This window comes from Mastigoproctus giganteus, chromosome 2 (assembly GCF_048544385.1).
Source record: "Mastigoproctus giganteus isolate SK-2022 chromosome 2, ASM4854438v1, whole genome shotgun sequence".
Classification (NCBI taxonomy): Eukaryota; Metazoa; Arthropoda; class Arachnida; order Uropygi; family Thelyphonidae; genus Mastigoproctus; species Mastigoproctus giganteus.
In genome coordinates this window covers 252,614,879-252,726,181 of record NC_143576.1, presented here as the reverse complement: position 1 = coordinate 252,726,181, position 111,303 = coordinate 252,614,879, and the positions used below count along the sequence as shown (strand labels likewise).

General features: G+C 38.6%; 1 protein-coding gene across 2 annotated transcripts; it reads right to left on the bottom strand.

The window, feature by feature from the left end:
• Positions 1–3,903: 3,903 nt before the first annotated feature.
• On the bottom strand, positions 3,904–107,975 carry LOC150090383 (uncharacterized protein C12orf56-like). 2 transcript variants are annotated; one of them, XM_090389842.1, is made up of 13 exons: positions 107,687–107,975; positions 63,965–64,635; positions 59,531–59,767; positions 52,746–52,863; positions 52,395–52,450; positions 48,804–48,948; positions 46,067–46,170; positions 37,070–37,159; positions 29,915–30,056; positions 24,194–24,268; positions 20,576–20,653; positions 10,435–10,616; positions 3,905–4,692 (listed from the first exon to the last, which is right to left on the bottom strand). In XM_090389842.1, exons 1-13 carry the CDS (start codon positions 107,924–107,926, stop codon positions 4,530–4,532), a joined length of 2,301 nt encoding a protein of 766 aa, XP_090245968.1. In that variant the 5' UTR covers positions 107,927–107,975; the 3' UTR covers positions 3,905–4,529. The 2 variants fall into 2 exon arrangements, with proteins under 2 accessions (XP_090245969.1, XP_090245968.1); XM_090389843.1 differs by lacking the exon at positions 24,194–24,268 and having other exon boundaries at positions 3,904–4,692.
• Between the last annotated feature and the right edge of the window lie 3,328 nt (positions 107,976–111,303).

The window sequence follows — 111,303 nt, the reverse complement described above, 5'->3', positions numbered from 1 at the left end:
ACCCACATAAGTTTCCCTTTCAGTACAATACTGTGTTATGATCAGTGAATTCATATCTGTGACATAAAATATATTTTCTTAAGAGACCATCTTTTGAAAATGGATATTAAAACTCTAAGATAAGGACTTACCTGAACATTCAAAAAAAAAAAAAAAAAGCAGTGGTAGCTAACAGTTTTTAAGATTGCGTGGAGGTACATTCAATCATAAATGGTATCCCTAAGTAATTTATTTTATTTTGTGGCACCCCTACGCAATTTTCTGCTGGTTAGATCCGATTGTGTGTGTGTGTGTGTGTGAGAGAGAGAGAGAGAGAGAGAAATATTAAAAAAAATGTTATGTGATGGTTATTATAATAATAACCTTTTTATAATGAAATTAAAAAAAAATAATCAATTTAAGTAACTTAAACCCAAGTGACGTGGCACCCCTGGAATGTTGTTGCTGCACCCTAAGGTTTTTTTTTACACGCCGATTGAAAACCGCTGCTGTAGTGAAAACCAGAGAAAAAAATTGTTTGTATAATATCAGCAGAATTCTGCCAAACAAAAGATACAAAAAAAAAAAAAAAAATGTGTGTGTATATATATATATATATATATTTTTTTTTTTTTTTTAGTGATTATTTATACCATACCATTGTGTAAATTACTAGATCAAAATTTTCACACTTGCTATTCAGAACTGCAACAATTCAGAGTTACACCCAAAGCAATTATCCTGAAGTGTACCCCATCCTTCTCAAGTAACTATCATATGTACTTGTACTCTTAATGCTTGAGCCAGGAGGGTGTTTTGCAATAGTGGCAAATGATATAAGAAAGCAAGCTTATAAATATGCAAACCAATTTCTTATAAGCAAGCTTATAAATATGCAAGATAAAGCAAGTTCATCCTCTATTAATTTGTCCAGGTCTTCCTTGAATTTATTGAAACTACTCACTTTCACAACAACAGAAGTTTGTTGCAATAAAAAGAATTATTTTTAATTTTAATAAAATAAAAAAATCTATATTATCTGAATATATTCGGAGGTGAATTACTTGCAAAAATTAAATAATCTGTAGTTATAAAAGTTATTTTAAACACAATAACCAAAATTTAGTGAATTATGCAATAGCAGTTACGGACAAATGAATATATGCTTGATATGTTTCAACCAGTATGGTTGCAAAAAAATAAAATACAACTATTTGTTTGTTACTTTGAACAAACTTTCTCTGACTAAAATGTTTTTATTATATTTCTTATTCACCACACCCTAAATGATCATGACTATACACACATTAGTATTAGTAGTGGCAAATGATACAAGAAAGCAAGCTTATAAATATGCAAACCAATTTCTTATAAGCAAGCTTATAAATATGCAAGATAAAGCAAGTTCATCCTCTATTAATTTGTCTAGGTCTTCCTTGACAACAGAAGTTTATTGCAACAATCAACCATCTGTCAACTGAAGGAAAACTTCCACACATCTGTCCCACGACCATCTTTCCTCAATTTGAATTTATGCCCCCTCGTGTGTAGTCTGAGCAAGAGAAAGAATGCCATCAGCACTGAGCTTGCACAATCCATTCAAAGCCTTAAACAACTAAATCAGATGCTACAATTTGCAGAACTGAAGACTTTCTTGATAAGAGCACCCTTTTGTTCCCTTCAATCTCGCTGTCCTTCTCTGCACCCATTCCAGCAGCTCTTCATTCCTAAAATGAGGCCTCCAGGCCTGTATGCAATATTCAGATGTTACCTAACGATTGCCTTCAACTATGGGATAATCACTTCCTTATCCCTGTTAAGGAAATATTATACCTGTTAGCAAATATTGTCCATCAGAATGTGATAGGCTGTTACCGATATCTCCAATAAATTTGTTCCTGAAAATTGATGTCAGTTTTGGTAAAGGTGAAGTGGCATAAAAGATAATCTTAATAATTAAAAATAAATTTTTGGAGCATGCATAATGAAATGAAAAATTGACTATACAACAGTTATGAAGGATGAAAGACAGGCATGTAGAAGGATAGACAATTGACTAAATAAAGAATATGTCAATAAAACTGAATCACAATACTCATATTAATATCCATACAGATAATGTAGAAACTTGATTTTAAAAATATATTTTGTTAAGAGAATGAATTGAAAGGAGCTGGTACATAACTACTTGAATGACAACAGTACAGTACAAAACAGTATTGTAAAATGTAAACAGTAGTGATTAGTAATATTTTATTTCATTTAGTGGGATAATACTTACTTAAAAAATGAATATATAAATTTCTTCCTAATTTTTTTGTTCTCTATTTCTCAGCTTATTCTGTACCCAAATAAAAATTAAGTCTCAGATTTGAATTATTCTTACAAATGAAATATATAGGGCTTATAGTTTGAAGTGAAAACTAATTGAAGCCTACAGTGAAACAGATTTTAGGTACCAATATCAACCTGCATTTATCAAAAAAAAAATAAAATAAAGTTCATATGACTTTTTAACATATTAACATACTACACAATAAAACAAAGATCTCATGGGGACTTTAAATTAATATTTGCCCAGAAAGGTATATACATACAAAATTTCACTTTTCAGATCAAGTGGAAATATTTTAGAATTAAACCAGACATATATACAGACTGTTTTAATAATACAGGTTTTTTCCTAACATAACCTATCATACTCTGTCTTTTTTTACCCTCAAAAAATATTACTGAAGTGGACAGAGCCGTCTGTTGCAGCTGATTCATTATATAGCGATCATTCTTCATCACACAAGACAGCACCTTCAGTCACAATCATATTCATTCTGCAATAGAGTACTTCAAACAATTAAGCAGCCATAAGAATCCATGATAAAATTTATCATCTACTTTTAAAAATATTTGCATGTGTTGCAAATTAAGAAAGAAAACCACTTCACTTCATGCAATAATAAGCAGTTTATTAACTTTTGAGGTCTTAAAACTAAACTACAGGGAAATTTTAGATTTTCACTTCATAAATAACATACTCTGGAATATTAGTTTCACTCTGAACCAGGAGAAAGCAACATCTACCCTTTCTTAATTTTCTGGTGAAGAAAGCAGAAAATATAATCACCACCAACATCGAATACAAGCCAACAGACACAGCAACAGTTCTAAATTCACAGTTCAACCATCTACCCAGTGTCAGAGCTGGCACAGTAAAGAGGCTGATTCCGAGGTCTGCAGAACTGCAGCCCTCAGGAATTAGAATATGAGCTAGACAAGATCAGATGACTATTTACCGAAGAATCATATCTTGCATAGTAGAGAGAGAGATCCTGGCTCTCCCTATCATACTGGGATAGGAGAAATGATTTATAAAATAACCAAGGAATACAAACCCAGGTGTACCTTACAGAAAATAGAAACATAAAACATCCTGAAAGCTCCTCCCCCTAGAAATTTTAAAACTAAAGAAGACTGCTAGTGTGGCATGCACTATACTGAGCAGCCCATAGGTTCCACATCAGAAATGAAATGCGAGAGGGAGTATTACTTTCTGCTCCATCAATAAAAATTGTTTCTCTATTTTTGAATCCACATATTATTGTCATAAGCCACAATAGGAGGAGGAAGGAATTTAAAGTCTTGGGAAATTCAACTCAGCCCAAGGAGAAACATCAATAGAAACAGAGGAAATGTAGCCCACTAGTGTTCAGATATCAACCCAGGCTCATTGCAAGCAGAGGCAAAACAGGTCAGGTCAGGTCAGGTTAAGAAGCTAAATTATCTCATCTCTTTCTCTCTCAGCACCAGTTGAACTACACAACAACAGCTTCCTCAGGCCAACACAAAACAGGTGTCAAACTAATTTTTTTTTTTTTTTTTTGGTTGATGCCGAATAAGCTTGCTTTCTTGCATCATATGCCTATGCTAATGCTAATCAGAATTTTCCCTTTGAAACATGAAATCCAGATTACCAGCCAACTAATGTTGGCAAGTAGTATGACGTTTTTTTGTGTTTTGTTTTGTTTCTACCCCAGAGGACGATTTCACAAAATGAGATTGTAACATGATTTTAACTTAAATCTAAATTCTACAGTTTTAGACCTCAAAATTTAAGTTTTGTTACTACATGTGGAAAATTTTTTCTTTTTCATTTCTGTTGACTTTCATGAATTATAATAATGCCCTTCAATTTTCATCACATAAATTTGCACACATATGATTGCTTCATTCATACACATCTTTATAATCAGAATTAAAATCTGTATACCACCTGTTGACCATCATACTGTCCGCAGAAACTGTCTCCTTAATATATCTGAAACTTAACATCAAATATCACATAGAAATGACATAAATATATTCTAATTCAATACACTGTGTTGCTGTTTTCAGAATGATCCTAAATAGAATTTGGATTATTCTTAATGGAATAAATTTATTCTTTACATCTGCAGCAATTAATGGAATGAAAATGCTGATTTCAGTTCACTCTTGAAAGTTCTTGTAATCCTTGTAATACAAAACTTTATTCCTGAATTTGAAATGTCTCATGATCACCCAGCATAATGGGTATTAAAATAGTTGGAGCTATCAATAATAGATGACTTTTTCTCCAGTACTTCATACCGTAAATTGTCCACAAGTTGTAATATACTGTTTCTCATTGGATAATCTATTGGCACATTTTCACTTATGACATGACTCAAGATAAAATACCTGTCATAAAAAAATAAAAAAATTACCATACTTCATACATTTCAAATAACATTTAGAAGAAAATATCTATTATTTATATTTCAAGTAAAAACAAATCACTCTCCCAGTTTTCTAAATCACTTACCTTAAAGTTTATGGCCCAGGAAAGTATAGAAGTTAAGAAAGGAAGGTTTTGTGATATTACAGTAGAATCTGGAGAGATTGTGCAAGGCTCAAGAGGTAGAATTTTTCTCAGCCTGGTCTGTGCTTGTTAACAGGAGAGACTGCTTCTACAGGGATGGAATACACTTAAATAGAAAGGGTACAAGAATATTTGCTGATGCTATCGAGGCAGAGTTAGGTGGGTCGGAAAACTGCTGGCTTGGGGGGATACACGGACTAATAGATTAACAGTAGCTGCTGGCAGAGGCGCCTCCATAGCCAGGTGGGCAGGAGCGGCAGTGCGTAGTACATGCTTCTTGATTAGACCGGGGTTTGAGCCCTTGACCACCAAATACAGAGGATGCGGAAAGGTCAGGGAATGAACACCGCATATCCCTGGAGCAATATGGCCTTAGTTGCTAATGCTTAAAAACCAAATAACAACAACTGCTGGCAGAGGTAAAAGTGATTCTTGCACTACTTCTATTGAAATGCAATTGAGCAGCAGCCTGGAAAGCAAGACAATGGGAATTTCCAGGACCGATGGGAGTCATAGTGGAACAAGTAAATACATGGGCTGTGTTAGGGTAACTAAGAGTAGAAACAGGTGCATGTATACTTGCATGTACACCAATGTTAGGAGTATAGTTAATAAATCCGATGAGCTTGAAGTGCTAGTCAAGAAATCAAAGGCAGATATTGTTGGGATATCAGAGACATGGTGTCACACAGATATAAGCAGTGCAGAACTCTAATTTGGGGAGTACAATGTGTACAGAATGCTGTTAGTTAAGAAACATAAAATCTAAGGAAGTGCATCCAATTGATGTGGGTTGACAATGCAATGTTGAGTTTGTTTGGTGTGATATAAAGACTGGGAAAGGAAAAATGAGTAGGTGTGTGTTATAGGCCTAATGAAACTGATGAGTATAATGAGCAATTGTGCAGAGAAAATAGTGGGCCAGTAAATTAGAGTGTCTTATATTGGGGGATTTTAATTTTTCGGATATTGACTGGAATATGTGGGTTGGTCACTCACACACTAGCAAGGCTTTTGTGGATTTATTGGATGATTGTTTTATAAAGCAGCATGTTCGGGACGCAACTAGAGGGAGTAATACTCTTGATCTGATTATCAGTAGTGATTCTTCATGCATCAAGATCTGCAGATAAAGGAACCACTAGGTGGCAGTGATCACTGTGTGCTGAAGTGGGATTTACTCAAAGAGATAACCACCATCAAGGGAAGGGTTTTGATTTCATAAAGATGGGAGTCATAGTGGAACAAGTAAATACATGGGCTGTGTATTTACTGTAAAGTCTGAGACAGTATTTAAATTCTATACGGTGGAACCAACTGATGATGTTACCAACAGCAAATTCAAAATGTCAAGCATTCAAAGAATTAATCTTGAAAGCTACTAGGATTTTCATACCAACAAAGAAATATTGTTCAAGATTTAGGCCTAAATGGATGTCAGATGAACTAATTAGACATGTGACAGAGAAGAAAAATGCATGGGATACATATAAATTAACATGTGACACAGAAGCCTATGATAGATATAAGTGGGTCTGTAACCAAGTTTCAAAGGAGGTTAGGGAGGCCAAAGCACATTACCAGAAATCTTTGGCAAAGGATACAAAGATTTGTTTTTTTTTTTTTTTTTTTTTTTTTTTAAGAAGCATTAGCAACTAAGGCCATATTGCTCTGGAGATATGCGGTGCTCATTCCCTGAACTTTCCGCATCCTCCGTATTTGGTGGTCACGGGCTCGAACCCCGGTCTAATCAAGAAGCGTGCGCTACGCACTGCTGCTCCTGCCCGCCTGGCTATGGAGGCACAGGATGCAAAGAAAAACAGCAAAGAGTTCTTTATTTATGTAAACTCTAGAAGGAAGGGGATGAATCAGATTGGTCACTTGATATCGATGGTTCAACTGTTGATGATCCTGCTCAGGTAGCTAACAAACTAAATGAATATTTTGTATCGACATTCACACATGAGGAGTTATTCGGGGAGATGAATGCCAGAGGTGTATTCAGCTCTGACAGTAAGCTAGATAATCTTGTAATAACTGAGAGTAAAATGGAGGAGAAATTGTTGAAGATAAACACAAGAAAGGCACCTGGGGTGGATGGAATCTATCCAGTTATATTGAAGGAGGCGGCAAAGGAAGTAAGCAAACCCTTAGCCATAATTATGAGAGCTTTCCTGGACTCAGGAGGTACCCATGGACTGGAAATGTGCAAATGAGACCCCAATGCACAAAGGAGGATCAAAGGGAGACATAGGTAATTACAGACATGTTAGTTTAACTTCTGTTCTAGGAAAATTAATGGAGGCACTGGTTAAAGAAGCATTGCAGGATCATCCATACAAGACATAGCTTGGACACAGCATAGGTTGGTTAAGGGGAAGTCTTGTCTGACTAATTTGATTGCATACTATGATGTAGTCACAAAGGAACTGGATGCAAAGAATAACTTTGATATCATATATTTGCATCTTAGAAAAGCCTTTGATACTGTTGCACATGGAAGACTGCTGCACAAATTGGAGCAGTGTGGCATTGGAGGCAAAATTACTGCTATGGATAAAGGAATGGTTGAGTGGGAGAAGACAGAGAGTGGTAATCAATGGACACTGCTCTTCGTGGACTAATGTTATTAGTGGAGTCCCTCAGGGTTCAGTGTTGGGTCCATTGTTGTTTTCTGTATTTATAAATGATATTGATGATGGTATGTCAAGCTTAATGTCCAAGTTTGCAGATGATACGAAGGTTGGCAGGGTTATTAAGGACACTAATGACAGTACGTTGCTGCAACAGGATCTGGAAAAGTTAAGCAGAATGGCTGAGAGGTGGCAAATGAAGTTTAACATTGACAAATGTAAAGTACTACACATGGGAAGCAGTAATCCCAGAATAACGTATCAACTCTGTGGTACCACAGTGGTAGAGAATGAAAAGGACCTGGGAGTAATTGTGCTGGCAGATATGAAATTTTCTGAGCAGTGTAGACGGTCTGCAAGAGTAGCTCATGGTGTCTTGTCAATGATATACAGGAATTTTTCTAGAAGGGATTAAGGAGGTGATTATCCTCTTGTATAAGGCAGTGGTCAGACACATCTTGAGTACTGTATACAGGTCTGGAGGCCTCATTTTAAGAAGGATGTACAGGTGTTGGAACGAGTACAGAGAAGGGCAACAAGATTAGTGAATGGAACAAATGGTTGCTCTTACGAAGAAAGGCTTAAGTTTTTGCAAATTAGTGTCTGGAGACTAGGCACCTGCGAGGTGATCTGACTGAGGTGTATAAAGCCTTGAATGGTTTGAGCATGCTCAATGCGGATAGGATTCTTTCTCTTGCTCAGAATAATCACCTGTGAGGGCATAAATTCAAATTGAGGAAAGACGGTTGTAGGATAGATGTGTGGAAGTTTGCCTTTAGCCAGCGGGTGGTTGATTGGTGGAACAAACTTCCATCTGTCGTAGAAGTTGATAGCTTAAATAGATTCAAGGCAGAACTTGACAAACATTTGGAGCAAGTGGATGGGTGAAATAAGTGGTTTTTTTTGGCTGATGCTATATAAACTTGCTTTCTTGTATCATGTGCCTTTGCTAATGCTAATCTTATAAATCTAGCAATGCTCTTGCCACATTTTTGAAATCTGATAATTTATAGAACTGCTGGCAGCAAATTACACAATTTACAAAAGATTATGCAACGTTCTGAAGGAATGGCAAAGCAACATTGCCACAATGACATTTATACCTGGCAACCAATGAATGAACATTAAAAAATAATATCTAACTGATACTGTCATTCAAACTGTACATCATATAAATTTTAAAGTGAGCAAGACAGACTTAGAAACTGATACTCAGGAAACGTTATAAATGATTTCAAGCTGCAATTATCAAAAAAAAAACCTCAAAATTCATGTAATTTTCTTACATATTACCTGCCACATAACAGAATAAAGATCTTGTGGGGCCTTAAAATAATAAAATTTCCCAGATTCAAATTATGGAGAATTGCTCTAATTGTGAAATTTAAAAATCACATGGTGCCAGGTGCCAATTATATGGAGGATTATGTTACATATTTTACATTAATGGAAGTCAAAAGCTCTATGATAACAAGAGCACTATGAGAGTACACTTAAACAAAGCTTCCTACCACCAGTATGGAGATTAGAACATTTTTGGTGCATATGTTCTCACACATCTTAAGCACAGAAAAGTAATACAGATGTGGTGGCACAACATGCTGACACACACCTATGCATGAACACCTGAAAACTGGCCTTTGTTACTGACTTGCATCCATCTTTAAATTGTTTAAAACACTCTCTAATTCTGCTATAGGGAAGTGTTATAATGTAATCTTCTTGTAATGAGGAAGAAGCCTCTGTACAATATTTTAAATAGCAAATTTTAAGAGCAGTATACTGTTCTTCATGCATGCCAGCCATAATGACAGAGCTACTACCACTCCAAATGAAGACAGAATAATGTGAATTTGGACATATTTAAGGTTTTTTTTTTTTTTTTTTTTTATGAAAATCCCAAACACGAATGGTATTAGAACCTTCAACTGTTTAGATTGTAATTTTCAGGAAATACATATGAAGGAAGGTTGTTCCAGAAAACGGTAGTTGAATGAATAAATGAGGAAGATGAAAAGTTGGTTCCATGAGTTTGAAGTTGGACAGTAAATGGATGTTGGCGGCACGTGTTCGGACTGTTTTGAAAGAGAGAGTGGGAATTATTATTATTATTAGCCATATGGTGCAAGGAAGCCTGAGGCTTATGCTGCACCAGCCAAAAAAAAAAAAAATTCCCCAAGTTACCCTGAGAGTTTGTTTATTATTTGGTTTTTAGGAGCATTAGCAACTAAGGCCATATTGCTCCGGGAATATGCGGTCGTCATTCCCTGACCTTTCCGCATCCTCCGTATTTGGTCGTGACGGGCTCGAACCCCAGTCTAATCAAGAAGCGTGTGCTACGCACTGCTGCTCCTTCCCACCTGGCTATGGAGGCGCACCCACCCTGAGAGAGAGAGAGAGAGAAGTAGAAAGGAATCACCAAGAAAGAGAAGAATGATGATATCCAGCTCAGGACCCTGGGTTTGCCAAGTTCATACTCACCAGATGTGAGCTCCAAGCCAATTCAGAAGAACAGTGCCCTTTACTTAATTAAAGGATAATTCTACACACTAGTAAATTAGAAATATCTGTAAGATTATTATGATTTTTTTAAATGGTCATTCTTTTTTTGAGAAGCCCTTTTATATATTTATAATTATGGAAATTATACATTCAATTGTAAATTTTCTTATTAGTTGTTTAATTCTTAAATTAATATTTTTTAATTGCATATTCATTTCCTAAGTTGAATTAAATTTTTACAATGGATTATCATTTTAATTTCTAGATCTGTTGCTCTGAAAATGGATCAAATTAGTTTCTAAAAAGAAATCTCCTTAGTTTGAAATTTTAATACTGACAAAAGTAGAAATGCAAAAGTAATCAAATTAACATTGACTGGTTACTCAAGTGAAAATCATGTAGAAAATAGTATATAAATGTATTTACCTAAACTCTTCAGCAAAGGCATATCTCATATGTAAGGCAACTGCGGGTGAGTGAGTGACTAAAGTATGTAGGACAGAAAGCTGCTGATGGAGCAGTACTGCTTGGCTGGGATTCAGTGATACCATGTGAGATTTGGTTGTAAGAAGCAACACCTGACACATCATTCTTGATATGAAATTTTCCTGAAAATAAAATGAATTCACATATATCAATCCTGTATAGTAAAATTAATATGAAAAAATGCTTCATTTTAATTTCTTATATACTGATTAATTTTAAAAATAACATAAAAACACTATATACAACACTTTTCATTGCCTTCAAATCCTTTTTTTTTATTTGAAAATGTTAAAAATTTTGATTCTTTTTATTTATTCTGTCTTGTCACTTTGTTCAGCCACCTCAAGGTCCAATTCTCTGTTCTAAGAAACTACTAGATATATGAAGACGGACTTGCAGAAGTTGGATAACAGAAGCATTGAGGGTATATAGGCATTTGGTTTCATAAGTAATAATTAGGTTAGACTCTGTTGATTCCTGCAAGTTTCTGGTGGGGTGGCCCAGAGGGAATAATTAATTTTAACTTTGGTGGCTTCGAAGTGCTTTAAGAAGTTAAGTGCTTCATCTCAAATGGCCCTAAGGTTGCAGCAGGAAGAGGTTTTTTGGATTTTCTTGCCATTAATGTGGCTCTTGTTATGTTATTTGGAATATATTTCTTGGTGAACAACATTTGTGCTGATTTTATTAGTTAACCCTGTCTTGGGAGAGACCTAAATATTAAAGGTATGTTTCAAGGTTTGTCATAATTTTGGTGCCTCCAGTTTGGATGTTTCTACATATCCTAAGGTGTTGAAGGAGATGAAAAGCTTCAAATTGGCTGCATATGAAGTCAGGTTATAATGGACATTGATAGAGGATTTCCAGGATAGAAAAATCATACCTAGTTGAACGCTCCTTCTACCATCCAACATGTATCAAATTTAAGTTGGACTTGGTGGCTGTTGATAATAAGGATTCAATCTTTGAGAATGTTCATAATGAATTTTAGTTGATTGCCTTGAATTCTAAAATATTGCTGATAAATCACATTCAATGCTTAGGTGTTTAGGCTGTCAAGTGATGCTCAGATATCCAGGAAAATGAGATCAAACTGTTCTTTACAGCGGAGTAACTTTTGCATCCATATTGAGATTTCTAACCACTGAAGTGTTAAAGTGGTTGGAAATTGTTGTTTACCCATTGATGTTAGAATAGAAGTGTGGACAGTGGACAGTCTGGACTATATACTGGGGGGGGGGGGGTGTTGAGCTGTTCAGTAAGCTGCATTGCAGCTCTCCTGGTCATGGAACATTTGCTGTATCTGTACTTTTCATATTGCCATCGTCAATTCCATTACTGTGATATATAAGTGTGAAACAGCAACTACAAAATTGGAAAGCATCAGTGATTTCATAGAAATCCATAGGCACTACATCTGCACTAAGACAATTAATTTGGTGTGGAAAGGCAATTTTGACATGTCTAAAGAACATCTCTGCATTATCCACAATGGTATACTTGAATGTTAGTGCTCTTAGTGTGTAACAACAACAAAACAATACAGTACTCTGCCACAATTTATTGCAGCAATAAGAATGTACTCTACATTAACCATACCGTAGGATTGGAATATTTCAGTGCAATAGTTAAAATGAAATAAAATTCATATGCTTTGCTGTTTCATTTCGATCATGGGGATCTTTCTGCTCCCACTGAAGGCCAAGACCAAGTATTCAACCTCAAGGCGTGGGCTTATGTTCAACTTAGAGACAAATACCATTATCCATGGTTTTGTTAAGTTGCTAATATTTTATAAGATTGTATAGCATCACCTGAAAAGGCAAATTGGACATATATATTTGAAAATCTGACACACTACAAGGACTGGTAGTGTCTCATTTTTTTTTAAGCTTACTGGCTCATCATTTGGCAGATGATCTCTATTAGAATACATATGCTGAATCATAAATAATGTATTTTGTCTAAATGAACAGTCAAGCAGTGTATGGAAATAAAACTTCCATTTAAACACATGACAACCATTATGTGTGCCTAGAACTGGACTTCATATGCCCTACACTCTATAATATTATAAGATTGCAATTGCAATCTTGTAATAGGACAAATGCAACCTAGTTAGTATTGGTATTAACCATATAGTGCAAGGAAGCCATCACCTTTTGCTGCGCTGATCAAAAATAAAATAATGATAATAATAAATAACCAAATAAAAGTAAATATATATATATAAATGAATTTATAAAACAAATAAAAACAAAATAAATAACCTATATATTTTTCTCCTCATGTATCCAGCTGACCTTTGAATTTTCCCAAGCTGTCATTCTCAAATATCCCCAGGAGGTAAATTATTCCAGCAATTTTTAACAATATGCTGGCTAAAATTAAAGTTCTAATAGTTAAAATCACATAAAATGGTTATGTTTAAATAGAGGTTTTACTTCCATACAACACTTGTCTGTTCCGTTAGACAAAATGTCATTCACAGTTATTAACAAAGATCACCCACAAACTGATGAGAGCAAGTAAGTTTTGAAACAACTGTTTTTGACTATGTCCCAGATTTTGAAATGTGTAATGCATTTGTAGGCAATGATATACAACTTTTTGAAGTTGTATATCATTGTATAGCATCACCTGAAAAGGGACCATAGATAACGATATTTGTCTGTAATTGGATTTACGACCCATAAGTCCAAGATTGAATAATTGGCCTTGGTTGTAAGTAGATGCAGAAAGGACCCCAGGATCAAAATCAGGTGCAGTAAAGGGTATGAATTTTATTTCAATACAGTAACCACTTATAATATAAACAAGCTAATAAAATGCATACATAACTTAGAGGATGAGGCAAATTCAAAATGGTTGCTACTTGCCACAGTACAGCCTTCAGTTTGTGCTATGGTATTATGGTGGCATCAGTGGCACAGCAGGAAGTGTGCATTCATTCCTCAAGGTCTTTCAGACTTAGCAGGGGTGTAGCATATGCCTTAGATTTCATGTAGCCCCAAATTTTTGTCCAACTTTGCAGTTAACTGTAGAGCACTATCTATCATAGTTACAGAGTTAGTGGAACTCACTTCCAAGGTATGCTACTGGGAACACTCCATTTTGGCTTATCAATTAGTTCGTCAGCTTTTTTTTTGTTATGCATAATCCTGATGAACCCCTCTACAGATAATCCTGATGACCTCCTCTACAGATAATCCTGTTGACCCCTTCTAGCATTTCTCTACCCTGATAAGAACTTTACTTAGCACTTTGTATAATTATAAATAGTGGTATTGAGTACTGATTATAATCAAAATTATGAAAAACTGTTGAATAATGATGAGCAAAATATGAAGAATTCCTAAAAATACTCCATAAGTCATTTAATTTCACTAAAATATGAAATTAATGATAGGTACTCCTGGACTTCTGCAGTGTAACTTGTTACTTTCTGTTATGTTAACCCTTCAAATAGTATGTAGTGCACTATGCTATCTTCAAATTTTGGAAATAGAATAAAATATCAATATTTTATATCATCATATTAAAAATTTTTACTAAATTCACATATTGTACAGGGTGTCCCAAAAAGGTGTAACCAATTTTAAATGTTTGTAACAAATGTAATTTTAATGATAGAAACACAAAACCTGCGCTAAATGTGCAAAAAACAGTTGAAGTTTTTGCTGACATTCAATATGTGCACCACTTGTCACACGAACAATATCTAATCGGTAATAAAGTTCATCCCATGTTTTTTCAAGGATGTCACGCTTAATCATGGTAATTGCATTTGTAATTCTGCACTTTAAGTCTGCAACAGGGGTCTTGTAGACTGTCTTTGATGAATCTCCATAAGAAAAAATCACAAGGGAATAAATCTGGTGAACGTGGTGGCCACGCAATGAGACCATCATGCCCAATCCAACAGCCAGGAAACTTGTCATCAAGAGACCTCCTCACACCCAAAGCCCAATGTGGCGGTGCTCCATCCTGTTGGAAAATAACCCTATTTGGCAGTTCATCCAATTGAAGATACACATAAAGCTCAAGCATGTCCTGGTAATTATCCACTCTCACAGTCGCTTCTTGAAAGAAAAAGGGTCCAATAACACAATCAACCATGAGGCCAAACCACACATTCACCTTTGGGCTATCTTGCTGATACTCCTGCATGCAGTGTGGATTTTCAGTCCCCAAAATTCTGACATTTTGCTTATTCACCTTTCCCGAAACATAAAATGTGCACTCATCCGTGAAACAAATCCGTGTCATTACACGTTCATCTTGTTCCATTTTCTCCAACATGTCTTCTGCAAATTGTTTACATTTCACACAGTCATCCTGGGTTATGTGCTGGAGAATCTGCAGTTTATACGGGTGCATTTTCAATTTTCTTTGCAACACTCTATGCACTGAAGTCTTGGGGATGGCCAGTTGCTGTGCTGCTGTTCTAACGGATTTTCGGGGACTAAGAACGAATACGACTCTCACAACTTCCATTATTTCCTTCATCAACGCTGGTCGACCAGGGCTTTTCTTAGGATGGACGCTACCTGTTTCCTTGAATAGCTGATACCACTTTCTGATGCTGTTACGGGTTGATGGCTTTATCCCGAATTTAATACGTGTCCGTAGATTTACCGTTCGTAACTTTCCGCTATTGTTATACGATACAACGTTATATCCAGAACTAGATAGCGTTAGCTTAGCTTAGTATAGTATAGTATATAATATAATATTCTCAATTAATCAGTAAAATCTATTAATCTTGTTAAACTTCATTGTCAATTAAATTGTACTTTTTAACTTAATACATATAACGACTTAGATTTTACAAACGTAACATAATTAATTAATACATAACTTGATACGAAAATTATATAAACGGAACTCGTAGATAATACTCGATACTGAAAAATATATATAGCGTTATAACTGTGTTGGGATACAAGTTTAGGGTTATAATTTGTACTGAAATTGAAATTTTATTGAAATTAAATCGAAATCATGACTCAGACCAGAGCAGCAAAGCAAAAGGCTCAAGCTAATGGGAGTGCTGTGGCTCATGGGAGAACTGAGGGGGGCAGCTGCCCTCTGAATCACAGCCTTTTAAAATGCACTGCTTGCTTGATGCTTGTGGATCAATCATGTATGGGACATGATATTGCCAAGGGGGATGTCTTTGTGTAAGGAAATCAGGTGACAACTCAGCATTGTTATGGGCCTATATGAGTGCTTGAAGGACAGGGTGGTTGCCCTCGAAGGATCTAAATTGAGCAGCCCATCAAGCTCTCAGCTGCCCACATCAACGCCAGAGCTTGCACTTGGTCATCACGCAACACAGCGGCAACCCCCAAGGCAGAATGCGCTTGTCCCACAGGAACTAGTAGTTGTTGGTGACTATTTTGAGGGAAACGGGGAACATGGTATGTAAAAAGGATAGGTGGAACAGGACAAGGGTATATCTGCCAGGGGCAAAGGTTGATGATGTTGTAGAGCGGATATCATCTTTTAAGGGCTCAAAAGGTGATATAGTTGTACACGTTGGCACTAATGATATTAAGAGTAGGAGACCGGCGGAATTACTTAACAAGTACAGGTCACTGTTGAAAAAAAGCCATGAATTAGGGTTGAATTTGAAAGTGTCTGAAATTCTGCCCAGACACAATAGGAGGGGGGGGGCCTTAGTCACTGAAATCGCAGGAAACTAGGTGGCAGGGCCTGCCAGAGTAAAACTTCATTCTGTGTACCTGGTCTGCCTCCACGAGGCCAAGTGTGGACAACGTTGGGCCCCAGCAGGGGTCCAGCGGCTAAACGGCCAGATGAACAACAATACACAACACTACACATATACAAAATCCACACACTTTTAAATCTCTGGCCTTCCCAGTGAACTGGTACACCTACAATGAAAGCAACTCAGAGATGGGGGAAACCCCTGGTGCCGTTAGACATCAATACACTTTACACTTTACACAATAGGAGGGAGTATATGACGAGAGCCTTGTCGATCAATTCGGCCCTGGAATGATTGTGCAAAGCTCAAGGGGTAGAATTTTTTTCAGCCTGGTCTGTACTTGTTAACAGGAGAGACTGCTTCTAGACGGATGGGATACACTTAAATAGAAAGGGTGCAAGAATATCTGCTGATGCTATCGAGGCAGTGTTAGGTGAGTCGGAAAACTGCTAGCTTGGGGGGATACAATGACTAATAGATTAACAGTATCCACTGGCAGAGGTGAAAGTGATTCTTGCACTGTTTCTATTAGCAGCAGCCTGGAAAACAAGATGCAGGGTATTTCAGAGACTGCTGGGAATCATTGCAGTAAGAGTAAACAAATGGGTTGTGTTAGGGTAGCTAAGAATAGAAACAGGTGCATGTATACTTGCGTGTACACCAATGCTAGGAGTTTGGTAAATAAATTTGATGAATTTGAGGTATTGCTCAAAACATCAAAGGCAGATATTGTTGGGATATCAAAGACGAGGTGTCACAGATATAAGGAATGCAGAACTGGAAATTGGGGAGTACAATGTGTACAGGAAGGATAGACAGGATAGGAAGGGAGGAGGGGTTATGCTATTAGTTAAGAAACACAAAATCCAAGGAAGTTAAGCCAGTCGATATCGCTGGATAGTGCAGTGTCGAGTCAGTTTGGTGTGACATAAGCATTGGGGAATCAAAATTGAGAGTAGGAGTGTGTTATAGGCCTAATGATATAGTGTGTTATAGGCCTAATGACTCTGATGAGTATAATAAGAAACTGTACAGGGAAATAGAGTGGACCAGTAAATCAGAGAGTCTTATAACGGGAGATTTTAATTTCCCAGATATTGACTGGAATTTGTGGGTTGGTCACTCACACACTAGCAAGGCTTTTGTGGATTTATTGGATGATTTTTTTCTACATCAGTATGTTCGGGAGGCAACTAGAGGGAGTAATACTCTTGATCTGATTATCAGTAGCGATTCTTCATGCATTAAGAATCTGCATATAAAGGAACCACTAGGTGGCAGTGATCACAGTGTGCTGAAGTGGGATTTACTCAAAGAGGTAACTACCATCAGGGGTAAAGGGAAAGGTTTTTGCTTTTGTAAAGGCGACTACAATGATTTGAGACAGTATTTAAATTCTATACAGTGGGACCAACTGATGATGTAACCAACAGCACATTCAAAATGGGAAGCATTCAAAGAACTTATCTTGGAAGCTACTAAGCTTTACATAACAACTAAGAAATATTGTTAAAGGTTAGGCCTAAATGGATGTCAGATGAACTAATGAGACATATGGCAGAGAAGAAAAATGCATGGAATACATATAAATTAATGAGTGACATGGAAGCCTATGATAGATATAAGCTGGTCTGTAACCAAGTCACAAAGGAGATTAGGCAGGCAAAGGCAGATTATGAGAAATCCTTGGCAAAGGATGCAAAGAAAAACAGAAATGAGTTCTTTACCTATGTAAACTCTAGAAGGAAAGGGATGAATCAGATTGGTCCACTGGATATTGATGGTTCAACAGTTAAGGATCCTGCTCAGGTGGCTAACAAACTAAACGAGTATTTTGCATCTACATTCACACTTGAGGAGTTATTCAGGAAGGGGAATGCCAGAGGTGAAGTAAACTCTGGCAGTGAGCTAGATGATTTTGTAATAACTGAGAGGAAAGTGTAGGGGAAATTGTTGAGGATAAACATAAAAAAGGCACCCAGGGTGGATGGGATCTATCCAGTTATATCAGAGGAGGAATCAAAGGAAGTAAGCAAACCCTTAGCCATAATTATGAGAGCTTCTTTGGACTCAGGGGAGGTACCCATAGACTGGAGATGTGTAAATGTGACTCCAATTCACAAAGGAGAATCAAAGGCTGACACAAGTAATTACAGATCTGAGTTTAACTTCTGTTCCAGGAAAATTAATGGAGGCACTGGTTAAGGAAGCACTGCAGGATCATCTAGACAAGAGTTCAGTTATAGCTCGGACACAGCATGGTTTTGTTAAGGGAAAGTGTTGCCTGAGCAATTTGATTTGATACTATGATGCAGTCACAAAAGAACTGGATGCATGGAATAACTTTGATATTATTATTATTATTATTATTATTAGCTATATGGTGTAAGGAAGCCTGAGGCTTATGCAGCACCAGCCAAAAAAAAAAAAAAAAATTACCGAATTACCCCAAAAGAGAGAGAGAGAGAGAGAGAGAGAGAGAGAGAGAGTCAAAAGGGAATCACCAAGAAAAAGAAGAATGATGATATCCAGCTCAGGACCCTGGGTGTGCCAAGCCCATACTCACCAGATGTGAGCCCCCGGGGTTAATATTTATCGTATTTAGTAGTCACGGGCTTGAACCCCGGTCCACTCAAGGAACGCGTGCTATGCACTCTCGCCCCTGACCACTGGGCTACGTCATATTGCATCTTAGAAAGGCTTTTGATACTGTTGCACATGGAAGACTGCTGCACAAATTGGAGCAGTGCGGTATTGGAGGCAAATTGCTGCTATGGATAAAGGGATTGTTGAGGGGAAGAAGACAGAGTGGTAATCAATGGACACTGCTCATCGTGGACTAATATTATTAGTGGAGTCCCTCAGGGTTCAGTGTTGGGTCCATTATTGTTTTCTGTATTTATAAATGATATTGATATATCAAGCTTAATGTCCAAGTTTGCAGATGATGCAAAGGTTGGCAGGGTTGTTAAGGACACTACTGACACTATACTGCTGCAACAGGATCTGGAAAGGTTGAGCAGATGGGCTGAGAGGTGGCAAATGAAGTTTAACATTGACAATTGTAAAGTACTACATATGGGAAACAGCAACCCCGCAGCAACGTATCAACTCTGTGGTGCTACACTGACAGTGGTAGAGAATGAAAAGGACCTGGGGGTAATTGTGCAGGCAGATATGAAGTTTTCTGAACTGTGCAGACGGACTGCAAGAGTAGTTCACGGTGTCTTGTCAATGATATATAGGAATTTTTCTAGCAGGAATAAGAGGTGATTATTCCCTTGTATAAGGCAATGGTCAGGCCACACCTTGAGTACTGTATACAGGTCTGGAGGCCTCATTTTAAGAAGGATGTAGAGCTGTTGGAACGAGTATAGAGAAGGGCAACAAGATTAGTGAACGGAACAAAGGGTTGCTCTTACGAAGAAAGGCTTAAATTTTGCAAATTACAGTGTCTGGAGACTAGGCACCGACGAGGTGATCTGATAGAGGTGTATAAAGCCTTGAATGGTTTGAGCATGCTCAATGCCGATGGGATTCTTCCTCTTGCTCAGAATAATCCCCTGAGAGAGCAGAAATTCAAATTGAGGAAAGACAGATGTAGGATAGATGGGCGGAAATTTGCCTTTAGCCAGCGGGTAGTTGGTTGGTGGAACAGACTTCCATCCCTTGTTGTGGAAGTGATATCCTAAATATATTTAAGTCTCGGCTGGACAGGTATTTCGAACGAACGGAGGGGTTGAAATAGGAGTATTTTTTTATTTTTTATTTTATTTATTTATTTTTTTTTTTTTTTTGGCTGATGCTGCATAAGCTTGCTTTCTTGCATCATATGCCTCTACTTATGCTAATGCACTCCTGAAATTACGTTGAGCCTGCGTTTCAGACCGGGTTTAATAAACCACTCCACTACCTGTGCTTTGGTCACAGGATCCATTTGTTACCTCTTTACTTTAACTTCAGGACAACCGTCACAATCTGCAAATGAAAAGAACGGATTATTGAAGTAAAAACTTCAACTGTTTTTCTGACATTTAGCGTGTTTCTACCATTAAAATTACATTTGTTACAAACATTTAAAATTGGTTACACCTTTTTGGAACACACACACTGTATATTCCCAAGTGAAAGTTTTCAAAAAATGAAATAAAAATAAGATTTGTAACTGTCTAATATCAAACTTGACAATCAAAAAGAGGATTATGTAGGTCCCTTTGTTTGTTACTGCACAATAAAAGTTTATATAAGAATAATGAACAGAGATGTAAAATATAAAAATAATATCATAGGAATAAATAACAGTTTAAATATATATTTTTTTCACCACACTGTAAATCGATGATTATTTACCAAAGACTTTGCCTCAGATATGGTTCTCACTATCCACGATACACCATATGCCTTCTGGTTTGTCGCCATTTCTCTACCCTGAAATAATTAGAGAATAAAAACTTGTTTTCAGATTAAAAAATTATTTAGATAAAATTTTAGGTTAATATTTAGAAAGATATTTATTAACAGGCATTATTCTCTTTCAGTATAATTTTTTTTTTTATTTTGCCTTACAGAACTATACAGCACCAAAATAGAAAAACAGCAAAACTGTCTGAGGTCTATATTTAAAAAATTATGTAGAGTATTAAGTACAGGATATATATTATAGTAAACGTAGTTGAAGAGTAAATTTAATTAATAAAGCAAAAGAGAGAAGAATAAATTCAATTTTATTTCTTAGATATTATAATCCTCTAAAGAGCAGTTGGAAGGAGTTAGTATGTAATAGCAATCAAGGACACGCCGGAGGGAACGCACAATCACACTTAAGGAATGTGGCAATATTGTATCCAAAAAGATATCTACCGAGTAGACTCGACGTCCACATCCATATGAATAGCGTGAATAATCAAGAATGCCGTTAGATTGAAGAGCTTTCGAGAAAGGAAAATTCGAGAAGGAACCCTTGATAAGTGGAAGTAGATGATCGGCTGATCGGATACTGAAAAATGAGTGGGCAAGCTTTTGAGCCTACCATGTGATTGGAGGGGAATCCAGGAAGCAAAGAGGGGAGAAAGGGCGAAGAGGGGAGAAAGGGCGAAAAGGAGTCTGAAGAAGGTTGGTGATGTGAGGAGGAGTGGGATAGTTTCTGTGTAAGGGTGAGCGAAGCTGATAGGGAGTGTAAAGCTAAGAAAGGTAATGTGCCATGTAGTGAGAGAGAACCTCCAAATAAAAGTGAAATCCCTACAAAGAGATGAAATCCATGGGAAGAAGTGAGGAGTCATGTTTACATATATATATATATATATATATATATATATATATATATATAACCCCAGGGACTCACATCTGGTGAGTATGGGCTTGGAACACCCACGGTCCTGAGCTGGATATCATCATTCTTCTCTTCTTGATGATTCCCTTCTACCTCGCTCTCGCTCTCTCTCTCTCTCTCTCTCTCTCTCTCTCTCAGGGTAACTCAGGAATTTTTTTTTTTTTTTTTGGCTTTTGCAGCATAAGCCTCAGGCTTCCTATACACGGAAGCCATATTAATGTGGCTGGAGTGGAGACAGACCATCACAAGCAAATTCAGCCACAGCAGCAGGGCCACTGGCAGTGGATAACAGGAAACAAGTTGTCTGGTCTAATGAATGGTGAATCATGTTTTCAACTGAACCATGCAGATGGACAGATGTGGTGTGATGTAGTTAACATGTGGCTCCCAAAACCCAGTTTCAAAACAATGGCAGGGAATGTATAGACCAGTGGAAAAGAGCAATAGCCTGAAGCATGAGATGGGTGATTCTTAATACTTATTAATCAGCACCTCACTGGAGACTTACAGTTCCATTATTTGTAAACATGTGTGCATTTATGGTAGCTGTTCCCAGATAAACAAAGCATTTTTCAACAAGAAAATGTTTCATGTTACATGGCTGCATTAATCCTAGACTTGTTTGACAAGTATTTCAATGAGTTCAGAACCGATTTGCGAACAGATGTGCGGAGTTTGCCTTTAGCCAGCGGGTGGTTATTTTCTGGAACAAACTTCCATCTGTTGTTGTGGAAGTGAATAGCTTGTATAAATTCAAGGAAAAACCAGAAAAACTATTGGACGGAATGGACAGGTGAAATGGGAAGTTTTTTTTTTTTTTTTTTTTTTTGCTTGATGCTGTATAAGCTTGCTTTCTTGCATCATTTGCCACTACTAATGCTAATGGTTACTGCACCATAACTAATTAGATTGGTCATACAGGATCTGCCTTTAACAAAATCCATACTCTGATTCCCATATAACTGCATTTTTTCCAAGGTGATCCTGCATTACTTCATTCACCACTGACTCCATTATTTTCTGGGAAACAAGCCTAGTTTATGGATCTATATTTAGTCACTTCACCCATCAGAGAACTGAACTGTATCCCATTTGTCAGTGCTTCAGGTCACATGTTCATGGCACCAGTTTTGACAAGGACTATGGTGGTTTGGGTTTAATGGGGTACAAACCACTGGCTTCTTTGCATAGAATCCACTTGAACTGGTCCTTCTTAACACAATCCGGTTGCATAGAATCTACTTGAACTGAGACTTCTAAACACAGTCCTGTTGGAAATATTTTCACCAGTGACAGCAGCAAACTCAAGAGACAGTTGATGACAGGACGTCGTAGGGTTCCGTCTTGCTGTTAGAGCTAGATAGCTGTCTGTTCTGGATGATATAGCCCTCAGGCGACTTTGGCCAGCTCTTCCTGTAATGGTTCCTTCTCTTGAAACTGCTTCCATGGTGCCAAGATGACACAGCATGGCACAAAACCACCTACGCCTGCAACTCTCCAGCTTCAAGTCATCCAATGACCCGCCATCTCAAAGACTCATCGAAACGGTGATGACTTGCCATCCTCAGCACCTGAGAGATGTGGCTGTCCCACTGAGAAAGCCATAACACGGGAATGAAGTGATGTGGTTCCAACCCATGTTTTTGTAGGCATAAATAATTTGCATAATGTGCTGCTCTGTAAGGCAGTACATCGATTTCTATTGGATACTTGGAATTTGCATGCCAGAATGCCTATTAAATCAAATATCCGCCTTCAGCGACACTGTTCACAATCAACTATTCATGAAAAACATTTTGTTCTATTAATTTTGTCAATCACTGTATCACAGAGGACAGTATGCGGTTTCGTACTCCTAATATTGGTTTTGTGAGTGACCACTGGAACTGCTCACAGTTACAGACACTATGTCCCAGTATGGGTATAGTACTGTAGATGCTGTACTGATATTGTAAGTATGCATTTTCAGTATCTAGACACTTGGCCATAACACTCCAAAAGCCTCAGCATGTTAATTGTTGTTGTAGGATTTTAAGAGCATCAGCGACTAGGATCATATTGCTCTGTGCATATACTGTAAATTGCGTGGACTCTGGTCGATTTTCTGTTTTGCTGGACGAACAACCCGAGTTTCCGTGAGAAAAACCATGCTATCCTCTCCTGAGACCGACTAACTGAGCTCGCTGAAAAAGGACCATAAAATTCCTCACGTCATTTAACTGCTGTGATATATAGTGAAATGTTATCCGCAAACCCACGATATTATGAGGTTTATTTCTGAATACTTTCCCTTCAGTACTCTCCTGGGAGAAAATGTTTCAAAGAGTTATATCTTTAAACCAGTGGAACGTAGGATTTACTGATTATGCATTCTGGCAGAAAACGCTTTCACCAGCTCTCTCATGAGTTTGAGTTTTCTATATTTCAAACGTTTCTTACGGAAAGGCTGAACGTGTCCACAACAAACTTTCCCACCCATGTTGCAAATAATTGCTCTACTTTTCCCAAATTCTCCTTCTCCTCTCAACTTCACAATTCGGTATAAGAATAATGCACTTTAATAACTTTTGAAAATCATAAGACACATAACAAATAATAAAAAAAGAACTTTGCTAAAGATTGCAAAGTTTTTAACACACCTGATATGCAAGTTGGACGAAACGATAGAGAACAGCGGTACACGCGTTAGTCAGTTCTGCCACCGACCGAATGAGCTGCAAAGAAATCAAATTTTTTATTAACGCATTGATTAAAAAAACATTCAATTTTTAAATCTTTACACTCTTCTATTTTGAAAATTACAGAAAAAGTAAAATTTTCCTACTCTTCTTAAAATCTAAGTTCCAAAAACAGGCATATGCCAGTCCAAGAGATGTAAAAAATAACCCCAGAACAGTAGCGAAACGATTATAATTCCAAGTTTACCACTAGGAGAGAACTTATTCGGGAATCTCGCTGGTGATGGAGGAGAACCCAGAATTTATAGTTTCGTTGTTACCTCATAGGGCCCTTCTGGGGCAGTAACGAAAGTATCCTACAGGAGATTTCTTACAAAGTTAGGTAAACACACCAAGGATATACAGTTTGGTAAGGCTAAGAGGTACAATCCAGTTCCTCTACACGTTAAAATGTTACTGAATTGCAATTTGTAAGGTCTGCAAGTGTTCTGTCTATGAATCAATCATATGACAGAACACTGAAGAAGGCGTTCTCCATTAAAAGTCTTAACACCAACAACTATCTGATTATCATCCAACTGTTATCATCAACGAGAGCGCAGCCATGTGCTGCCTCTGAGAAACACCAACTGACAATCAATTACCAAGAAAGTGGCACTAGAAGAACTCAAAAGCAGGATAACGTCCAAGAAACTAGTCTTATAGGATGGTATTAACAAGAATTTAAGAGTTTAACCTCATTGCTAGAACGCAGTCAAGATTATCGGCTTATTGGCTTGGAAACTCACCCCGAGGTACCCATTTTTTAAAAATAAAAAATCAGCGCTATCATACTGCAACCATTGCCATTCAAAATTATGCATATTTTACATTTTTACAATTTATATATTACATTTCTTAGATTCAACATCAAAACAAAAAGTACCACTCATTTAAATATCTGTGCAACTAACATATGAACATATATACTATTAAAATATCAACATGTGATCTGTCAGCATACAAAGACAGAAAATAAAACGGAGGTTTCCACAAGATGAAAGTTCTCAGTTCACATAAAAACTATTAACATATCAACAAGAAAACTGTTAGCATACAAAAACAGTATATGAAAACAGAGGCTTTCAAGAGGTTAAAGTTCTCATTTCTCAACGTAGTAAGAGGCTTCCAACAGTGAAAGTTCTCAAACTTTAAAAGGTGATAAGGATCTCACGGAAGAAACTTCACTATTAGTGAGGCAGTATTGAGGCACGAATAACACTTCTTTTGAAGGCCCTGTTGCAGTCGTCAACAGTCAAACTCAGAAATTCTGGAATTACAATGTTGGACTGGCCCAGCAACATGGGCTGCTGGTGTCCGCCAGGTGCCCTCGGCCTACTTGGGGCCTCACCTGGTGTTAGGAATGCGACTAAGAGATACCCAGAAAAAAATTAAAACAAAATTTAAACTGAATAGGGAACAAATTTGGAAATTCGCCGGGAGGGGCCCGAGAGTTCTTAAAACGGCCCTGCCGGCAACAGTCTAAATTTGAACCCTATTGAAAATTGCTGGTACATAATGGCGTCTAAAATTGCTCAGAAGAAGCCAACAAGTAAGATTCAGCTGCAGGAGAGCATTGTAAGGGTGTGGTACCACGAAATTGAGCAACTGTATATCCAGAAGTTGACTCTATGCCAGATCGTTGCAAGGCTGTAATTGCAGTTTGAGGAGGAACAACAAAATATTGAGGACTTATTTTGCTGATTTACAGTACATAAGACTATTACGTTAAATTTTCATTTCAGTTTGTACATGTAAATGCAATAAAATATATGTTTGGTTGTCATGATTTCTCATATTTCCATTAATTACGCATTTTACCCTTTGGGAAAATATTTATGGCAATTAGGTATATCAGGTGGAGCCTTTTTATTGAATTTCATTCACAGAGATATATATCCCATTTATAACACATGCATTTCGAACATTTCTGCAACCCGCAATACAGCGCAAAACACATTATTTGCAAGATTCACAAATGATGCAGTTTTTTTGTCCGCCACTGTAAGTTGAATGAGGACTGTCTTCTAACCACTGCAAAGTTCCGATTTTTTTACTTCAAAATATACATTCACTTTGTGATGTGTAACAGTGTCCTGTTGAAAGGTATGAGGGCTGCGCCCACTAAATTTCTGTAATGTAGGGCACACGCAATTGTCCATGACATCAATACATCATGCAGCATTCGTGTTCCATGCACTGCGATCAGTGAACCTAGTCCATACTACCAGAAAGATCTCTATACCATGACACAGCCTCCTCCTTCTCCCAAATTCGCAGCTAAGACAACACACTCAGGTATTGAGAATTCTCAAGGATATCACCATTCTTCTGTTTCTTGGTGACTCTCTCAGGGTAACTCAGAATTTTTTTTTTTTTTTTTTTTTTTTTTGGCTGGTGCAGCAAAAGCCTCAGGCTTCCTTACACCATATAGTCTGCATTCCTGTCGTTTACAAATCTGTGAACTGCTGTTAGGGAGTTGATAAAAGGACAGATAGCCACCTGATTTATCTTATTTTTATCATTGTTTACTCTACAAGAATAGCAAATATTTTATCTTTTATTTTTACATTTGACAATTAAATATGGTTTTATTATTCTGTATAGTCAGGCCATGAAGTAAATCTTAAACTTTGTTTGCGTCTTCATATCATTTGTGGTGTCAAGACAACAAAATCAAAATATCTCAGAAAAGTAAAAACATTTCAGGTGAGCAGTGGAAAAGCTGAGTAATAAAAGGAATGAAATGTATATTCATAATTACATTGCTGCACAACTAGGATATAACCTTATACTTATGCAGAGTTTTGAGGCTAGGCACCTGCGAGGTGATCTGATTGAGGTGTATAAGGCCTTGAATGATTTGAGCAAGTTCAATGCTGATGAGTCTTCCTCTTGTTCAGATTAAGTACCTGAGGGGGCATAAATTCAAATTGAGAAAAGACAGATGTAGAATAGATGTGCGGAAATTTGCCTTTAGCCAGCGGGTGGTTGATTGCTGTAACAAACTTCCATCTGTCGTTGTAGAAGTTAACAGCATAAATAAATTCAAGGAAGAACTGGACAAACTTCGAAGTATCCTCACAATATGAGATCGATGTACTAAGCAGCAAACTTAGTTTCCTCACTGCTACGTATGAGGCTATGCCCTAGCTTGTGTAAAAGCCTCAGCTGTCGTGGCATGAGGCTTTTGTCCTAAATTACTTAAATATTAATTAACTTATATTTTCTAACTCCAAATTACAACGTCTCGACTCAGGTCCACACCAAGATAATAACGAGCCCAAAATTACTCAATATTACTAAATGTCTAGAAGCAGCCACTGCAATTCCTTGGAATGCACTTGAGCAATGTGATAATCAACTTGCCTTAGACCTTTTAACTCGCTGGCTCATCACAATTTCTAATTATGCAGCCTCAAAGAAAATAAGGATCTCTGAACGTACGAGAGGATGGTGGACTCCTGAGCTGAGCAACAGTTTTAAGCTTAAACAGGAACTGTACAAACAGTGGAAAATGACAGGACTAGCTCCGGACCGAATTGCGTACTCCAAAGGACGAGCAAGCTTCAACCGCCTCAAGTCATAAAACATCACATTGAAACCACACTTCTTCATAAGGGCTGTCCATCATACCGACAGAAATACTGTGAACTCCCTCCACAGTTTGATCCTGAAAGGTGGATGGACTTTATTGCACGAGTTCAGCAAAACCAACATGAGCCCAGTGATATTCCCATGTCTGATGATGATGTGCCCAGAGATGTACTTAAAACCATTGAATTAACAAGACAAGACCTTTTATCTGTGATTAATAAGTTGCCTGCAACTGGTACAGCGGGAATCGACAAAGTACCACAATTTATCATTAAATCTTTGAGCCCATTTCTAAGTGATCCCCTCCTGATAATTTTCAATAGCATATTAAAAGGAGAATTTTTCCCTCCAATATGGAATTTATATTCTGTTAGGCCACTCCCAAAAGTTTCCCAGCCAACTGAAGCCAGGCACTTTAGACCCATCTCTCGTTCCTCGTGGCTATTGAAATTACTTGAAAAAACAGTACTGAAAACACTTACCATGCACATTCTCCCGCACAGGCCCCAGCAAATTCATTATTCGTTGCAAAACAGATCAACAGTTAGTAACCTGATCATGACTACTAATGCAATCCTTGGATCATTTGAGGAGAAAGAAGAAATGGCAATCACATATCTTGATCTACAAGCTGCGTTCGATAGTGTTCACATCCCAGCCTTGCTCAAACTCCTTCGAAATTGCTATCACATCACAGGCCCAGTATTGAAGTTTCTGACATCCCTTGTTCAGAATAGAATCATCCAAATGTACATAGGAAAACAAAGGTATACTAGACAAATACAAGCAGGCGTTCCACAAGGAGGAGTCCTGTCCGGAATTCTTTTCACTGCTATCATCTACCCACTAATACACAATAGAACAGATATGATATCATATGCAGATGATTTAAAGATCTTCACAAAAATAAATTTGACCGATGAAGCCAAAAACGCCACAGTAACCATCAACAAGACCTTATCAGTACCTCACGAATTTTGACCTGCAAGTGAACCCTGAGAAATCTGCCATCATGGTATTCTCACTTAAACCCATACCAACCATAATTCAGCCTGCGATTGACGGAGTCCGGATCCCCTGCGTTGAAAAGCAAAGAGATCTGGGTGTAATCTTCGACAGAAAATTACGATTCCATCACCATATAGAAGAACTCTGCGCTAAATTCAACAAGAAACGGTAGGTTGCCAAGCAGCACTTGCTACACATTTACAACACAAACCTGATAGAAATGTATATCAGGATGATAATTTTTGGAAGTGTACTGTATGGAGTAGAGTTGTGGGGCTCAGCTGCAGACACCACAATTAAACCATTAAAAGCCGCCTGAATACTGGCTCCTGAAGTGGGCAACCTGGAAGTGTCATCTCCCACCACAGCAGCGCACAACACCGATGGCCAACGCCCTGAATTTAACCAGGTTTTCAGCATTAATGCACGAGAGAAGACTCATCTTCACCGTAAAAATGATTGCCGGGAGAGTCTCAGCACCCAACGTTTGGGACACCGTGTGCTGGCGGATTCCTCAACCAGGTCTCCGCTCCACTCCCAAGCTTCTTGCTCTTCCTTCGAGACTACATTTGAAAGATCGGTTCCTCCCTTATCAGAAGCTCCATCTGGTTCAATCCCTGGATGCTGACTTATTTAAAATCATAGATGATAAAAAGTATAGACGGATCATCCTAGATCTGCACGTGGTCTCCAGAACTACCAACTGATCTCAGATCGTTATGGCGGGGCAAGAGACTCTCAGAAAACTGGACTCGAGGAAAATCTTTTGTTATCACAATTTGTTATTTTTGTTATTTTGTATTAGTTTTCCTTTCAAGTCAATGTTATCTGCTATGAGTACTTTTTTTTTTTTTATATATAATTCACCTATAATTAATCTTTACAATTCCTTTATTATCTCTGCCGCTTGTTAACCCCTGGCATGGTGCCATGAAGGGTATTGTATGGTTGTGGTACCTGCGTGTACCGGTGTACTGTACAATAAAGATCTTATTTATTTATTTATTTATTCATATTACCTAAGTGAAAGGTACTTACCGGTGCTTCGCGAAAAGTTTCCCAGTCCTGAGATAAAAATCGTTCGTGTGATATCACAGCATGGATTGTAACGTCCCGATATGGTAAAGGTACCCAAGGTGTACTTACTAGCAGTAGAAGTAACTCTTTTGTCTTCTGACCACTAAACGATGAATAATATATAAAAAATATAAGTTGACAATTAAACAGTTATTACTCTCTTTAAAAAAACAAGAAACAAAATTTCTTAAATTAACATGCCACTGATTGACTTCCTTTTTCTAGTGCTCAGGTAAACAGTTAATTCATGTAGAGTTCGATTAAACATCAGACCATGTTCGCAGGCCAGTTGGCCTGCATGCTTAAAACTTTGAAGATATGGTAAAACCTCACTATGTCGGACTAATAGGAAAGGAGGTAATCCTAATTACATTATACACTACCCTCCAAAAATTACATGGACCTCTGTTTTGCTCTCGTGGGTAGCACAGTTGGTAGAATGGCCGTCCTCTCCACACTGGATGGAAAAGACTTGAGTTCGAGTCCTGTCGATGACGAGAGAAATTTTTACAGGCCTTTTTCAAAACGTTAGTCGGTCTCGCGCAAGGGTAGAATGTTTTTTTTTTTTTTTCTCCCTGAACATCTGGTTTTTCATCTAGCAAAACAGAAAATCGCCCGCAGAACACACGCAATTTGCAAACAGTATACAAGGAGGAGCAACTTTGCTGAGTTATGCAAAGCCATTAGAAAGAGACTCAGAGAGGACATAAGAAGATTTAACACAAGAAAAGTAGAACAAGCATTAAGGGAAAACAAAGGATTTAAATCAGCAGCCATGAGCAGTAATACAGAAAGACAAATAATACTGAAACTGAAGAATAGCGATGGTGTACTTATAAACAGCAGAGAAGGCATAATTCAAATAGCAGAAGACTACTATAGAGAATTATACAAGGAGCAGGGGAATGATGCCAGCAGTGGGGAAGATGGATTGCAAAGTAGCAACACATACGACATACCCAATATTCTTCCTGATGAGGTAGAGCATGCATTGAAGAAAATGAAGAATCAGAAAGCCCCGGCGGAAGATGAAGTTACTGTAGAGTTGTTAAAATTGGGAGGAAGAGACATAACACAAAAACTGGCAAGGCTCTTCACAAAGTGCATTAGAAAAGGTGTGACGCCTAAGCAGTGGAATAATGCAATCATAGTTTTGCTGCATAAGAAAGGAGATAAATCAGAAATTGGAAATTATAGACCAATTAGCTTGTTATCCCACATCTACAAGTTGTTCACAAGGGTCATTACTAACAGATTAGAAAGAATACTGGATGAGAATCAACCGAAAGAGCAAGCTGGCTTTAGGACAGGATTCTCAACCATGGATCACCTTCATGTAATATCACAGCTAATGGAGAAAGCAAATGAATATAAAATACCATTATGCCTGGCATTTGTGGATTATGAAAAGGCATTTGACTCCATACAGCATAAGGCAATGTTTCGGGCACTGGAAAGACAAGGCATTGATACCCCATATATTATGATTTTGAAGAAAATATACGAGAGTGCTACCTCCTTTATTAGACTAGACAAAGACAGTAGGAAATTTAAAATTGAGAAAGGAGTTCGACAAGGAGACACAATATCTCCGAAGCTGTTTACTGCTGCCCTTGAGGAAGCTTTCAGAAGATTAGACTGGTCGCAGAAAGGAGTCAATGTGAATGGAGAGTACCTAAACCATTTACGATTTGCAGATGACATTGTGGTCATAAGCCATGATCCCAAAGAATTAGAGGAAAATCTTAATCAGTTATGCACAGCTAGTAAGGATTTTGGACTAAAGATGAATATGGCTAAAACAAAAGTAATGATGAACAAGTATGCCACAGAAAGGGAAATAATGATTGAAGGAGCAGTAATTGAAAAGGTGGAGTCATATACTTATCTGGGACAAGTTATTAGCTGTAATAATGATAAATGGCTGGAAGTCAAGAGAAGAATAAATTTTGGATGGATAGCATTCAGGAAATATAGTCACATACTGAAGAGCAATATCCCAGTTTGTCTGAAACGTAAAATAATGGACCAATGTATACTCCCCATCATGACTTATGGAAGTGAAACTTGGGCACTCACCAAAAGAATGGAAGAGAAGCTGAGAACTACACAGCGAAGAATGGAACGAATCATATTGGGAATAAGACTGTTAGATAAGAAGAGAAACACATGGATTAGGCAACAAACTCAAGTAAAGGACATTCTTATCAAAACTAAAGAACTAAAATGGTCTTGGGCAGGACACATAGCTCGAAGACATGATGACAGATGGACTAAGAAAATAACAGAATGGTATCCAAGAGGAGCTAGAAGAAAACCTGGAAGACAAAGGCGGAGATGGATAGATGAAATTCATGAGTTTGTGGGTAGTAAATGGATGTCCAGTGCTCAAAACAGAAGGAACTGGAAAGTTGCTGGAGAGGCCTTCATCCTGCAGTGGATTGAAAATGGCTGATGATGATGATGATGATACAAGGAGCAATATGGTCTTAGTCGCCGACAGTGGCGGATTTCCGCACAGGCGCACGAGGCGCGCGCCTGGGGCCTCTTAAATCAAGGAGGCCTCAAATCTCAGGTCTCAAAAAAAAAAATAAATAAAATTGTTTCATTTTAAATTTTTACACTCATCTTTATTACCGTTACTGAATAAAACTATAATTTAATATGTGAAGTTAGTAAACTCTTATGCGAATATCCCCACATATTATATGAAATATCTATGCAGTATTCATAGATATATGAAATATATATCTATGAAATATCTAAGTGAATCTAAAGTAGAATACATATTATCATTAATGCTAGATTTTATGTATTAATTTTATGTATTAATGTTAGATTTGGGATTATGTATTAATGTTACATTTTTTTCAGTCGAAATATGTATGAAATAATTTTGCAACCAAAATGATTAAACGGCAACACCAAATCTAGAGCGCGTGCTATAGTAAAACATGCGCGTAGAATGCACACTGTAGTGGTACCGAAATTTAGAGGGGGGCCTCAAAATTGAATTGCGCCTGGGGCCTCTCAAGTGCTAAATCCGTCACTGGTCGCCGATGCTCCTAAAACTCTAAACAATAACAACCACCTCTGTTTTCTTAGTCCATTGGCTCTTCCTGGGTAAGCAAGTGACCCATACCGGTATATAATTAAGGCATAATGAGTCACAGAAGTTCATACACCTTCATAACCGATCCGCTATTGAAGTGACTGGTAGTGATGTCGATATTAAATCGACGTGTGTTTGATAATTTTTTTGAGGATAGCGTATAATTATGTAAATATTTTCAAGCAGTTCGTGAAAACAAATTTATTCACGGTTTGCTAATCTAAATTAACATATCTAACTCTCCGTTTTACATATGTTAATTTAATTTGTATTAGGACAAAGTTAAAAGTATGATTCACAAGGAATTTGCACCTGAAGGAGATAGTCAATGCTGCGTTCTACACACAGGTGTTTCAAAGATTATCGAAGTGCATTTCTCGAGTGAGGTGCAATTTCGAGAGAAATACAACTGGTTCTTGTTGCACGACCATGCCTCCGCCCATTCCGCACTTGATGTGAGGACATTTCTAATGACCATCCAACTTATTCACCCCTGATCTAGCACCAGCGGACTTCCTCTTATTATTATTATTCCCAAAGTGAAAACTATCCTCAAAGGAAAGAGATTTCAGAATGTTGAGGACATAAATAAAAACGGACCGGCAGAACTGGAATCATCTATTTGGACGCTTTCGCTGATTCTTTTCAAAAACTTTTAGAAAGGTGTAATAAGTGCATTCAATCAGGTGGTAATTACTTTGAATAAAAATAAAACCATTTTTGAGCTCCTACACTTTGTTCTTTTTTATTGAACCAGTCCAGGAACTTTATTGCCACACCTCTTATGATATCCAGCCTCATCTTTATTTGCTTCTAGCTACTTTTTAGATCTCACTTTAATATCCTTTCTCCACTGTTGTGTGACATCTTCATCTTTGATTCCTTAAATGCCTTTTTCTCTATACTTACTATTCTAATTTACATTACTTCACTCTAACTGAGTTCTAATTAGAACTTTTTTATATTATAATTTTTAATATTGGCCTATTTCATTTCATTTTATTTATTTTCTTTTATCCTCTGATTTTCAGAATCATCTAACATTTACTTGATGTTTTCATTTTCATTCAATTTTTTTTTTTAATGATTTTATTTCTTTTACAAAGTGATTGCGAAATGAATATGGAAGGAGTTCGGAATTGTATTATTAAGTTCTAGTTTAGAAAAAATTTCCGTTTTACATAAATAAAATGTATACAAGAGGAAGAAAATAGTCTGAATTACAAAAAGGTCCGAATTAGAGACATTTTGCTCTAGTTACGAGGGGTTTTTGATAAGTTTCCGGCCTGACAAGGAAAAAATTTGAATAGATAAAAATCCTTTTAGTATGTTGTTACCAAATTTCTCATAACATGGGAAAAATTTCATTTATTTCCTGATAGTAGTAATTTTTTTTACAGGTCTGAAGTGACCATGGCGACGCAAAGTGTGAGTTTTTCCAAAGTTGAGAAGAGTCGAAAATGGGAGCCAAAGAAATTTATGACGAATTGAAACAAACAATGGCCAAGGAGTGCCCTTCATAAAGCACAGTGAAATCGTGGTTGGCCGATTTCAGGAGGGAGAGAACAAACACAGAAGATTAGGAAAGACCAGGAAGACCCAGGACTGTAGTGACTGTGGAAATTGTCGATAGTGTCCACGACCTGATCCTTGCAGATAGGAGGACGGGTCTGCAACGTGTAGCAGACACCCTGAGCATCAGTTTGGAGTGGGTGCATTACATTGTGCATGAAGAATTGTGTATGAGAAAACTGTCTGCCAAGTGAGTTCCCAAACTCTTGACAGCTGATGACAGGAGGAAAAGAAGGGACTGTGCGAAGGCAATTTTGGACCGTTTTTCAAGTAGCGCAAACAATGTTATTCAACGAATAGTGACAGTTGATAAAGCACCATTGTACGTGTATGATCCCGAGACCAAAAATTAATCCATGCAGTGGTACCATGATGGATCACCACGACCCAAAAAATTTTGCAGACAGAGATCTGCAGGGAAAGTGATGGGTGTGATATTTTGGGATTGTGAGGGGATAATACTCAGCGAATACCTGAAAAAAGGCACCACCTTGAATGCTGAATGTTATGTGGTCATGTTGAACAAATTGCATGCCGCTCTGAAGGAAAATAGGAGGGGGAAAGTTGTTAAAACGCATCATTTTCCTTCAAGACAATGTTCCCTGCCACAAGGCCAGAATATTATCTGTTCCCCAACCACAAAATGCACCTCAAAGGTACTAACATTTAGGGACACAAGAGACGTTATATCAGCAGTAGAGGGGTGGTTTGCAGACAAAGACAAAGACTTCTATTACCATGGAATAGAATTGCTGCAGGAACGTTGCGCCAAGTGTATCAACCTGGAAGGGAACTATGTTGAATAAAATGACATTCATTTGCCATTGGCGCCATGTTTTCTTTCTGAGGCCGGAAACTTATCAAAACCCCTCGTATAATGAATATGAAAGTTAATGGACAATTATATATGTTATGAGGAAAAGTAATATGTTATGAGAAAAGTAATATATGAGAAAAACAAACATTTTGTATTGCTCTGAAATACTATATATTATTAAATACATAGCAAATCATAATTAAGTTTAAATTAATAATATTTTAAAGCATCTGTTACAGGTCTAAACGACAGAATTTATAAATGCTGAATCTACGTAGCTTGAAATTAAATATAAATATAATTTATATTTATAGAATTAATTGAGACACATGTACTGGTGTTTACATGTGTCCCAATCGTCTTACTGTGGACCTGTGTGTGTGCTGCGGCAACGTTGACTGGCGTTCCGAGGGGATGATTCTTTGCAGTGCTCTTCTGTGATGTTCTGTCCACTCCGGAGGTTTTGCAGATCGTTTCGTGACAATTTTAGCGCCAGTCTGCTTCCATTTGCAAGTCACATCTCGAATCGTCGGCCTACAGTTCTTCAGTGCCGTTAATGTCATGTACACACCGAATGCTTCTGTTGCACTATTACTTCGTCGATCGCGACATCTTGCATTCAAAATTGTATTACTGTCTCGTCGAAGGCCTACGGGTAGGACGTGACCAAATATATCAGCACGCGGGTGCCCGGATATTAATAGTAAGCAGCACTTTCTTCAGACGAGTCAATAAACTGTCTAATTTTGCAAATATGTATGGCATCTACCGTATTTAATTAATAAATCCACATAATTGTCCTTCACAAACAAATATCTATTCCCGAAAATTTTTTTCTCTTCTAGCTTAAAAAACTCACTGGATCTAAATATAATCATTCAGGAATGGGGATAAACAAAGAACGTGATACTGAATTCTTTTGCCAAAAAAAAAACACTTTTTATTCAAGCGAATGCTATCCTTGGCGCTAAGGCTTTGACTTCTGTTAAACTTAGAGACAAATACCGTCATCCGGTTCTTTTTAAGTTACTGCACTTCAATCGCGATAATCCGAACTAATTCAAAGTTTGCCACTCTGAACTTCACTGTGCCGAGTTTTAAAATCTTTTAGAAAATCATCCAGTTTTTATGTCACAATTTTACCACGAGGTCTCAATAAGTTTGGGTAATACAGAATCCCAGGCTTCAGCGAGACAAAATGTCACATTTTTAAACGTAGCTGTGATATCTTAAGTTTTCCCTACTACACAAACAACCCGCGTGGGTAGCACAGTTGGCAGGATCGCTGTCCTCTCCAAGCTGCGTGGAAAAGACCCAATTTCGTGTCCCGTCGATGACCTGAGGAATTTTTATGCTCCTTTTTCACAACGTGGCTCTCAGGCGAGGGTAGCATGGTTTTTTCTCCCGGAAACTCGTATTTTTCCTCCAGCACACAGAAAATCGACCTCAGAACATAACACATGCAACTTACAGACAATATACACTGAGCAACATGGCGTTAGTTGCTGATACTCATATAACAACAACTACACGAACAAGGTGATAATTTTTATTAAAGCAACGATCGATTTTATTGTAATAATAAAATAACAGGACTGTAAAATAGCAAACATACTTTTTAGTTGTCAGATGGCGCGCCCTTCCATAAAATGTATCGGTGTCTTGAAGCAGTTCTGCAAGAGTCGTAACAACTGCAGTGCTTAATCTGAAACAAAAATATAAAACTAAATGTTTAAATTACTAAAAATTGGCTAAACAGCTTAGCTACTGAAAGAACTTCCTGTAAATATTTTTAAGTTTAGTTTATTTTATTATTTATTTATTTTATTTTTTTTTGATAAAGAGAGAAGTTTGGAATTTACGAGCCCCTTTGGTTATACTGCTTCCTATTCATCAGAAATACAAAAGAAAATAATGCCGATTTAGGAATTTTACAAATTAAGAAATTACGAAGGGTGTCTGAAAAGTTCGTGGCCTGAGTATGAAGAGTTTGAGGACTCTGGTAAAAAGTTACTCGTGAATATAGTCCCGTTTGGAGTCAGTACATTTTTGCCACCGATGCTACAATGCGTTGATTCCAGCTGCGATGAACGTTTTCTACTGGACCTCCAGAAATGCATCCACTGCAGCAATAACCTCACTCTCGGTGGGAAAATGGATGCCAGCCAGGTGTTTTTTTTTTTTTTTTCAAATTAGGAAATAGGTAAAAGTTCGATGGTGCTAGATCTGTGAATATGGTGGATTGTCCAAGATTTCAAATCCGTACTCATGTAGTGCAGCCATGACAATGACAGCCTTGTATGCAGGCACGATGCCCAGGCGGAACAAGACTCCTTTGCTGAGTTTTCCTTGGCGCTTGTCTTTGATATTTTCACACCAACGCTTCACAATGTCTGCGTAATATACCGATTTTTACGTAATACTCTGATTTTTTGGCCTTTCTGAAGATATTCCATTAGCGACATTCCATCAGCATCCCAAAAAAAAAACCGATGTCAAGACCTAGCCAGCAGAAGGAATCGAGAAGAGCTGTGTTTTCCACTATTTGTATTGCTCTTTAGTCTCTGGCTCAAAGTAATGGACCATCCCATCCATGGTCACCAACCTTGCAAGGAAATTTGCTGGATCTGTTTTCACATGATGAAAATGGTCATTTGACTTTACTACTCCTGTGCATTTTTAATCTACTATCAACAATTTTGGGACCCAGAGTGCTGACACCTTTTTCATAGTGAGAACCTCTGTTATGTAGTACGCACATTCGGATGAAATTTCCAAAATGCTGGCAATGTACTGACTTTCATTCGTCTATCACTGTCACTCCAGACAGCACGCTGTCTGGAGTGTGTATTCCAGGCTCCATCTCTCGTTTAAATTCTGATTCCCACTTCTTTACCATGGAATAAGAAGGGGCATCCTCCTCTGATGTTGCATATAAATTTATTAATATAAATCTTGAGAATGTATATAAAATTGTGTGAAAATAAATGAAAAAAAATTATGCTGCAACCATATTCTCATGAATTAGATTACTGCATGATGGCTGTCTTTATTCACACAACTTTGTTGACTTCTGGACCTGTAATTAAAAAAAAGACTATTAAAATTGCATGAAACATGGTGGGTTACTTTTGAAGTGTTATATATCAAGTACAGAAATTTTTAATTCTATACCACTACCCTTTCACACGCAGGCTATGAACTTTTGAAACGTTCCTCATATGTGACAATTCAGCAATTGTCACAGACATTTTCACAGTTTCATGATGTTTGACCAGTAAAAGTGTATCGTTCCTTTCATCACCTGAATGTGGCTAGAAACGTTGCAAGGGTTTAATTTTTAATTAGTATTAGCATTGACAACGTCATACAAGCAAACGAAACTTATGCAACACTATAAAAAAACAAAGAAACATTACCTACTTCATTTTCCATCCCACTCTAATAATTTGTCTAAAATTTATTCAAAGTACTCACTTCTACAACTCCAGTTCTCAATCAATTAATCTGTGATTGAAAACAAATTTCTATACATCTGTTCTGCAAGCCATTCTTTCTTAATTTAATTTATGCCTGCTTTTTGTATTTCTTCTGAGAAAGAGTAAATATAAATATGTCAACAACATTTAGCTTACTTAACCCCTCTAAAGTCTTATCTAGTTCACTTAGATCACTTCGCAGATGTCTAGTATCCAGAGACTAATTTTCAGAACTCCAAAAAAGAATTTCTTTGTAAGAATGACTTTTCGTGTCCTCAACTAATCTCATTGCTCTTTTTGCACCCTTTCCAACAGACCTATGTCCTTCATAGAATAAGGTTTTCAAACCTTATTGTCTTGTACAACGGGATAATTAACTCTGTTCCTGCTGGTAAAGTTCCTGTTTATCGTTGACTGGACCTCAGAGTTGGTAAGCTTTCCACAGCTCAGAGAGCATAACTTTTAAAAGTACAATGTCTTATATGCAGCACATACATGGTTTGCACAACTTGTAATATTTTTCTCATTTTTTTGTTTTGTTTTGTTCGTTTGTTTTTATCCCAATAAAATAAAATAACAAGTTAGTTAACGTAAGCAGTGCGTTACGTTTCAGGAGCGTTGGCAAATACTGTAGTAATAATTCGTGATTTATAACAAAAAAGAGATAAAAGCAACGACGTTTATGCGCAAATCGAAAAATTTCGGTTTAGCGCATCACAAAATTGCACATGGTGACAAACATAAGATCCAGTGCTTCAGCTACTAGACAGAGTATATACATAGCCTACGTGATATATGTATATGGAAAAATATTGCCGAATTAAAATAAATATGAAATTTCATGAAAATCCATCCGCTGAGCTTCGAGTTGTTACATGGGGACGGACGGACAAAGAAATAATAATTTCCAGATTTCTATTAATCCGATTTTAAATCTTCTTCTTGGCTTTCTCTGTTGTATCAACAGTTATCCTTCGACCTAACTTATATATTTTTTTAAGTAAAAAAAAGTCGACAACTCTTTCTAAAATGCCCAAATATAAAATTTAATGAAAATCGTCCACTAGGAATCCAGTTTTTACATATGGATGGACAGACATACAGGTAAATATTGTGAAGACAATAAGCGCAATTATGTAAAAAAAAAAAAAAGTCTAGGAACTCAAAATTCTACACTTTGGATTTTGAGAAATTTTGACAATTTTTAGAATCTTTAAGAATTTTTGAATTTTAAAATGAAAGAAAGCTTGCTTAAGCGATTATCATGTCTATATACATTGTGCTGCCACTTTATTAAGTACACCTACCTAGTAGCGTGTTGAGCCTCCTTAACCTTCAAAACAGCCTGAATTCGTCTAGGCATGGATTGAACAAGATGCTGAAAACGTTGTGCAGGAATGGAGTACCATGCAGACATGAGTGTGTCACGCAGTTCCTTGAGATTGGACGGAAGTGCAGGCATGAAGCGAACAGCCCTTTCCAGCTCATCCCAATGATGTTCAATACGATTGAGATCGGTGGACTGAGCGGGCCACTGCAGCAAAAAAAAAAAAAAAAAAAAAAAAAAAAGTCATGTTCCTGGAACCATTCCATTGTGATTCGGGCTTTGTGCACCGGCGCATTATCCTGCTGGAAGTAACATCTGACTGAAGATAAACTGTCAACATGAACGGATGCACTTGGTCAGCAAAGATGTTTAGGTACGATATGGCATTCAGATGTGGATCTATGGGTATCAATGGACCCAACGTGTGCCAAGAAAACATTCCCCACACCATAACACTGCCCCCGCCACCTTGCACAGTAGTCGTCAGACATGACGGGTCCATAGATTCATGTTGTTTTCGCCAAATTCTGAGCCTTCCATCAACATGATGCACCAGGAACTTCGATTCATCAGACCAAGCAACTGTTTTCCAATCCTCGATAGTCCAGTGCTGGTGTTGCTGTGCCCACAGGAGGCTTGCTCCCTTGTTCTTTATTGATAACAAAGGTACGTGATGTGGCCGTCTGCTGTTGTAACCCATTCGCGACAAAGTGCGACTAATGATCCGTTGAGATATTTTGTTCTGCGCACCAAGGTTATATTCTGAGGTGATGTGCGACATTGTGGCCCGTCTGTTTGCTTGCACAATTCTAGCCATCCTCCTCTGACCGCTCTCATCATCAACAAGCGATTTTCTTCCACAGGAGTGCCGTTGAGAGGATGTTTTCTGTTCGTTGCACCATTCTCGATATACCCTTGAAACTGTGGTGCGTGAAAAGTTCAGGAGAACTGCCGTTTCAGAGATGCTTTATCCAGCACGTCTTGCGCCTACAATCATTCCACGTTCGAAATCAGTTAGATCACTCCTTTTCCCCATTCTTGCTACGATTTGTACGCTTAACTGATACTAGAAAGGTTGTTGTGCTGCATTTATATCCACAACTGTGGTCATGTGACTTGCAACGTTGTGGGACAAACAATTTGTGTGCACAGCAGCACAGTGTATTTATGTTACTTTACTCCACCTTTGTGTTTGCAGTCCCATTCTATTTAAATTTAGGTAAGTTAAATTACGTTTTCTGTTTTTTCCCAGAAAGAATAAAATTCCTCATTTTGCCTACTAAATCTTACATAAATTTAAAGAAAGAAAATCGTCGAGTTTATTTAATGGGTTCTCAAATTTTCTCACATTCTGTGTCAATTTATTAACTTACTTTTTTATCTCAGGACAATTTTGTCCCCATTTTCCGACTATGCTGCTATACGGTTTTATTGTTACTTTTGTATACTAGGTGTTCATTTATCATCAGGAAAAATACCTACTTGAACAATAACAAAAATCTTCAAATTCCACTTTTACTGCAAATGCTCCACACGTAGTAATCGTCTTGTTGGACATATCTAAATGATAACTAGAATTGCAGTAATACTCTCACTAAAATTTTATATTAATTGCATCACTAATATTTTGTGTTATTGCTGTGCATTTCCCCAAGCAACTCTGCGAATGCATTTTACCTTTATTTTGAGAAGGATTCTCTAAATCGAGGTTACTAGGGAAAAAAGTGTTGTTACTGTTTTCTGTCTTTTGTATTTATGGCTGAATTGTAGGGCGTTTCCTTCAGTAGCACGTAAAAGCAAATCAATTTTCTTCAAGCTTTTTTTATGTTTGCTCCTTTGCTTCAATCAATAGGTTATCTACTCGCACAAGCGCGACGTATAAAATCTCTCTAGCAACCTTCTAAACAAACAAATTCCACCCATCAGCGATATTTGTCCATAGTTACCAGTCAGATTGCGTGTTTAAGAAACTAATTCACATTCTCTCTCTCTCTCTCTCTCTCTCTCTCTCTCTCTCTCTCTCTACAATACTGTGAAACGTGTAGCGGTCTTCTCAGAGTTCATCAAGTTCTCCAGTACTCAGAAACTCTAAGAGTTGAGAAAAAGAACAAGTAATGTCCTCTTAGGCAGTGGTTCCGAACCTTTTATCACTCGAGTCACACTTTGATTAAAAGACGCTGTATTCTAGCCACACCCAAAGAAATTGCCATTGAACTCATGTAGTTTCCCCAATCTCGTGACACACTTGAAGATGGTTGCAGCACCCCCGTTGGGAAACAGTGCTCTAAAGAAATGCACCTCCATTTAAAGCATAAGTTAATCAAATCATAAAGCGAAACTTACATCACAAATCATGTCCGTGTAAATCATTTCTATAAATTCTTCCAGTAACACTGGACCCAGTTCTTAAAATGGGACAAGATGCTTTCCACTTCTTTCCAAGATGCTTGAGAAACATCTTATATTTCCGAGATATTCAGATAACCGAATACCCCAAAAAACATTTAATGCGTACACTTAGTTCGTTTCTGGTGGCAATCCTTTGTGTAAAACCTTTTATGTCTGTCACGCAGTTCTGTGAATGTTGCCAAAAAAGTTTCAACTCTGACTTCGATACTTCAACTGAACATTGGGGGCTTCCAAATTTTCAGACTCCGAGTAGTGTAAAGCGTATTTTGTGTCAAACGGTACCAGAGATTTCCCCCATCTACGCGTTTCTTTCATTGTAGGTGTACCAGTTCGTTGGGAAGGCCAGAGATTTAAATGTGTATGGATTTTGTAAATGTAGTGTGATGGACCTCATGCTGAGGCCCAACGTTGCCCGCACGTGGCCCCGTGGAGGCAGACCACGTATCCAATAGTTTGATATTTATACTCTGGCAGGTTCTACCACCTAATTTCCTGAGATTTCAGTGGCTAGGACCTAAAAGAGGAAAGGAAAAAAAAAAATAAAAATAAAGGCGCGCGCGATTAATGGGGTGAGACGCTAAAAGATTACAAACCAAGAAGGGGTGATGCGCAATTTTGAACATTTAGATTTTGTTGTGGGAGGCATTTGTTGTGAGGTTCAGTCAGAGTCGGGGGAAGGGAGGTTGAAGGCGCGGGGGAAATCAGAAATATGGGGCCAATAGGGAAGGCGACCCCAGGAGATCAGTGGGGCATGCCCACGCCCTACTAGGAGAAGAGAAGAAGAGGGGTGGCGACGGTTCCCCGTCGCTCCCCCCGCCGAGGCTAAGGAGAAAGAGTTGGCCGGGAAAGGGCGCCCCGCCCACATCGCCAAAGGGCAATAGGTGGTGATTTCTGCTAAGTTCAATCTAATGTTCACTTATATGTGTCTTTTCCTGATATCTAGATATACAGTGAACGGAGTTATATGAAATTTTGTGAAGAACAATGCAGCGCAATGAATATTTTAATTAACGGGACCTGCATATATTATGCGCATCCTCTATTTCCAGTAATAATTTCAATAATAAACAAATAAAAACACGAAATCGTTTCCAACTTTGAAGTTTAATTAACCGTAGGCCTCACTTTGCTCCAGGCAGTGACACATTTTGCATTCCAGCGAATATCTGGTAGTTGGTTGCCATTGACAACTAGCATATTGGCAACTTGCCAATATAAATTTTTTATGGATGAAACGAATCAAAGTCACTGTAAAGCGCGCAGTGCAGATTTCATCGTTGACCATGATGGGTGTGTAGCCACAATGTCGGTGTCTTTTTGTTATTCGCCCGAATTCCCATTAAGTAACTAAATAATATCAGTGTTAAAGTCAATACTGAACATTCAACAGTCTAATTATGTATTACAGCTTAATTGCGATTTGAGCTTGAACTTGATAAGTTGAAGTTATATTATGAGGTGATGTGTAAGTAAAACATTATTTCTAGGACACACAATTTTGTGAAATTTGATTCGATCATGGCCTCCATGCTTTCCCATGAAGTAAATCACGTGACAGTGAACAAACTTCAGCAGTTTAGTTTTTCGCAATTATCTCTCCAAAAAAAAAAAAATGCGATTAAAAAAGAAGGCCGCCCCACACCAAAGATTCGAATTTCTTAGCGGGGAATAAGAAATATATTCGCAGTTTTAAAACTGAACAGCAGTAACAGAATTACTGCTGTCCAAATTCAGTACCTTGCTTGCTGTTATACTTAATTTGCCATTTTCAAGTCCAACCGACTATTTTATCTAGATCTTGTTAAGGTGTCATAACTTGGATAATGTCATTAGCCACCCTTCACACCTTTATACCATCAGAAAACTCGGACATCAGACTTGAAATATCTACGTAAATATTATTAATAAATATTACAAGCATTAAAGAGGTTCAGCTCTAAATCATTTTGGAATTCCACAGAATTATTCTATTACCTATTTTTAAAGAGGTATGTATTGTTTTTACTCATACTTTATATAATTTATTCAATTGTTTTCTTTCTGTTGTTCTGTATCATTAAAAACGAAATAAAATAAAATATTTATTTTAAAGATATTCAGGCTGATATGTCAACTTTTTATGTTGAGGTCACGAATCAGCTAGGTATTGCTCTACAAACGGAATACTGTAAGTTTAAATTGCAAGGAGGATATCTGTACGCAGTATTATCAGATTTTTTTTTTTTTTTTTTTTATTAAAACGTCAACAGTAGATACATTTTCAACAACAACTATTTACATTCTCTGTACAAAGAAAAAAAGGAAAGATAAAGAAAACTTTTTAGAATGAAATACAAACGTTTCAACATTTCAATTTCGGGTATTAAGAAGTTTCTTGGCGTTGGATCATTCTCATATTAAGTGTCACACGTTGAAGGTGATGGACTGTTCGGTGATGGTGAAGAGGTGACCGCCACTGTTCCATTCGCTGTTAAGATGATCCACAGTTTCTGGTTTTTTGCTGTGGAATTCGAGTAGAAGTCTGCTCTGCAACTTCCTCCATAGGCTCCACTTCAGATGTTGCGCCGATGTATCGACAGGAGGCACGTCGTCACTGCTTCTTGTGTTCTTCAAGTAGAAGTTGTAAATGACGGCCTTGGCCGCAATGAATAGGAAGTTGCAGGTGGTGTGTGCTGTCTGCTCAGAGTGAAGTAGGTACCTGTAGTCCTCCGGAGTGTGGGCGTGGTTGCAGGCAAGCTTTGCTGCATCCAAAGCGTATTTGACGAGTTCCTTGTTCACAGGGCATGCCAGGTATGTGTTCCAGGGTACCTGGAGTGGCACAGAAGAGGCAGTAGTTTGAGGAGCGTAACCCGAATATTTGTAGCTTGACTGGGGTGGGAAGGATGTTGTGCCAGTCTCCACTTGATGTCTGCATCCGATTTGGAACATTTCGTCCTGTACGGAAGGTTCCACTGAAAGTTTGATGGTGGCTTGTGACAGGTGAAGAGGAGTGTAGGGACAGCTTGGCAGGTGGGTGACGGGAAAATCGTGGTTGTGTGGTACTGCATACAGATATCCTCATGGTACTGGGTACAGATGTTTGTATGTAAGGATATCTATACCCAGTACCATCTATGATGGTACTGGGTATAGATATCCTTACTTACAAACATGTTTGATAACAGTACAAACATGAATTTATTTTCAACTCGGCTATAGCTGCGAGGGTTCGAATTCATACTAGTAGCATGTTGGATTCTGCTCGACGTTAAGTTAATACGTTGCCCATGTTAGGTAAATACCGATTGTGGCTGATGAACAATGAAGTTGTTAACACTTCCCTTGCCATATGGCTATTCCAGAGTATAAACAGATATTACAACTTAGCTTACTTTATCTCTAATATACTTGCACTCACTTTAGCTTATCCATTGTGACGCCCACTGTTTGACTCTCAGTATCTTCCGGGGCTGCCAGTAGATAGCGAAACTTCGTGACCACTAGCGGAAACAAATTTGGATCCTACGGATAAAATTAACCTGGTTAACTTTTGGTTCCTCTCTTGCAAGTTTTGTACTAGTTAACACTAATAATAATAGATTCTAAATAATTATACGAGTAAAAACAAAATATTGTATATTTACAACATCTTTATAACGTAACACATACCACTAAACAGATACTGCAATTAGGTCAGACAAACAATTTGATTCCTCTCAGCAATTTTTTGTTCTTGTTTGCTTAGAATTTTGAAACTATATATATTTTGTGCATGATTTTATTACGTTTTCGTGACTGCAGTCATAATGACGAATTAACGCGTAGTCATCTGATGGCCTGATTCATGATTCAGATCTCTGATATATGTGAGAGAGAAAACAAAATGAATGGGAGTGAAATTTTCGTGGTATCAAATGATTCTTTAACCAGAAGCATAAATTCAGATTTGGAAGGGGGGACAAAGAAGAGGGGGGTAAGACTGGATTGCAGGAAGTTTTCCTTTAGCCATTATTACTTTGCTGATGCAGCAAAAGCCTGGCTTCTTTACACGGTATGACTAATATTAGTGCTAATAATTTAATTAATATAAAATAAAATAATTGAAACGATATTAATCAAATTATAAATTTATTAAATCATTATTTAATAATTAAGTAAAATAAATTTAATTTTTAAATAATAATTTAATAAAAATTCATGAAAATCAAAAGTACTTTTGTTTTGTATTTGGCCCTAGGTACTAAAACTTCTAGTTAGTATCTGAATTTAGGAACACGAATAGCCACAATGCGCAAGATCAGGCTGCATGATGAAGGCCCCAATACTAAGTTTTTTTTTTTTTTTGGTCAAAGACGTGTGTGGGACATATAGTATCATTATGCGAATTCCGGTTGTTTCTCATATATATTCGGTAGCTAGCTTTCGACTAATGCGTTTCCATGAACATTTCAAAACTTAGACTAATTGGTCAGCTGATAGCTAATCAGGCAGTCTGCTTAAAGTTGTGGATTTTATTTCCAAAATTTGCTCCTTATTTTCAAGGTAATGCAACGCACTCCTGAATCAGCTTCCATAAAATGATTTCAGCTATGTCTCCAAGCATTACAGATATTGTAGACATTTGAAGTCAATTCTGAATGCATGTCAGGAAAAGGGTACTTTTAGGCTGATCGCACCTACTACAGGTTAATGGAAATTTTTTAAATTATTATTTTTAATAATTGAATTAGTCTGGTTATTTTATTAATATACGTATAAGCAGAAAATAACAGCTAACTTCGGCAACGATTTTGTGAATTATGGTAGTTATACGAATGTCTAAGGTCGTCATCTGAACGATAAGTTGGAACGCCACTGAACTAAGCATAGCCAGCTGAGGAAACTCTAAATGTTTTAGTAACAGAGCCATAGAATATAAACCAGGATTACACTGCAACAGACATTTCGATGTTTTCATCTCGTGGACGGCCAGGAAATTAGAGAAATCGCTTTTTGTGGAAAATTAAACTTGTTTTATTTGTTGAATAGAAAATACATAATGAATATTTCTGCTTAATTTCATTGCAATATTGTAATAATAATAATAATATTCCAGCTATCCACATGCTCAACAACAGCAAGTAGTGATATAACCTCAAATATGGAAGGAAAAACCCGTACACCGTTTACCACATGATATACATGGATGACATTAAGCTCTACGCGCCAACCGAGAATAACTACTCGGTTATTCTCGGTTGGCGAATTCAGCAAGAATGATATCAGGATGGATAGATTTCTTTACCAGCTGCAGACTGATAAAGAGATCGAAGCCATGACAGGGGGAAAGACCTACAAATATATGGGGATTGTGCAGGCTCAGCAGTTAGAACACAAGGAGATCAAGGCCCGCCTGACTGAAAAATACCATTAGACTCAGAAGCCTGCTCAAAGCAGAGCTGAATGGAGAGAACACAGCTAAAGCTATAAATGCCTATGCAGTCCCAGTCCTAACAACCTTCGGGATCATAGATTGGACTAACACTGAACTGGAGGATATCATGAGAAAGACAAGAATAATGATGACCAAGAGCTGCTAACACCATCCGAAGTCAGCCATGGAAAGATGACAATAGCTCGGAAAGAAGGAGGAAGGGGCCTGATAGACCTCATCGAGCAACAGAAGACATCGATAACTAACCTGAAAGATTACTTCCAGAAAGACACAACAGCACTCTACCAGGCCATAAGGAAGATTACAAGCGGCATACCCCCACTCAACCTAAGCAATCATGTCCGTAAATTACTTTTATGCTACAGCCAGTTTCCATCAAAAAAAAAAAAAGCCCTGACTGAGGACTGATTTTGTTCGCCTACATCGTATTAGTTTGTTTCGTTGCATACAGTAAAATTTAGTGAATGTTTTGTACACACATTTTTCTTTTACATTATTCCATATATTATATTATTTTATATATTGTTATATTATTCGCCTGTATCTGATCTAGCAAGAGGTATTCTATGTGTCACCTTGACAGTACAAGAATAAAACAAGCTTAGTGAGAGAAGGTGGCTGATAAATACTTTATCCTTTAGTTGTTTTAACTTTTACACAAAGCGAAGTAGTTTAAAATAAGAATTCAAGTATTTTATCAGCTATACACAAGTTTACTTACTTTCCAAAATAGTTTTTTAGTTACTGGTGATGATACAAGCGATTGTTGGAATGTATCCACCAGGCGGCGTAACTCTACAAAACTATCGTCTGTTGCTGTCACTAAATATCGGTGGAGTTGCGATAATATTTGTTCGTAGTGTTCCCTGTTAAAGGAATAACATTTGTGGTAAATATAATATTTTATTATAATATAAAAATCAAGTATAAGATGTAAAATATCAACGCCACAGTAAATTTAAAAATATAGTTCGGTAAGCTTAAAAATTATGTAATGTAATTAAATTGGTGCAGTATGCACACCTGATTTTTGTGGTTAATGGAAATTTTCGAAAGCGTTTCCTGAGTTAATTAACTCAGGCTGTAGTTGACAGAATTTTCTTCTAGTATAATTCCCGTTAGCACCATAGTAGCACAAGTGGCTGTAAACCCAACTCCAGTGACTATGGGTGAGCTAAAAATTTTGGAATTTTTCTTTCAGAAATAAGAGAAAATTATAATTTACCTAAGATGGCAGTACAATACAATGTACATAATATCGCCTATGCACAAGAAAAATAACTCAAAAAATACCGTTATTGAGTTTTTGATAAAGAATCAATTGGAAAATTTTTACTTGTGTTATTTTTCTTGTACCACAGGCGATATATCCGTTTACAGCAGTTTTCATTATTTAACATTGTTTTTAGTTTTCCCTTTATGAATGTTTCGAATATTGGTTGTGGTAATAACTATTTTCGATGTAATTATATATTTATAGGAGTCGCTAGAATCTCAGTATGGGGAGGTCGAGGGTTCATTCTACCCTGTCAAATAGCGAGACACTGCAATTAAATGTGTATTAATATAGCATGTAATTAAAAAGAGATTTTTTTTTAAAATGTATCTCTCGTATTTTCTAAGCTTTTTAAAGCAAAAATCCCGACGGAACGATTGGGGAGAGGGGGATTCAACCCTCTTTGTTATTCCGCTGACCGCGTGTAGGAAAACTTCGGTGTGGTTCTAACGACTTATTATCTTAATCTACATAAAATCCCTGAGCCTCTTATTGCAAAACCAGTGCAATGTTTGAATATACTGTGCTGTACAGTATTTTATTCGTTGGTGACTCTTGTTATTTTTATCTGCTTTGTCAGGTTTATCGTAGATTACTTATCAAGTGATATACAGTAGACTTTCAGAATTTTTCCGGTTTGTAGAAAGTTTTATTTTTAATATATTTAATGCAGAAATAATGAGGCTAAATAAGAAATAGACAGATTAAGATTGCAATAAAATTGCAATCTTAAAACATATAAACATGTTGACGATCCACAGTAACACAGTTAGCATCGTCACCGTTTTCCCCAACACCAGGCGGGAAAGTCCCGGGTTCGAATCCAGTCGAGGAACTTTTATGGGGTTTTTCGTTCCCAAAAAAACAGGCAAATCGACCAGAGAACGTCGATTTGCCTGTTTTGAATGAATTAACTTTCTGGGTAATGTAATAGATTGGATTATATCAAGTTTGTCACTAAGCTTTAATGGTGTTTTTTTTTTTTTTTTTTTTTTTTTCTCTATGAGATTTATTAACTTTAGGAGCTATAGTGAGGGGTTTTTGATTTAAAATAAATGTAAAACAGCGGTATCTGCAGAACCCCAGGGGGGTCACATCTGGTGAGTATGGGCTTGGCACACCCAGGGTCCTGAGCTGGATATCATCATTCTTCTCTTTTTCGGTGATTCCCTTCTACTCTCTCTCTCTCTCTCTCTCTCTCTCTCTCTCTCTCTCTCTCTCTCTCTCTCTCTCTCTCTCAGGGTAACTCGGGGAATTTTCTTTTTCTTTTTTGACTGGTGCAGCATAAGCCTCAGGCTTCCTTGTATCATGTAGCTAATAATAATAATTCACTTTCAAAATGACGAACGTAAACAAATACAGTAATCACGTGACTTGCCGTTTTCCTTTTTCGGCACTGCAAGACGAAGCAGCACTCTTTATTGCATACAAAAGGCACACACTGTACACAATACTTTTCACGGCTACAAGCCAGGGGTTTATCACTAATGGGACATTTGATCCGATCTCAATGCGCCGTTAGCTCGAATGTTCCGTTATTTTGACAGTCTACTGTGCGTATTGCATTCAAAACGTTCCCGGAATCGCATGCCGGTATTTAAATCCTTTGAGCTACGACCATAAGGTTTCGTGCAAGCTAAGACGGACGCTGACCTTGGTGAGCACACATACCAAGTGGGAACTGGCTCTCGACCACCTAACTCGTTTGTCACAGCTGATTGATTGCGGAATGTTACAGTTTGAACAGCGTGCTAACCTCAAGTTCTTCTAACTTGGGAAAGTGCTGCAGAGACGTTGCAAACATTACCGGTAATCCAAAAAAGATCAGTTTTATGAAATACGTAGTCATTATATCAACTTAGTAACCTACACTCAGTAGGTTGCTTGGTGCTCGATTACAGTCTTAGGAATTCCGTTTCAAGACGTTGGTGCCAGTATGCAGATTGAAGCAAAAATTGTGTAATATCAGGCGGCTGTAGGAATATAGATGGTCAACGCCGAGACAAGACCTCCCTCAATTAGCTTGTCTGCTTCTCCGACTTGAATCCATAAAAAGAAAAAAATTCTGAGATGCCTTAGCAAGACGTATTGCAACCTTGATTTTAGCGATGCATCATAGGTGGGAAAGTATCTGGCAGTTTGCTGATGATAACACATCATAACCCATTCCAACGGCACTTTGCTGATGTGTATGTACCCTCGTGGATGTATTTATACATCACTATCCTCCTCACACCGGGTGGAAAAGGCACAGGTTCGAATCCCATCAATGACGCGAGGAACCATTATGGGCTTTTTCTCTTCGTGGCTCAGTTAGTCGGTCTCGGACGAGGACATTTTTTTTCTTTTTACCTTCTGTAAACTTGGGTTTTGCATCCAGGAAAACAGATAAACCGAACAGAGAACCCACGCAGTTTATGCACATAATACCCATGGATGGGTGAGGCTGTTCTCGGGTAACCTCAATTTTACAGGTTTATTTTTATTTATTATTATTATTTTTTTTTTTTTTTTTTTGGTGTGCCATGTTCCATTAAAGCCATTCTTAAGGTAGCTTTGAAACTTTTCGACAAGAACTCACTGGAACATAGCTTCAACTACATTATGAGGTACCTTACGTATGTCCTCATATTTACACAAACATCGTTCGCCCATGTTGTGATCCTTTAATTTTTTGACCAATGTATTTCGAGGATGAACTAGTGACCTTACACGATGTAATAAACCTCTAAGAACGTCACTGATAAAGTTCATACATGGGAAGATTGGAAGGGAAAAAGTTTAAAAGAAAAAGATCTTAGTGTGAGTTCCCCCCAATATTATACATTGTTCTGAGATTGTATAGAAATATTGCTATACATTCTATACTATAAAGGTAATTCGTTGTGATTTGCTGCCCAATGTGTAATATAAAATCGATGATACCTTTATTTTATATTAATAGTTCATTTATTTCATGACTATAAGCACGTGTGAGTTGTTCTGAATGTATAAAAATTTAGTGAAATATATAAGTGCTAAATTAATCGCACTCACCTCGGCCCATTTCTTGTTTGGAACTTGTTTCCATCTTCCAGCTGAAGAGTGAGACGCTGAAAATTTGAAAATAATGTTGTTATATGATATAAAAGAATATTATCTGGCCAACTACAAGTACTTTACGACATAAAATTATCTCTATTATGATATTTTCTGACGCTTTTTTGTATGGAAATCCAGATTATTCCTTGGAGGTAAGAGATGGGTATATTTGTAAAAATGAGATAAAAATTTATTTTTCTCACAGCATACTGGTAATATTCCTAATTAGTTCTTGTGATTATATAACCCACTTTTTTACGCCTTTCGCTTAAATACGTGTCCTTGATGTATAACTGCATTACTTACCGTTAGGTAACTGATCCAGGCACATCGCAGATACCGGAAGAAGGGCGAATGGACAGTCAAGATGTATAGATGAAGTTCGTGATCATTCTTTGATTTCCTCTTTTCTCCATTCAGATCACTAAAAGATAAAATTTAGTATGTTACCATAGCGATTGCGTGTAACTATTGCGTAGTTATCTACATTATTGCATAAATAATTAATCTGTCGATGAACTAAGGAAAAATACTTTGAAAGCCCGGCTTGCGCAGTCGGTAGAACACGAGACTCATATTTCCAAGTTAAGAGTCTTATCGCAAAAATTCACATTTACAATTGTTCCCCAATGTGATTAGATATTTTGGAAATTAATCAATCCTTATTAAGTTTTGGGTAGCTTGATGTATTTGTTTCCTGCATGGAAACAAAGACATCATGCTACCCAAAGAATTAGAGGAAAATCTTAATCAGTTATGCAGAGTTAATAAAGATTTTGGACTAAAGATGAATATGGCTAAAACAAAAGTAAAGATGAACAAGTATGTCACAGAAAGGGATAATCATTGAAGGAGCAGTAATTGAAAAGGTGGAGTCATATACTTAACTGGGACAAGTCATTAGCTGTAATAATGATAAATGGCTGGAAGTCAAGAGAAGAATAAATTTTGGGTGGATAGCATTCAGGAAATATAGTCACATACTGAGGAGCAATATCCCAATTTGTATGAAACATAAAATAATGAACCAATGTATACTCCCCACTATGACTTATGGAAGTGAAACTTGGACATTCACCAAAAGAATGGAAGAGAAGCTGAGAACGACACAGCAAAGACAGACAATATGGCCTTAGTAGCTGGAGCTATATTGAGAATCACTGTTAGATAAGAAGAGAAACACATGGATTAGGCAGCAAACTCAAGTAAAGGACATTCTTATCAAAACTACAAAACTAAAATGGTCTTGGGCAGGACACATAGCTCGAAGACATGACAGACGGACTAAGAAAATAACAGAATGGTACCCAAGAGGAACTAGAAAAATACCTGGAAGACAACGACGGAGATGGACGAATGAAATTCATGAGTTTGTGGGTAGTAAATGGATGGCCATTGCACAAAACAGAAGAAACTGGAAAGTTGCTGGAGAGGCCTTCATCCTGCAGTGGATTGAAAATGGCTGATGATGTCTTTGTAGTGTACTTAGTCTGTTCAGATGTACGTGTAGCCCTTTACTATAGTGCCCTCTTGGGTAGCACGGTTGGTAGAATCGCCGTCTTCCCACACTGGGTGGAAAAGACCTGGGTCCCGTCGATACGAGGGGAATTTTTATGGGCCTTTTTCACAGCGTGACTGAGTTAGTCGGTCTCAGGCGAGGGTAGCATGATTTGGTTTTTCTTCCGGAAACTCGGGTTTTTCGTCCAAGCAAACAGAAAATCGACCACAGAACATACGCAATTTACAGACAATATGGCTTTAGTGGCTGGAGCTATATGATCTTAGTCGCTGATGCTCCTAAAACCCAGTAACAACAACATCCTTTACTACAGTACTAAGTTGTTATATCTGAGTCATTTCTGTACTGCGATTCTTTCATCCTTCTTATGATTCATCCTTCGTATTACTGATGCACAGTAATTACATTGATGTTAACTGAGATAAATAAATTACTATTTGTCAGTTGGCAAAGTAAGCAAGATGAGTGGTGAGAGCCTCTTTGGGGAAAAATAAAAACTGAGCAGCATCTGTCTTTTGCTGGGGGCCTCCTGCTGGGTCTGGCTAGAAGTAGGAATTACAACTTTATTTCACAATACTGAACTTCTCTGTCGATAAAATACCTTCCATACGTAGAGATTTTCCTCTCATGGGCTCTAACACATCTTTTACACATTTTTCATTTGCATTTGTCACTGACTGGTCTTGCGCATGTAATGTGAAAAACATCACTGGAAGTGTATCTGTAGAAAACTTGGCCACAGTTTACAGTGATTTTCCTGATCGTGACCGATGCTGTTTAACTAGGTTAAACTGTAGTGGCTTGAGGGTTGGCATTGTGGAAACAACGAGTTTTAACCTCACGGAGTGGTTATTCATAGTAAAGTGCCGTAACGATCTTATAGTAGGAAATGTATGCAGAGTGCACTGCCGTGGCGAATAGCGTGGACTCATTTCCCTTCCTCATATAATATGTTACAATAATTCTCCATTAATAAATAAGCACTTTTCTTACAGAATTTAAAGAATGTGTGATTTTGTTTGCTGACACGGAATCGAATCATTAATGCAATCACTCGGTTCCACATTTCAGACTTTCGATTCTATATACGGCTATTATAATTTTGGCTCATTTTTATGGAATCATTTTTAGGTACTGTAAGGACCCGTCCTTACATTAATTAATGAAATTTGTTAAATATTATGTGAATTTAACTGTAATACGAATAGTGGTTTTCTGGTAAAAACAACATGGATTAAGAAACACTGGAATTCAAAAATACCTTCCAGTCACTCTCTGTTTAGTAGTAGCTTGTTTGTATGGAAGTTCTTTGACGAGTCAGTGAAAGTAATATACCATGACAAATCCCCATTAAGACAGAAGCAGATGCACCATAGTAAGGGCCAAGAGTGTTTAAGCTGGCCCTCTTAAAGATTTCACGGTGAAACGCTATTAGAGGTAGGCGACGTCACCAGGTGTGCGCGCGTGAGGTCACGGGAGGAGCTGTGACGCTTCTCAGCTGACCGGAACTTCCGCCTCTCTTTCTAGATTGTTCTCGTATGTTCGAGGTCCACGGAAGTTGGGACACAAAGAGTAAGGAAGACCCGCCCACGGAAGAGGAGAGGAGACAAATGAGAACACAGGAAAAAGGATGTGCAGATCTCCTATTGGCCAGGAAGAAAGTAGAGGGAATTTTGAGAGGGAGATTCTGAAAAAGTTTTCGTGGCATTCGGGAAAAGTTTTCGAGAGATTCGGAAGAAGTTTTCGGAGGAGTCGGAGGAAGTTCTCGGAGCGGTCTGGAGAATGATTTGAAGGAGCTGGAGAACGATACAAAGCAGAGCAGTAGTCTAATTTGGGTGATAGCTGCAGACCTGAGGTAGATGGAAGCAGTGATAGAAATTCTGCATATCCCGACAGCCAGTAGGAATGTTCACCTGTAAACATGGAAGCCGTAGTGAGGAAGAAGGAAGAATCACACCCTGAGAATTATATAGGCAAAGCCAGTCGAATGAGTGGTCGAACCATTGACCTACTCGAAAACCCCTCTATCCACGGAAGAAGAAATGCTGACCGGTAAAGAGTATGCGACACTGATTGATTCCAGCCGTGCAGTACCCGGTAGGGGAACACCGTAATCACCGAGATCCCCAAATGAGCGCCCCCGCATTCCAGTACCTGAATGACCGATATGAAAGGAAGCCGAGCAGGGAGGAAAGTTCCAGGCCAAACACGTAAGTGCTAAAGAGTTTACCGACATAGGTGTACTTAATTTATTAAGGAGAGGACTTTAGGAGAAATAAATATATATAGTAAGGAGGGAGGCTTAAGTAATGAATATATGAATAAAAGTGTAAGGTATTTAAGACGGACGTTTCCTATAATTTGAAGTGAAGCTCCTCATATAAATGCTTGCTGGAAGGAGAGGGTATAATAGATAACTGAGAATTGTTTAAAGCTGGGAAAGGTTTTTTATAATATGTATGAAATTGAAGGTTGAAATTTCAATTTATTATGAGTTGATTTGTGGAGAGTATTTCTGATTTGAGTAGGGGCTGATTAATAAGTGATATATAAAGGTATAGAGGATTAACTGTTCTGAAAGGTAATGTTAAATTGAATTGATTGATATTTCCTGTTGACCTGAATGCAGAAAGGGCGTCTAATTGAATAAATGCAATTTTTTTACAAATTGAGACACGAACTCTGAAGGTTTTTGTGAGCCAGTTCATTGGCTGGTAGTTGTTGGTTTATCATACAGACTGTTCAGAAGAAGAGTGGGAAGAATCTATGTAAAGTGTATGACACGACCTATTGAAGTCCCTGTAAAGAACATGAAGAGACACCATGTCATAATGAATAATAATGTGTATTAGAATAGAATATCTGATGATGAAACAATTGAGTTTGAACAAGATATTTACTCATATAAAGGTTAATGAAATAACAAGTCACCAGCCAAATATAGTTTGACTAAATACTATTGCTAGTTTCTGTATGATATATTAATAAACATTGTTTTATTTTACATTCATGTGTTGGAGTCTGTCATTCCGAAACTCAGCCAATCCGGTAGAAAAAATACCTAAAATAATTGGAGTCCCCTTTGGGTCTGGTAATCTTCTGAGAACAAACAAGTCAGATGCTAAGTGGGAGGATTGGACTACGGGGATATACATATAAAAAAGGGGATAAATTACAATAATTATAATATAAAGAAGATTAGAGCAACCAAGAAAAACAGTAATACCCACAAGCCCCACAATAAATACCAAAACCCCCACAGTACATTAGCATGTATGCTTAAGAGCCTATTATCTTCACCGTGTCCGTTTCTCTCTCCGTCTGTCAGTACGTAAGAGCTGTACCTCCAGTGAACAAATTTCATAGTAGCCCTTCTGCATACTACAAGTCGATAATTGGCATCGTTTTAATTGTATCTCATATTGTGAATACCTTCACAACGAGTAGCCGAGGTATTGCACTTTGAATAAGTACTACGCTTCACCAGTTGTTTGTTTGTTTGTTATTTGGTTTTTAGGAGAATTACCAACTAAGGCCATATTGCTCCGGGATATGCGGTGGTCATTCCCTGACCTTTTCTCATCCTCCGTATTTGATGGTGACGGGCTCGAACCCCGGTCTAGTCAAGAAGCGTGTGCTACGCACTGCTGCTCCTTCCCACAAGGTTACGGAGGCGCCTGCTTCATCAGTGGAGAAGACTAATGTTACTTATTTTCGGTGTATACCACCACCCGGACTGCACCGTTTCGAAGCTGATTGACTTCTCATCAGTGGGTGCTGCAATGGTGACAGCCCAGTTATGAAGTACAGTATAAGTCCACAATATGAGAGATGCCTGATCATCAGGCATCCCTCATATTCAGTAGACGGTTTTTGGCGAAATTTTATATTTGGATCTTTCGTAAAGATATGTCAATCCATTCCAAATTTTAATTAAAATCAAATAGAATTCCAGTATTTTATTATTCCATACGTACCACATAAATTATCGATATATGTCATAGATGAAGCACTGGATACTATGTTTGATGCCGCGCGCTGATTGCAGGAATGAATGGGATATATTACGGATGCGGAAAAACGAAATGTTCTTGGTGCGCGCGCACACACACTGGTCGTTGCTATTGGGGAAACTCGTTTTTGTTATCAGTTTACTAAATACACAAATCATTAATTATTTGCTTTTATATTAATCACTGCAGAAACGTAAAATATGCGTTTTTTTATTAAAAAATTACAAACAAAGAAAGGCAAAGTAGGAAGGTACGAATACAAAGACGTGCAACAAGATTGGTGAGCGGAACGAAGGGGTGCTCTTACCAAGAAAGGCTTAAGTTCTGCAAATTGCAGCGACTGGAGAGTAGGCACCTGCGAGGTGATCTGGTTGAGGTTTTTTTTTTGGTAGTTGTTGGCGCATAGGCTTCTGTGGCCATAATGCACCTCCCAAGGTTTTTGCAGTACTTTGATCCAAGCCCGAGGCGGGAATCGAACCCGCGACCTTTGGGTTGCCAGGCAGGCATTTTACCCACCCGGCTAGCCCGGTCGGCCCTGATTGAGGTGTATAAGGCCTTGAATGGGCTGAGCAAGCTCAATGCTGATGGGATTCTTTCTCTCGCTCAAATTAAGAACCTGAGGGGGTACAGATTCAAACTGAGGAAAGACAGTTGTAGAATAGATGTGCGGAAATTTGCCTTTAGCCAGCGGGTAGTTGATTGGTGGAACAGACTTTTCTTGTATTAGTTGATATCCTAAATAAATTTAAGGCTGAGCTGGACAGGCATTTGGAACGAATGGAGGGGTGAAATGAGAGGGTTTTTTTTTTTTTTTTTTTTTTGGCTGATGCTGTATAAGTTTGCTTTCTTGCATCGTATGCCTTTACTAATGCTAATTACGAAAGTATTGGCAGCATACTACAAACTGAGGTTCTTGTTGCTTTTTATTTAATTTATTAACTCACAGAGCCTGGAATATATGTTGCATTTCACGCACTGTGATTACAAAGTAATACAAAATGTAGAGTGAATATTGTTTGTTTGTTATTTGGTTTTTAGGAGCATTAGCAACTAAGGCCATATTGCTCCGGGATATGCGGTGGTCATTCTCTGACCTTTCCGCATCCTCCGTATTTGGTGGTGACGGGCTCGAACCCCGGTCTAATCAAGGAGCATGTGCTACGCACTGGTGCTCCTTCCCACCTGGCTACAGAGGCGCCTGAGTATCTGCAGTGAAGTGAAACAAAATTACTTTTATTATTATTAGTTAATTAGTTCGTAATTAATTGGTTATCTACTTTTCACTTCTGTTAATTGTAGAAAAATAAAAACATTTAATTAATTTAAGACGAATTAAGATTACATAATTCGTTTAGGGTAATTGCCTCAGGTTACGTAAAGTTAACTAACGTCTAAGTTAGTGCTAGAGCATCACGTTTATATGTAGCCAACTATTTAAGACGAATTAAAAATGAATCTGATAAAATATTGAAGATTTACGTTAAGTAAAGTATTGTAATTAAGAAATTTTGATTTACTTGAGAAAAAGAGAATGCGGAAATGAAGATAGTAGTAGTCACCTGTCCAGTCCATCTGAGATGCTCCTGAAATAGTCAACCCTCTTCAGGAATTTTCGATCTCCATAATTACCCAGGACAGTGTGTGATCTGGGGTGTAGACTGTTCACGTCTTGTTGCGGAGGCGAAAGCTGCAGTAAACCGGCAATGACGTCATCGTCACTGAGGAGGGATTTGTCCAACGGTGGGGCAGTCTCTGGCCTAGCCTTCAGGTACACGTCTGGCGTGATACAGGGTCGCCTAAGAGTAAGTAGAAAAAACCGATTTGGTGAATGGAAAACGGCAGAAAATAATTTCTCAATGAACAGGAACAAGGGAACTTGTCTTTATAGGCAAACCAAGTTATTGGCTATACTTCACATTCATTTCATTTCTCCTGACATCTGACACAATTCCGTATATCTAGATATATGGAAATGACACAATTCCATATATCTAGTGTTAGCTACTGGGACAGGTTTCGCGGATACGGGTAATAGTTCGTCCTAATTTCCCCACTTGTGTGGAAAAGCAGATGCACGCGTGTCATCGTAGAGTGGTAAGTAGGTCGAAGTAGTCTCGAGGTCACATTCTGACGTTCTCATGGTCATCTATCTCTGGTTTCTGTGAATCATCCCTTTAATGCATTCTAAACGCTCTAATCAAAGTGGTTAGAGCATCGGTGAGCTAGGATGTTCTAAATGATCTTATAGTAAGTGCACAACAGAATTATATCATTACCTTTGTTGACTATCACTGAATTATGAATTATTTTGCACAGTTATCTGTGTAATACTTTCAAAATCTAATGTCATCTACATGTTTAGCGAATTCAGACATGATTTTTCAAATTTTAAATCATTTATAATAACCATACGTCACGGCCCGTGTCATCAGCCACGTTTAACTATCTGTACTAAAGAAGATAATTAAAAAAAAAGGAACAGCGGGCGTTTCGAATACCTGCTGTTTTATTCGTTTTATTTGTTTAATTTATGAAAAAATATTCAATTCATTATTATATAGAATTTTTCCATAAACTGTATATTCTATGTAATAACAAATCGAACGTTTTGTAAAATACTTATCATAACATTCCAGAACAATTGCATTTTCTGGGTCACCCGTAAACTTACATTTGCATGTAAGTTTACAAGTGACAATGTAAACGTTTGCACAAAAGAGTGTGGTATAAACTTACATTCAAATGTAAGTTTACATCACAAACTTTAACTTTTATTAGACTTCAACATTAACTTAAACTTAGATGTAAAGTTACGTGTAAGTTTACATTAAACAAGCTTACTGCATGTAGTATATTTACGCTCAGTGAATACTGAATTGTGACCACCTACTTAATGCTGTTTTGTGCCACAGTTTCCACGAATAACAGCCACTATTCGCCTAGGTATTGACTCCAATAGATGTCTGCAAACGTCCCTAGGACTCTGCAACCATGCTGCCTGCGAGGTTTTCCGCAATGTCGGAATAGGTGACCGTCGTGTGTCGTCCATACGCCTCACTTCCGTTCAATAACACCCAACAAGTGTCAAATTGGATTGAGGTCAGACGAATTTGGAGGTCAGTCAAGTTGAATGATATCTTGAGTGTGTTTCTTGAACCACTGATACACTCTGGCCGCCCTCGTGGATAGCATAGCACAGTTGGTAGGCTCACCGTCCTCCCCACACCCAGTGGAAAACACCTGAGGAATTTTAATGGGTCTTTTTCACAACGTGGCTGAGTTAGTCAGTCTCACGCGAGGGTAGCGTGGTTTTTTTTCTCCCGGAAACTCAGGTTTTTCGTCCAGCAAAACAGCAAGTCGATATTAGAACACACGCAATTTGCAATGTACACAGAACAATATGGCCTTAGTTGCCGATGCCCCTAAAATCCAATAACAGCAATAGCAGCACACTGCGGGCCCGATGACACGACTCATAGTCTTGAAAGGTCCCTTTTTTGTACGGGAAAAATGCAACATGGCATGGTGCACATGTTCTCCTAAGAATTGTCGGTAGATCTCACCAGTGAAACATTGGTCCTTAAGCACACACGGGGTCCTAGTTCTTTCCAGAAAAACATTCCCCATATTAAGTAACCGCCGCCACCTGTCTAGATAGTGGGCACCATACACGATGGGTACATGGACTCATGTTGTTTGCGCCATACACGTCGGCATGTTGCACCAAGTATTCGGTCTATCCGACCAGCACACTCGTTTCCAGTCCTTAGTATCCAACCAGCGTGTTGTCACCATAGCATTCGCCGTCGACGATGATCAACGGTGAGGAGAGGGTGTCTCTTGGGTCGTCTGCTGCGGAACCGCGTATGTCTGAGTGTGCATCGCATCGTCATTTGGGTCACCCAAATGACGATGCGATGCACACTCAGACATACCTGGTTCTTCCATTCCCCATACTGTACTGCGATGTAACTCGTAATTGACATCGCAATACTGTGGCAGGCCACAATGATCTGTCGTTGAGCCTGTACAACATGCTGCACCCTTCGCTCACCATGACCATCCACCTTGTCGGATTTTTCATTTCAAAAACCAGAAAAACCGATTTCCGAATACCAATAATTTACACACATGATATACCCATACGCATCTGTGTGAAACCTGGTTCTCAAACCAGGTTTCATGTACAGTATTACTCTTTTGGCCTACTGGCCCAGAAATATTGGCATTGTTCATTAACATTGCATACGCGCAGAATAAACATTTGTGTCGTTTTCTCATTCAGGGCAGTTGCCTCTTCAGCTGTAGGAGAGGACTGTATTGATCCTGCTCCGATCCGGTGTTTTAGTTTATTCTAAAGGTGTTTTCTCCGATTCAGTTGTGGGTTCTGGGCTGGCAGGCGAATAGTTGGACTTAGTTGTTCTCAAACCAGGTTACGGAGTGGAATATTATAGTGTTGGAACATGGAGTTCCCATTTCCGTAAACTTCCAGAGTGTGGACGCCACTAAGTTGTACACTGACATCTAGGATGTCAATGTACGACTCAGTATTGGTGGTTTTTGGAGTACAACCAATGGCAAGAGTTCGAACCACCAGAAGTAGCTTCATACCGGGTCTAAATTTCACTATGATCACAGTAATTGTGGCAAACTGCCCTGAGAACTGTGTAAACAGGCTCTGTGGAACGTGTTATTGTTCCATAGAGCCTGTTTCCACTCTTCAGTGATCCCATATCAGTGGGCTAAGCACCACTGCAGATGACGTCTGGCTTTCACTGCTGTGATATGCCATGTCGTTCCGCTTTTTATGGACCGTAGGCACTTATGGATACTCCTGAGACATATGGTACTTTCTTCAAAAATTGGCGATACTCATCTGCGAGCTTCTTTGGTCTACCTGACTATGCAAACAGTCGGGTGGACCAAAAAACCGCGGTTAACTTTGTAGGGTAGAACCATGTTGGTGTCACAAACATAGACAAATTACTAATGTGGCATTCGACAATTAATCTTGTCTGAAACATCATGAGCGCCTTATGGCAACTTATTTTGATTGTTTTTGATTTTTTGCACACTTTTAAACTTACTCCTGCTTGGCATTCATATCATTCACACTCTTCAGTCTCTCCTCTATTCTGTTCACTTTCACACCGTAACCCCACACAGTCTAAATTTAAAACTTTGACCTGGGGTTGCCTTCCCTATTGACTCCATATTTCTGACTTTTCTCCCTGTCTTCAGTCTTCCCCTACTCTGCCTAAACACCAGCAAACGCCCCACACAATGTCAAAATTTTAAAAAATTGTCAAAATTCCAACTGCATACGAAAACCCATCTCGGCCTAATCTTTCAGCGACTACTTCCCAATACTATTAAATTAGTATTATTATTTATTTTATTTTATTTTATTTTTTAGGTCCTTGCCACTGAAACCTCAGGAAATTAGGTGGCAGGACCTGCCAGAGTGAAAACTTAATTTCTTGGTACCTGGTCTGCCTCGTGGTATACCTCGTGGAGGCACCACGAGGCATAGTATGGACAACGTTGGGCCCCAGTAGGGGTCTAGCGGCTAAATGGCCAGAAGAACAACGATACACAACACTACACTTACAAAATCCATACACTTTTAAATCTCTGGCCTTCCCAGTGAACTGGTACACCTACAATAAAAGCAACGCGGGTTCGGGGAAACCCCTGGTGCCGTCAGACAACTAACACACTGTTCACTACACTGGGAATCATGTCCCAATACTTTTGCTAGGGTAGAGAGTATACCATTTTTCTATACCATTAACTTGCCAAGCAAAGTTGCCCAAATACTGTACGTGCATTTTGAGAGTATATATATATATATATATTTATACATTATAATTACGCACACAAGTTATATGCTTTGCCGTCAATTATTTCCATGAGCAAATAGATTAAACTCACACCAGTCTTAATAATTAAAGAATAATTAATCACATCTGACTTAATTTTGATAATCTTACCTGGGAAAAGACAACCACGCCATCGTATTGTCTACCGTTAGAAAAGATACAGGACTAGATCGTTCTTGAGAAGGAGATACGGGCTCTACAGAAGGCGATCTAGAGATGATCGGATCAGGAGTTAAAACCCTACCTATTTTCACAACTTTGTGCCTATTGAAGGGCCATAATTTACATAAATACTCTTTCTTGGTTGACTTGACTTCCCTATATTCACAGTCTTCCGGTAGCGGACTGCTTGCTGGCGTGTGGACAAAACCATTTGCTAAAGAACCATCTTCTGCAGATATCGATCTCCTCATCCTACCCTCCTCCGTTACTGGTTGAAGACCCGTTAATGGACAACGCACATGTTTATTCCTTGGCCAAGGTAGAGAAGGCAGAAACTTCCTCCAGTTTCGCTGTTTCGTCTCTGGTTCGGCACTTTCTGCTATCCCAGGATCGGAACATATGGACACAGCTTCCGAGAAAGTAGTGGACGCACAGGACTCCGGGAATGAGGTAGCTCTGGACTCTGACCTCTCGCTGCTTAGAGAAGAGACTTCGTCCAGGGGTGAAAATGGACGATGACGTCTTCGATCACCCCTGCGAATGCATCCTTTGTGGTACACCCTGATATGTTGCGTGTTCTCCCTCTCTGGACTTTTGAGAAAATTTGGAAACTCATTAATCTGAAAAAAAAAATAATAATTAAAAGGTCAGTCTCTTAAATGTTGGAAAAATGCTTTATTTTTTAACATGCAGGCTTCTGGAAAGCAATACCAGTTATGTGAGTTCATTGTGTTCTGTCTAATGCTTATAGAATTATGTGGTTTCGGAGAACTACAATATTACTGAAAAAAACTCAAATGCATTATACCCATGCAGTTCAATTAAATCAATGTTTTTTTCCCGACTCTCCAGACAGACAGACATGTTTGTTGTTATATGTCGCAGAACTGAACTGCGCCATGGTAACTTGTCGCGCGTCTGATATTTCAGTCTATGCAGAGCTACTAAGAAGCCATATGAAAGTAGAAACCATAAAAAATCGAATAACAAACATTTTCTAGAAAGAGCAAAGGTTCAATTCGAACTACTTGGTGCATAGGGACTGCTGTGATGGCACGAAAACTAATGCAGAAGTTTATTTTTAGCAAATCGCTCTTACTTTTAGCGTCATCAAACGACAGGGTTCCCAGCAAGGAAGAGAAAATAATAGCTCCTGTGTCAGCACCACACTGTCTACTTCTTAAGCCCATTACGAGTTTCTGCCAATGCTGATTTATTGATGTTTTATTTCAAGGTCAAGATAGTAAATGATATTAGAGGATTTCTTTGAAGCCTTACGATATAGTGGGTTTATGCCAGTGAAATCTGAGCCATGCAGACAACAGATCTGGCGCAAACATCAGCAAATGTTCGCATTTTCCAATGTTTGAAATTAGTCTGTCACTCAAGGTTTTGTTTCTTCAACATATGATTTTGTTTCTTCAACTTATGATCTTGCGTTTCGGATCTAGTTACGAAAAATGTCATTGAGATTTTTCTAGTGCGTCTTATTTCTAAGAAAAATGTAAATAAGTTTTGTTATATTCGTTTACTTTTGACACCAAAGCAAATTGCCTTCATAGTCCACACCGAGTGGAAAAGACACTAGTTCAAATCCCGTAAATGACGGGAGGAATTTTTATGGGGCCTTTTTCACAACGTGACTGAGTTAGTCAGTCTCAAGTGAGAGAAGCTTGAATTTTCTCCAGAGAACTGGTGTTTTTCGTTCAGAAATCAGCAAATCGACCACAGCACACATGCAATACGGCGCAAAATGTCCGAAGTTGCTAATGCGCTTAAAACCCTACAACAATCAACCAAATAGCATTCACAGCAAGTTGATTTCTAGTTATCTTTATATACATTAAAATAATTTTCCTCCTAATGATATTTATTCAGCCAATGGGAGAAGAGAGATGCGGGTTACGTAGTAATACGCAGCAAATACAAAAATTCTTAACAGAAGCTTGTTTTACGGTGGTAAAACAAGCTTCTGTTTAATTAAGCGTGGTCACGCATTATGTTTATCTAACCTGACCACGTGGTACCATTCTTGATTTCCATATGTACCGTATTTATTTAAATAAACTAAATACAAGAAGGCATAATATTTTAAGATTCTCTATCTATATAATATCGGTGTAGATACACCAGAGACAACTCTTAAAGAAAAACTACGATCGTAGTGTGAAAGGCACCATCGATGAAAAGCCAACTAGCTTTGAAACAGTGCCGTCTGGGTGGTGGTGGTGCCGACCGAGATTAAGTCACAATAGTCGCTCTATTAGTGAAGCGTTACTTATTCGAGGTCTCCACTCGTTGTGAAGGATGAGCACAATATGAGATTCGATACAAATGAAATGCCTTTCACACTACGATCGTAAGTTTTTCTTTTAAAAGTTGACTATGGTGTATCTACACCAATATTATATAGATATAGTAACGCATTTATGTATTCATAGCTGAGGAAGAGACACACAGAGTCGAAAGCTTATGTAGGTATTTTATTTTATTTTATGAAAAGAAGCGAGCGCAGCGAACAGGGGGCGAAGTCCCCTAGTTATTATAAAACAAAAATTTCCTTTTTTATGGGATCTTTCCGCTCCCAGACCGGTATTGGTACAAAGTGCATGGGATGGTTGGTTGTGCCGATTTCTATCATTATTGTTATTATTACTGTTGGCAGGGCCTGCCCGAGCTACGGTTGTACCGGGCGATCTCCCGGGGCCCTGACGCTTTGAGGGCGCATGACATTGGGGTTGTCAAAGGTTTGAGAGGGCGCATATGCCTCGTGGAAGGGGGAAAACGAAAGATTTGGGGGGAAATGTGGAGGCCCTTTCTTTCTCTATAGTGCAGTAAACAGTCGAAATGCCTCAGCCACGTGGCATGCGCCCGATGCAAAGGCCCGCCGCCTTTCAAAGATTTTAGCGAAAATGGATAGAGAACCCGGGAATACCAGACTAACCGAAAATTTTCTCTTACACCCCTCAGAGATGGACTGAGTTTGCGAAACAATGGCAGCTCCCTTGAAAGGGGCGTTTTATATATGTCTTGAGAAAAACATATGTCCACCCTTCCGTTTGTAACTCAACCTATTTGTAGCCACGAGGATTTTATTTTTCAAGTACCCTTACTGCGGACTAGAGTTTATTGCTCCCATTTGGTCCCTTCCTGTATTTCCGTTTACATTTTTGCTGAAATATCAATCACTTCCTTCTGTGCATTCGTTCAAGACACTTCTGACTATAAGTGTGTTGGTTTTCAGCAAGAAGGAAGCACCCTTTTTTGGTTTGTGTTTAGGAGTCTGCAGTGAAACCGTCATGTTCTTTCACCGCTAAGAATCAATATTGACACCTGATAAAGACTTAAGTATTTTGAAATTTATAAATAACAATAAATTACAAGATACGTTGCCTAACAATAATGATAGGCGAGGGCAGTGGACGAGGCCTACGGGGAACTGGAAAGGAAAGATGGAGATAGCCACTTGATGAGAATAGCCAAAGCGAGAGACAAGGCATCAAAGGACTTCTCATCAATAAAACAGATAAAATATGAGAGTGGAGTGGTTATACAGGACCAGGAGAAGGTTAAGGGAAGGTGGAAATACTATTTTAGGAAGTTATTAAATGAGGAAAACTCAAGAGCATTATGCGAGGATGGAGAGACGAATGAAAGAGTAGTGGAAGGCATAAGCAGGAAAGAAGTGGAAAGCGCACTCAGAAAAATGAAAAGGGGGAAAGCAGTAGGTGTTGATCAGATACCAGTAGAGGTATGGAGAAGTCTGGGAGAAGAAGGGATCGATATCCTATGGGACTTTATGGAAAAACTGTGGCAGCAGGAGAGGATACCCGATGAGTGGAGAGAAAGTATATTTGTGCCAATCTATAAAGGAAAGGGTGGTGTGCAGGAATGTGGGAACTACGGGGGAATAAAGTTAATGTCTCATTCGATGAAGATCTGGGAAAGAATTGCGGAAGGAAGGATAAGGCAGGAAACGGAAATAGGAGAGGAACAGTTTGGTTTCATGCCGGGAAGAGGAACAACAGATGCGGTCTTTGCTTTAATGCAGGTGATGGAAAGATACAGGGAGATGCAAGTAGAGTTGCACATGGTGTTCATAGACCTGAAAAAAGCATATGATAGAGTGCCCAGACAAGCGGTATGGAGATGCATGAGGGTGAAGGGTGCATCAGAAAAATACGTAAGGCTTGTGAAGGAAATGTACGAGGGAGAGCGGTGACTCAGGTTAAGAGTAGTGTAGGTATGACTGAGGGGTTCTCTGTAGAAGTTGTACTGCACCAGGGATCAGCTCTTAGCCCATATCTGTTTGATCTGGTAATGGATGTGTTGGTGAGAGTATGGAGTATGCTGTTCGCGGATGATATCCTACTCTTCGAACCATCCCAAGGAAAGGTAGAGAAGAAATTGGAGGAATGCGTTGGAAGAGAGAGGCATGAGGATAAGTCCAACAAAATTCAGAATATATGGTATTGAATGGAGAAGATGAGAGTTCTATAAACCTGCAGGAGGAAAACTACCATCAGTTTCGAAATTTAAGTTTCTGGGATCGAACGTTGAGAGGGATGGAGGATTGAGTGCAGAAATACAGCATAGACTGCATTGTGGATGGTTGAACTGGAGAAAGCTGAGTGGGATGCTGTGTGATAAGAAAGTAAATTGTAGAATGAAGGGAAGAGCGTATAAAACTGTGGTTAGACCCGCATTGATGTACAGTGCTGAGACATGGGCAATTACAAAGGCCCAGGAGAAGAAGATGGAAGTGGCGGAGATGAGAATGCTAAGATGGATGTGTGGTGTGACGAGGAAGGACAGGATAAGAAATGACTACATCAGAGGTACAGTTAAGGTGGGGCCTCTGAGTAAAAAAAAATGCAGGAATCTAGGTTGAGGGGGCTTGGACATGTGGAACGAAGAATTGAGGAGTATGTGTGGAAGAGGTGTGAAAAGTTGGAGGTGATAGGAAAGAGGAAGAGCGGGAGACCTAATCTGAGATGGAAAAACAAGGTGGCAGAGGATTTAAAAGAGAGGATGTAGGAGAGAGGAAGCACAGGATAGAGAGGAATGGAGAAAAAGAATTGAGGACGGAAATGCCGACCCCATATAAACGTGGAAAGAAGGCGAAGATAAAGAAGTTGCCAAATTTATGGGTAGCATTGAGAGTTATGCTGATAATTCCACTAACTGCAGCAAGTGGGGAAAGGAGTTTTAGCAAATTAAAGCATATTTGCGATCATCAATGTCGCAGGCAAGATTAAATTCATTAACAATAAAGTACTATCAATTGAAAATGATGTGGCTGCAAATTTGGATTTTATCAATGCCATTAATAAATTTTCTGATATAAAATCGAGGAAAGGAATGCATTAAAGGAATTTCGTTTGGCACTCGATAAAAATATGACATTTGGTGTTAAAATAACAAAAAATTCTTCTTAAATTTTTGTTTTCTATTTTTAAATAGCTTTGATGTAACTTGTAATGTAAAATCTATATTTATTCTGTACGAATCTTCTATTAAGTATTGTCAAGTGTCGGTCTGTCTCCAAATCCTTCCACTTCCAGATGGGATACCGATTTGAAATTTGGTATGAATATAGGTTATTGGCTACAATCCTATGTGCATCCTATTTCTTTCACATGAGCGGCTGAAATTTAATTATACAAACTATTGTTATTATATAAATTAAAGGCAAGCGTAACTGCAACCCGCTGCTGGTGTTTTGATTAATGTCCTTATAAAAATTGACTCTTTTGTAAAATTATTTTTAATATTTACTATGACAAAACAAATATTTTGGTTGGCTTATTTGTGTTTACATTTGTTTTTTTTTAACTTTTTTTCTCTAGGAAAAATAAAAATATTAACCCAATAAAAACACCTTAAATTTTTTTTCTATCTGGAAGGGGCCTCCCCTCCCGGGTCACAAATATACCTCGAGCCGGCCCTGACTGTTGGTCAAGAAACTCACTATCCGACAGGTGTTCGGGATCATCGCTTTCTGGAGTTCCATGTAAATGTTCTCTGGGAGGCCTATTGCTGCTAGGTTCTTATGGACGTCCTTTGACACCATGCCAGTGGTTGACACGATGATCGGGATGATCATTACTTGTTCTATATGCCACATATCTTTGACCTCCTATCTTAGGACTGAATACTTCCTGGTCTTTTGCTCGTATGTTTTCTGGAGTTTGCTGGTGTTGGAAGCCTTCGAGCGCTTTGATTAACAAAACAGGTGACATTTAAAGAAAACATATAGTAAATATATATTTTTTTGACCATCGTTAATGAAAGAATTCTCCCAGTTGCGATTAGCAGCTACATGAATTTGGGCGTAATTATGATGGAAGAGCATAACTCGCTTTCTCTCCATATACAAATATTCACATACTATTGGTGAAGTTTAAATTGTTCTTTTATACAGTGTGGTATTTCAATCGCTCTTTTTTACAATAAACATTAACAGTTAGAAGAGTTAAGTTTCGATTCATAGCTCGACTCTGTTTTCTACCGTACTTCCTCTAAATGACTTCACGGATATGCTGGTTAATAGAAAAGTTAGCATCTAAGTAGGTTAATGCACTTTGCGTGAGTGTGTCTGTCGTGCGTTGCCAGGAAAGGTAGCTCTATAAACATCGTAGCAACACAACTTTAAATGGCTGTTTGACAGTCATTACACTTAGGTAGAAAGCAAGACTATGCCTTCCAAATATTTCAACGTTTTTAGCCTGATAAAACAATTTAATCACTTATTATCGACAAATCGATTTAGATTAGAGAATAAAGCAGACGACACGTCTGAAACTAGCAAAAGTTGTTCCTCTATTTCATTCGCGTTAAAAATAAAATAAAATTGCATATATTGAGTGGCCAGTTTATTAGGTACACCTGTCTTTTGCATGAAATGGAGTGCTCCTTCAATAACAGCACGCGTTTTTGCCATACAGTATAAAGCAGATGGACAGAAACCTCGGCTATGACACCACGGATGTGGTGTGGCAGCTGACGACCAAACCGGGTTTCACTCTTGTCAACAAAAAACAAGAAAATACAGTGACATTGGATTCAACACCAATACTGGAGAGTGAAGGATTGAAAAACTTTGCTGCTCTGACAAATCCTGGTACTTGCTGTTTCATGCTGAGGGGAGGACCTGAGTATGGTAAGAGCAGCATGACTCCATTGATTGACACATGCTGACTTTTAGATGAATCCATCCCGCCAGGTGCTAGCAGTAACGATTGGTAATGACAGTGTAATGGCATGCGGAGTGTTTTGTTGTCATACATTGGGAACCTTGATACCAGTGTAGCAACGTTTGTATAACAGGTTATCTGGAAACTGTTTTCGACCAGGAGCACTCCTTCATGGCTACAGTGTATCCATCTACGAATGGGTTCTTCCAAACAGGATAATGCGCCCCATCACAAGGCTAGAATTGTACAGAACTGGTTTCAGGAACATGAGAGTGAATTCAGACTACTGTTGTGGTCTCTCCAGTCACAGATCTCAATTCAATTGCTCATCTGTGATATGAGGTGGAACGAGCTCTTTGGAGTAGAGATTTGCAACCATCCAATTTGCAATAATTGCGGGAATCAATTGAGTGAACGTGGACCAGCAGCCCTGTGGCATGCTTTTGGGCAATTCATTGAGTCCATGCAACAAATAATGCAGGCTGCTCTGAGGTGGGGGAACCTACTAGTTAATTAGATAGGCGTACCTAATAAATAGGCCGCTCGGTTTATATGAACGTCGTCTTTTAGAGTTCTTGACCTGTTCAATAAAATTGAACACGTCATCCATTTGTCTGACAGTCGCTTTTTTCCGATATACACTGAAAGGACAGAATTCATGGGATACCTGGTTCCTGGGCAACGAGACGCTGTCACACAAGAAGCGTGTGCTACGCACTGCTGCTTCTTCCCCTCTCGCTAGTGGACGAACCCACCGCTTGAGGTATATAGGTACATTGCTTCACTGCATTCACGTAGACGGTAATTCGATGTCAGTATGGATAAACGTCGTGAGTTAACCGACTTTGAAAGGGGGTATGATTGTGGGTGCGCGACGCATGGGTCACTATCGCGGAGGTAGTACAGAAATTGCACTATCACTGTTCGACAGTATCAAGAGTATCGGATATACGCCATTTCCGGAATAACATCTCGTCGTGGACAGCGCTGTGGGCGGTGTTGGATGAACGTGGCCGTCGACGTCTGTCTCGCATTCTTTCAGCCAACCGGAAAGCAATAGTGGCACAAATCACCGCTGACTTTAACGAGGTAGGTGCCTAGGCAAGTAGTCGGGAGCATGAGTGCAGTAGCACGCGCTATTTGAATGGACCGGGGTTCAAGCCCGTGACTGCTAAATACAATTAACGTTTGTATTGATGATTTATTGTAAACTTTACTGACCTGGTAGTCGTGCCGGAGTATAAACAAGAACAGAAACGTTTCCACCAAGACCATCAAGCGATCATTAGCCGTAACAGGTAAAGGGAGCCGCCGACACACCAGAGTCCCATTGCTAACACCATGACACAGGACTCTATGCCTCAACTGGGCGAAAGAACATCGGTACTGGACCTTGGATGATTGGAGACTGGTCTCCTGGTCCGATGAGTCCTATTTCCAGTTATTTTGAGCGGAAGGGAGGGTGCGTATCTGGCGGAAACCGCACGATGCTATACGCCCGTCATGTTACCAAGGAACTGTTCAGGCACGGGACTGTCGGTAATGGTCCGGGGCGTGTTCAACTGGCACACGGCCCAGATTACGTGTCCATCCTCATCCCTTCATGGTCATCGTGCACCCACAGGGCAGTGGGCTCTTCCAGCACAGCAGGACAATGCATCTTCTCACAGAGCCGTGGTGACTAGAACATGGTTTGAAGAGCATTCCGTAGATTTTACCACCATGGAATGACCTCCCCGTTCACCGGACTTGAACACTGTGGAGCATTTTTTGGTTGTTGTTGTTTGGTTTTTAGGAGCATTAGCAACTAAGGCCATATTGCTCCGGGATATGCGGTGGTCATTTCCTGGCCTTTCCGCATCCTCCGTATTTGGTGGTGACGGGCTCGAACCCCAGTCTAATCAAGAAGCGTGTGCTACGCACTGCTGCTTCTTCCCACCTGGCTACGGAGACGCCTTAGCATTTTTTGGATGTTGTATAAAGGTCCGTTCGAGCTTTGGATTCTCCACCCAGGAATGCAACGGAATTATGGACAGCGGTGCAGCAATCATGAATGGAAATATCTGTAGAACGCTTTTATGAACTAGTGGACTCAATGCCTCGCCGTTTGACTGCCCTTATCCGGTGGGCCGATCCATTACTAGGTAGGTATCCCATGACTGTGTTCAAGTATGGAAACCGCACCTAAAGAAAGACATCGAGCTTCTTGCAAGGGTACAAAGACGAGTAACTCGCCTGGTGAGATCGGCCAAAGTGTGTCCATATGAAGAAAGACTTCGAATATGTGGATTGCAGAGTTTGGAAACTAGACACCTTAGAGGAGATTTGATTGAGGTGTTTAAGGCTGTGAGAGGCATCAGTAAAATGAATGAGGACGGAATTTTCAAGGTTATACATGATGCTAGAACTAGGGGACATAAATTCAAGTTACGGGGGAAATGTTTAGATTGGACTGCAGGAAGTTTTATTTTAGCCAACGAGTTATAAATTACTGGAATAAGTTGCCTACATGGGTGGTAGAGGCTGACAGTTTGGGGAAATTCAAAGGTCATCTGGACAGTACCTTGGGGTCAGGGAAGCGCATAGGATGATAGGTTTAATTTTCTTTTATTTTACTAATTATTATTATTTATTTATTTTATCATTGTTTTATTCGGTTTTTTTTTTTTTTTTGGCCGGTGCAGCATAAGCCTTTCTTGCACCATGCGGCCATTACTAATTTCTGTCCACTTAGTGTATATCATAGTGTTTTGTTTTTAGATTTATTTATTTTTTTTTAAATTTGCGAATATTTTAAGGTTCCTTGAGAATGTCCACTGCATTCATTGAAGTGTCGATCTGTGAGAGCGTGCCTCCAGAAAAATTAGTATATACTAAAATAGCAAATACCCTCGTAGTTAGTGTAACTATCACAATGGTCGCCGCACCAAGTCCGGAAAAGACCTTGGTTCGAATCCCTTCTTGTTGGAAGGAACTTTGATCTCTCTTTTCTCTCTCTCTCATACCATGGCCAACTTACTCGTCCTTTAGGACGAGGGCAGCATGGATTTATTTCCTGGAAACGCGATTTTTTTTTTTTTTTTTTTTTGGCAAATAGGTAGAATCACGCTATTACAGACTTAATATATTAACTTCTCATAGCCTAAACTTCGTTGGTGCTTAACGCCCATCAACCTAAACTAACACATTTTTCTATATACTGTATACTAAAAGAACTGTTTTATTTTATGTTTTGAAATCATTGTAATAGTGTTCTTATTTCTGTAATTATATCATTCTGTTGTTTTAATTTTTTTTATATAAATAAAACGCATCCACTGACTATTGTCAGTCCGATTAGTTAATTTTCTTTCGGTTTCGGAAATTCTGCGAATCTACCTGAAAGCAAATAAATCAGGCTGTTTTTCAACTGAACATGACAGTTCTAGTAACTTTGTACTTAATCGTAAAACTGTGTATGCAGAAATAATTTTCTTTGGGGAAGTGGGTTGTTTTTTGAATTGCAGCGAGGAAATTAAGGGCGCGTGCATGTAATCTGTACGTGTTCTAAGACCAGTTTGCCTATTTTGTAGGATGAAAAACCCAATTTCCCAGATTAAAGCTTGTACTATCCTTACCTAACCGGCCGTTATTCATCAGCAGATCTTACCGATAAAGGTTGTATGTAGTGCTATGCGATTTCGAAGATTGCACATTCGTGTCCTATTCTGCATGGTGCCACAAAAATACAGTGCGATTAAAAATGAAGTAAGCAGTTTCTAAGAGCTAAAAATGTAAAACATGTGGTTAATAGAAGTAGAAGTAAACAGTAAATAACTAATTAACTTTTTACCTTTTAATCACAATTGCCAATTACTATAAACGACCCTCTGAGACACTGAACCTAAGTGTTGAGCTCTTCCATCTTGCGGAAGAACTCAACACCTTTTGGAAAGTTCAAGTCCTTCCGCTTTCCAATTTCAACTAATTGAATTTTAAAAGAGCTCTTTGTCGTTAATAAAACAAAAGGCAAAACCATCGTTTTATATGTGCGCTATCTTTGGAACATATGGAAATAATTTTAGTACTTCGGTAAATTACCTGTAATGCGAACATTTTTAAATATCCCTCTAAATTAGCGAAGATTTCAGCTGACAGAATTACATACGATATTAAATGCTTCTTTTAAGCCTACTAGTAAAGAGTAATTCGCTCAGGCGGAGAAAATCGATTCTCTTTTCCAAAAATGGGTCGTCTCTAGCGGGAAAGACTATCACACGTGAGTGATTGTCTGCTAGACAAGGCAAAATTGCAGGACATCTAACTCATTACGTTGACAACAGCCAGGAACAAGAGAAAACAGTGGAGTTAACTCAGTGCCAAGAGTTGCTCATGTGACATCCTCACGCACCTGGAGCTTCAAAGGACAAACTGCGAAAACGAAAAAGATTTCATGGAATAAAGGTAATCACAGAAGGATGTAAAAATGTACAGTTAAGATAAATAAAGATACTGACGTACAGAAAACATGCAAAAAAGAAAAGTTCGTCCAAGTAAATGGAGGTGACTGAATTTATTATGTTATCAGGAATTTGATATCAGCGCGAAAATTTAAACTATCGTAGTGATTTTCTTCTTGACGTGCATCCGCGTCTCAGAACTTCGTCTGAAGTTCGGATAAAATTAAGAATCCAAAATAATAGACAAAAGCCAAGAATAATTTAGAACGAAAAGGGTTAAAAAATAAAGTTACTGAAGAGACTAGCTGCAGAAAAAGAGATGGCAAAAGTAATTTTAATTACTAACACGGATGCAAAATAATAATACCCATTGTGGCTGACTGACATATATAAATTTTGGCGACTACAAAAATGTCAGGACCAGAACCACCTGAGTGCACCGAAGTCTAAATTGTAAGAAATCATATATGCAGTAAACAGAAGACAGAATGAAAAATGAGAGAAATTTTGTAAATCAGTCATATAAGCGAAGCAACTTAATTTAAATGGCTATGCCATCAAAACACCATAAAAAGAAGCCACAATGCTAAACACACCTAGAACTCACACAAAATTGCGTAAGAGTTGGAAACTGTAGGTGAAATCCAATATATAGTACCTGCGCATGAATACTAATCTCAATGAGCCAAGTGAATCCGTGCGAACTGTAAACAAACAAAATAATTCATAAAGAACAAAGTTTATTTATCTATTTTATTGTTTTTATTTTTTAAGGTAGATGCTAAATAAGTCTGCTTCATTCCATCGTTCTGCAATTTTAAGACTGGTACTATTACTAATAAATATTAGAGAAAGAAACTACTGCGGAGAACTGATCTGATGGACAAGAATAATGTTCATCGAAGCTCCGGTAGACATTTCATATATGGAATTCCGCATCTTCTAGAGAGGAACTATGGCTGCTATGGAGAATAGGAACAGAATGCTTGCACACCATGGCAGCCTCTTTAAGATTCAGTATGTCCCACAGCCCTCCCTTATAGTGGTTGGCTTCCTGCATAAATTTCCATAGAGTACAAGTAGTGGAGAAAATTTCTTCAGAGTGATGATGTTCAGGGAAGGTACTCCGAACACCACCCAGGTACTCCAAACATCACCAAGGTACTCCAAACACCTGCCAAAACATACACGTGTCACGAACTGCTCTCCTGAATTTCTTGCGGTAGCTCAGTTACTGCGATTACTGCTCTTCTGCACCTTATGAAAATGGCCTAGGTTCGAATCCCATATGTATTCTAGACAATTTTATAGGCTTTTTATGCACCATACGCAAGTTTACTCGTTTTCTAGCGAGAGCTGCACGATTTCTGCTAGAAACTCTGGTTTCTCATCCAGAAAATATACTAGCAGATCATAGTACACAAAATTTATAAACAGAATATACTGACTCCCTGTGGGTTAAGCTACCTCAGTACCTCATTTCCTTTACTAACACAGACTACACCAACACTTTTCTGTAAGAGAATATATCAATACCACCAGAAGAACTTGTGAACACACATTAACAGCTGTTTGTTTGTTTGTTATTTGGTTTTTAGGGGCATTAGCAACTAAGGCCATATTGCTCCGGAGATATGCAGTGGTCATTCCCTGACCTTTCCGCATCCTCCGTATTTGGTGGTCACGGGCTCGAACCCCGGTCTAATCAAAAAGCGTGTGCTACGCACTGCTGCTCCTGCCCACCTGGCTACGGAGGCGCCCTCATTAACAGCATTGCAGTGGATCCTGAATGTTTCCTGACTGTAGTGGGTAATCATTCTCTGTAGTTAAAGTCTACAATTCTCTCTGATGGATACTCATTTTCATGTTGCAGGAACTAATTTGCATATTTCAGAGGTGGCATGCTTTACTTAATACGTTCACAAACCGTTGCATCATAATGAAATGGTAACACTAATAGTAATGTACTTTTAAACCAAATTTCATTGAAGTATAAATTATTTATCGTACTTTTGCGATATGCCATCTGTACCTTGACTTTTACCACCAATTTACTTATATTTTAATTGATATGTAAAATTTTATAGTTAACTTAACTTTTGGACAGCAGTATGGTAATGATATTGTGTATTTGCATCCGTGGATTGGAGTCTGAGTTTTATTCAATTGGCCTCAAAAACTGCATCTAAGTTACGGAAACATTCATATTGGGACTATTTCATATTTTACTTTTTAAGGCGAGCCCCCGGGTTAAAACTACAGAATTAAAAAGAAAAACTTTTCCCACTTTTAGTACAGTGCGAACTTCACGGATTTAGTACTTAGCTGGAAAGAGGAATAATTCCCATTAAGCGATAAACAGAATTGAACAAATGGTAGCGACAGATGAAACGGATCTTACCGATTAGGGACATCTGTACGTAAACATAGATTAGCATTTGTGTCATGTGCAACTCATCTGTTGTGGAAGTTGTTGCATTGTATGGAGTATTGCAGTCTTAGCAACAAAATATTTACTCTTATATTGATCGCTCGCTTGTCTCCATTTAACTGCTCAGTGGCAGTTAGTCTCTTTCCAACCTTCAATACAAAGTCAAAAATTCAAGGATAATAATTGGTATCACCTAATTTTCCGACATATGGTTTCCTGTATAAAATCCATTTATCTCTAAATTTGATTATATCCTGTAATGGTAAAACTAAAGAATTAGTACCGTTACATTCTGGTCACCAGAACAAGAATAACAAGAAAATCATGCAATGTAAGAGGCGGCGACATGAGCACATGGTATTCTATGGTTTATCAGAATTTTGCGAGTAAAGAGAGGTGGTCATTATACCTATCTATAAGAGAGGGTTCCTGAAGGCCCTATCTAAACAAAAATAACGAAATTTGTGAGACGCAAAGAAGAGCGAGTCGATTGGTGAAGACCATTATCCCTATGAGGAATGGCTTAGAAGATGTGGTTTGCAGAGCTTACCAACTAGACACTTTTGGAGGGCATTTGATTAAGATGAACATGGCCTCGAGTAGGATTAGTAAAATGAATGAGGAAGAAAAATATTCTCACTGGTATTATCAGAGAGGAACCAGAGGGTAGTACAAATATAAAACCGTAGGGAGTACGAGTAGACTTGATTTTATGAAGTTTACCTTCGAGCAGCATGTTGTGAAACATTGGAACAAGTTGCTTGCAAGATTCGCTGAAGCGGAGAGTTTGGAAAAATTCAAGGAAGCATTGGATGGGCACTTTTTGAGGATGGGAATAATATGAGATAGGGATTTTTTATGCAATGTAGAATAAGCTCTTACTTGCGTCATTATGTATTTAATACTAATACCGATACTAATATCAATATTTTAACAACTCCTAGTCGCTACTGCTGTTTGCTTGTTTCAATATGGATAAATATAACTAAACTGATAAAATAAATAAATGAAAAACGCCCTAAGGAATCCCTGCGGTCTAAATGGGTGGAATTCAGGTCCTTTCCATGAAATGTGAAGGACAGCCGTCATTACTAATATGCTAACCACGAAGGCTTTTGCAAAAGCTATAAAGATATCAATCTTCTTCATTACTCATTGGGTGCACCTCATCAGAAAATATTTCGTTCAGGTAATTCGGTTCCAGAACCTAGAATTCTAAATGTGATCCTAGCATTTACGTGATAGTTCTTTCGGTGATAAATTATGTGATTCCTGTACCATAACAATTTAGTAGTGTTTTTTTCTTAACTCCCTAATTCAATATGATATTAAATCTCATATTCTTCAGTAACAAATGTCTAGGTAAAGGTCTTTCAGTTTAAAATGAAAGATGACACATATATACTCATTTCATGTGAAGTAGCTTTACGAGGTGGTTGTAGTTCTACAAAGTTGCTTTATTTTATTTGTACTTTCCGAATAAAACTTACACCACCGTCCTGATTATATTATCCAAGAAAATTCCTCCCATGACATTCCCTATAAAGCAAGAAGATATTATAATTGACTTTACTTCCTGTACAAACTTTAAGTGGTGAAATAAATTTTCCTGGCTATTAGTATTATCTTATATTTTGACCCTCCATCCAAATGTACGATGGTTACAGCCTGATCGCAAAAATAATATGGAAGTCTAATAACCGTGATATAAACTTCCAATATTTTTATTTTTATTTCCTGCAATTTGGATTTTCCTCCCGCGAAAGAACGCAACTTGGCTATAGACAATTTACAGACATGATATGTCGTACAGTTAGTGCAAAAGTAATTTTATACTTAATTATAAGATAAATCAAAATTTTCATAGAAAATATATATTTCGTGCTGTTTGAAATCGCAACTCATGATTTCCTTTGCAGTAAAACCCTCTCACAATTCAGATAAATTGCACTTCCCTAAGAAGAGAGATATACCGCTATTTTTATTTTAAGGAGTGCCATAACCAGCTCCGTTGCCATTACAAGGTCCAGCTGGGTAATGTCAGCATTCCAAGGATAAACTAATTATTTTAATAGCCGGTCCTTATTGAGCCTCAAGGGAAAAATAAAACTGCTATATAATGGAAAATTTGAAGTCAGTTGCTACTTTGTGAGTAATTTATTCTCTTCAAAAGAGGACCAAAAAAGCATTATTCTAACTGTCTTTCTGCCTCGATAAATTATCTAACTGCTAACGGATTTTAAAAAATATTTTCTAACTTTTGTCTTTTAAATGGTTGTTCGGATTCATCTTAAATCGTTTTCAAGGTGACGATAATGGCAAAGATACTGCCAGTTAAAACTTCCTGCATTTTCAAGCGATACTACTGTGTTAGAAACAAATTATTGAAATTAGAACAAAGATTACGTTAAAATTAATTCATCAGGAGAACTGTTATGTTTTTCTTTATATGAAACAGCTTGACTAGATTAATTTGTCACGGGGCGAGTTTGAGTTCCCTCTGGGAATTCAGGTTTTTCATCCAGCAAACAGACATTTCTCCATTTTATATTAGTCTGAAGATATGATGGTAATGGTGTTTTCCATTCAACTATTAGAACCACTATGTAGTATCATTTCCAACTATATTAAAGTAAATTTTATATAAAGATATTTTTCGTTTAGATGCATCTCATTTATATTTGTGACAATTTTCAGTTTTTAAGTTTACACAATATTTATGTACTAAAATCAACATTGTATTCTGTCGAAATTAATTATAAAATCCGCCTTCGTTTCTAAAAGTTTTCTCGATTATATTAAAAAGTTTCTCTGGCTTTTCATGAAGAGTTACCAGGTTTTAATAACTAGTCAGTGAATTATGGAATGTTGCCTATTTGATGCCACCTTCCTAGTGGGTTGTGCACTTTTCCATCTTTTGGAAAGTTAATAAGCGTTAGAGTTTGTAGCGAAGTAAAACGGACTGTCCGCAGGAGACGGACAAAGCCCAGTATGCATGGTAAATGCTGATTAAGAGGAAAGGAAGGTGCTCTGTATGATCCTTACCCATAAAGGATCTTGGTTCTATATTACGAACATTTGCAGAGGACTTCAAATTTCCAAATTCACTATTTGCATCGGAACTAATGGACAAAAAGAAAATCTCTAAAGAAAGTTCAAGAATTTATTTTTCGCTACGCGGCGATTTTTACCTATTTTATCTCTCAGCCCTCACGGGCAGCACAGTGGTTATAATCAGCCTCCTGCCCCCAACCGGATGGAAAAGGATGAGTTCGAATCCCGTCAAGGCCGCGGAGAATTTTTACGAGCTTTTATCGCTACATAGCTGAGATAGCCAGTCTCGAGTGAGGGTTGCATGGTTTTTTCTCCCAGAAATTCTGGTTTTTCGTGCAGAAAGCAGCAAACCAACCGAAGAATACACACATGAGTATACTTCGTTTGGTTTGTACAGTCACAATATACTGACTCCTCAAGGCCTTAGTTACTTTGGCTCTTAATACACATGAAACCTAGCCTTAACCAAGGTTACAAATTTAGTACCCCTCAATATATGGAATGAAATAGCGAAAAAATTTCTTAATACGCACTAAAAGTACTATAAACCGTTATCCACTGCCTAAAATTAGACATGCCTGCAGCGATATTAATGGACCGCAATCCATCACATGCACGCCTTACTACAAACGAAATTTCACGTGACTCCCACGGAATAATATTACAAAGTAAGTGTAAGTGTAAGTGTAAGTGTATTTAGGGTCAAACGGCACAAGGGGTTCCCCCCATCTCCGCGTAGTTTACATTGTGGGTGAACCAGTTGACTGGAAAAGCCAGAGATTTAAAAGTGTATGGACTTTGTATATGTGTGATGCCTTGTACCGTTGTTCATCTGGTCATTTAGCCGCTGGGCCCCTACTGAGGCCCAACGTTGCCCCACTTACGCCCCGTGGAGGCAGACCAGGAACCCAGTAGTCTGTTTCACTCTGGCAGGTCCTGCCACTTAATTTCCTGAGATTTCGGCGGCTAGGACCTTAAAAAAAAAAAAAAAAAAAAAAAAAAAAGAGACAGAAACGCGTCGACGTAGGGGTAGAATCGCTTAGTTTTGCTAGGCCAAGTTATGGGCGTAAGGTAATTTAGATATGTTAGGTTTTTGGGTAGGGCTTTCGCTAGCTTATAGATAGAGAGGGGGGGAGGCAGAAGGCTGGGGGGAGAAAGACAGAAATATGGGGCCAATAGAGTAGGTAGCCCCAGTTTTCAGTGGGACATGCCCATGTCCCACCAGAGTAGAAGATATAGGGTGGAGAGGAGAGGAGGACGAAAATGTCCCCCCTCCCCCCAGGGAAGTAGGTTTAAAGGTGAAGGAGGCTAGAGTGCCCTCTTCAGATCGCCATATGGCTATTGGCAGCTATTGTTTCAAGTTTCTTTATTCATGGGGCAAGCTCCGTCCTTGTGCTTGTGTCCCTCATCTTTAGTTGCAGCCTTTACATTGTGCTGGCTGGTGTCTCAATAGTGGTACTTGATGTCAGTCATTGTAGATGGTGATTAATGTCCTTCTCCTGATGAAGAGGTCTTGTGCGAACTGGGATAATGCTCTATATTCATCCTCAGTATCTATGAAATGGGATTCCAATCCTTTTGGTAGGTATCTTATTTTTGTTATAAGTACTCCTCTGAGGTCTTCATATTGTGGGCACTCGTACACTATGTGATTCCAGCTTTCTGTCTCCCCGCACGTACAGTTTGGGTCCTCAGTGAGTCCGAATCCGTGCAGCTTCTCATTGTAGGGTCCGTGTCCTGTTATTAGAGATGTCAAATGGTACCCTGGGAAGTACCAGGTCGGCTGTTTTGGGTAGATTTTCTGGAGGTCAGGTAGATATCTTCTGGTTATCTCACCCTTGGTGGTCTCCGTCCATCTTCTCTGCCATAATTTTAGCAGGTGGTTCTGTAATCTAGTTTTTTCCGTTTTTAGGTTGTTCGCTGGGTCAGTTGTGTAGTCCAGATGTGTGGCCGCCACTCCCCTGGATAGCAAGTATAGCAGACCTGTGCGAACGACCTCCAGGTCCAAAGGAAGCGCTCCAGCGAGTACCTGTAGTGCTGGAGTACTCACTGTACTACACGCACGCGTCGTAGTTAAGAGTATGGTCCTTTGGATCATGTCCAGAATTCTTCTATTCACTGCCAGTGCAGTTTTTGGGAACCAAATTGCTGAGGCGTAAGTAATTGCTGGGAGAAACGTTGTCCTGTAATATAGCGTCAGGGCTCTTTTTTTGAGTCCCCAATCTTTCCTAGTAACTCTGGCTACCAGTGCAGAATAGCTCCTGATTTTTTTTCTTATGTACTTTAGGTGCAGCTGGAACGAGAGGTTGTTGTCCAGCACCACGCCTAGGTACTTAAGTTGGTTTACAAACTTAATGGTGACATTGTTAATTTTTATTTGCGGTGGTCGTCGCAATTGCAGGGTTCCTTTAAGCAGGATTGAAGAGGTCTTTGTGGGTGAAATTGTTAGCTGGTGTTTTGCGGCCCATTGCTGGAGTTGCTGCAGTGCTTGGTTTGCGTGGGTTTCCAACTGGGCCCGGGAATCCGCTCCCACGGTCAATATCAGATCATCAGCGAATGCTTGTGTCCTGACGGGTCCCAGATCCATCACTAAGAACTCATCTAACACCATATTCCACAGGAGTGGTCCCAGCACCGACCCCTGCGGACAGCCTCTGTGTACTTCTCTTGTGACCTTATGGTATTCTACATTGATCTCCACTCTTCTATGTGATAAATAGTTTTCCATGACCTTGAATAGGTTTGTTGGCACCCGTGCCTCCCTCAACCTCGCCAGGACGCTTGGCCACCAAAGTGAGTCAAACGCCTCAGCAAAGTCAACCGAGATGAGAAGCAGGTACTTGTTTCTACATTCTTGTACCGTCCTGAGTAGGTTTCCCAGTGCGTCCACTGTCGAGGTCCCTGGCTTGAAGCCATACTGATTCGCGGCATGGAGTCCAGCTTTTCCGTAGTGAGCAATTATTCTTCTGTGAAGTAGTCTTTCGAATACTTTACTTACCACCGAGAGCAGTGCGATGGGTCGATATGCATCTGGGCTTTCTGGGTTTTTTTGGGGTTTTTTTGGAATTAGTTTTAAGTTGGCCGTTTTCCATGCCTTTGGAAAGTGGCCGGCTTCCAGGCATCTGTTGTATAAGGTGAGCAATAGGTACGGTGCGTATTCAACAGTTTTCTTTAAGATTTCCGGCTCAATCATGTCGAGACCTGGGCATTTCTTGCTTCTTACTCGACTAGCTGCCACGCTGAGCTCGTCATTGGTAAAGGGGGGCTCCATTGCCTGATTGGTGTAACTGGCATTGCTCTCGCATATTTCTCTCTGTGCTGTTAGTATCGGCATCGCTGGTTTCTGGTAGATTGTGTCCAGTATATTGTCCATCGACTGCTCCCAGGTCGTGGTAAGGTTTCCCTGCCGGGTCCTGGTTGTGGCATTCACCTCCCCTCTGGGCATTTTGTTGGTGGTTACCTTATAGACTAGTTCTGTTCCTCTGTTATATGCACTGCTCCGCTGAGCGACACGCCTCTGACATTGAAATTTAATATCGCCGAAGATCTCGTATTTCAACAAATCAAACGTAAAGTTTCCTTCTTGACTTGAATGTAATAATCTGATTTGACTTCTTGGGTGTGCTGTAATGGGGGAAATAGGCTACCACCACAATAGCTCCACTTTTCAGTTTCTTTATCAGCCATAATTTCCTTTTATATCTGTAAGTTATCTGTCAGTGGAAAACTCATTACACTGCTTATCTAACTCTCTCCTTCCGTGCTCCCTACACAGTTTTTAACTTCGTTCTCAACTACGTCATTCTTTTGCTCCCAACGTATGACAGATAAGAACGGCTCACCTTACATAACCAAATTATCAAAAAGTCGATTAAGAGAATATATCATCTTTGCAAGTATTTTCATGGAAAGTATGTTTTATTAAAGATGTTCTCGGTATTTCTCCACGCAGATCCATCATTCAAGCGAAGTGTGAAATACACACAGCTGCTTTCTTTCACCACATCTGTATTCCGAGGGGATAACACCTTTACAGGGGCACCGCAGTCTGACGTTTTAGCGATCGATCAACGTTATACAAGTCCAAATGAAAAATTTAAAAATATCATCCATTCAAAGCTGGCGAATTTAGCCCAACTTTAAAAACCTAGAATATGCTGTGCATGTAGTTATTATCAGCCTCTTTCAAATTGACAAAAACTATCAAAGGAACTCTCTGCCAGAGGACCTGACCAAAGAGAAGACATAAGTTAGATCGATAAAAATCCCTGAGTACGAACGAACATGGATTTATTTAATTTATCATAAATAATAGTAATTCATATTACGTAATTTAAAATGTTTATTATATATGTAAATGTATTATAAAATATAATTAAAGGCACAGTTTTAATCTGTGCTCATTTGTTCTGATTTGTTGAAATAGCCGCGGTGCTGATGTAATGTGAGTGAACAGGAAACGCCAACTGTGTTCTATAATAATTTCTCCATAAAAGATAACATCGACAGAGTTTTGTCGCACAATGGATGGATTTGTTTCATTACCTTTACTATAGCAACCATAGAAACTTCCTCGTTCATTTCACAAAAATACGTGGTCTCAGTTCCAGTCTCAACGATGTCGATTTTCACTTAGCGTGCAAGCCACACATACTTTTTCTAACAGAATCCCAATTATCGGTTGATTCAACCAGTGCTTATATCAGTTCTAATTATTCGCTATACGATTCCTTTCGTTTCAAAGGTGATATTTGTGCATATGTCCACTCTGATGTACCTTGTCTTAGTAATGACTTATTAATTTGGAATCTCCTCTTTTCGATCTTATCTGGCTTAAGATCTTTCTGCCCCATTCTGTCAAATTCATCCGTTGCCTCTATCAACCTTCCACTTATCACTTGGAACTCCTTGACTTCCTCTCTTTGAAACTCTACTTTCTCTCGAACTTTCCTGAAATGCTGATCTCCAGGTAATTCTCGAGCGGTGCAATGATAACTCAGTTGATTTCAATTTCTCTAAAGCTCAGTCCCATCTTGTATCTCACAAAAAAGGATTTTTCTGCTCCTATGCTTATCTTCGATGACACTCAGATTTCTAGACAAGATTACATATCTCTTTAGGGATTACCCTGGATTCTAATCTCTCTTGCCATAAGCACATTACAAATAGCGCTTCCTCTGCATCTAAAAAACTGGGTTTTCTCTTTCGCTGTCGGCGTTACATCTCTTGGGCACTGTTCTTCTGAATTGGCTTCTATATTTCCGTTCGCTATTCCAAAACAGTCCGAACACGTGCCGAGCCAGTCAGCATCCTTTTACTGTCCAACTTTAAACTCACAGAACTAACTTTTCTTCTTCCTCATTCATTCCTTCAACTTCCTTTTTCTGGAACAACCTTCATACGTATTTCCTGAAAATTACAATCTACAGAAATTCAAGTTTAATATCAACAAATATCTTCTTTCATCTTTTCAATCTTCAACCCATACACGGTACTATGTACTATAGGTTCCAATGTCTCTCATGCTTGAGGTTTCATTAAAAAAATCCGTTGTGGTCAGAAAATGAGGAGTTCTCCTCATGCTGTTACTCAGATAACGTAAAGTTGTTTATCCTCTGAAGAAACCATGACGAAACAATCAAAATCCTTATAGAAGGCTTCACAGCAAAGCCCAACCTTGAAAATCATCTTCGTGTTTTAGACTCGAACTTAACGCAGCCAAAACAGGATAGAGTCCTTAACAGTTTTTAAATCGATTTGCTATCACTACAGGCATCATCCTCTATTTGACACGCCATTCGAACGAACATCCTAATCTAATTCTAGCAACGTTTGCTGATATCTAAACATGATTCTTTAGATATTTAATTAGCGATCTCTTACTCGCTAAGCACAGCTACTTTTATGAACAAAGCACCAATGTCTTTCAAGAGCGTTACTCCAAAATGCAATACTAACTGATATTACATTTAGAAGTTATAGTATGTCTTCAAGTATTGTTTTATTGGACTAAATTCAAAAATAGCAAAAGCATAAATTTCCAGTACTCACCTTTGATCGATCTGCAATTGTTATGGTTTGAATAATAAGAGATTGGCTAACTTTAAGGGTGATTGGTTTATTAAAAAATTAAGGGGATGAATAAGTGGTAATTACGATGGAAACGGGATTAAAATATGCGCAAGGAAGTAGAAGTTCACTAACTCCGTCCTTGGTTGTCTTGAAGTTGATTAAAGTTGAAATTCTAAATAGTGAATAAGCCAATAGTCGTAACGGTGGGCTTTCGTTAAAACGTCTTCAGTTGGCAAGTTAAGTGAAAGCGTACTGTATTTAAGAAGAATTTTGTAATCCCGTGATGCACTTTGCCGCTTGTGGGAATCTCAAATTGGTGAGATTCCAAACCGGAGAAAGATTGAAGAGGAGTTTCACATTTAAAATGTTTAGATCTGAGTGGTGACAGAACCATTCTATAATGAGGGCTTCGTATTGCAAGATTTTGTAATTGTTTTTTTTTCAATTCCTACTATTAGTTCACACTCCCCCTATATATATTTAATATATCTTGTTGAAATTTTCAATCGTTAATAAAATACTTTTTATTCATCCACTCAAAGTTCAAATAAATTTTTTTAAACTTGTAGTGGATGACACTTGGTATTAATACAGTTTTTTTCAAATATTAATTCATTAATTAAATTTAATTAATTAATTTTAGTTTTATATGGGAGAAAAAATTTCTCTTATATAAGATATTTAGCAGGATATAAATTTAGGAATAAATACCGTCAGTGGCGAAGCGTGTAGATCGCTGGAAAAAAATTTCTTTTTCAGATTCTTTTTTTCATTCTGGGTTCTAGTCTGAGTCAAGGAGGGAACAAAATGGAAAATGAAACATGGGAATAAAAATAATAGTCCAACACCATATATAGAAAGGAAAATGGAAAATTGCAAGGAAATTCGCTTTCTATTTTTCCACTTAATATTGTGATTCTGTCATATGTATATACATATTTATATTAATTATAATTATTTAATAAAAAGTAACTAAAATAAAATTTTTCTTTGTTGACCTAAGTAGGAATTGACTTTAAAATTTTTTTTTATATTACTTGTTAATTTTAATATGGTAATAGCTGAATCAACTAGGGAGGTATGGTTGTTGGAGCGTACGTGTAAAGTAAGTTCAGTGCTGGATTGTCCTGTTCTGAAGCTATTGTAGTGATAAGGAGACCGGCAGAATTACTTAACAAGTACAGGTCACTCTTGAACAAAAGTCGAGAATTAGGGTTGAAATTGAAAGTGTCTGCAATTCTGCCCAGACACGATAGGAGGGAGTATATGATGAGAGCCTTGTCGATCAATTCGGCCCTGGAAAGATTGTGCAAGGCTCAAGGGGTAGAATTTTTTTCAGCATGGACTGTTCTTGTTAACAGGAGAGATTGCTTCTACAGGGATGGGATACACTTAAATAGAAAGGGTGCAAGAATATTTGCTGATGCTATCGAGGCAGTGTTAGGTGGGTCGGAAAACTGCTAGCTTGGGGGGAGACAAAGACCAATAGATTGACAGTAGCCACTGGCAGAGGTGAAAGAGATTCTTGCACTGCTTCTATTAGAATGAGCAGAAGCCTGAAAAACAAGATGCATGATATTTCAGAGACTGCTGGGAGCCATTGCGGTACACGTAAACACATGGGTTGTGTTAGGGTAGCTAAGAATAGAAACAGGTGCAGGTATACTTGCGTGTACACCAATGCTAGGAGTTTAGTAAATAAATTTGATGAATTTGAGGTATTGCTCAAAACATCAAAGGCAGATATTGTTGGGATATTATTATTATCTGTTTATATAAGGGATGCAGAACTGGAATTTGGGGAGTACAACGTCTACAGAAAGGATAGACAGGATAGGAAGGGGGGAGGGGTTATGCTATTAGTTAAGAAACACATAAAAACCAAGGAAGTGAAGCCAGTCGACATCGCCGGACAGTGCAGTGTTGAGTCAGTTTGGTGTGACATAAGCATTGGGAGATCAAAATTGAGAGTAGGAGTGTGCTATAGGCCTAATGACTCTGATGAGTATAATAAGAAACTGTACAGGGAAAGAGAGTGGGCCAGTAAATCAGAGAGTCTTATAATGGGAGATTTTAATTTCCCAGATATTGACTGGAATTTGGGGGCTGGTCACTCACACACTAGCAGGGCTTTTGTGGATTTATTGGATGATTGTTTTCTACATCAGCATGTTCGGGAGGCAACTAGAGGGAGTAATACTCTTGATTTGATTATCAGCAGTGATTCTTCATGCATTAAGAATCTGCAGATAAATGAACCACTAGGTGGCAGTGATCACAGTGTGCTGAAGTGGGATTTAGTCAAAGAGGTAACTACCATTAGGGGTAAAGGGAAGGGTTATTGCTTCCGTAAAGGCGACTACGATGGACTGAGACAGTATTTAAATTCTATACAGTGGGACCAACTGATGATGTTACCAACAGCAAATTCAAAATGGGAAGCATTCAAAGAACTTATCTTGGAAGCTACTAGGCTTTACATACCAACTAAGAAATATTGTTCAAGGTTTAGGCCAAAATGGATGTCAGATGAACTAATGAGGCATATGGCAGAGAAGAAAAATGCATGGGATACTTACAAGTTAACACATGACACAGAAGCCTATGATAGATACAAGTTGATATGCAACCAAGTTACAAAGGAGGTTAGGCAGGCGAAGGCAGATTACGAGAAATCCTTGGCAAGGGATGCAAAGAAAAACAGCAAAGAGTTCTTTACTTATGTAAACTCTAGAAGGAAGGGGATGAATCAGATTGGTCCACTTGATATTGATGGGTCAACTGTTGATGATCCTGCTCAGGTAGCTAACAAACTAAATGAATATTTTGCATCGACATTCACACATGATGAGTTATTCAGCGAAGGGAATGCCAGGGGTGTATTCAACTCTAGCAGTAAGCTACAGAATCTTGAAATAACTGGGAATAAAGTGGAGGAGAAACTGTTGAAGATAAACACAAGAAAGGCACCCGGGGTGGATGGGATCTATCCAGTTATATTAAAGGAGGCAGCAAAGGAAGTAAGCAAACCCTTAGCCATAATTATGAGAGCTTCCTTGGACTCAGGGGAGGTACCCATAGACTGGAGATGTGCAAATGTGACCCCAATTCACAAAGGAGGATCAAAGGGCAACACAAGTAATTATAGACCTGTGAGCTTAACTTCTGTTCCAGGAAAATTAATGGAGGCACTGGTTAAAGAAGCACTGCAGGATCATTTAGACAAGACTTCAGTTATAGCTCGGACACAGCATGGTTTTGTTAAGGGGAAGTCTTGCCTGACCAATTTGATTGGATACTATGAAGCAGTCACAAAAGAACTGGATGCAGGGAATAGCTTTGATATTATATACTTGGATCTTAGAAAGGCTTTTGATACTGTTGCACATGGAAGACTGCTACACAAATTGGAGCAGTGCGACATTGGAGGCAAATTGCTGCTATGGATAAAGGGGTGGTTGAGGGGGAGAAGACAGAGAGTGGTAATCAATGGACACTGCTCATCGTGGACTAATGTTATTAGTGGAGTCCCTCAGGGCTCAGTGTTGGGTCCATTATTGTTTTCTGTATTTATAAATGATATTGATGATGGTATATCAAGCTTAATGTCCAAGTTTGCAGACGATACAAAGGTTGGCAGGGTTGTCAAGGACACTACTGACACTATGCTGCTGCAACAGGATCTGGAAAGGTTGAGCAGATGGGCTGAGAGGTGGCAAATGAAGTTTAACATTGACAAATGTAAAGTACTACACATGGGAAACAGCAACCCCAGAGCAACGTATCAACTCTGTGGTACTACACTGACAGTGGTTGAGAATGAAAGGGACTTGGGGGTGGTTGTGCAGGCAGATATGAAGTTCTCTGAGCAGTGCAGACGGGCTGCAAGAGTAACTCATGGAGTATTGTCAATGATATACAGGAATTTTTCCAGCAGGGATAAGGAGGTGATTATTCCCTTGTATAAGGCAATGGTCAGGCCACACCTGGAGTACTGTATACAGGTCTGGAGGCCTCATTTCAAGAAGGATGTAGAGCTGCTGGAACGAGTACGGAGAAGGGCAACAAGATTAGTGAATGGAACAAAGGGGTGCTCTTACGAAGAAAGGCTTAAGTTTTGCAAATTACAGTGTCTGGAGACTAGGCACTAGCGAGGTGATCTGATAGAGGTGTATAAAGCCTTGAATGGTTTGAGCATGCTCAATGCTGATGGGATTCTTCCTCTAGCTCAGAATAATCACCTGAGAGGGCATAAATTCAAATTGAGGAAAGACAGATGTAGGATAGACGTGCGGAAATTTGCCTTTAGCCAGCGGGTGGTTGGTTGGTGGAACAGACTTCCATCCCTTGTAGTGGAGGTTGATAGCCTAAATAAGTTTAAGGCTCAGCTGGACAGGTATTTTGAACGAACAGAGGGGTGAAGTGGAAGTGGGTTTTTTTTTTTTTTTTTTTTGGCTGATGCTGCATAAGCTTGCTTTCTTGCATCAAATGCCTCTACTAATGCTAATGCTAATAATAAGCTCTTGTATTAGATGACTGGGTTGAACCGAATTTGGTTGTAGTACTGCCAATATAACAGGCGTTACAATTTTGTTGACATTTAATTAAGTAAATAATGTTATTCATTTCGCTTGTTGGATATTTATGTGTTTCTTTATATTTATTGAAAAGTGATCCAAGTTTATTGTAGGTAGAAAAAATAAGTGTTATGTCTGTGCCTTCAAATATTCGCCGAAATTGTCCTGCAAGATTACTATGGTAAGGGAGAATGAGACGTGTTTTGCTATTTGTAATGCGTTTTATAGGGTTATTAATATTATTTTTTACGATGGAAATAGTGTGTTGAATTAAGTGTTGTGGGTAGTTTCTGGCTATGAATTTTTTTGTGAGGTATTGTAACTCTTTGGATAGGTCGTCTTGTGAGGTACTGTATTTAATGGCATTGTGAATTTGGTTATAGAGAACAGACTTTTTTACGTTAAGAGGGTGGTGTGATGTAAAGTGTAGGAATTTCCCTGGTATGCGTATGTTTTCTAAAAATCTTAGTTCCTAGTTTAGTACCTGTTTTATATATGGTGAGATTGAGGAAGTTAATTTGTTTATTAGTTTCTATTTCGAGTGTGTATTTTAGTCTGTCGTGAATTGAATTAAATTTTGTGAAAAGGTTATTAATTATAGTTTTATTTCCTATTATGAGTATATCATCGGCATATCGCATGTATAGCTTTATCTCGGAAGGATAAGGTTGTAGGATCTGGTTTTCAACTAGCTAAGTAAATTTCAGATAGGGGGGCGGAAATGCCTAAGCCCATTGGTAAACCGAATGTTTGTTGAAAACATTATGTTTGTTGAAAACAAATGATTATGAAATCTAAAATGTCTGGCGTCTAATAGTAAAGAGGTGAGTTCTAAAATATTGTTTATAGAAAGGGAGGTACGGTTGATAAGAGTATTGTTGGTGGTTAAGTATTCATGTAGGGCTTATAAGGTAGAAGGTATATGTACATTGGTGTATAGTGATACAACGTCGAAGGATGCTAAAATCATCGTCAGTAATTATGGTAGTATTAATTTTCTCAAAAGCTATAAACGAGTCACCTTAAAGTTAGCCAATCTCTTATTATTCAAACCATAACAACTGCAAATCGATCAAAGGTGAGTACTGGAAATTTAAGCTTTTGCTATTTTTGAATTTAACTGATATTACATACTGACATTTCTCTTTTTCATTATCCTTTCAAAATTCCATTCTCAAATTCCCATTAGTTTGTTGCTGTCCCAAGTTGAAAGCTAAATTTTATAAATTCTTGTAATTTTAATTTTAAAATGTCAGTTAATTAAATAAATACAAAGGTTATTCAAATTGAACATTTCGAATAAACAGTTCAGAGAAACACTTGGTCAAAAGGAAGCAACCACGGTGCTAACCCATCAGGCCCATTAATTCCGCTGATTACTGATGAAAATAATGTGTGAAAATCTCTTTCATCCCTGGCACTTCAAAGGTTGCCACTTCCACTTCCTAGTGGAAGTGGCGACCTTTGAAGACCTTCTTCAAGAGTCGAAGATGTAAAGTACATTCGTGTCAAACGGCACAAGGGGTTCCCCCCATCTCCCCGTAATATACATTGTCATGTGAAACAGAACACTGTTGATGCCAGAGATTTAAAAGTGTGTGGATATTGTATATGTGTAGTGTTGCGTATCGTTGTTCATCTGGCCATTTAGCCGTTGGACCCCTGTTGGGGCCCACCGTTGCCCACGCTTAGTCCCGTGGAGGCGGACCAGGCACCCAGTAGTAGTAGTTTGAAATTTTACTCTGGCAGGCCCTGCCACCTAGTTTCCTGCGATTTCAGTGGCTGGGGCCTAAAAAAATAAAAATAAAATAAAGCTCTAGAGATTGGGTTAGGCTGAGATGGTGATAAGATTGTGTTAGTTAAATTTTGGATGTGAGATGCAATTATGTGGGCTTGTCATGTAGCAGTCTCATGGCAGCTGATCAAGAATTTAGGGCTGGTGTTGCAGAGCTTACAAACTCTACTGAACACCCGCTTATCCATTTTAGCCAAAAGATATTCTGTTAATGGCCTCGTACATTTGACCCCAATGTGTCAAATCCGTGGTAACTGCATTCTGTGAAATTCTTACACTATTAGAATACTACGGAATATTTCAAATAGTCCTTCCGTACTCGACAACCATAGGGCGGTAAATATTTAATGGATGTTCACTCTTGGCACTTAAAAAATTGCATCACCGCACGCCGAGAACATTTGAGTTGCCTACAGCACCCAAACTACAGTCATCATTCCCGCTTGCGCTGAGAGCCGAAACTTATACACCGGGTCTGGCTGGCTTTGTTATTGATCCTTCTCCTGCGGCCATTAGTTCCACGCATTAATGTGTGTTCTAAAATGTTTGTTTTATGTGAATGACCCTTAAAAATAAACAATTAATTAATTAATTAAACTAAAAATACGAAACTCCTAACTTCTAAAAAAGTGTAGCAAATACGTTCTCAACTTTCAGTTTTCATTAAATAAACAAATAAATAAATGATTTAAGCATGCAATTACAATTTAATTTATATATTTCAGTGGATGAATCCTTTGCGCTTGAAAACATTGCATAGTTGATGGTTCTCATGACATCTCCCAGCAAGGCCCTAGCTTTGTTTATTCGCTTTCTAATCTTCCCACTTTCCAGAACTCACAAGCTTACTGCAGAGCTCGGAACGAAAGAAAGATGCAACTACTTTGTAGCTTGTATATAGATTTCCATTCACACACGCACACACAAACATGCCTGCACGCACGAATTAATACAATTTGTGCAAAAACACGTACAGCGGCGTGATGGGTATTAATAAATAAAGAGTTCAGTCGCTTGGAATTATAATTATAAAAACAATCGTCTGCACTAGTCAGGTCATTCCTTAAATACACTATCTTCTCAAAAGTATTCAAAACCCTCTCTTCGCTGTCTCCAGTAGTGAATGATGTGAGCTGGGCATGTGTTGGTAACGAACAGGTATAAAAGTGCGCAGAAAAACACCAAAGATATCAATAGCGGAAAGCCAAAAACACCCGTTTGTTTTTGTATATGTATAATTTCAAGACCGGCTGTTGTCGTTGTAGTAGGGTTTTAGGAACGTCAGCGATTAAGCCCATATTGCTCCATATATACTGTCTGCAAATTGTCTGTATTCTGTGGTCGATTTTCTGTTTGCTGGACGAAAAACAGTTCCCTGAAGGAAAAAACCATACTACCCTCGCCTGAGACCGTTTAAGTCATCCACGTTGTGAAAAGGGCCCATCAAAATTCCTCCCATCATCCATGGAACTCGAACTCACGTCTTTTCCACCCGGCGTGGGGAAGACGGTGATCTTACCAACTCTGCTATCTACGAGGCGAGATGGCAATATTTCTAACCTTCCTTGTGTGAAAACGGCTTCTACCCTATTGAAGCCACTGCCTGGCGCAGATGTGGGAAACCACCGGTGGTATCTTTCACAAAACGCTACTCTACTATGAAGCCACTGCCGGTCGCAAAACACGATTCTGACTGCTTACATCCCCAAACTCTGGGCTGTAGGGGTGTGTGTATGAAACGGCTAGTTAGCAGAACATTGCGAGATTAACCACACCGTGTTAAGACAACAAACAAATTTAATAAAATTGAAAATTAAATGTATACATGTGACCAATTTATGCATCTGTTACTTAAATTATTCCACGTTTCTATTCATATAATTCTCTCTTACAAGTCTGCCTTAGTTGACACATACATTTGGCCTTAAAATGCACGTATGAACTATATCTCATCAATATTCATGTCACAACCATAAAAGAAAGTCCTAAAAGCAAAGTCCTGTGCAATTTTCTTATTGGCTCTTTCGCTCAAAATCTAAACTACCTATATGTCTCATATGGATAATTACATTTATATGCATACATAATAATGTACAATCCTATCATAGTGCACTTCTATCGTGAGGTTTTACTTCACAATTGTTCAGAAAATAATCACTGTGCTGTACCATTATAAACAATAACTGACCAGACTCCTAAACTTCAAATATATGAAAAAGTTTAGCTTTATCATTGAACTTATAGTCCCCTTTTCTCATTTATAATTCTTAATCAAAGTTATGTAGGCAAAATTTCAGATATACAATTACATTCGAGGGCTGTTCAATAAAGAACGATCATAATTTTTTTCACAATACACCTTTATTAGTCATCCATATTTTGATGGTCCTTTTCAGAAATAGTTCCCATTTAATGAAATGCAAGTATTCCAACGTTTGCTATTCTTCAAACACATGATGGAAGTTTTTTTTAAGTGATTGGAACTCAGGACCACCGATTTTTGTGATAGAATCACGTCCATCTTTAAATATTCTAAACCATCTGCGAGTTGAGTTGTATGGAAGCCTAGTTTCATCATAAGCCTCTTAACATTTCATACTTTCAGCGGATGTTTTCTTGTGACGAAAACAAAATTTTGAGAGCACCATTACTGTTCCTTGAGTGTCACGTCCATTATTACGTAAATAAAACTGAACAAGCAGGAACCACCGCCAAGGTCACACCTTGGCTGTTCCTGCCTGTTCTATGTGATGCAGCTTGGCTTGGTCTTAAATTACGCAGCTGAGCTAGATATAGCAAGCAGTACGGTTGTTCATGAAAAATTATGATCATTGTTTATTGAACAGCCATCATAAATGTAATTTCAATGTCCTCCTTTTCCAACGTTCTTCATGTCTGGTATTTGAAATAAAATTGAACGCACTTGCTTTGGCTTTTATCCTTACTCAAAGCTACTACGACGCTTTTTAACTTTAGCTGGCTGGACTCTTATATGCGCGCTGAACTCCTTGATTGATGAAATTTTCTGCAACTGCTTTCTTGGATATCAGACAGTCTTTCTTTACTTCGAAAGCTTTCAGTCTGGATTATTTCATTTCCCACTACTATTAACTTTGTAACTTATTACACATACTGTAGGTACTTGCTTAATCAAGGCGGTATTGAGTCCTACGAGCCTTTCTAGTAAGAGCACCCTTTTGTTCCCTTCACTAATCTCGTTGCCCTTCTCTGTACTCGTTCTAGCAGATCTGCATTCTTCCCAAAATGAGGCTTCCATATCTGTACGCAATACTCAAGGTGTGGTTTGAACGTTGCTTTATGCAGGGGGATAATCATCTCCTTATCTCTGCCAACAAAATTCCTGTATATCATTGACAAGACCCAATGACCTGCTCTGGTAGCCTGTCTGCACTGCTCAGAAAACTTCGTATCTGACTGCACAATTACACCCTAAGTGTAGTACCACACAGTTAGTACGTTTCTCTGGGGTTACTTCTACCCATAGGCAGGAATTTGCATTTGTCAATGTTAAACTTCAATTGCCATTTTTCAGCCCATCTGCCTAACTTTTCTAGATCCTGTTGCAGTAGCATACTGTCATTAACCACCCTGTTATGTTTGATCTATATAATTTATTATGTTTGTAAATGTGTATTATATTGCATTTTAAGTGGAGTTTTTAAAGAATTGTTTTATGAAATGAGATTTTTATTTTTAAAAGATATATTTTTAATGAATGAGGGCACAGAGTGCAAGAGATCTTAATGTTGGATAGTAGACAACCTGCCTCCCCGAGGCAGGGGCGGTAACGCGCCCCACTATGCTTGATTCGTCATGCGGTGGTGTGCCGCTAAGTAGTTAACAATTAAAATGTTTATATTGTGTAGTGCTCTAAAGTGCTGATCAATGTATGCTGAAGTAGCACTTCAGCTGTAAGTGTTAACTTGATTATTATATTATACCGCAACAGCGTATTAATGTGCTGTTTGTAGATTGTTTCTATCTTAGTAGGCCCTCGTGGGTAGCACAGTTGGTCGGATCGCCGCCCTCCCTACGTCGTGTGGAAAAAGGAATTTTTATGGGTCTTTTTCACTACGTGGCTGAGTTAGTTGGCCTCAAGCGAGCGTAGCATGGTTTTTCTCCCTGAAACTCTGGTTTTTCATCTAGCAAACAGAAAATCGACCTAAGAATACACTCAGTTTATAGACAATATACATGGAGCAACATGGCCTTAGACGCTGATTACTCCTAAAATCTAATAACAACAAGAACTATCGTATTAGCAGAAATTTGGAGGAGAGGGGAATAAAAAGCATAAAAAATGTTTCTTTTCTAAATTTTGGGCGGTATTTATTTCTCTCGGTCCCCCTCTGGACATGTTCATGGACTTTATAAAGATCTTATATTGCAGGAAATATTCATTACCAGAAAGTATGGTAAAAAAATTCTGTTCTAACTCCTGAAAAGGCTGTTAGCAGTAACAATTTCTTGATGGGGAAGCGGGGTTATTTACCATAACATCAGCTTTCTCCACCCTTATAGTGTCGATCTCTTACAGCGGATTCCCTTAATTATTCTGTGTGCCACTCAAAGGTTCCTCCAACTTATATGCTTGTGTATTCACAAACTCTCCTTCCGACCAGTCGCTGGTGTCACGCAACATCCGAATGCCCTGAGTAACCTCATGTTTGAGATCAATACTTTTCCCTGACGCTGCCTAGTGGTACTGTTGCACCTCTAGCAACCAATGCTATAGCAACGCAAAATCAGCAACAAAATATTCCGTTACAGTTATTACTAATCAAAGAGGCCATTATGTCAAGTTCATGCGCAATGACAGTCGAGTTGGCCCACTGACATTGAATTTAAAAAAAAGAACGAACTTTGACTGTTTAAAGTTTTTATGGATAGAAACAGAACGAATATGTGAGTCGGAGAATGAGAAAGAAAACAGGGTGGTCCAAGCCACAGTCAGAAATACAAATGAAGTCATTTAAATTCGCCTTCACTTTTACGAAGCCTGACTTGCATAAATATACACACACACGCACTATTATTGAATCACGCAGTTCCTTCCATATCTTCACTGGACCTTTCTACTCTGTAACCATACTTCACTGAGGGTACTTCAAAGATTAACGGAGACCACACCCCTTCTGAAAATATCTTTCTAATAGGACGCAATAATTTTGTGGTGGGGGAAGAGATAGTGGCGGATTGCTATGAAGCGTTACGCGACCCAAAATAATCACTCTGAACATTTACCATATTTTCCAGTTTGTGCTTCAGCGGGGTCTGGTGTTTCCTTCGTCAGACGTGACGTTGTCAAGGAAAACATCGTTATTACTGTCTCGCACACAAGGATCTCTTATATGGAGCTGAACAAAACGAAAAGTATATAGTCGGTCCCCTGACTACCATCTATAAAAGATAAACATTCCGGAATTGCATTTACAACAGAAATATTCATTCTAAAGATGAGTAAGCAGCATCGTAGCCTTACGACACGAGAAAATGTGCTTTCTCAACATGTTTCAGTTTCATTGATTTTTAGAAGAATGTTTTGATTTTTTTAGGATAACTTTAGAAGTAAAGAAAAGAACCGTATTGGCTCACTTGATCACATCAACATTAACAATGTTAATGACTTTGGCCATGTTGCTGACCACAGTTGGTACCAATACCTTCGCTAATTTGTGTAAATTAAATGAGAGTTGAATGCTCATCTAATAACTGAAAAGGAACTAGAAAAGAAATTACCACTATTAAAAATTAACAAGCCACCAGGATCTTGTAGAATCTCATTTATATTAAAGGAAAAGGCAAAAGATGGCATTAGCCCTTTAGTAATAATAATTACATCTTAGACAAATTCGAAGTACCTGTTGATTGGAGATGTGCAAAAGTCTGTCCCATGAGCAAAGGGGATTCGAAGGAAAAAATAAGTAACTTCGAACTGTTAGTTCGAAGCACGGGTTGTTTAGTGGAGATCTTGTCTGATCAATCAACTTAGCTACTACAAGGTTTCCAAAAAAGAAATGGATTCAAAGAGTAATTTTGACATCGTTCACTTAGAATCTATTCACTTAAAGGGCTAGTTAGGTGGTATGAAACAAAGGGTGGTTATAAATAATTATAATTATTAATTATAATTATTTACACAAAGTAATATTTATAATTACTACTTCGTTTAGATCAGGATCCTGTCGAATCTCGCGGAAATGGAGGACTCTTTATGTTGAATTTTTAATTATTTTTTCCCACATCGTGGTTGTTGGTCGGGCGGCATGATGGTTTTTTCTATCGGAATTCGGGTTTTTTGTCCAGCAGAACTGATCAGAAATGAAGCCGGTGAAGATTATATGAATTACATTTTGCGTGTTTTGGGGTGGGGAGTAATGCAACATAATCTTGCTTCTTACGTCATTTTGCTAGTACTAATACTACACACACACTGGCCAAAAAAAAATACGCACCTTTATTCAGTATCGAATCGGACCGCCTTTGTTTCTAATAACAGCAAGTGTGCGGTGCGACATGGATTCGATAAGGTGTTTTGGTCTAATTGTAACCATTCGCTTAGCTGCGACAAATTTGAAGGAAGAGGACTTCGATGCCGAATAGCTCTCTCCAGCATATCCCACACATTCTCAGTCAATAGGACTGAGATCAGTGTATGTGGAGGGCCAGGGAAGATTGTGGAAATCCATGTCGTGTTGTCCGAACCATTCTTGCACGATGCGCTGTTGCATTTTCATCCATAAAGTGGCCATCGCCTTCGGGTTAAAAAAGTGTAACATTGAAGGGTGCAGCAGTAGGTCTGATTCGTGTCGAATGTAATTCAGGTACTCCCTGGATGACATTTGACCTTCCATCGTTATCAAAGGACCCAGTCCGTGCCAACAAAACATTCCCCATCCTATGATACCACCTCCAGATACTTTGATTGTCTTAACAAGGCGAGAAAGGTCCATCGCTTCGTGACATTTTCGCCTCACTCTCTACCTGTCATCAAGTACAAAACAAAGTGTGTCGTGATTCGTCTGACCATGTGACTTTCTTCCATTGCCCTACTGTCCAATCACGACGTTCTCGGCACACTGCAAGCGTATTTTTCTCTGAAAAAAGTGGCTTCCGAATAGGCAGGCGACTGCCAATACACAATTCAATTTCCCTGCGCATGGTACGCCAGCCTTGATTGAATTCAGATATTATTTGCTGCACGACCTATTTTTCCATACAGTACTCTTAAAATACGTTGACTTCGCTCAAAGTGTTGCTTTACTGCCGCATTTACGCCTTTGATCTGTGGAAGAACCGCTTGTTTTGCAGTCATTAAAAACCTTTGAGATGGATGCTTTTGAGAAATCAGCTATGCCTTTCGTGGCTCCCACTAAACATGCATCCACGATAAGACCTTTTTCAAAGTCTGATAGATCACGCGGTTTCCCCTTTTTGGATTCAGATTACTGCAATCGAACAGCCTGTGCAGTCTTTTTACTCAACAAAGCAACATGTCGTCTACCACGTGACAGTTCTCTTTGCATTTCTTCTGTCTGTGACTGTCTTAATACAAAGGTTCGTATTTTTTGGCCAGAATGTTTAATACCAAGACTAATTTCGGATACCTTATTGGTATTTTGTTGTTTTTAAGCATCATTATTGCATTACTTGGGTATGTCTTCGTTCTGCCTTGCCTTCTAAGGACAAAATACACAAGTACAAATCCGTCTCAGTTTGGCGAAGAAAGTTGAAAATTCCTGACGGAGCTCCGTATATTTATTTACGATAGCTGAGAACAGTCTTTCATTGTAGGTGATCATGAGAATACAGTTTCTCCTGTCTCTTCACTTTTACACCTCACACATAACGAAAGGAAAGACTACTGCTTGCAATCATTGCCTGAAGTTAATTTTTTGGGTTGCTGCTGTTTTCAGTCATGTGTTTCATTGGATTGTATACGTTAACTGTAAATGTATTAATTCCAAACTCCTTCAAAACAACGCAGTCGTCTTACATTTTAATTTTAACATAACAGTTTTATTATCGATTTTTTCTTGTAGTTGTAAAAGATAGTTTATCACGCTTTCTTGTTTGGTAGTTTTACAAGCTTTATTTACCTTTAAGATAATCTTATCAGCATTTGTACTTCCTGTGGAACGTCATATTACACCACGTTGTGTAATATTAGTTACATGGTGATTCACAAGACCTGGTGTGCATTAAGCGCCAATGCAACTAAGGTTGTGAGGCATTAGTATGCTATGTCTGTAATTCTTCGATTGGTTTGCTGCACTAAAATCCAGAATTTCGAGGTGGAAAGAACATGCAACCCTCAGCTGAGAGCGATTAACACAAGTAATTTTGTAAAAAAAAGGGTCGTAAAAATTCCTCAGTTCTTAAAAATCGTCTAACATCTGGCTTCCCCACCATGATGCTTGGTTCATGGTCTAACGGCCCCAGGGGTTTCCCCAATCTCCGTGATGCTTGACGTAACACGTACTGCCATTTTGAAACTAATGTAACGAAAGTACGCACAAGAATAGCCTTAACTCCTTTCGTAAAATGCGGATTCTCTCCGAAGACTGTTGCGGGTCACCTTTTACATGTATAGGGGGGGGGAAAGAGAGAGAGAGAGAGAGAGAGAAAATCAGGAAATTATCCTTCTGTTTTGCAAGAAAATACTGCGCACCTTATCTTATTTTCATGAAACAGAGTTCTTTGCTCCTCCCCCTTTTTTGTATCCTTCGAGCTGGCTCGCTTTCAAGTTTCTTCGCATATATCACGTTCAGGAAATAAAATGCCGAATAACAGAAATGCCCGCCGCGCGAAATGACCATAAATATTGGATAGAAAACAGAAACGCGCTTTATTTTCCTACTGAGAAGAGTAAACACAGTATTGCGTGTTTCCCTTAATTGCGTCATGAATTAACGGCATCATGTCGTGAGAGGGACATCGAACCCTCTCATCACAAAGTTAGATAGCAATTACCATTAGGGAGAAGAACCCTACGTCCTCTACCTGAGATCGGCTAACTACAGCATTGATTTGAGGGGGCCTTCAAAATTTTCTTCAAATTGTTGAGTGGATAAAACAACTCTGCTGTTGTTTTATCCACTCTAACAATATCCTGTAAAGATAGGGAGGTCAATTGTAAGACCTCATCTGGAAAAAGTCATTGAGCTTCTTAGAGTCCAAGGATAGGCACAGTCTAGTGAGATCGATAAAAGGACGACGGTACGAGGAAAGACTTCGATTATGTGGGTTACAGAGGTTGGCAGGTTTATAAGGCTCTGAGAGGGGTTAGTAAAATGACTTAAGGCCGAATTTTCATTGTTATGAAGAATTCCAGAACTAGAGATCATAAATTCAAATTATAGGGAAGAGAGTTTAGACTAGATTGTAGGAAGTTTTCTTTTAACCAACGAGTCATTGATTACAAGAACAAGTTGCCTCCGCAGGTAGTTATACTGACAGTTTGACGAAATTCAAAGATCAACTGGATAGCTGCCTGCGTCAGGAGGGAAATGCATAATTTGTTTTGCATTTCTTATCTACTTTTTCTTTCTTTTTTTCTTTTTTTTTTTTTTGATCGGTACACCAAAAACCCGTGACCTCCTTGCACTATATAGTTATTACTAAGACTAACTGGTTAATCTCTTTTTCTAACTTATCTATTTTTAGGCCCGTTAGCATATAGGCATAAAGCGCCTACCATATCCTTCCACCTTTCTGCTCGTCCGCATGTAATAACATAACTCCTAGTGGATGGATTTTCATAAAATTCAAATTTGGATCTTTTAGAAATATTTGTGGAGTCTTTGAGTCACACGAGGGCATCTTGAACAGAAACAACTTCATATTGCTGTCAGTGGATTGGTTGTTGTTCTTGCAACAGCATGTTATAAATGTTCTTGTGATCCGACTTGAAGCGACTTCACAGAACAAACAGAATTCGAAATTATTTGTTCTCAGACAAATGAAAACTTTTAATAAACGAACAAGTAGTGCCTAAATCAATAAAATATACTGATAAAGTAATCAAATGCCGCTTTGTTTCCGGCGTGTACAGACGTATTTTCTATTTTCGCATAGTTAGATCATTTTAAGGTCTTACCACACGAACAGTGTGAGCTGTTGATTGCCACTTTATTTTTAGGAACGACTGATCGAAAAACTGCTTTAAATGCAGTTATTTAGAACCTATCGTAAATAACTTTTAAGAAAAAGGATTCTACCTCTTTGCTGACTGCAGACACTGTTTTTTCTCAGTGTTACCAACTTTACATTCAGGAAAAGCGGACAGATGTTTATTTCGTTGATCCTAAACTTACGGCTCTCGTGATAGCACAGTTGGTAGAATCGCTGGCCTCACCCCACCGGGTGAAAAAGACCCGAGTTCCGTCGATGACATGAGAAATTTTTATGGGACTTTTTAAAAACGTGGCTGAGTTAGCTGGGCTCAGGAGAGGGTAGCATGGTTTTTTCTCCCGGAAACTCGGATTTTTTGTCCAGCAAACAGAAAATCGACCACAGAACACGAAATTTACAGACAGTATATACAAGGAGCAATATGGCCCTAGTTGCTAATGCACCTATAACAACAACCTAAAGTTAAGGATTGGTTTATCTGAAACTCCCTGTTTAGCGTATTCGTGTCAATTATTTCATAGTGGGTGTTTATCAATTTCAGCTACTGGAGTTTTGGTTTTTGTGAGGGAACTCAGTTAATGCTCGCGAAATTTAACAGAAATCTTTTATTATTTAATTGTGGACGTCATCATTTAGATTTTTTTTAATTAATTCAAAAACAATAAGGGGCAAAGTTAGCCTCCTGTGTCAGGATATGTTGCCATCTTGGGTTCGATTCTCGCCGAATACTGGAGGAATTTCTAAAGCCCTTTTGAAAAGTTCGAGGCTATAGCTAGTCGACCTCCGGAAGAAGGTATAGATTTTCCTCTGTGAGTTATTCCAGATTTTTCAGTCCACACAACATGCAAATCGCTCTTGAACACGCGCACTGACATGATACACTTACGGTTATGAGCGCACGCTTGGAGCCGTTAATACAAATGTTCAAAATATATTTTTCTCAATGATTAGGAAACAATATACGATAAAGTTTAGAGGAAAAATAAAAACATAACTTTAATACAGCGGCGAAACTACCGTACTGCCATGTTCGCCATTGCGGGAGGGCCTCGGATGGTTGGTTTGACAGGTTATTAAAGAGCACAAGGGGTACGTTCGTATATCTCACGGTGGAGCCCAAAATTCGTAATTTTTTTACTGCTTTAATAAAACTGTTCATTCAATTCAAGAACGAACTTTTAACAAATTCTGCGAATTTTGGCGGCGATCGTTCTGGCCGAAAACCGGACAGTTGGGAACTATGATTGTCCCTCCAGTACCAGAGCTTTGCTGGCGCTCACTTTAGAAGCGCTTACTTCTTCCACGAGTCCATCTAAAGTTATATTGGTTTGAATTGAATAACGTCGCAAATAAAGTGAATCCGTTATTCTTTAAAAAAATCTAAGGCACTGTTTTTACTAGTTTCAATATAATTGGCTTCAATGCCTATCAGATGGGCGAGTGACAGTCATTTTGTCAAGACCTCAAACTCAAGGGAGACCTCTGAGTAGTTTTTCAAATAGATCTGTAATTTTTGTTTATTATGTTATGTTATTCCTTTCATGTAAACCTCTGACTCTCAATGTATACTATACAGAAGGCACGAGTTCTTGTTCTTCTTCATATTTCCTTCACAATAAGTGCGTCTGCAAAAAAATGGTAGAAAATGTTAAATAAAATATAGATTCGAGTTATTTCCTCAAGCTCTTTCAATACTTGCTTTGAAATAGTGCTCCCCCCCTCTTTTTCACTTATTTGTAAACAACTTTAATGGAAATTTTGCTTTCAAGGTTATCATGTACTTAATCACTGTGTTCATCAGCTGTTGTTCAAGTTGCACTGTTTGCGGGCACATTGCGATTTACTGACACAGTACATATATTGAGTCCTCATCAATACAACATAGCACACCCTTATCCCATACCGGATGAGCGTATCTCCTCGAAATGTGTATGAATAGCGCATGAAATATTGGAGTTTTTGAAATGAAATATAAAATATTGAAGATTTTATCTTAAAAAAAAAAAAAAACATGAATCCGATATATGGTAATTTCTTCTGTTACTGAGCATATCTCTGCATCGCAACGGGTGAAAGTATGATGTCATAGCCCTCGTGGGTAGCACAGTTAGTAGAATCGCCATCCTCCCCATACCAGGTAGAAAAGACCAGAGTTCGAGTCATGTCCTCACCCCACCGTGAGGTGAGGAATTTTTACGGGCCTTTTTCCACAACGTGACAGAGTTAGTCCGTCTCAGGCGAGGATAGCATGGTTTTTCCTCCGGCAAACAGAAAAATCGACCACAGAACACACGCAATTTACAGACAATATACACGGAGCAATATGATCTTAGTCGCTGATGCTCCTAAAATTCCTACAACAATAGCAACAACATCATACCATATTTCAATATTATTAGCCTATAATGCTGATGCTGAGAGATAAAGGCAATATCACTCTTAAGTTCATGCTTTTATAAACTCTCTCTTTCTCTGATGCATTAAATCGAGCCCTGCAAATATCTAATGGATACTTCCATTAGCACGATCACGCGATCACTAAATCCATCCATCCACTTTTTCTCTTTACACCTGACTATTTCACTGGGTTGTAAAGCTCTTTCTAATTTTTTTGCTGTGTGTGTGTGTGTGTGTGTTTTTTTTAACAATGTCTCAAAGCCTTAGGCTGTCCGGAAGTGCAAAGTGACTTCCTCCATTATTCCACTTTGGCGTAACAACTTTAGAAATCGAGTGCAATCAATATTATTGGCTTAATGCACCTGTCCAGGATAGGAGCTCATATAATATACGTGGCAGTTTCGGTGTCGACGGAAATACGAAGTCTTGTATTCGATGCACCAGAGACGAACGTGTCCGCATGCCAATGTTCAATGAGATGTGTCTTCGTAATTGACAGCGGACACAATGAACATTGATCAGAATAACAAATTGAATACTTGAATAGAGTTGGCTTTTCTGATGCAGAATTTTCTATTAATGCCGAAGGGAGGGAGGGAATAAATAATGACTACAAATGCCGATATAGTTAACTGCAACAAATTATCTACCCAAGCGTTCACCATATTTTTGATATGGTGAACGCTTGCTTTCGACTGTCTGATGAGCAAAGAAATTAGTTAAAAGGAGCAACCTATCATAATAACAAAACTGTCATAATGAAAACTATAAAACTAATTACAGATTTTTTATTTAAAAAAATAAAAACAGATTTGTCCATATTATTAATATTAATATGGTATAAAGAAAAGCATCTGTATTCGTTTGTTTTATTTATTTATTTTTTAGAATTAGAAGGAAAAGTGTGTAACCTTGTAACCATTGTAAAAGAAATGCTAGTTTTCTATCTTTGCTCATGACAGTGGACATACCATACATTACTTTGTAAGATGAATATCTTTATCGATTGAAAAATTATAAACTTTGTCAGCTATTACAACTTTGTGTTCCAGAATGAAAGAAATATTGGTATCTATAATAATTCGACAAGGTAAGAAAATATATATGAAAATTGGAGCATTTTCATATCTGAGTTTCTTTGGTGCGTTAAACAGTACAATCCCAAACAGCCCTACTACGCTATGGTTCTTGTTGGACCATGTGTTAAGGACCGGCTTCATTTCTCTCATTTTACATATTTCTCTAGTTCACCCTACTTGACGTTTATTGGTGGGGGAAAACTGAAAGCCCAGGTGTTTTGGAGAGTTGTTCGGTAGTTCGAGGAACCGAATAATAACTTAATGACAACATTGGGAGCTTTGTTGAGGTGTTTATTTTCGTTTAGAAATTTTTAATTGAGCTAACAAATCAATGCAAAATGGAAACTTTTCGTTGCAGTCCCAGTGGTTTTAAGGAATGTCTACGCACCTCACTCTACAGAAAGCGATGAGGTGACTGTGAACCCTTATGGGGGTGTTTTACTGACTACAAATCTCTCTGATAAGTGAATACTCACCACTTCAACGTCGACAACGTCTCCGAGCCGAACGACGGCCAGTAACTGTCGGGGTGGATTGTCGATGATGTAGAGGTGTTGGTCCGTCAAAACGGCGAACTTGTAGGTGGGTTTATCGTGGGAGGAGGTCACAATGCACGGTTCGTACCACGACACCCTGCACCACTCGTTGGGCAAATGTCTCTGGACGAAACTTTCCAGCCGGCCGTTCTTGCGGATCCATCCCTGTGCCGTGGCCATGGCCGTACGGCCGGAACAGGTGCTGCGACTGCTAGCGTGGCGATAGATTCACAAAGACGGCAAACGAACTCTACCGGCAATGCCTGATCAATATCGTACCGTCACAACGACAGCCGCTGGCGGCGAGAGTATTTGCACGAGCTTGCGTGACATTTTCTCGACACCTGACTGGAGTGACCCCACCGCTGCACACACACATACGATGACGGAGCGTTTCAGCAAATCCACGTGCTATCACTGCCACGTCCGCCAGTACCGCTACACCTCGTACAGAGCAGTGCCAGGGCAGGGGGAAGGCACCGCCTGCACTTTGCCTTGTCCTCATAACGCACATACATGCCGCAACAAGCACCCCAACATTTGGCAGTGTGAATGTGCACTATGTAGGCCACTGTTGCCAGTAGCAACGCCACGCGAAGAAGACACGCCGATGATTTAGGTTAATGGAGAAAGTGGAGTGTCACACTTAATAATTGGAGGACACGAACCAAACAGCAAGAGGCCTTCAGGGACAGAAACGTGACAGGGATTGGGATAGGACTCGTCTCCACGAATCACTCGCTAACGGGAGCACAGGTCAGCTCTCAACTAATTAAAGTGTAATTTGCAATCGCATTAGGAATCGAAAGATGTCATGATCAACGTCCAAATCTCTCTCTCTCTCTCTCTCTCTCTCTCTCTCTCGCTCTCTCTCTCTCTAGATCTATCACTTCTCTTCTATCTCTTTGGAAGCGTAGTGGATATCGTCTCTGTTCTCTAACACTAAATGCAAAAGTTTGATTATAAAAAAAAAAATCTTGTTTATACTCCGGCATGACCATCAGGTGAGAGGAGTTTACAATAAATCATGAATACAGTACAATCGTTAATCGTATTTAGCAGTCATGTTGGCTTGAATCACTATCTACTCAAAGAATTCTCGGCAGCTTCTTGCGCTGCTGGCTTTCCAACAGACTGTGAACAGATGTAGCTCTTTCCAATGAAGTTTGGACTTCGTCTGAAATTTAATTGTATGTATATTTCTTTTTTATGTAATTTGATTATTCTCAGTTTGTTCATATCAATCTTTTTCAGTCATGGCAGTTCTTCTCTTCATGTAATTGGGCAAACAAGAGAGGGACTATATCAGAGTACTGCTAAATTATGTGTAACTGATAGCGAGGTTGCCATTGGTTGGCTGGGACCGCTTTAATTAATAAATAATAAAAATCTACTCAAAGAGCATTTGCTACTGCACTCTAACAAATGACCACTTGGATCTTTTGATTCCCTTCTCCGGGAGAAGACCAGAAATATTTCCCAAAGTGGCAGAAAAAACTTTTATTTCTTTTTTTTTTTTTTCCATACCAGGAGTTGCTACGCGAATTTTTTCTTGCCAGAATTTTTTTCCATCTATAAACAGATATATTGATCATAGGATACAAGCAATTTACAGGCATTATAGACTGATGCTAAGGCCTCCCCAGCAGCTAATGTCAAGGAGGGAATAAGAACCCTCCTTGGCCTTAGCTACTGAGCTAATAACTCTAAACAACCAACAGCTGTTGTTGTTATTGGATTTTAGGAACATCGGCAACTAAGGCCATATTGCTCCGTGCATATTGTCTGTAAATTGCCTATGTTCTGTGTCGATTTTCTGTTTTGCTGGACGGAAAACCATGCTACCCTCGGTTGAGGCCGACTAACTCCAACCAGCAGTCTTTAATCTTCTGGAATAGCTCTATTTTGTAGGGAAATAAATTAAGCTAACACAGGAGATCTAATTTGTAATTTTCGTTTTCATTCTGAATGGTTTCTGTACACAAAAATTCAACATGATCCTTCCTATTTGAAGTCTTTTTGTTAGGTTATTAGTAGTGGCATAGTATTTAGGGTTAGGCGCCACCTGTGGTTTCCCACATCTGCGCCGTATGTGCTCTGTGATGGAATGCAGAACTACTGCATAAGCCAGAAAAAAGTGTAGTCTGGTTTATGCAGTATTGTGTGTGTTATGTTCTGTTGTCGTGTCTCTGGCTACTTGGCCGCAGGGCCCCTAGTGGAACCCTGCATTGCCCGCCACCACCACTGGGAGGTGAGCCAGGTTGTCTTCATACTCTGGCTGATCTCCGCCAGTGTCGCCTGAGCTTTCTGAATGGAGACCAAACAAAAAAAAAAAAAGGGAAAAGAGTGGGGAAGATAGTAGAAGTGGTGGAGTCAAAGTAGGCAAAAGGAGGAGGATGAGGAAAGAAGGCATCCTCCATCGGAAAGAAGAGGTGGGAAGGGAGAAGTAGGAATCACCCCTGGTCTTCAGCCCACCGAAGGCCAGGGAAAGGAAGACAGCTTGCAGAACAAGGAAGGTCTGCAAAGTTGGGAAGGTGCAACGGGAAGTGTCTGAGTTTGATTTATATCAGTTCAGTGCCGTCATTACAACGTGGAAGATGTCCAGTTAGGTGTTCATTCAGTTCTGATAGTGGCCGGTGATGAGGGAAGAGCAGGTACGAGGAGAGATCATAGCGATTTCAGGAACGTCTGGTGTGGATGTCTATGTTGTGAGATCAGACGTGGAGAGATGATACCAACGCCTTTTGAAGACTGCTGAGGCATACCTGCTAAAAGCTAAAAACGCTTCTTTTGATTTTACAGGTTGCTTTCCGGGCTGAGTGTGAGTAAATTTATATCCAGTATGATTAGGTAGGTCCAGGTAGATGTTACACGAGTGCATTACGTGATGCCAGTCCTCCAGTTCTCCACAAACACAGTGGGCATCGTTTACAGGCCCAAAGTCCTGAAGTCGCTTTTTGAATGACCCATGTCCTGTCAGAAGAAAGGTAGTGTGTAAATTAGGGAAGAACCAGCCAAGTCTTTGTTTGTTGAGGTAGGAGACACTAGTTAGAAATAGCTTGGTAGTACTGCCTTTGGTGGAATCATCCCAACGGATTTGCCAGAGGGAAACAAGTTCCTGCCAAGTACGCCGGAGTTCTTTTTTCGGATCTCCATCGACAATAGTTTTTATCCCCAGGAATTCAGTTTCTTTTGTTCTTTCTGATGGCATGTGAAAGCGCTGTGAAAGCCGCTTGGAGGTCAAGGGGGATACAACCTGTTAATACTTGTAGTGCTGCTGTTGAGGTCGTTCTACAAATCCGAGTCATTTTTAATAACACCAACCGTTGTATCTGCAGAATAACGTTCCTAGTGCTGATTATGGACAAACGATGGAACCATACAGCAGCGCCGTATGTTACGAACGGTACAAAAACAGCTGAATAAAGAAGGTGGAGTGCAGGTCCCTTAAGACCCCAGTCTTTTCGGGTGAAGCGAGCAAGCATGTTGATATAATTTTTGGCCTTCTCTTTCATGGACTTTAGATGTGGCATGAAAGTTTTGCGATCGTCTAGGGT

Coding starts and splice junctions, on each gene's coding strand:
- LOC150090383 (XM_090389842.1), bottom strand. CDS start 107,926: ATGGCCACGGCACAGGGATGGATCCGCAAGAACGGCCGGCTGGAAAGT. Junction 64,636..107,686: donor ACGTTGTCGACGTTGAAGTG/GTGAGTATTCAC, acceptor TTTTTTTTTCAG/ATTAATGAGTTTCCAAATTT. Junction 52,451..52,745: donor CCTGGATCAGTTACCTAACG/GTAAGTAATGCA, acceptor TCAAATTTTCAG/CGTCTCACTCTTCAGCTGGA.